The following is a 114007-nucleotide window of genomic DNA, read 5'->3' on the forward strand; positions in this document are numbered from 1 at the left end:
CAACCCTATATGGATGCAGTGGCACCCCACAACGCTGAATTTTCTCTCTCCGTATGTTTTATGCATAGGATATTATCGGCCATATGCGATAGTCATTATACTGTTAAATACGCTCAAGAGATTAAAAAGACAAAAGACTAATGAATTCGTAAAACGTATCCTCTGAAAATAAACGTGATGTTAGCTAATTTTGAATGAGAAATGTTTTAGTCACAGCATAATGGGTAGATGAGTGGCGGTAATCATTACGAGAGAGAAAATCACAGTTTTACAATAATTACTGCCACAGAACTCTAAATTACATAGTAAAAATGGATTCTGAAGTCTACAATACCGGGACAATCCTAATCCTCTACCGTGCTTCCCCGGGCACGGTGGTATCTATGTGGACTTCCCCACGAGTCAGATTCTCACACCGAGGGTTCCGTACTCGGGTATTTTTTTCGATATTTTTCACGATAAATAAAAGTATTATGCATAAAAATAAGTGAAACCTGTTTTAGAATGTATAAGTAAAACCCTTTCATATGATGCCCCACTTGGTATAGTTATCTTACTTTGAAAATTTAAAAACACATTTTAATTTTTTTTTTAATGATGTAACCACAAATTCATATTTTTCGGATTTATTCCTTTATTTGTGCTATACGACCTATCTACCTGCCAAATTGTATGATTCTAGGTCAATAGGAAGTACCCTATAGGTTTTCTTGACAGACACGACAGACGGAGAGACAGACAGACAGACAGACAGACAACGAAGTGAACGAAGTGATAAGGGTTCCGTTTTTCCTTTTGAGGTAGTACTTAATCGGTCTAGACTCTAGACTGTAGAGTTATGTGATCCGTATTCAGCGTGCACTGCTATCTTGCATCTATAAATATAATAATATTTTAACAACTTCTGGTGCAGCCATTTTAAGAGGTCACACGTATAATAAAAAACAAGTTATGTTTCATATACTTGTTATAAATTTTGAGCTGTTGAAAGATGAACACAGTGAACATTCGTGTTAGATATTTATGGTGTGAATTATAGATGAATGGATAGACGGCTATAAAATTTGAGGAATTTCTCATAATAAGATTATCTAAAATACATTATAATTAAACTGGTTAGGTACTGTGTGAATCTTGTGAAATCTTGAGGTTTGTAGGTCACAGAGAGATAGAGCCATAGTCAGAGTAACCTTACGTGAACTGCCTCGCTAGCAAATATACGGAGCACATTAGCTCGAAGGTGTGTAAAGGTAGGTAGAGATAGCTTAAGGTAGACGTTAAGGTCCTAAGGTGCTTGAATAGCAACCCCGTACCGTAAGAAAGCGTTAGAAGATTCTCCACAGATTAGACGGACGACCTCAAACCAGCAGTTGGGAGCCGCATGACGCAAAGCAATAAAACTATACTTAATTTTGTTGAGATCCTTGTACGAGGCCTTAGTTAAGAGCTGACGAACTTGGTTGAAACCACACCATAGTTTCTGACAGGTTTGTTCAAAAAATATGTGTCCTAAGAGATCCCCAGAATCACTTCTTAAAGAAGGAAGAGGAAAGTATCACGAACGAAGTCAGAGCAAATCAATGGAATAAACATGTAGGTAGCTTCTAGCTAAGTACCTACTTAATCATCGCAGAATTTCAAACATTTCAAACATATTATATTTGTTAGACATAGACTTTTCACGGTCTTTACATATTGTATGAACAAAATAATGCTAACTGACGTATTTTAGAAGTTACGAAGATACGTGAATAATTGATTGTCTAGACTCTAGAATATAATAGCAAGGATAATAAAGTATGATAAACTTAGTAATACCCGCGACTTCGTCCGCGTGTACGTTTTAACGACGACCGGCGTCCCGTAGGAACTCTGCTTTCCGGGATAAAAAGTTACGTTACCTACGATTACCGTTAATTTAACTGTCAATAAAAGCAAAATGGCTTGGAACATTTTTAGAAAAATGTTCCAAGCCGTCTGTGATTCTGCACTAATGTGCCTTGAGCTCTGACAACATAATAACAATGAAACCGTTCTAAAGCATTCTAAGAAGTTAAGTAGATACTTATGCAAATACACACGAAAGACAAAACATACAATTATATGGAGCTCGATTTTGTAAAATATGATAATTAGTATAAATACTATAGGCAATCAGTTGTACTGAATACAACACGATGAACAAATATTAAAACGTTACAATATGACGAAACAATACAATAGATGAAACGCAATTATAATAATAACATACCTACTATAAAAATCCGTCACTGTCAGAAATCAAAATTATTCAAACATCATCTGCAAGGCTGATTGAGAAACGAACAGTCAGACTAAATTAGGTATGTACTCATAACTACTCAGTCAGCTGGATGTAGCATTGAATTTCGTCATATTAGACTCAAGGCACATTGGTGGGTAGATGAAGCGCCATGACGTGTTTTTTCTAAAATCTTCTTCTTCTTTCTTAGCCTTTGTTAATCCGTTGTTGGACATAGGTCTCCTCACGTGCACGCCATTACTCTCGGTGTTGTAAAACCGGTGGTGGTGTGTGTTTTCTAAAATATTATAAAGTAAATTGAACGTTATCTTCACTACGAAATGTAGGTACTTACTCGCTATTAAAAACGACAAAAACAAATGATGGTGGTGCAATTTTTTAATTTTGCTTCACAAAAAGTTATAATACATTATTATCATCGTCACATCAGCAAGCAGACGTCCACTGTTGCTCATAGGTCTTCCCTAGTGAGCGGCACCACACTGTTTAGTCTTGCAGTCTCCCCGCTACCCCGCACTCCATCTGCATTGTAGTCCATACTGAGGATGTAAAGAGGGTACGATGGAGTAGCAACCGGAGACCACTCCACGTTACGCTTACTAGTACGCCGTCTCCACTTTTAGACTTCTTGGCTCCAACTTAATTACACTGGAATTAAAATTAAATCATTTTAGAAAAGGCGCATCGCTTATCTACGACTATACCGCAATGTGCCTTAAGCCTTAGCAATATTTGAACTGATTGCTGATTACCATCTAACAAGTAGGTAGTTCCGCTAAATTAGACATGGTAATACATTGAAATTAGGTACCTAGGTCATATGCATTATTTGTAAACGGATTAAGTATTTTTCATTCTTCATGCTTTTAACTACGTAGGTAGGTAGTTGTAGTGGAAAAAACGGTGATAGCTTTATGGTTAAAACGTCCATCTCATATTTGGGAGCTCGGAGGTTGGATTGTGGTCACGCACCTTTAACTTTTCGGAGCTACAATTAAATATCACTTGCTTTAGCGGTGAAGGAAAATATCATGAGGGAACCTGCATGCCTAAGAGTTCTCCATAATGTTTCCAAAGGTATGTGAAGTCTGCCAATCTGTACTTGGTTATCTCATTCTACGGAAGAAAAGAAGAGAGAAATGTCAAATAGATCCCACGTGGATTTAAAAAAAAAACGACATCCACACAGATGAAGACGCGGGCCTCATCTAGTAATATCATAACTGTCGGCAATATACAAGTTTATCCTCTACCTAAAAATGAAGCTTGTATGACGGATGACAACGTTCCAAGACCAAGGGTCAAACATATGACCTTTACGATTTCACTCCGGTTCTCTCCGATTTCTCCAAATAAAAGAATAAATAAAGAGCCGCTAACTAATAGTTGTTGTGAGAAGTTTATTTGTTAACTAAGTAGCTGAGGCCATAGATATGTATGAGGCCAACGACTTTGTTGGTGTGAATTAAGATTTTTTAAATCCCTAGAATTTCTTTGATTTTTGGGATAGAGTATCCCTATATCCGTCTCCAGGATACAACTTTCGGCAAGATTGATTCAGCAGTTGAGCCGTAAAAGGGTAACAGGCAGACAGACCGACATACCAATACCGATGGAGAAACTTTCGCATATCTAAATGATGCCTGTGACTTCGCAGTTTCGTCCGCATGGCTTTAAGTTTTTTTTAAATTCCGTGTGAATTTCATTTTTCGGCATAAAAAGTAGCCTATTCTGGTCCCAGTTACATACCGGTTAGGATAGGCTACTTTTTATTCTGTACTAATATACCTAATTCTGTGACTAACGGATTAGCCGTAAAAAGATAACAGGCAGACAGAAAAACTAGACACTATAAGATTAGTATTATGTACAGTCAAAGGCCGTAAGTCGTTTAGCACCTTAATGATCACATTCGCGTGGTACGGTTATGCACATGTGTTAGGTGTTTGGGAGAGTTTATAAAAAAAGGTCATAAATGCGATAGCTTTTGTTGCAATAGTTTCGCGGACTCGCTACTCGAATTCAGAGGCCGACCGTACATTAGTATGGATTAGTATGATTAACTTAAAGAGGAGCTTGACAGTTCCCTACATTGTACAAGCACCTTTGACATATTTATGTACCTACTCTCCACGGGGAGCGTGATGTATTTTTGTATCTCCCCGTATGGACGCATAAAAGCTAACATCATCTCTCTAAATCTTCCTGTATTTGACGTCACATTTATTATGGATCCGACAGTTCAATGAAAGCATATTTTGCGTCATAGCAACTACTCTACGACTTATGAATCGTGCAAATATGTTTGGAAGTTTGGAACCTACTTATAGTACGCGACAGGTCGAGATGGCAATTGGGGTATAAGGCGGGGGAGGGGGGACCCCGCACACCCGCACGTCACCCGCGCTATTCCGCACCGGGTTACTACTAAAAGTAAAAAAGCGTTGACGTGTGAATAAATCAAGAGGTGTGTGAAAAATTATAAAAATGTGTCCGTTAAAAAACGTCCAAATAAAACAAATCACATTACATGATTTGTTTTATTTGGACGTTTTTTTATCGGACGTTAAAGAAGCTCTCATGTTAACAGGGCTATCGCCGTCACTCGTTTCATACAATCGTAGTTCCAATTTCATTTGAATATTAAGCAACCAAAGTCCATGAAATTTTGCAGACATATTCTAGAAACTAATATCTGTTTCTGTGGTGTTTTAGATTTTTCTAAAAATATGTAGTTTTAAAATTACAGGGGCTCAAAGATTTGTATGAAATTTTTTAAAACCGCGTAACTTTGAAACTGAATATTTTAACAGAAATCTGGAAAACCACAGACATAGATATTAGTTTCTAGAATATGTCTGCAAAATTTCATGTACTTTGGTTGCTTAATATTCAAATGAAATTGGAACTACGATTGTATGAAACGAGTGACGGAGAGAGCCCTCTTAATGGACTACCATTATATTGTCATCCCAGCCATATTTTGATATCAAAAGCCAAAGTAATTTATAATTCTCGGTTTGACACTTGTCAACCACAGGAAACAATGTGCTCGAGACTCCAGATGTCAAAACATCAAGCCGTATTTGGAGCTCAACTCTAGTAGATATTTGACACCTTGACACCCTAATAAATTGAATATTGTATTTCTAATGGATTACTTAGTAACTTTTGTTACATTGTAAGAGACTGAATAACATTTCAACACTCAGAATATGTACCAGATGTTACTTAATATCATAAGGCGTAATAGGAGACACCATACGTGCCATCTAGTAATCCTGAGATAGTCTAGTAGTCCAGAGCACCTTACCATTGTCTGATTAGATTTTTTCATTCCTTAGAAGATGCAACTACTGAAAATAGTCTATTAAGACGTCATGTTATGCACGATTCATTTTTCCCATCTTCTATAATTTACCTAAGAGGTACATATAATATTTTATCCATACTAATTGTGAGGGTAGTATGAAATATATGTACATAGGATATCGGTCATGTGAATATAATAAATCAGTGCATGCCTAACGCTCGTGCTTGATTAACACTCTTCACACTAATATTACTAATGAGAAAGTGTGTCTATCTGTCTGTCTGTCTGCTACCTTTTCACGGCCCAAAAGTTTAACCGATTCTGACGAAATTTGGTACAGGGTTAGCTTATATCCCGGGACTGACATAGGGCTTTTTAAAGCGAGTGACGGAGAGACCCCTCTTAGTCTTCTTGTGCGTAATCATTTTATAGCTTTGGTGTTTGCAGAAAACAAACCAGTACCTACCTTGTAGATAAGACACTATTAGACACATCATTTACATAAATTTTCTAGACTTTATTCACGTAGATTTAGGTTTTTTAAAATCCCATTTAACTTAAAATTCTTTCCTGTTGGGCGCGTACAATCTACGTTATAGACAGGCCCTACATGTAAAATCACAAGGCAGACTATAAGAATTTTACTATATTTTTATATACTCAATTTACTAAAATTAATATAATAATTATTACTTATCTTAAACATTTAACAGCTGATAATATAAGTTAGAACGATAAATGTTTAATGCCAAAGTTTACTCTCTCTTCAACAATAATGAGTTGTAATACTCGGTTCGTTTTACTTTGTATCAATCTTAACTTTTCCAATGTTGCAGAGTTGCAAATAATTTCAGCGAATCCAGTCTGGAATTTCAATTTTGAAACGAAACTTGCCCGTCTGGTTTAAATTGGCGAAGAATAATTGAGTTATTTATCTAAATCTGTTTTGCGAACGTTTTACAACGATTATTATTATTAGATATAAATACGTATGTATCAACTTACCATCCCAATATTAATATGTACTATATCTACATTAAGAAATAGATAAATCTTTAAATACCTACGTATCTGATATGGACACTCGGTCCGCATTTGAAGAGCGCTCTCTCTCTCATCTCTTTTACTCTCATGTGTTTTATTTTCCGTCCTACTCATCACCAAGCACGAACTATATACGCCATATAATTATGAACGTAACGTGCTTATTGCTAACGCTTTTTAACCGACTTCCAAAAAAGGAGGAGGTTCTCAATTCGTCGGAATCTTTTTTTTACAATACTCCCTCGGAAAGGACTAGTCACTAGAAATAGACCTATCAATGATTTTTCGAAAATAACATTTAGAACTGAATCAAAAATAACAGTTATATATCATTAAGGAGTTATAAGTGAACAAACAGACAAAATGTGGATTGCGACTTTATTTTATACGAGATATTGTGATAAATGTAGTTAGGCTCATAATTTATGTTTATTAATTATTCTAACAAATGGGTTTAGTCTGCGACGCCGTGCGTGGACGTGGCTATTTATAATATGGCGAGGAATTATTTAATTCATAAGGACAAACTGCTAATATGTTCAATAATTACACAGATACAAATAGTTACCAAGGGCCAGTTGGATAACAGACGATTACAGCCACGTTACGGTTAACTTTAACCGTCAATAAAAGCAAAATGGATTATGCCAGTCCGAGTTTAACTTTGGATGAAGACCTTAGTGATGGAGTATGAATACTGACTCTTGCATCCACTTTCCTTTTTATTGACAGTCAAAGTTTAAAGTTATCCTTAACGTAACCGTCACTACATTGATCAGCCTAAAATAATTCTTGAAGGAACATAACGAAAAATCTAGCACTGTTTTTAGACTTTTCAATATATGTATAGTTTATTTAAGAAATTTAGACATCCAATTTAGTACCACTGACTGCCAATAGGAAATTGTATATTATTAGAATTGGAATCTTGTTCAAAAATAAACTTTCACAAAACTTTTCAATCACCGAAGCATTCCATTAAATCAGAATTTCATAATACGCAATAACACGAGGCTGGTATAAAGCCAAATTTTTGAACTAAAATGTTAATGGCCACTTTTGACAGATGTTTCTTAACAATTGTCAAAAGTTATGGAGTAAGAAAAAGTATCGCCAGACACAACAGGTGTATATAGTAGGTAAACAGTTTGGTTTTAAAAATAAGCATAGGCTGATAAACTGCAACGTTTTAACACCGCTGGACAAATAACACTTATTTTACAAACAATACCTACCTGATTTTTGTGCAGAAGTTGCCTTATAGTTAATTTTTCTTCTTTCTAAATTACACTTCAAGTAAAATTGCAATTCTGTCAATGTTGATGAGATGTAACATCTTATAAGTACTAACCCCACAGATTTGTTTTGGTCAATGTAGTCAGTAATGTCACAGTTTTACGACGTTAAAGCTTTGGTAATGTTACATTATGTCAAAAGTGGCCTATCAAACTGGCTATACTATAATCATTTTAAACATAAACAATAGAGTTGTACAATAGCTACGATAAAAACGTGATGGGATGAGCTCGAAACTAAAATGTTAATAGGTATCAACTTATAATACATGAATGGTAATAATATGAACGGAATAAACAATCTGACTTTGTGAGTCACTGGCGCCTCGCTTGGAATGAATTGCCACACATGTGCTTTACCTAGTGCTAAAGGCGTGGATACATTATTAGAAGGATGAAATCTGTATCACACTAATATTATAAAGGCGAAAGTTTGTATGTGTGTGTGTGTGTGTGTGTGTGTATGTTTGTTACTCCTTCACGCTAAAACTACTAGACGGATTGGGCTGAAATTTAGAATGGAGATAGATTATACTCTGGATTAGCACATAGGCTACTTTTTATCCCGGAAAATCAAAGAGTTCCCACGGGATTTTTAAAAAACTACATCCACGCGAACGAAGTCGCGGGCATCAGCTAGTTAAGTATAAATTTAATAAATACAGTATCAGCTATAATCGTCATTTGACTTGTTAATGTTTGGTCGTTGGTAATAGATAATACAAGCGGTGATAACCTGCAGTAGGACCAATTTAATAGATCATATTGGAAACTTCATCATTTAGCAACGTAATCACATTCACGACAGTAAGGTCCGGTAAAAAGCGTTCAAACAGAACAATAATGCATTCCCAAGTATCTGTTCACACGTCAACGCTTTTTTAATGCGCCCTTTGTATTTTCAGCGCAACGCCGGGTTTTCACGCAACGCTTTTTTAACGCTCGTGCGAATTAGGGCTTAGGGAACTTCTAACAAAACTTCGAGGCTTCGACGTCACTGGCAAGCGTCAAATGTTTGTACATTTGATGCAGGTAGCCCTAAAATAACCCTTTTTTTATATGATTAACTAGCTGATGCCCGTGACTTCACTCGCGTGGATCTAGGTTTTTTTAAAAATCCCGTGGGAAATCTTTGATTTTCCGGGATAAATATTTGACATATCGTCGATTCAGGATTAAACCGAGAGTTTTCTCAATCTAATTCACTCTGATGTAACCTTGCAACGGAGGTTACAAGTAATAATATTATTTATTTAAGACTGACGGATGTTAATTAATGTGGTCTAATAAAATGACCCTACTTAAAGATCTCGTCATTCGAGTTATGTACGTTTTAAGCAACCAAATATCACTTGCTTTAATAGTGCAGGATAACATTGCGATCGTGAGGAAATCTGCTTGCTTGCTTGCTTGGCCGTACTTAATGGCCTTAATTAAGTACTTAAGTAATTAAGTACTTAATTAAGTAATTTCCTCTAAGTTATAGTGTACCCCTTGCTTAACTATTGTTCCTAACATAAAACCCGTTTCTTGTCTTCATAAAATTGCGAATGCGACTATAAAGTAATCTCATTAAAGAGCCAAGTTTCTCACAGCTTTTTTCACATCAGTAAGTTAGTTGCAAAAATCTATTAAATTTTACTTACTGACTGGTTTTTTAAGTGCAAGTGCGTTTGTCACTCTGAGTTTTTGTCACCAATTCAGGGAAAATCCAAACTTGATGAACACATAGGTGACTTGTATTTTAGAGGCAGACATAAACACTTTTTTACCGTGGGGAGATTCCGGGGAAAATATCTCACTGTCGTTGGAAAATTCCATGCAAACGAAGTGGTGGGAAGCAACTCGAATTCAATAATAATAACTCTGCCGTGGCAGCAAACAAACTTTTACTTTCCGAAAAGTTCTCTTGTTACATTATATATAGTGGGTGTCATATTTACCCTGTCAAAATATAGGAAAAACTTATTGACAAGGTAGAGAAAACTAAGCAATTAAATATCACTTGCTTAAAAGATTGAAAAAATATCGTGAGATAAACTGAATGTCTATGATTGTCCGTTATGTTCTCAAAGTTGTTTAAAGTCTGCCTTGGTCAACGTGGTCAAAGCCCTTCTCATTTTCAGAGGACATCCTTGCTTAGTTTCGGGCGATGGTTTGACATAATATTATCTAGTAATGAAAATAAATTTCGACCCTTGGTTGTAATTGTAACTGGTTTGACATGGATTGCCATTTTGTACGAAGGGCCTTAAAATCAAGTAATAACTGCAGTCAATCGCAAATACAATATTATTATGGCCATAAAACGGTTTTACTTTTCAAAATAATAGTAAAAAAATAGTAAAGTATACCAATATGAGTCTGTACTAGTTCGTTCAACTTCTTCCAAAAGTCTACAGTCTAAATAATTCAATATTTGACAAATCTAGGTACAGAGCGTTTGATGCAAATATTGAAGTTTTTCAACAATTTTTATGTACCTAGTATTTACAAACAGAACCTAGTCAAACTCAAATATTGATGTTTGTTGTAAATGCATATACACAGAGTTTCGATTCAATGTTGAGATCATCAGGGCATACAAATGTTTTTTAAAGTTTACTAGCAAACATTCGCACAGAACACCTAGGATAAAATTTAAGTAGGTAGGTACCTATGTGCTGTTTTTAACATCAAATAGTGGCTCGACAAATGTATGTTTTCGTCTTTTCTACCGTTGTGATGGCTCCAAGTAGGTACCTATTTCATAATCCCTGTTAATTAGTTTGATATTTGATATTTATTTTGTCATACATTTTTTAACGCATACTTAGCATAGAAGAAACAATTAGAAACAATATTATTATAAGAAATAGAAGAAGAAGAATAAGAATAAAGGGCCTCGATAGCTCAATGGTTGAGGAGTCGACTGAATTCCGAAAGGTCGGCGGCGGTTCAAACCCCACCCGTTGTTTGCCGTACCCACTCCTGGCACAAGCTTAACGCATAATTGGAGGGGAAAGGGGAGTATATTAGAGAAAATATTCTTTTTAAACAAATAATTATTACAAAACAAGAAAATATTAGTAAGGTTTGCTCCTTCAAAATATGACATCTCTTTGCCTACTTCGTTTATCATTTCAACCTGCGGTCACGCAAGACTGTCAGCACTCAGCAGACAAGACTGTAGGATAGACGTAAATAGCGCCTCGGGCAGGTGCGGTTCGTTCGAGGAAATCACTTTTTCAGCTGTAAACGCTGATTGGATTCAAAATATACGTGCATTGCGACGTGAATACAATTAGCAATAACAGTACAATTTTATGCCATAACGTACCTATTGTCTCTTACCAAATTTATGGTCAATTTAACGTGAGTGGCCATCTCTATAAGTAACGGAAGTCTTTAGACGTCTTTTAAATTAAGTACCTGTAGATAACAGGTCGCAATAAAAATTTTAATAAAACATGACTGTCTTGCCGAAAAACGAACAAAAAGTAATAATTTTTAGATTTGAAGATGGCTTTTACAGCCGCCCTATTGATTTGAAAAAAAAAAATCAGTATCACTTGCAATGATAGATAGATAGAACACTTTATTGCACATAAAAACACATGCAAAGGATCACAGCACAGAAAGAAGAAAACAGAAAAAACAATCGTGTGCAAAGGCAGCTTTATGATGATAATGATATTAGGATTCTAACGATATCCCAAGCATCTGTACATCTATTCAAGAATTTAGAGGTTATGGTGGAATAAAAAACTCACATCCATACTCGTATGAACGACGAAAACATTACATTTCTTTTATTGACCTGTCAATTTCTAAGCAATGCTCATAATTTCGTCGCTTGGATTTACGTTTTATCGAGATACAAGCTATCTTTGTACGAAATTTCATCAAAATTGGTAGAGTAAATGTGCCTTGAAGAGATACTTAATAGAAAGGCAGATAGACTTTTGCATTTAAAATACCTATTAGTATAGCTGTAATAACTTAGTCTATAAAGATTTTGATTTATGTACTAAAGAAAATCATAATTTTGCAGTTAGAATATCGTTTTAATTAATAATTATTTACTATTTATCGTTTAGCATTAGCGCGCAAACTTTTAGCGTGTAAGATTATAAGATAGAGATAAATCGTTCGCAGGTCAGGTGCGGTTAATACTGTGAAATCACGTTTGCAGCCGTTAAGTCTGATTGGATCCAAAATATATGTGCATTGCAACAGCTAGCAATAAAACTGTAACCCTGATAAAGCCTCGCCTGGTGATCTATTCGAAAGAAATGAAATCAATAAAACGAAGTTACTACCTTGCTTGAAGCAAAACCCTTGATGTAAAGAAAACTTCTTTCTCTTACGTTTTTAGTGTTTGCTTGCTCAGTACTCAAATGTAGAAATCTATCAACTCTATGTCCGTCTGTCATTAAGTCACAGCCATTTTTAACTCCCGACCCAAAAAGAGGGGTGTTATAAGTTTGACGTGTGTATCTGTGTATCTGTCTGTGGCATTCTAGCTCCTAAACTAATGAACCGATTTTAATTTAGTTTTTTTTTTTTTTGGAAGGTGGCTTGATCGAGAGTGTTCTTAGCTATAATACAAGAAAATCAGTTCAGCCGTTTGAAAGTTATCAGCTCTTTTTTAATTACTGTAACCTTCATTTGTCGGGGGTGTTATAAATTTTTAATTTACCAAGAATTATCATACCAACAAGGTGCATACATTTTTTCCTTGTTGAATAGTTAAAAAACATCGCGTATCCCGACCTCTATTTGGACGTTAGCACATTAGTAGGTATGCAGTTAGATAGAAAATTATTGCAATCATATTATAATAATTCATATATCTACCTAATGTATTCGACCAAGATAATCCAGTCGGATTTGGATACGGATTGTACAAGACCAATTTGCACCTGCCAGGTATCATGTTAATAAAATATTTTTAAATTTTCTCTTCTTTAACGTCATAAAACTCGCTATAAAAAAAACATAAAGTGAGTACTTAACTGATTTTGTCGCTAACGGTGCAGTGCACTTAAAATTACAGGGTTTCTATCACCAACACTTATCATCCTTTAAGAGGAGTTTATTCGTAGCGTGCTCCAAACAAATGTAGTTTGGTTTTCACTTATATAATATATGGACCAGATTTCTATAAAAATATGTAGTTTTAACATCACACGGCAAAGATTTGTATATAAATCTCTAAGCTTTGGAACACCACGGACAAATTTTGTTACTAGAACCACTAGAACATAATTCGTTCGCTTACTAATATTAAAGTGAATTATTACAAAAAGAGACTTTCAAGCACAAGTCATGCAGATCTGTGTTTATATAATAGGTACGCAGTCATACGCATCGTGTTCATGGCTTGGGTTGGAATACTGGTTTTGCGCCCTCTATACTACTAACATCTTGTGACGTTTATGTCCTAATTACAAAAAAAATCTTGCGATTTGTCAAAAACTATTTTTTTTTTAATTCGGTCAATTTGTTATTAATTGGGTTTGGTTAATATTCAATTGAGAACCAAACTGAGTTTGTATAGAGAGTGCTGGGGAGCGCGAAAGATACACTTCTCTTAAATTAGTGACAATTTAAGATTATATTTTAACAAGTCACCATATTTATCACCACGCCATCTCGCTGCCATTGACTCCCATAAAGCGGTTCTTAGAAGCCCTCACTTTGATCAAGTAAACAATTTAATGGTTTATAAATGCGTAACTTACATCACTCTGCAACTGCCAATTAAAGCCGATGCACACATACGATTTGACGACAGAAATCTCTACTAGTACTACTTACTCAGATAGGCAAGTGGGATAATATTCTATTCACTAGGATAAGTATTTTATCCCAGTCACTAGGAAATTACAGTTATTGTACCGAAAGATCGCGCGATTAGCCATCCCGTCTTCTTTTGCTGAAGTAACCTATTATAGAAGACACTAATTGAGACTTTAAAAGGTTGCCAGTGAAAAAAATCTGGAAAGCGGTATGTAGTTTCTTCAGCTATCGACTCAGTTGCTCAAGCAATTGTGTAACACATGGTCAGCCTAAACAATGCCCCCAAAATTCTACCCATGATCTCATTATTTATTTAATTTTGATGTCATTGTTTATGTAATTCGTGTCTAAATGTCATTCCAGAGCGACTTAAAAGATAATCCTGAAGATAAATCTATGGAGATTTACTGACATGTTACGGACATTATCTAGCACGGAGCTCCTAGTAGGTACTAAATAAAAATACCTATCCGCACTAAGGCTGATATCCATAGAGCGAACTTTGACTTTACTCAGACTTGAGACATTGTTAAAACGTGGCTGCCATAAATCTGTCTCATCCATACTAATATTATAAATGCGAAAGTGTGTCTGTCTGTCTGCATGCTACCTTTCCACGGCCCAACAGTTTAACCGATTCTGACGAAAGGTACAGAGTCAGCTTATATCCCGGGGACGGACATGGGCTACTTTTTAGCCCGGAAAATCAAAGAGTTCCCACGGGATTCCTAAAGACCCATCCACTTAACCGATTTGTATGAAATTTGGTACCGAGGTAGATTACGTCCCTGTAATTTACATAGGCAACTTTTTATCTCGGAAAATCAAACAGTTCCCACGGGATCTTTAAAAACCTAAATCCACGCGGACGAAGTCGCGTGCATCCTCTAGTTTCAAATACAAACTGAGCAAAATCAAATTGCGTTCTATAGGTCCGACACTAGCCACTTCTGTGTAAACTATGCCTTACAAAAACGTCTCTTGGTGGTCAAACGCATCTACGGCTTTGATCTTCTAATAAAAAAGTGTCAATTTAACCACTGGCCCATTTTTTCGGTGCTGATTGCACTCTTTATTAATTTGGCACTTGGCTATTTTCCGCGATAAAAATCAGGCCAAGGCCAATTCAATATGTTTGCAATTAGAATGACCGACGTTTTTTTCTTGATTGCAAGTAAATTTAAACCAATTTCATTCAATTCCGAAACACACAGCAGATGGCGACCCGGCTGCAATTTTCGGATAGGACAAATCGTGCTGAATTCTCAGAAAATCAAAAAAAAAATCGACTTCAATAACCACTAACACTACAAAGTAAAGTAATAATTAATTTATTATCGAACATGTATACAAGAGTTAGTGTAGTTCTAGAGTGACATTTTTTGGAACCGGTGCCAATTATTCGCGCCGCATGAACCATCAACTTTTCATACCTATTATTATTTTTGTGACTCCACATTGGCTCCGCATTGGATTGGATGTCCGTGGACATCCAATCCAATCCAACTTGGATCCATTGGAATGGATCCAGGTTTTTTAAATATCCCGTGGGAACTCTTTGATTTTCCGGGATAAAAGTAGCCTATGTGCTAATCCAGGATCCATTCCAAATTTCAGCCATATTTGTCAAGTAGTTTTTGCGTGAAGGACTAACAAACATACACACACACATACCTACATACACAGAAACTTTCGCCTTTATAATATTAGTGTGATAGTGTAACAATCGCGTAGTTGGTAGCTCTCATTGAAAACTCGATTCTCGACTACAGATATTGTAATTAACTACCTCTCGTTACCGCACTAAAGTTCTAAACATTAGTTCCAATCAACGGAGCGTTATCGCTTTCAGCTACAATTCCACTACTACGATGTATTCTCGATAATGACGTTACAGAGGATGTTCGCGTCATTACACCGCTTTACGATAATAAACGGTAGGAGTATTAGTGACTATTCAGTTGTAAGTACTTACATGTAATAATACAAGTGTAAAATGTATAACACCCCCGACAAGTGAAGGTTACAGTAACTAGAAAAGAGCTGATAACTTTCAAACGGCTGAGCCGATTTTCTTGGATTATAGCTAAGAACACTCTCGATCAAGCCACCTTTCTAACGAAAAAAACTAAATTAAAATCGGTTCATTCGTTTAGGCGCTACGGTGCCACAGACAGATACACAGCTACACAGATACACAGACACACAGATACACAGATACACAGATACACAGATACACAGACACACAGATACACAGATACACACGTCAAACTTATAACACCCCTCTTTTTGGGTCGGGGGTTAAAAAAACATAAATTGAGTACTTAACTGATTTTGTCGCTAATGATGCAGTGCACTTAAAATTACAGGGTTTCTATCACCAACACTTATCACCCTTTAAACGGAGTTTATTCGTAGCGTGCTCCAAACAAATGTAGTTTGGTTTTCATTTAAATATATTTAAACCAGATTTCTATAAAAATGTGTAGTTTTAACATCACACGGCAAAGATTTGTATATAAATACTGTAAGCTTTGGAACACCACAGACAAATTTTGTTACTAGAACCAATAGAACATAATTCGTTCGCTTATTAATATTAAAGTGAATTATTACAAAATGAGACTTTAAAGCACAAGCCTAGCAAAGTGTGTTTATACAATACGCACTCATACGGATCGTGTTTAGGTTGGAATACTGGTTTATTGCGCACTCTATACTACTAACTAACATCTTGCGACGTTTATGTCCTAATTACAAAAAAAAAATCTTGCGATTTGTCAAAAATTTTTTTTTTTTAATTCGGTCAATTTATTATTAATTGGGTTTGGTTAATATTCAATTGAGAACCAAACTGAGTTTGTATAGAGAGTGCTGGGGAGCGCGAAAGATACACTTCTCTTAAATTAGTGACAATTTAAGATTATATTTTAACAAGTCACCATATTTATCACCACGCCATCTCGCTGCCATTGACTCCCATAAAGCGGTTCTTAGAAGCTCTCACTTTGATCAATTATTTAGTAATTTTTTTTTCGTGAACACATTTTTTTTTTGTGATGTAACCACAAATTCACGGTTTTCGCATTTTTCACTTCACTTGTGCTATGTCTTATAATACCTGCCAAATTTCATGGTTTTAAGTCAAGGTTTAGGTTTCAGGTTTCTTGACAGCCAGACAGACAGACAACGAAGTGATCCTATTAGGGTTCCTTTTTTATTTTTGAGGTACGGAACCCTAAAAATGTTGAATTTCACTAAGGAAAACTAAGGTAAGCATACCAATAAATCCAAGGCAATTAGAACGTACACGTACATTGAATTACATATACGAATAAATCTAGAGAAGAGATAAACACATTTTCGAGTAACATCAAACTTAATCGAGACGTAAACTTTGAAGCTAATTGCCCTAAACAACTTTAAATCGTTAACTTGCGAACCCCGAGCTTGAGCCAAATCAGCGTAAACTGATTTACTACAACTGTATCAATAGAATTTGACTTCACGAATGATCATCATTTTTAACCCAGGACCCAACGAGTGTTATAAGTTTGACGTGTGTATCTGTGTATCCGTCTGTGGCATTGTAGCTCCTAAACTAATGAACCGATTTTAATTTAGTTTTTTTTGTTTGAAAGGTTGCTTAATCGAGAGTTTTCTTAGCTATAATCCAAGAAAATCGGTTCAGCCGTTTGAAAGTTATCAGCTCTTTTCTAGTTAAATGTAACCTTCACTTGTCGGGGGTGTTATAATTTACACTTGTGACTGTCGAGTTTTATGGTTAATTCTATTGTACATATCTCTAAACTACATTGACAGATCTATAGTTCGCGACAGGTCGACATGGCAATCGGGTTATCAGGCGGGGCATCTCCTGCACTTTATATATCTACCCGCTTCTCCTATGGCCAATTAAAATGGTCCCAATATACTAGCATTGTGGTATGCGTTTCATATCAAACAATGACAATAAACCCATGCTAGTTGGATTTTGAACCTATCATTGAGTTGCCAAAGGCTTTGTCTGTGAATGGGAATTCTCTAATTTCCGAGAAGCCTTATTTAGATCTGTCAATTGTCTCTTCCTAATTGACATCTAAAGTTAGAGATTTGACAAGATCAGACATTAATGAGCTCCTTAGGCAACAATGGCAGCTGCTTACCTTACATTACATATTATATTATTATTACTAAATCATGTACCAAATATCATATAAATTGGTTAAGCGGATGTACCTTTAAGAATCCCGAGGTAACTCTCTGATTTTACAGGATAAAAGTAGCTTATGTCCGTCCCCGAGATGTACAAGTAAACTAACTCCCTACATTTCATCAGAATCGTTTAAATTGTTGGGCCGTGAAAAGCGAGCAGACAGACAGACAGACAGACTGTCTGTCTGTCTGTCTGTTTCGCACACAGACACATTTTCGCATTTATAATAATATATGGAATATGGATAGTATATGGATTATTATTTTTTACCAGATGATTCCCACGACTTCGTCCGCGTGGATTGAGGTTTCTTAAAATCCTATGGCACTATTACGGGAAACCCTTTTAAAAAAATCTTTTTGAATGGGAAATACATTTTTAGGGACAAAAATAACTTATGTGCTTCTCCGGGAAGTACCAAATTTCGTCTAAATCGATTAAGTGAATAGCCCGTAGAAACGTCTATATCCGCTTTCGTAAAAGACAGACAAACATATTTTCGAGTAAATAATATTACTAGATGCTGCCCGCAGCTTCGCCTGCGTGGATTGGTCAGATCCGCTGCAGCATCAGGATTAAGGAGTTGGAATCCAAATTTTTTATGGAACAATGTCACAAAATTCCTTTATCGATTAAAAAGAAATTACGCAAATCGGTTTAGAAATCTCGGAAATATCAGTGTACATAGGTAGAAAAACACAACTCCTCCATTTTTGACAGTTGGTTAAAAAAGTAGCCTATGTTACTCCTTGGTTAAGCTTCTACTTGTCTGTGAAAGTCCCATCAAAATAGGTTTAGCCATTCTGAAGATTAGCCCGTTCAAACAGACATACACTTCAATTTTATTTATTAGTACGTATAGATTAATATGAATTACTTCACGTAAAGATATAGGAATACCTATACTAGGTTAGATATACTTACTACAAAATATTAACATGTACAACTTTACATGTAGACCGTATGACCTAATTGTTTGTTTAGTAACTGCATGCTAAAAAGTATGACACTTCATTAATTTTAAGGAGTAACAAGACTGTCACTCTAGAGTAACGACTAACGACACTAACTTTAAATGTGTGACCCAGATTTCATACTAGAGTAATATTTCCATGAGAAAAAATTTGACAGAGTAATTTTGTCTATTCGTTATTGGAGTTATAACGCGTACAAAGTGACAATGAACTCGCCATATTATTTTACTCTTTTTGTCAACTGTCATTTGAAAAGTACGGTTAACAAGGAAAGTATTTTGCGTACAAACCTTTTTTTATACATTATTTAATTATCATTAAGCATTGCATGAAAACCTGTATTATTTAGTATTGTAAAAAATATTAAGGCACGAGTACTTAACCAGAGACGATTAGCTGATAGAGATAAATCAATTGAAATGAATCTAGAAGAAATACTGGCTTTTTGATGAAGATGAAGGTGAAAACTTTGTTTTTATTAAGAGTACGTGAAGGAAGGATAAACAAACAATCAAACACACAATAATATTAGTGTTATATAGATGATCTATTTTTATACGGGAAAGCGGCTGTGGTGATGATGACCACATCATGATGGTGCAGCTGTGTTGGTAGTGATGATGAGAATGGTGCAGACATTAGTGGAGTTGAAGAGCTACATTCGGATGAAATCATTTTCATTGGAGGTTAATTCTTTTGTAAACACTATATTATTTTTTGTTAACCCTACTTAATCGGATCATATTTATATCTATAACCTTACAATATGGCAGCCGTGGTGGTAATTTCTCAGATAGTACGCGTTAGACAGAACTGCACTTGCACCATTGGTAATGTTACATAACCCAATTGTAACCAAATAACTAAGTAATTTATGTAGTCCACAAATATAAAATATAACTTTTAACCCGTATTTAGTTGTATTTTTAAGTTATGTGTATACATGTAGTCATGTACATAATATTATGTAGTCTAATTTTAGTATATGAACTTTACGAGTAGGTATCTTGGGTTTTTTTTTTAAGAATATTAGCCATGCTAATCATGACTAATACTCCCCTTTCCCCTCCAATTAAGCGTAAAGCTTGTGCCAGGAGTGGGTACGACAATAGTGCAACGGGTCGGGCTTGAACCGCCGACCTTTAGGAATTCAGTCCGCTCGTCAACCGTTGAGCTATCGAGGCTTATATTTACTTGCGGCATGTGATTATTTCATGCTTAAAACTATGTAATGACATTTACCTGATGAAAGCGATGAATATAAGAAAATATTGTACTCAATTACTTCTCGCAGCACGAAGACTTGGCAACTCCTTCGATGTCAAATAACACTACTGGCCCGCTTTCGGACCGAGTTAATATTTGTTATTGTTACTGAAATACTATTTCGCCCCAAAGGCCCTGAACTTAGCCTCTATTCCCAGTAGTTCTGTTCATCAGTTGTATTGTATTTACCTGTATCACAGCCAGTAGTACAGTCAATAAAACTACAGAACTAGTGAGACAAAAAATCCAGTAGTTCTGTGCAAGGGTGTGTTGTCTTACTAACTCCCGACCCAAATAGAGGGGTGTTATAAGTTTGACGTGTGTATCTGTGTATCTGTCTGTGGCATCGCAACTCCTAAACTAATGGACCGATTTTAATTTAGTTTTTTTTTTTGTTTGAAAGGTGTCTTGATCGAGAGTGTTATTAGCAATAATCCAAGAAAATCGGTTCAGCCGTTTGAAAGTTATCAGCTCTTTTCTAGTTACTGTAACCTTCACTTGTCGGGGGTGTTATAAATTTTTAATTTACACTTGTTCACAGAACGAGATGATGCTGCCTGTGACTTCGTTCACGAACTTAGACCTAACTTATGTCCTATAAATTGCAACATACTTTAAATTTTGACGAAAAATCAGCAGCTAGACGCAGACTGTTAACCTTTCATATTTCAATCCCTCCTTAAGAAGAAGCCCGCACTGCGGATTTTCACCGCATGATTTTTTAGCAGAATACTGTGGCATCGAAATTGAATGAAACCGCCTGCGCGTACTTTTGACGTGACAATGTCTTATAATTCGATAGATCCGGCTGCACGCACGAAAAAACATGACTCATGCGGCGTTACCTCGCTCTGAGGCGTTCCATGTAAGGCTTGAAGTGCAAGCGAGAGCGCGGAACGAGCGACAAAGAAGCACAATCGGCCTTTGTTGTCACGTTCAACTATCGTCAGTAAACCGACTTTACAGACAACCAATTTTTTTTGCTCCTAGTATTGCTTGCGGTTCCATGTCACAGAATTTCACGGATAAAATCGCGCAGTGGAAATTCGCAGTGCGGACTAAACCCTAACCGTCGACCTTCATATTTCAACATCTACTGAAAACTTCTTTACGTACGAACGAACTTAGGTATAGGTATTATTAAGTCGGTAAATTATTGAACGATTGGCGTAGCAAAATCACCGACAATTTTATTTCAGAAACTAACGTAGGAAGAGAATATTTATTACGACAATCGCAAGAGCTAAAAAAAAGTTTGTATATTTAGATATTAATATTACGTAAACTTCCTATGCAGATTCACTGTTTTACGCGGTCAATGATCTAATGTTTGAAATTGCGGCATTTACAAGAAGCATAGTTTATGTGGACTAAAAATACCACCGCTGCATGATTTACTGAGTTGCATATTTCGATTTTAAGGCGCTCTACATATAAAAAACTGGCCAAGTGCGAGTCTCGTGCACCCAGGATTGTACTCGGGTATTTTTTCTGAAATTTTGCACGAAAAATGGACCACGGTACGCCGGCGATTCCGGCGTGTGAGCGCGTTATTATATTAGATTAGATTCCGACAACAGGGACTTATTTAGTACTAGCCGACGCCCGCGACTTCGTCCGCGTGGATTTGGGGTCTTCGAAATCCCGTGGGATCTCTTTGATTTTCCGGGATGAAAGTAGCCTATTTGTTAATCTATCGCCCGTCCCGAATTTCAACCAAATCCGTCCCGTAGTTTTCGCGTGAAAGAGTAACGAACATACACACAACACAAACAAACTTTCTCCTTTAAAATATTATAGTGAAATAAACAAAATTTAACCAAGTAACAAATCAATGAAACTGTGAATTTTGTTTTTGTTTTATAATTTAACCTGGCTGTATCTACTTTCTTTCAAAATTCAAAACCTCCTATTCTTTAAGTCGGTTAGTAACAGACAGGAATTTGCTATTATCAAAACTATGTTATCAAAGACGCCAAATCGTTCAATCGGTCAATCACCTGAGCTATTCTAGATTTTTTGCGATATGTAAACAAGATAACTACTCGTACAATACTTTAATCACATAATCTATACTAATAAATAAAATTGGAGTGTCTGTCTGTAATTTCGAAATAACTACCACATATTAAGGTCATATGGTTATTTGAACGATACCATAACTGAATCACACGTTTTTAAAATTTTTGTCTGTCTGTCTGTCTGTCTGTCTGTCTGTCTGTCTGTTTGAAAAGGCTAATCTTCGGAACGGCTGAACCGATTTTAACGGGATTTTTACATACAAGTAGAGGATTGACCAGGGTGTAACATAGGCTACTTTTTTAACCGACTTTCAAGAAGGGAGTTGTGTTTTTCTACCTATGTACACCGAAATCTCCGAGATTTCTGAACCGATTTGCGTCGTTTCTTTTTTAATCGATAGAGGAACTTTGCGACATTGTTTCATAAAAAATTTGGATTCCAACTCCTCAATCCTGATGCTGCAGGGGATCTGATCAATCCACGCGGGCGAAGCTGCGGGCATCAGCTAGTTTATCAAATTAATCATTATGATAACTGTGTCATGAAAGGCCTTTGCACACAGCAGCAAAAGGCCTCTTAGGCTTAGCAATGTACCTAAGTATCTGGTTCGTTTCCATGTTTGATATGTAGGTACATAAACTACTAGTTTTGGTAGAAGTATTTGGTAACGGTAGGGTGGTGACTAGCCACGGCCGAAGCCTCCCACCAGACGACTTGAAAAATAACGGACTTTCATACAAACTTTTATCCTCTATTAAGCCCCTTTAGGAGTAGAAGTTTCGAAAATCGTGAATGATACATTTTTTTTCCTAACCGAATGCCTAAATACCAATTTACATGGATGTAACTTTAAAAATGAAGGGGGGTTCATACAAACTTCCATTTTCTATATAACTCCCTTAGCGGGTGAAATTCCAAAAATTCTTTCTTAGTAGATGCTTACGTTATATAAAAGGAATCTACTCTCAAAATTTCATGTTTCTAACCCCAGTGGTGTAGGATGTGCATTGATAATTGATAGTAGGTATATCAGTCTGTCAGTCAGGACAATTAGTCTTTTTATACGATAGGTAGAGTCCCTTTCTAAAAGTAAGAAAGGTTCCCTTTTTAGAAAAAGACAAATCTGGTAATTAGAAGACGTTCAGATTGCAGTTCAAATTAAATTGTCGAACTGTTGAAGCTTTAATATGCGTTTCACCAACCACTATCATACTGATGTAATGAGTTATGTAGATCTATGATTGAATTTCAATTATCAAGGTTCCAAATCCATATCGAAAAGAACCATTAAGAAACTCGATACTTTCAAGTCGATCGATCGATCTATCAATACTGTGACCTACATAATTATTATAATAAGAAATACTCTTCATAAAAGCTCGATAATTTTTCTCGCGAAGGGGCATGCAACCAGCGAAAATCAGTTAATGAACCGACGCTAAAGCGTTCGCTCGTACGTATGCGCAGACGCCGCTGGTACGTGAATACATCGCGAGTTACGAAAATGTTCGAAATTTTGGATTGCGAAAATTCGATGTTTGATTAAGTTTTCTGTATTTATTGTGTGCTGTTTACTGTGAAGTGTGCCTTTGACGACAAAATGGAATTTTTCAATTGGATCGTGAAAATTCAATTGTAAGTAGATTTTGAAAACGTGCCATTTTTACTAGTGACATTTTTGTAGAACATGTTTCATTTTAATAATATATCTAGGAAAATGAAACGCACCCAAATTCATTACTCATAATAATTTAGATGTTAGAAAATTAATGTCGCTAAAGCTTTTACAAACTTAAAGCTAAGCAAACTTTAAGTTATTAAGGGTCCAAACTATATTATGTAAGCTTAGGACATAAGGTAAATTATATTAATGTTAACTTTGCTAAATTAAACATTTAAGCAGTTCATTAATAAAATAATAGTAAATAATCAATTGACTCATTATTTAGTAGGTACAATAGCATTTGTTCGCGACTTCGTTCGCATTATATAATTAACAGTCTATGGTACCTATTTAGGTATAATTATAGCGCTGTATCATTGAAAGAATTTTCATATTTTAGTTCAGGAGGTTATCCCCCGATAGGTACAAAGTCACAAACTAACATACCTAGTATACCACTTTATAATATTTCTATACTTATAATGATAACCGTGGCTTCATCCGCGTGGGTTTCAGTTTTTTAAAATCCCCTAGGAGCTCTTTGGTTTTTTCGAGGTAGTAAAAAGTAGATACCTACCTAAACTATGGCCGTCTCTGGAGTACCCACAAGCTATCTTTGTGTCTACAAATTACAGTAAAACTGATTAAAAATGAAAATGGCCCATGAAAAGCTTGGAGACAGACAAACACATTTTCGCATTTATAATATTAGTAGATATGTATTCATTATATCCCAATTATCCAGTAGCTTAGCATAAATGGTCTGTTAGTAATAAAATCGATTATTAATGGTATTGGTTGGTATTTTATTGCCGGTAAACTATTCCATTGATAAAAACATTTATAATGTTTGATAAATAACCAATTTATAATACTAACTATTAACATAACTAGATAAATAACATTTTGTAAATATCCATGTGACTTAAATGAATAATATCTAAACTTAGGTTTGGTTACTACTATGCAAATTAAGGTTAAACCCAGATGATGTTAACAACTTCGTCCGCGTGGATTTAGGTTTATTAATCCCGTGGAAACTTAGATTTTCCGGAGTCTAAAAGTATCCTATATCTGCCTCAAAGATGCAAGCTATCTCTGTACCAAATATCCCGACCTCATCTACGTGGATTCAGGTTATTAAGAATCCCATGGGAAGTGTTTGATTTTTCTTTGATTTGATAAATAATCTACATGAAATTCGATAGTAAAGCTGTTAAGTATCGTTAAAGATGGTTCCAATCTATTTATGTATATTATTTAAGAGTAACTAATTTTATTCCGTTACTTTGTAAAGGGTTAGGTTATTTTTAACCCCTGACCCAAAAAGAGGGGTGTAATAAGTTTGACGTGTGTATCTGTATATCTGTCTGTGGCATTGTAGCTCCTAAACTAATGAACCGATTTTAATTTAGTTTTTTTGTTTGAAAAGTGGCTTGATCGAGAGTGTTCTTAGCTATAATCCAAGAAAATCGGTTCAGCCGTTTGAAAGTTATCTGCACTTTTCTAGTTATTGTAACCTTCACTTGTCGGGGGTGTTATACATTTTTAATTTACACTTGTTATTCCTTTACTATAAAAATATTGAAAACATCGACGAGAAATTCGTTAGTAAAGTTACGGTATAGGTATGTTTATGTAAACACTTCCACGAAACATTTAAGCAGTTTAGGCGTTTACTTTGGCTTACGATAGCAACCGGAGTCACGTATGACGACAGCAACAATGTATTATAGTATCTAATAGCATAAATAAATGTGTCTACAACTATGTTGTCTACAAGCAAAGACTATAAAAAGTAGGTACGTAAGCATAGTTAACGTTAGATTGCACCAATAGGTTTTTCAATCCATTTTTCCTGTGGACATCGAAGGAAAACATTTAATAAAACAATTATGTTTGCTATTATTATACGGTTCAACAAAATTATTGTTTTCTTCTTTGCCTATGTTAAACTTATTTAAAATCAGAATATTTATAGCTTCAATATCATTGATGATCAATAGATTTTAGTGCTAGTATTAAGTTCATCATTTGCTGAATACCAAAAGAATGTGGAATGTTTTATGTTAACATTATTATCTCAGTAGGAACTCAAAAATTAATAATATCATCCAAAATAAATAGGTAGGTAAACTTATTTGTGCCCGAAATTCTAATCATACTAAGATTAGTAAACTCTATTTATGCTAACAAACACACACTTTCGCATTAATATTAGTTTACACACTATTGTCTATCTGTCTGCCTGTATGTTAGTTACCTTTTACCGGCCTATCCACGTAACACAATATTATGAAAATCAATGAGTTCCCACGGGATCTTCAAAGGTCCATCTATTCAACCAATTTTGATGAAGTTTATAGTATAGAGATATTTTGCATCCCAAAGACACTACCTACTTTTTATCCCGGGAAATCAAAAAGTTCCCAATGGATTTTCAAAGAACCTAAATCTACGCTGATAAAAGTCTATGCATCGTCTAGTCACGCTAATCACACTAATATTATAAAGGCGAAAGTTTTAGTGTATATGTGTGTGTGTATGTTTGTTACTCTTTCATGCAATAATACTGAACGGTTTTGGCTGAAATGAATGGAGATAGACAATATCCTGGATTAGCACATAGGCTACTTTTTATACCGGAAAATCAAAGAGTTCCCGCGGGATTTCGAAAAATTTAAATCCACGCGGACGAAGTCGCAGGCGTCAGCTAGTAGTTGAATAATTTGTAGCTTTCGCACTGGTATCCATCCGCATATAGATTGTGTTATTGAATTTGATGAATCAGTTCACTCTAGCACTCTTCACTCACCAGCGCAATCCATTCGCGTTTCCTTGCCTTCTCAGAATTTAAAACATTACATCACTCCCAATGTTTAGATAGTGGATACCCATAGCAGAATAGCTATGTTATAGTTTACTAAATGAATAGATGATGGTTGAGGTTTTAAAAATCCCGCCGATCTCTGATTTTTTGGGATAAAAATAGCCTGTTCCAGTATTCGGGATTCAAGCTATCTCGATGGATCTTTTTTTTATTTGTACCAGAAAATTTTAACAATAAAGAAACAACAAGGAAGTTGTAACAATGTTCGTGGGCGGTGGTAATCACTTAACACCAGGTGACCCGATTGCTCGTTTGCTCGTTATGTTTTATAAAAAAAAATTAACAATCAAAGAAGCATTTATCTCTGGAGATCCCTACCAGTGACCCTTGACCTTGGCTTGATTCTGTGATTTTTCCGGGTTAAAAAGTAGTCTATGTCCTTTTTTCGGGATGCTACTCTGTATCTGTCAACGAAATGGGTTCAGGCTAAGCGATAGGCCGTTAAAAGTTGGCAGACACACTTTCGCATATTCAAAGTGTTTAAGAGGGGTCTCTCCGTCACTCGCTTCATACAAACGTAGTTCCAATTTCATTTGAATATTAAGCAACCAAGTCCATGAAATTTTGCAGACATATTCTAGAAACTAATATCTATGCCTGTGGTTTTCCAGATTTCTGTTAAAATATTCGGTTTCAAAGTTACGCGGTCTTAAAAATTTACATACAAATCTTTGAGCCCCCATAATTTTAAAACTACATATTTTTAGAAAAATCTAAAACACCACAGGCATAGATATTAGTTTCTAGAATATGTCTGCAAAATTTCATGGACTTTAGTTGCTTAATATTCAAATGAAATTGGAACTACGATTGTATGGAGTAAGTGACGGAGAGAGCCCTGTTAAAATTAAAACTAGGTTAGAGAAGAATCTAGCGAGGTTCCGTGAGTGGTATCTTTCTCCCACGTTTTGTTTGCATATATGCAATAATATATTGTCGCTCCCCTATAATTATAATAATTATATTACATTGTAGTAGAATTCCGTAGGCGGATTTCCGCTAAATCCCTAACTTAGAAATCCACCTACATTATTATTATTAGGTATTTATTATACATATATTTTTTTACATCCTTTAAGACTTCATTCTTTGTAAACAAGACGATGTATTCTAATCCATACTAATATTATAAATGCGAATGTGTGTCTGTCTGTCTGCCAACTTTTCACGGTCAATCCGTTTAACCGATTTTAGAGAAATTGGGTAGGTGCAGATATTGCTTCCGCATACTTCCTTTTCTTTTTATCCCAGAAAATGAAACAGTTACCTTAGAATTTTGGGATCCACGCAGGCTAAGTTGTGTCATCTAGTAAGTAAGTACCTACCTAAGTATTATAACAATTTTTTTTTTAAATATCATAAAGTGCTGACGGCAGTACTTTACTAACATTACAATCTAGCCTACGAATAGTATAATAACAACAATGATTAGGCACTTGTTAGCGAAATTTAACTGAACCACAGGACTGAACTAATGCAAATGTGTACTTTTTGTATGCAAAGTAAAGTTTGCGCCAAGGTTGAATTGAATTACGTCCGTAGTGTACATATTGAAACCATGACGTCATACCATTTTCCCTGTACGTTAATTTGATACTGAAGACATTTTTTTAAATATTGTAGTATATATGTCGTTAAATATTTAATTGCGTAGTTATATTTAGATTCTATTACAGATAATTTCTTCAATAAATTATAAACTTGAATAATGTTGCCAAGCTCTTTAGTTTTCCGGTACGATGCCGTGTAGAAGCACTAGAAACCAAAGGGGAATGAATTGAATAGAATAGAATAGATTTTCATTCAATGGGCTTAATAAAAACTGCCATGCCCCTTCCAGGTTAGCCCGCTTCTATCTTAGACTGCCTTATCATTTAGCACCAGGGTCTACGTTTATTATAAACTTGTAGAATTCCTGAAAATTTTTCGTTTTTGTTTTTGGGGCATTGCTTACTAGTTATATTATTAAACAAGGTAACAAGGTTGGCTGGTTTTGCTTTCCTATATTGCAATTGGCAAACCAAGTTATCCAAATCAATTATAGTCAAATTCAAATAATCAATTTATCTCTACTAATAATAATCAACAATAAAGCCACCGTCTTTATCTTTAATAAAGAAATAATCTTTAATAATTAAATAAAGAAATATCTTTACATGTTTTGGTGTGACAATAAAGAATGCTTTACTTTACTTTACTAGATTTACCCCTACCAATAAAGTTTAGTAGAGAATGTGTAATATGTGTAAAGGCAAATTATAACCCTAAAACAAGTGTTTTACTACCCACTACTACTAGCCACTTCTATTATTGCTTGTGTAGAATAATATTATGTGGGTCAAATAAATGTACCTCTAACCTTTTCTAAATGCCTTCCAACAAAGGATGCTTCCGAGAAAAACATGACTAATTGCTTCCCTACATGCATATTAAACAGTCAGGACTAAGTCAGCATACAATATTACTCAAGTAGATATACAAGTAATTTAGACGCAGAATTCTACTTGAGATAATAGAAATGGTATCTGCTGTATTTAATTATATTGGGACCATAAACATACTATAAAGTATAACTACTAACTAGAAGGTTGATAGCCGCCGTGACTTCGTCTGCTTGTATTTAGATTGTCGAAAATTCTCTGGAATCCGGGTATATGAGATAAACAATGACACTTAAATTAAGCTATGTGTAAGTCTATGTAAACATAACTGTTTTTGCAATGAAGCGCATTGATACTCGTACTTCACTAGATATCTGAACGGCAACAAGCTCACGCTTCTTCGCAATTTCTATACCTATTTTGAATTCTGTGGTTCTAGTAACTATAGAATGGAGGTCTTACTTGAATGTAAGTTTCAATGACCATTCAAGTTACGAAAGTGTTAAATTTTGTCATACGAATAACGGTTACTATGCCTGACAACAGGTTTTATCTATTACCATGTTTATGTCAGGTGCTTTACAGTTTACACCTTTAGCGCATTGCGACATTCTTGTACTTATATTTTGTTGTTTACTTATATATTTATAAATCATTTAATGTACTATAGCTATAGTAGTAGAACAAAGCTTGATAATAGTCTAGTAAAATTTTGTAGAATCTAAGATAGGAATTAATGGTTTGAGGTTATCAATTAAAATCGTAGTCGTCAATCGATAGACGTCCACTGTTGGACATAGATCTCTTGTTAATAGGGCTCTCTCCGTCACTCGCTTCATACAATCGTAGTTCCAATTTCATTTGAATATTAAACAACCAAAGTCCATGAAATGCAGACATATCCTAGAAACTAATATCTTTGTCTGTGGTGTTTTAGATTTATCTAAAAACTAGCCGATGCCCGCGACTTCGCCCGCGTGGATTTAGGTTTTTTGAAATCCCGTGGGAACTCTTTGATTTTCCGGGATAAAAAGTAGCCTATGTGCTAATCCAGGATGTAATCTATCTACATTCTAAATTTCAGCCCAATCCGTCCAGTAGTTTTTGCGTGAAGGAGTAACAAACATACACACACACACACACGCACACACACACACACACACACACACACACACACACACACACACACACATACAAACTTTCGCCTTTATAATATTAGTGTGATATGTAGTTTTAAAATAACAGGGGCTCAAAGATTTGTATGAGCGATAATATTATAGTTTCTTGTGAATTTTTTTTTTTTTTTTGATTAAATAAATTAAAAAAAAATGTAAATTTTTAAGACCGCATAACTTTGAAACCGAATATTTTAACAGAGATCTGGAAAACCACAGACATAGATATTAGTTTTTAGAATATGTCTGCAAAATTTCATGGACTTCGGTTGCTTAATATTCAAATGAAATTGGAACTACGTTTGTATGAAGCGATTGACGGAGAGACCCCTCTTAAGTACTTCGACAGGTCGCGGTCTTACGCTCACCTGGATTCAGCGATTCCCCGCGACTCGTTTGATGTCGTCTGTCCACCGCTGGGCAGCCAACGCGTGAGCTTTACGGACGAGATTGCCATTCCAGCAACTAGGGATCCCAACCTCTATCGGTTCTTCGTACTATGTAGGTATGTGCCCATTGCCACTTTAGTTTCTCAAACAAGCTATGTCGATCACTCTGGTTGTTCTACGGATCTTCTCATTTCTCATTTTATCACGTTGAGAAACCCCGAACTTAAGAGGGGTCTCTCCGTCACTCGCTCCATACAAACGTAGTTCCAATTTCATTTGAATATCAAGCAACTAAAGTCCATGAAATTTTGCAGACATATTCTAGAAACTAATAGATATCTATGCCTGTGGTTTTTCAGATTTCTCTTAAAATATTCGGTTTCAAAGTTACGCGGTCTTAAATATTCACATACAAAGAGCTCCTGTAATTTTGAAACTACATATTTTTAGAAAAATCTAAAACACCACAGGCACAGATATTAGTTTCTAGAATATGTCTGCAAAATTTCATGGACTTTGGTTGCTTAATATTCACATAAAATTGGAACTACGATTGTATGGAGTAGGTGACGGAGAAAGCCCTGTTAAATCTCTCTATCTCCCGCTTAGTGACCCTGAGTTGCCTGGAGCCTATAAATAAATTAGCGATCATATTAACTGGGATCTATATTATGTCATGTGATGCTTGATATCGATTAAATGCTTTTCGCGAAACAATTAGGAGCTACCTAATTTACAACAACATTCTACCATAGTTTTATTCTAATTTTACTACTTGGACCATAATGTTGTTCGCTTTTTAATTTTTAATTTTGGGATTTCCAGGAAGGGCTCAGGTAGATTTAACAAAACTGAACTAAATTTAGCGGGATCGTGCGAATAAGTTTTTTATTTCATTTTTATTAGGTACTAGCTGACTCCCGCGACTTCGCCCGCGTGGATTTAGGTTTTTCGAAATCCCGTAGGAACTCTTTGGTTTTCCGGGATAAAAAGTAGCCTATGTGCTAATCCAGGATATTATCTATCTCCATTCTGAATTTCAGCCAAATCCGTCCAGTAGTTTTTGCGTGAAGGAGTAACAAACATACACACACACACACACACACACACACACACACACACACACACACACACACACACACACACACACAAACTTTTGCCTTTATAATATTAGTGTGATGTGATGTGATTATTTTTACATTTTTATTTGTTTCTACTTATTCATCAAACTCGAAGGGATTTTTGTGTAATTAATTAATAAAGCTGCTTCTATATCTTCGAGCGTAGGTATGTGAACTAGCTATTAAAAGTATATCAGATATATATTCCCATTAAGCTGACAGCATTTATGAAGGTATGTATTTCAAAACCACTCTTTGATCATCCGCAATTGACACATAGGTAGGTAATATTTATGTAAATCTAGTAATAAATCGCCCTAACGAAGGTTGGTCTCACGATTGAAAACGATGATTGCCTTATATTAGTAGTTAAATCTTAATAGTTCTTGAAATGTTTTAGAAATTCAACTATCCCATTCATTAACGTATCCTCACTGTTATCATATTTTTAAAAATGTTTACAATATAACATTCATTAAAGTAACAAAAACTAAAATCAACTAAAAACAGAAACAACAAAAATAAATGCAACCTAGGTTCTGTCTCCTTTTGGTGGTCAAAGTTTACTACGATGCGTAATGTAACTTTAACCGCCGGTTATGCAACCGTACATTAAAATTTTATACATATAAGTAAAGACACGTATTTTTGATAATACTACACAGTAGCTTATTCAGCCAACCTATAAAAACTATTTTCAAAAGATATAAACGCATTTGATTCAAATTTTCAACGTAAAAGTGTAGGATTAAAGTATGGCTAAGAATCCCGTCCCAGCCAGATAGGTAAATAATATGACTAACTAGCTGATGCCCGCGAGTTCCTTCGCGTGGATGTAGGTTTTTTAAAATTCCCGTGGGAACTCTTTGATATTCCGGGATAAAAAGTAGCCTATGTGCTAATCCAGGGTACTATCTTCATTTTAAATTTCAGCCCAATCTATCCAGTCGTTTTTGCGTGAAGGAGTAACAAACATATACACACACACATACAAACTTTCTCCTTTATAATATTACTAGCTGATACCCGCGACTTCGTTCGCGTGGATGTAGGTTTTTTAAAATTCCCGTGGGAACTCTTTGATTTTCCGAGATAAAACGTAGCCTATGTGCTAATCCAGGGTATAATCTATCTCCATTCTAAATTTCAGCCCAATCCGTCCGGTAGTTTTTGCGTGAAGGAGTAACAAACATACACACACACACACACACACACACACACACACACATACAAACTTTCTTCTTTATAATATTAGTGTGATAGTGTGAAGTGTGATGACTGTGTAAATGTTAATAAGTATATCTGTTGACACTACCTGATACGCAAGTTGATTTGCGGGTGGTCACTCTAAAAATGGCTCTCTCGCGAATCAATTTAAAAGATATAAATAAAATTCGGCATACCAAACCTACCTCCGTGCGCTGACCGAAACAGTTCATTGAACGGCGCCTTTACATCTTTGTTATCTTATCTTAAAATATTTTAATGTACCCTTTATGCTTCATAAGTGATATTGAATTCGTATCCATAAGTCTACGTGTTTATTTTTATTTAAATGCACTAGTGGATTACCGCTACTTTGTTCTTGTTCACTGTTAAATATTACTTTATTAGGTACTTGTATATAAGAGGCTTACTCTACTTCTGTTTTACGCACAATGTTATAATCACTGTTATCGTAGAAATCACTGATGCCGAAACCACCCAGATATATTTAATTTTTAAAACGAACATCGCAATAATTCAATCAATGAGCTCTAAAACATTGATATTTCAACCCCACATACTAGGTAAGAAAATTTTTTTTTAGCTTCTTTTTCACTTATGCGAGCCCCCCTGAAAGATAATTTAATCGAATTTCTAATTCAATATTTGGTTTTGAATCAACATTGTACACCAAATACTAAAATTTTAGGTCTGTAACTCATTTCGCCTTGGAGTTGGAGACCTGTGACCAGCGAACAGACAGGCAGACAGCAGTGTGATATTAATAGAACTCCGTTTTTGTCTTTTGGGTAGGGAACTTTTGGGATCCAAACCATAATAAATATAAGAATCTGAGGTTATAGCAATCTGAGGTAATGCAAAAACAGCATGAAAATCTGTTCAGTAATGTTTTGGGAGAATGGTAATGGACGCGTACCTACAGTCTACACCTATAAACAATGACTTACTCCAAACCACTAATAGTTATTGATGTCTCAGTTATTTTCGTCGTGATTTAACATAAACGAAAACCAAAACTAAAATATCAGAGTTTTATTTATTTATTTATTTTATTTATTTTATTTATTGTATTTACAATATTCTAAAACTATTTACATTGAATTCTTAGCGCCCTGAAGTCTTGGCGACTTGTCTGGGCGCTGCACATTCCTCTAAAAATTAACTGAATGATATACGGGTAAGACTACTCAGTACACTCAATACAAAATTATGTCGGTATAAGATAATATTATATTATGCAAGGAAGGGTACCTACTCGGTTGCACAGCGCACGAACATTAGGTAGGTATTTGTGGCGCTCGGCACCGAGGCGATGCTAGCCAGCTCGTTACCGGACTTATTCACTATTCAAAAATTGTGTAGAAAATTTTAAAAAAATAACATTTTAAAATTTTCTACAATACAAACATACATTACATTTTACTATAGGTATTTTAATGGTGGAGATTGATTTTGACTGAGTGCCAAAACCGAACGTGTTCATTGTTTATAATGAAAGATAAATAAGTGTTCACGAACCATAGAAGTTAATGATTAGTAATTTTGTTGAATGAATGATCCCGATGTTTTTAGTAAAAACCTGTGTTGATAAAATTGCCGATATTTTAATTCATCGATGAAAGTCGAATCAGTATTTTTTATTTAGTTTAGCGTACCCAGTTTAAGATTAATAAATCATTGTTAGTTGACTATTTAGTAGGTTTCGTCATATCAAATGCGGATAGGTAGGTACAAGAATATTTGAGACTTCCCACAGGATTTTTAGTAAACTAAATCAAAGCGAATGAAGTCACGAGCATCAGCTAGTTACCAATAATAATTATACCAAAACGATAGCTTAAAAAGCTTAACAGAAACACTCAAAAATATAATTTGCATTTAAACCGTAGTCATTAAAGCCTGCGGCCGTTGTTTAATTGAAATGCGAAAGCGGAATTCTACCAAAAATGATTTGTACGTGATTCTTTTTGTTATTTCAAAAATGGCATTTCTCTGGTGAAATGTAATTCAATAATGAGTTAACCCATTGAGTGAAATAGATCAAGAGGAACACATTATATTATTAGGCGTTAAAAAAGCGCCCGCATCTAATGATTACAAATACGCAAGCTTGAAATTAATAAACATTTTTTTTTAAGTCAACATTCGAAGATCACGCTAAGCCGTCGGTCTCAGTTATCAATACAAACATTTGATATGAAATAGTATCCAGTCTATTTGTAGGCGAAAAACTTATTTACTATTAAAAAGTATATTTACACACCGCATTATCATCCTGAAAAAAACTCTACTATTATGTGATTAGTAGAAAAACAACCGTTAGTAATGAGGAATACGAGGTAGAGAGAGATTATTTACACGCAATAGGGCATTGTAGAGCATTGTGCAGCATTACATCTCACTAAACAAGCTTCGTTCTACAACAACGGAGTTGTTATGTTACTGTTAGAGTTCAGTCATAATTAAGATAGCAATATTATTTCCATACAAATGAAAAACATGTTCAATGAGTAAAAGCACAAGATATTCTCTTTGTCACCAGTTCAGGTGAAGAAGGCGTTTTTTGTGAGATGATACTGTCTCTAGCATATAACAGCTCTATGACTCACCTATATTTCTACCGCACCGGCTGCCAATAAGTCTGAAAGGCTTAATTGTGAATTGGATCACAATTTGTAAATGAACATGAATTGAATTTTTATTTTTATGTCACACAAAAATTTACTTAACACGTTTAACTGTTATGTCGGACAATGTGACCGACACTGCCTTGATAGGCAGTTGTCGGGCTACTTGTATGATGACCGACAAGACAACCACTTTTCTCTGTGACCGATTTACATCTGTACCTATCGGCCTTTAATTCAACGCATGTCGCATTCGTAAGCGCGTGTTCATTTTTAACCCCCGACCCAAAAAGAGGGGTGTTATAAGTTTGACGTGTGTATCTGTGTATCTGTCTGTGGCATCGTAGCCCCAACACTAATGAACCAATTTTAATTTAGTTTTTTTTTGTTTGAAAGGTGGCTTGATCGAGAGTGTTCTTAGCTAATAATCAAAGAAAATCGGTTCAGCCGTTTGAAAGCTATCAGCTCTTTTCTAGCGACTGTAACCTTCAGTTGTGGGGGTGTTATAAATTTTTAATTATGATTGAAATTGAATTATAAGCAATCTAGATTTTATGAGAAATTTAAATTAAAAACTTAAAGTTAACTGTTTCGTGGAAAAAAAGAAACTCATATAATATCATTTTAAAATATCCAATATTATAAACATACTACAAAAAATGAACTGAAATAGTTGGTACCTATATGGTACCTACCTATTATTTAAAAAGTCTTTAGTAACAAAATAAAACCAGACACTCTTTAATTTAAACTCTCATAAATACACTAGGCCCATTATTTCTGTGTTGAATTTTGAGGTTAACCCACTTTCTCACCGGCGGCGGCGGCGTGGTTCTTATTAGCATAAAGTTAACATGCTGATAAATACATAGCGGATACGATACGTTTGATTGTACACATATTCGATATGTGATGTTCATAGTAAGTATATTATGTGCTTATGAGTAATTCTAATAGGTTTTGTATTATCAATACTTAGTATGACAAATAAGTAAATTAAACGTGGAACATCAGCACGAATAGCAAAAATAGATATAGAAGACTTCGTCTCTGTGGTGTGAGCTGGCGGGCGTTTTTTGCTAAAACTGATTGGACAGCGCTCTAAGGGGGGGCCGTTCGTATGTCGGCGAGCGCCGGCACAGACGGGGTCCCTACCTTGTATAGTTTAACAAACTTATTACAAATAACTACAAACTTGACATTGGCTAATCTTTGTAAAGCCAGATGAGAGAGAGAAAAAAAAATAGATATAGAAGTCCAAACACAACTAACCTATCGTATGCCGTTAAGAAGTTCCAGTACACATCTTCCATCTCCATTATCAGGTTTTTATATTTGGATTTTTTAATAGTATCTACACATGAAAACAAATGAAAAGAGACCCAATTTGACAGCCATACCATAAACTATCAGGGAGTTCTAATTTCCACTTTCCTTCATTCATTAAGAGGGCTCTCTCCGTCACTCGTTTCATACAATCGTAGTTCCAATTTCATTTGAATATTAAGCAACCAAAGTCCATGAAATTTTGCAGACATATTCTAGAAACTAATATCTGTGTCTGTGGTTTTTTAGATTTTTCAAAAAATGTGTAGTTTTAAAATTACAGGGGCTCAATTTGTATGAAAATTTTTAAGACCGCGTAACTTTGAAACCGAATATTTTAACAGAAATCTGGAAAACCACAGACATAGATATTAGTTTCTAGAATATGTCTGCAAAATTTCATGGACTTTGGTTGCTTAATATTCAAACGAAATTGGAACTACGACTGTATGAAACGAGTGACGGAGAGAGCCCTCTTAAAGACGCTCGATGGTACCATAATCATCTATTACCATCCAAACTATCAGAGAAAACTCTAACTCAGTAGAAAAAGAATAATCAGTTACCAATTTCGAAGGAAAGCTAAGACACGAATAAGCCGAACCAAAAAAGCTTTTAAAAATAAACTCATTCAGCTGTTGGTACTTAATATATCCGATTGATTGATTCATAGATCTACGCAGAACCCAAACGGTTGGATGAGCTGAAATAACATATTCATGGGTGAATTAGCAATCGCTAAAAAAAGTTATGACTCATTCAATGACTTACTCGTATCAACGCCTAGCCCAAGCCCTAGAAAGCTGAAATACATAGACGTTTTCTTTATAATATCGACGAAAAATAAGACCAAGTTAAAAAAAAAAGATTTATATTTTCGTCGAGCGGACCTGGCCGAAGGCCCTGTATCCCTAGATCCCCTAATAGTAGGCTAATGTTTTAACCACTAGGCTATCACTGATTAACGAAAGCGAAAACTATAGGGGCCGATTTTTCAATCGTCAAATAACTTTTATCTGAGGAATAAATTTGAGGTGTTTCTTATACAAAACCAGCTGTCAAAGTCAAACAAAATTCCTCAGATAAAATTTGTCGATTGACAAGTGTAAATTAAAAATTTATAACACCACCGACGAGTGAAGGTTACAGTAACTAGAAAAGAGCTGATAACTTTCAAACGGCCGAACCGATTTTCTTGGATTATAGCTAAGAACATTCTCAATCAAGCCACCTTTCAAACAAAAAAAAACTAAATTAAAATCGGTTCATTAGTTTAGGAGCTACGATACCATAGACAGATACACACGTCAAACTTATAACACCCCTCTTTTTGGGTCGGGGGTTAAAAAATCGGCTCTGTTATCTCACTACCTAATGTAAATCCTCGAGCTACAGTTTCATGCCACAATTTATTCAAGCCCTGCAGCCGTGGGCTAAAGTTATTTGTTTTATTGTTAAATGTAGCAATGATTTATATGCCACTTTATTTCAATTGCAATCTTCCCACACGCATTACATCCTATCGATTTGTAATGTTCCGCCTCGCGACCACAGATTTGAGATTAGTCATTTAAATAATACTAGCCGATGCCCGCGACTTCGCCCGCGTGGATTTAGGTTTTTTGAAATCCCGTGGAAACTCTTTGATTTTCCGGGATAAAAAGTAGCCTATGTGCTAATCCAGGATATTATCTATCTCCATTCTAAATTTCAGCCCAATCCGTCCAGTAGTTTTTGCGTGAAGGAGTAACAAACATACACACACACACACACATACAAACTTTCGCCTTTATAATATTAGTGTGATAGTGTGATACCTAAATCCCACTAAAGTTGGCTTTTTATGTCGTTTTCAGTTGCGATTCTGTAATAGTATAATAATATTTTTACGTTTAGTTAAACTAATTGGGCTAAGATTTCAGCGTCCTAAACGACAGTCCAGGTATATTATATCCTGGACTCGCACCTCTTTTAAAGAGTTAATTGTTATGTACATGCAATGCTTTAACGATGAAACAAAACATCTTAGGGAAACCTGTGAAACTCTCCTTAATATCCTCAGACTAACGTACCTATTGTTTATGTCACTTTATTTTTAACCCCCGACCCAAAAAGTGGGGTGTTATAAGTTTGACGTATGTATCTGTGTGTCTGTGTATCTGTCTGTGGCACCGTAGCGCCTAAACTAATGAACCGATTTTAATTTAGTTTTTTTTGTTTGAAAGGTGGCTTGATCGAGAGTGTTCTTAGCTATAATCCAAGAAAATCGGTTCAGCCGTTTGAAAGTTATCAGCTCTTTTCTAGTTAATGTAACCTTCACTTGTCGGGGGTGTTATAAATTTTTAATTTACACTTGTCTCTCAACAAATTAATTAAAACGAAATACAAAAAGAGAAATTCGATAGCAACAGTTTCTTGATATTATTATGTAGATAGGCTACTTTATCGACAAGTTTACCTGCCGTAGGGGACTTCTTTTTGTTCTTTGGATTAACACTGGTTTATTTATAATGCTAACCACATTCCTCGAAACTAGTCATCGAAACCATCTACCTATCTATTTCAGCGTATCCTACTGGCACTAGCTTTGCCTTTCCTTACAACGAAGTCCGAATTCAGAGTTTGGCGTTCATCGTTTTTGTTAGGGTTCCGTACCTCAAAAGGATACCCTTACAACCTTACCCTACTCAAAAGGATAGGAAGGAAGGAAGGAAGAAACCCTTACAGGATCACTTCGTTGTCTGTCTGCGTGTCTGTCTTTGCGTCTGTCCAGATTAGGGGAACCGACATGCGATGGTACGGAACCCTTCGTTTGAAAATCCCACTTGTACTTGGCCGGTTATTTTGAGTAATGACGTTTTTGGCAAACGAGAGTTAATGCGTTTTTTCAATTTATGTTATTTCAGTCGTTCATTTTTGTGCCATGTGTCTCTATTCGTTATGTGTGTTCTATGTTTTCACAATCTGTAAAAATGTACATTAACGTACTTTTTAGAGTTATGACGTTAGAGATAAACGAGTATTTATGGCTTTTTTCTGCAGATTAAATAATCGATCATTTTATTTTGTAGCTGATTTATTCCTGTATTTATTCAATCTATAGAAATAGTACCTACTTTAACGCGTTTAAATTATTGTAATTAATAAAAGTTATGACATTTGAGATTAATTCGTTTTCCAATATTTATTCAACTTGATTGATAGCTGTTTTATTTTTGTTTTATGCTCAATGTAAACCTAAATATTTGACGTAGTGTTTTTGGTAGGAATTATGACGCGTTGATAAAACTAGAATTGTTTTTACATCCACTAAGAAAGGATTTTCGAAAATTAAACTCCTAGGGGGGTAAAATAGGGGTTTGAAATTCATTTAGTCCACGCAGACGAAGTCGCGGACATAAGCTATTATTAATTTGTATTAGATAGATACATCCACATTAAGTTTAAGTGACGGCGCTTTCCTAAACAGCTTTATCAGAGCTTACGTCTATCTATTCACTGTTTTCTATAAGTAATCTCGGTATCACATATCACGACCAGCCACAATGTTATCAGTGTTGTAAACTTAAGTAACATGCAATATTAGTTACACAACCCTTTGGCTATTTCACGAATACTAGCAGACAGGCCCGGCTATGCTCGGACAGAACTTCTAAAGATCTTCTTAGTAAGGGTTCAGGGGTCTGCCCAAGTTACAAAGAAAATCAACGTGAAATATTTCAAGTTTATAGACCCAGCGGCAGCGTTCCTATCTGGGATGAAAAGAAGGTCAAATCTAACTGGCCTTTGCATATCATGCTTGGTTAAAAACCTTCTGTTTACTAAGCTACTTCACTGATCGCCAGCAATTTATTCTTATCGATTGAGGAGTTCTGTACTCCATCGACGAAGTTATTCACCAGATCTTCACCAAATTAAAATGAGACCACCTCTGAAATATGGCCTACCAAACAAAAAAGAATCATCAAAATTGGTTCATAATTGAGTAATGAAATCATTCTTATGATATCACTAGCTGACGCCCGCGACTTCGTCCGCGTGGATTTAGGTTTTTTGAAATCCCGTGGGAACTCTTTGGTTTTCCGGGATAAAAAGTAGCCTATGTGCTAATCCAGGATATTATCTATCTCCATTCCGAATTTCAGCCAAATCCGTCCCGTAGTTTTTGCGTGAAGGAGTAACAAACATACACACACACACACACACACACACACACACACACACACACATACAAACTTTCGCCTTTATAATATTAGTGTGATATCTGAGGCTGCCATATCTCCCTTATAATTCTTATTATTTTCCTTAAGAAAGTGTCTCAGTCTGACACGTGATGCGTGAATCCCAGCGGGCCATCTCTGATTTCTGAAAGCTATTACAATCATATTTAGGCTGGGCACACATTAACTATCGCCTGAGCAATCGCTCAATTTTCCTCACTTCAATCGTGTATTTTTTGTTTATTTTTAACCCCCGACCCAAAAAGAGGGGTATTATAAGTTTGACGTGTGTATCTGTGTATCTGTCTGTGGCAACGTAGCTCCTAAACTAATGAACCGATTTTAATTTAGTTTGTTTTGTTTGAAAGGTGGCTTGATCGAGAGTGTTCATAGCTATAATCCAAGAAAATCGGTTCAACCGTTTGAAAGTTATCAGCTCTTTTCTAGTTACTGTAACCGTCACTTGGTATTAAATTCGCGCGAATATTTTGTGCAGTAGGTATGGAGTTGTATGGCGCTCATCCACAGCGCTCACCGCATTCGCAGTGCAAGCAGATGAAATTCTGTACGCGGAAAATAAATCACGCGAATAAAATTCTGGGTTAGGTCTTACTTAGTAAGAACGGCTGTTGGGGCTATTGTATAAAATCATATAATAATAATAATGTCCTTTATTTCAGGCAAAATGTACCCATATTATTACAGAATTATAGAAGTCATATATAAAAGCTTAGATCTAAATAAAAATTAATAAAATAATATAAAAATAAAATAAAATAAAATTAAAATAAAAATAAAATAAAATAATACTCGTAGCTTCCTTCGTTTGGTACAACTATTTGTCAATGAGTTTGTGCATCTTCAAATAACGCATTTGGGCCTTTAACAAAACAACACTGGTCTTTTTAACTAGCTATGAATTATGATCCAAAAAAAAGATTATACATCGGTGTAAATTGAGTTTTATCAAGATGAAAGAACATTAGTGTGAATTATGAAACAGGCAGTACTCACGAAACATGATTTATAGATAACAGATTGAGATAAGGTCAGTGCACGATGACGTCACTGTTAAGAAACTACGATATAAGGGCGAGGCCACAACACTGCGGTGCGGCATCGCATCACAAAAACGATGTTTCATCGCAATGCGATGCGTTGACGCAACGCAATCCCATCGCTTACGGCATCGTGCGAAAAAACTCTGACCATCAATTTCTAGTGAGCCATGGACCGCACTACACGTATCCTACTTCTACTTGCGTTAAGACGCCACAAGAAAAAACAGAAAAGAAAGTACTTGGCAGAAAAACTGAAAAGACACTGACTGAACGGGATTATGTTGTCGTATCTCAAGTTAGTACTGTGCGGCACCGCATTGGATTGTGCGACGTTGCGTCGTAGAATTTTACGACCCGACGCGACGTCGCATCGTAGTGTTGTGGTCTCGGCCTAACACCGTTACGTTGCCGTGACTGCTACTTATTAGTATCCAGGGGCCAACCCAATTACAGATTCACGTAGACAAATCCTTGCATAGAAACAATGAAAATTATACTTTAAGACTATGAGAATTATGACCTAATTTCAAATGAACCACAATGGGCACCCCACTGGGCGCGGCCATCCAAAAACCATGTTTATATTATGCTTATCTAATTATATTGCCTTTAAAGTTTGTAAAGTATGTTTTTCTGTAATAGATACATCAAAGTAAGTTGTTAACAACATGACTTTGTTTCTTGTAAGGTATAACTTGAAGTTAGACAGGAACAGGGATTTTTTGTTTTTTTTTTTATTTCTAACTTTTAAAATACTCTAATTTCAAAAATAATAGGTAAGTTCATGGTACCTATTACCCGCATGATATTAATTCGGGTCTTTGTATAACGGGTTTCAATGAAAATGAAAATAAGTAAATACTTGCTTTAGTTTACTGTACACAGTTTAGTTACCTACTTATTTTAGGTTTTTGTGGGTTGATTTTATATAATTACAGTATTGTAATCTTTCGAAATGTGAAAAGTTTGTCTCTTTGGTTCTTCGTTATTGTTTTCGTTCTACGCAAAAATCTTGTGTTCGTTTTGCGTAGATCGCAAAAAAACTTATTTAGGTGTTTGCATGATATCACAAACGAAAGCACAGACAGATATGCTATTTTATGTATATCATAAGTTCCTGATAGGTAAATAACGCTTAACTTAGGCGTTGTTGTTTTTTATCCTCTTCGTATCACATAAAATTAGATCATTTGTTTATATTATTTTCTCGTTCAAGAAAAGCATTCTATCGTGATGTAATTGACAGAAATAAGACTGCATACAAAATGTATGGATGGAATAGATAAAATAGATTCTTATGCATTGAACATCCGCTGAGCGGTATCTCTACATGACGCGCATACCCATGTAGACAACTCACTTGCTATTCACGTCCTTTAGATGTAAAATTCTAAGTTGTTCATGCTATCACTCTAAATAAGCTTACAGTTGATATTCTATTAGATTATAAATCTGTCTTACTTGTCGAAAAATTTATCTTCTTTCGAAATAAAACGTCCAATTGGCATTCGACTTTGTCTGTGGTGGGCGTTTGCTGGCGCGCGTGTTGTGCCATTTTGGAGTGTTTTTTTGTCAGAAGTGGCCGGTTTTTGTGTTCTGCTGGTGTTTATTGGTGGTGGAACTGACTGGGAAGCGCTCTGAAGGGGCGCCGCGCGTATGTCGGCCGGCGCCGACACAGACGAAGTCCATACTTATACATAATATAGTTTCCCTAACTTGTTAATAACTACAAACTTGACATTGGCTAATAAATAATAATAAAAGCCAGACGAGGGGAAAAAATTGGCATTCCGAACCAGTGGTAAATTATTTAACGATTCAAAAGCACTTGTAAAAGTTTATTTGAATAAAAATCTATTCTATTACCTACTTATATACCTACTTAGTTTGATCATGATGACTAATATTCCCCTTTCCCCTCCAACTAATGCTGCTGTCGTCATCTTCCAATCCAATGGATTCCCACTACACTACAATACTACTATCATTTTGGTATCTAGTAGCATAATAATAGATATCTCTACTTATATGTTATACTAGCTGATGCCCGCGACTTCGTTCGCGTGGATGTAGGTTTTTTAAAAATCCCGTGGGAACTCCCTGATTTTCCGGGATAAAAAGTAGCCTATGTGCTAATCCAGGGTATAATCTATCTCCTTTCTAAATTTCAGTCCAATCCGTCCAGTGGTTTTTGCATGAAGGAGTAACAAACATACACATACACACACATACAAACTTTCGCTTTTATATTTTACTAGCTGACGCCCGCGACTTTGTCCGCGTGGAATTAGGTTTTTCGAAATCCCGTGGGAACTCTTTGATTTTCCGGGATAAGAAGTAGCCTATGTGCTAATCTAGGATATTATCTATCTCCATTCCGAATTTCAGCCAAATCCGTCCAGTGGTTTTTGCGTGAAGGAGTAACAAACATATACACACACACACACACATACAAACTTTCGCCTTTATAATATTAGTGTGAGTATTCTTTTCCAATCCATACACTCGTATAAAAAGTAAAATCGAATTTTCCCGAACCTTTATTTTCTATCGAACGTAACAAAGTCCGTTCACCTCACAGTCAATCAATCTTGCTACGTCTAGTTTTGCAAACTTATCCGAAACTCTAATGAACCGAATATCGCTCTTCAGTTCATGGCGCTAGAGTTCAACGTAAGCGTAAAATAATATTTGGCATGGAAACTGAGTCTTGCCAATGTTGACTCGAGGTCTTGGGAGATTTCCCGGCGACCCAACGACACTTTCGAAGGTAGTTAGTCGACCTGGATTTCGATGGGTTTGAAAATCGAGCAGGAACTCCATTAAAAAAATTAAATAGATACCATTATTAATTAAAAGTACAGTTTGTTATTTACCTATTTATTTATTGGATACTCAAAGCTAAGACCGCCGCAAAAAAACTAGGCATTCTTAACAAGGTCAAGCAGTACTTCACGCCACGCCAACTGATTACTTTGTATCAAGCACAAGTCAGGTCGTGCATGGAGTACTGCAGTCACCTCTACGATGGCTCCGCTAAGTACCAACTAGCGGCTCTGGATGCCGTTGACCGTCGAGCTAGGAGACTTATAGGCGAAGACTCTCCTTTGTTGGCGAAACTTCAAAGTCTCGATCACCGCCGTAAGGTCGCCGGCTTATCGGTGTTTTCTTTCGGTCCCCCCTTCACCATTTTACCACCGAACCGCAAGACGTCGGGCGAGTTTCCATCCTTATGTCGTTGACATTCCATCTACACGCACGAAACGTTTTGCGTCTTCATTCCTCATACGCATGGCTAAGGTTTGGAATACTCTTCCGCGATCTGTGTTTCCTACCAATTACAATCCGGGTATCTTTAAAACAAGAGTGAATAGGCACCTTCTAGGTAAACGCGTCCCATCTTAGACCACATCATCACTTTCCATCAGGTGTGATTGTGGTCAAGCGCTTACCTATAGTGAATAAAAAATAAAAAAAAATACTCCCAACTTCATTCGCGTGGTTTTTGAAGCATAATATGCTTTCTCAGGCTGCAAGCTGTCTCTGTACCAAATTTCGTCAAAACTGGTGGCCCGTGAAAAGTTAGCAGATAAACAGACAGACAGACGGACGGACAAACTTTGCATTTATAATATTAGTATGGATTCTATGGGGTTTTATGCCTACTCTTTATTACGAAGGCGGAGCTTTTAGCAATATATTGAACAGTTACCAGATTGCGTCCTATACGGTGGATTGCAAAGTAATCATCTACCTTTATTAAATACTAGCTGATGCCCGCAGCTTCGCCCGCGTGGATTGGTCAGATCCCCTGCAGCATCAGGATTGAGGAGTTGGACTCCAAATTTTTTATGAAACAATGTCGCAAAGTTCCTCTATCGATTAAAAAATAAATGACGCAAATCGGTTCAGAAATCTCGGAGATTTCGGTGTACATAGGTAGAAAAACACAACTCCCTTTTTGAAAGTCGGTTAAAAAAGTAGCCTATTTTACGCCCTGGTCAATCCTCTACTTGCCTGTGAAAGTCCCGTCAAAATCGGTTCAGCCGTTCCAAAGATTAGCCTTTTCAAACAGACAGACAGACAGACAGACAGACAGACAGACAGACAGACAGACAGACAGACAGACAGACAGACAAAAATTTTAAAAACGTGTGATTCAGTTATGGTATCGTTCAAATAACCATATGAGCTTAATATGAGGTAGTTATTTCGAAATTACAGACAGACACTCCAATTTTATTTATTAGTATAGATGCGTAGAACGTAAATTGCGTGGCTTTCATAACAACAAGATTGCTATGACTTTGCCGGCATGGATTACTAATTTAATATAAGATTTGCCTATCGTCTCCTTAGAATGCCTATATTATCTTCTTATCTTACTATAAAACCCCATCCATAACTTACCATAAAAAAATATTTTCGTGATTATACAGTAGGCATAGTATTAAAGTCGTGAGAGTTCTTCATAATGTTTTGATGGTGAAAGAAAACATCGCGAGGAAACTTGCATGTTAGAAGTGTGTGAAGTCTGAATCCACACTTGGCCAGCGTAATGGACTATATTATTATAGTCTAAACCCTTTACATTCTGAGAGGAGACCTACATAATATATGCTTATAATATGCTTCTCATTCTGCTCGGACACCCGGTCTTAAATTGATAGGATAGGTTGAGTTCATGATGACAATCATGATAGCTATTTTCTGAAAATTGCTAAGATCTGTAAAAATTCGTCCATTGCCGATCGTGACGGAATCCGGCGTCATACTGGGTTGCCAATAAAAGCGTTGCGAAGCGGACCTTCAGCGTCCACTCTGTGTTTAGCTATTTGTCATTGTTTTCTCACATTTAATATCTGACTAATGGTATAATCCACGCCCAGCTGTAATTTGTTTTCAGACAAGGGTGCGCTTCCACTGATGCGGAGCTGGGCGGAGTGGACCGTGAATTAGCCAATCAGAGTGCTCGAAATCTCCACTCCACATCAGTGCAAACTGTGTAAGTGGAGCGGAGCGGAGCTGAGTTGACTTTCAAATAAAATATATGAACACGTAGCCCCGAGCCGGATAGAACGGAGTCGTGCAGGTTGTGCTGCCAAGCGGATGGCACTACACTAGCGGCACGCTATGATGGCCGGTTTGACACATTACAATAGTGATGTGGAATGTCAATTTATTCTCGAACAAAAAACAATTAAGTTTTGTTTTTGTACCTGATTAAATAGGTTTAATAAAACAAAAATGTATATGTTTATTTAATTTATTTGAACGAACTGAATATTTGAACGAAAATGAATATACATACTTTATATGCACACAAGAAACATATGAATACAAAAGATACCAAAAAAGGTGCCACAAAAGGCCATAATTAATCAGATTCGTCCATACTACTATTTTCACTGTCGTCACTGCTATCATCACATACATTAATAATCCTATGTGACGATCGTATTAGATTCCATTTTTAAAAATTTATTGATATTTTTTTGCGATTTCAGAGGTTTGTCCACATAGTGAAAATTGTTCATATTCACAAGTACATTCACCCCTTAAATGGTGCAAACTGATTTTTCTACACTTGTATACATTTAAGAAATCAATTTAATAAATAAATTTTGAGTCCTAAACCTAAAACTACATTCGATAAAATTTATGAATCTCTGCACATCACTATCGTCAATAAAGTAATACAATTATTTCCTTCAAAGTCGTTATCAATTAATACGGAACTTCATGAGCGGACAAACGTCAAACCGGCCATCATAGCGTGCCGCTAGTTTAAGCGGAGGATAGCGGGACGGTGCGGCGCAGCGAGTATAGAGTAGACAAATTTGACTGATCGGAACACGGCCCAATACTCTATATAGCTCTAGTCTGCTCAGCTCAGCTCCACTCCACACCGATCCGCTTCAATGGAAACACCTCTTTTCGCTGATCTTCTCCGCTCCACTCCGCCCAGCTCCGCGTCAGTGGAAACGCACCCGAAGTATTAAAGAAATATGTTTAGCGATATACCAGTAACTGGCACAATTCCAGGGATCCATTCGATATGTCCACAATTTGGCATCAATATTTTTGTCACCCACTGGTTCATTGCTTTTCTGAAAACTTTGTTATGTAAAGATGTTCGTTTTATTAAGGATCAAAGGAAACCTTATAGTTTTATGTTTTACAAGCCACTTAAAACAATCGTAGTAATAAAGCTCAGGTATTTAACAAAAAATATCCACTTAGTTGAAATTTTACTCCTAATAATAATGAAAATGGAAAAATAATCTTCCTCCTTCCTTTAGGTATAAAAACTGAATAAAAAGCTTGATTTAAATTGGTTTTTATTTTTGAATTGGCAGTGGTTTCAACTGTCGTTCGAACCTAATCAATTTACTTTAATTTATCACCGTAGATTTAGATAGGCTTTCAAGATGGTGATTCGAACATAGATATTAAAAAACTTAAGTATCTTTAGCCTCTATCTACAACATAGAGTTCTAGAAATATTCTTTTACTCTAATAAAATTGTTGTAGACATTTCTTGTTTATTTAACGCAAACATTACACAAAACTAGACGATTGGAATGAATTCTTTAACTTTCTAATCTTCATTTTGTTTTTAATTCTCGCTTAAGTAATTTTGTATAATTTTACTTAATTGTAATTATGGCCTGAAAATAAAACAAATTCTCTTTATTGTATATACTTAAATGATATTAAAAGGAAAAAAAAAATAAGGAACTGCACTGAATAAAGAACATAGTAATATTATAATAAGCCCATCACGACAAACTTTATCTTTTAAGTCAGATGAGGAAAAATAGATTTTATAAGTATAGACGAAGTTGTGTGTAAACGCTCATAATTCTCTTGTGATAAAACAACAAAGCTTATATTTACCTACTCTTATAATAATAATTGGCGTATCATTAAACTTCACAATTAAGTCGATAACCTATGTTCCTTTGTACCATTGCATTCTAATTTATGTATCCGTTACATTATTTATTGGTATCAGATAAGCCATTATCATTATCACACTTCATAGTTAGTGGCGACTCCTTATTAGTTAGTTAAACTTGGTAACTAGGAGAATTATTTAACTAATTACCAAAGTTTCTTAAATACTCATCTAATATGGGCTATGGCAAACATTCAACCCAGCATCTTGCATTTTTAGTCCAGTTACTACAGTTTTGTCTCTATCAGTTGAGACTTTAATCAATAAAGTGTTAAGTTTTTATGTAAATATTTTATTTATTTATTTTATAATTGATGAAGGTGTACCTTAAGTATACCTACGTTTACGAACATAGATAAAAATCCAATCTTACAGAAAAATTGTACAAATAACTTAACGTTGTTATAAATTATTTCATTTTACTAACTCAAGCACGTTCTAACATTCTAACAAAAATGAGTGACCATTTCTAATCAACCTGTCGAGAAGCCACATATACTTACTTATATTTAAATAAAATGATTATTTTGAACAAAACAAAATCTATTCTATTTTCAAGACCTTAAGTTTATATTTTCTTCTGAAGCGTAAAACTTAAGAATTTCTGTCTGACCTTAACCAAACATAAATTACAAAATGACGTACGATACTGTTTGGAAACATTCTTTTTGTATTGTGCCGACTAGCCATTAGGTTCTTATTTTGGGTCCTTTTTAAAGCACGTTTTTGAATTTAATTTATAGTCTTGTCACATCGAATCGTTGTAAATGGTTTATCACACTAATATTATAAAGGCGAAAGTTTGTATGTGTGTGTGTGTGTGTGTGTGTGTATGTGTGTATGTTTGTTACTCCTTCACGCAAAAACTACTGGACGGATTTGGCTGAAATTTAGAATGGAGATAGATAATATCCTGGATTAGCACATAGACTACTTTTTATCCCGGAAAATCAAAGAGTTCCCACGGGATTTCAAAAAACCTGATTCCACGCGGGTGAAGTCGCGGGCATCGGCTAGTTTATAAAATAATAGTGTTTAATATTCAACGTACCTTTAATCCTTTAAACTATACGGTGTGGCAATACGATTATAAAATTTATAATGTGACCACACCTATCGTATAAATGTAGGTGGTATTCGAGAGGGTTTGACATAGATAGAATGACACAAAGAAAATATACCCTGGTGCAGTGGCAAGCGCTATTTCTTTTAAGTCATAGGAAGTCTTACATTTGAATCCCAACGATTCCTTAATTTTAAATTAGGTATAATTATAGTATATGGGACCACCTGCAAAGGCAATTATAGTATATGGGACCCTTTCAAACAAAAAATTAATATTTCCAAATCGGTCCAGGCGTAGAGTAATCGGAAAACATACATTTAAAAAAAAAAGATTCGGACGAATTGGGAACCTCCTCCTTTTTTCTAAGTCGGTTAAAAAGAGTTGCCGCCCGTAAACATTTTAGTTCGGAATAATCGTCTAGTGGGTAGTAGGTACTACGTAGAGGTCATTGCAAGAAATAGACATCTGAACTTGTTAGTGAAGCGATATTAAAAGCTTTTTTCATGGCAGTAAAAAAACTTTCTTAATAACTTTCAACGGTCATTTAACGGTCACCCCTATTCGTGCGTTAAATGACCTCACGGGTACTTAAGAAGAATAATCTAGATCATAAGATATGGAGTCTGAGATTCCTAAGAAATTAGGCTAATATTTCAACCACTAACTGACAGTCAATTAGAATAATCTGTTTTCTTCTTATTTTAACAAAATTTTTAAATAATTTAGGACCATAAATCTTAAGGCACTCGCACAAAGAAATGAAAAAAGATCTTGGAAGATTAAGGCTCAGACAAGGGCTCAAATCTGATTGGTGTAAATTATTGTTTTTATTTAAAACGTAATTGACGTTCTGCCAAGATGATCTATGGATCTGATTGACCGATCGATCTAACCGGTCGTGTTGTTTATCTTTAGAGAATTTTTCCATTATTTTTCGGACTTTCATCGGCCTTCTCCACAACTGAGCTTCTCCAGCTCAGTTCTTTTCTTAGAATGAGAAAGGCTCACGCCATAGTCTACCTCGCCATAAGTGGAGATTGGCAGACTGACACACGTTTGAGAACATTATGTAGCACCTACTTTCAGACAAGATTGCATTACGATGTTTTCATTCACCATGATATTACCTAATTAGTCGTTTAAAAACTTCGATCAGAGAAAAAAAACACGCACACCTAATTTAAAAAAAAAATGGTAAAGGTGATTAGGACAATTAATATGTTGTCATAGATAGCAAGCCAAATTCTATGTAAGTAATATATTAATTATTAATTTATGAACTATTATCATAGGAAAAAACAGGCATAGCAACGATAACCTTTGTTTCTAGTCAAATGATTAGAAACATTCCTCGAATTTTCACTATTTAAATTCTTTTTTTTTAATTAACCGCATCACGAACACTTTACAGAGATAAAGAACATTTTTTTTATTGTTAATTGGGCTTGCGCTTGACGACAATCATGACTAGAACAGAGCAATGATGAGGTTTAGGTCTTTAATTATATTTTACTAAAGGATGCCCGCGACTTCGTCCGCGTGGATTTAGGTTTTTAATGATCCCGTGGGAACAATTTGATTTTCCGGGATAAAAAGTTGCCTATGTCAATTAAAGGGACACAAGCTACTTCGGTACCGGTTAAGTGGATGGGTTTTTGGGAATCCCGTGGAAACTCTTTGATTTTCCGGGATAAAAAGTAGCCTATGTCCGTCCCCGGGATATAAGCTAACCCTGTATCAAAATTTCCTCGAAATCGGTTAAACTGTTGGGCCGTAAAAAGGTAGCAGACAGACAGACATATAGACAGACAGACAGACGCACTTTCGCATTTATAATATTAGTATGGATTATTACAGACAGACACTCCAATTTTATTTATAAGTATAGATTGAACATTATGATTTTAATTTTCAGTCAGTATTATAATATACAGTAGAACCAATTAGTACTATTAAAGCAAAATCAGAATACTGGAATTAATATATAATATTATATATTGCATAACATTCCGATAATGTGAAATGAAGTGGCATAATCACGAAGTCGAGTTGAATGTGATAATTACTCCCTGTCGATATTATATTAATGTAGGGTAACAATAAAATTTAAAACTTTTATTATGGATAGCGCTATATTAATACTTTGGTAAGTATTATACGTTTCAGTCCCCTATTGGGGGGTCCAGGGTTCGATCCTGTCCACACACTTCTAACTTCTCAAAGTGTGCGTGTGTTTTAATATAACCGTGAAACCCGTGCTCAGTAGTGAACTGGCGATGATCATGATGATGATAATTGGGCTGAAATCTAAGTAGCTCATATATCTCAGCCGGGCTGTAAAACCAAGCGTATGTCTTCAAGTATAAACATGTTGAAGTTATTTCCACTGCAATATGAATAATGAAACATGTCCTTTATTTAGATATGTGATTCACCCATCCTGATGCGGTGCAGTTATTGGGCTGAAATGGAAGTAGCTCATATATCTCAGCCGGGCTGTAAAACCAAGCGTATGTCTTCAAGTATACGCATGTTAAAGTTATTTCCACTGCAATATGATAAGTGAAACTTGTCCTTCATTTAGAGATGTGATGGTTGCCCACCTAATGCATTGCAGCTATTGGGCTGAAATGGAAGTAGCTAATATATCTCAGCCGGGCTATAAAGCCCAGCCACTTCACGTGTAAGCCTGTTAAAGTTAATTCCGCTGCGTAATACTGATAATATTATGCGCGATTTCCCAATTGCTATATTGAATGCTCAATGGTATTTGATCGAGCAATACTCCAAAGCAAATTTGATCGGTAGGGACATGTTATACATACGAGTAGCTAGATGATTAAGTACATAGTAGACGCAATATATACACATTAGATAATTAATATCAATTCTCTGTAGTAGTGATTCAGAATATACCATCGTAAGCTGATCATGTTTGGTATCAAGGGAGATTGCGACTGTGAATCCTAGTTTACGTATAGTACGCGACAAGCCGAGATGGCAATCGGCGTGGGAACGCTACGCACATCTGCACAGCCCCATCTAACCCGGTGCGGGATAGCGCAGGTGCCGTGCGGGTGTGGAGGGCCTCCCCTCCACTATGTTTTCATGTTAGGTACCGTTATTAATTTGTTCGAGTTAGCCCCACCCGGCAGAAGTTACCGTCTAAAGTCAATAAGACTCTAGCCCATAGAAAGCTGTATTATGCATGCTTGCTTCTAATTTATAAGCTGACTACATAAGTAGTGTTGCCTTATTGCCTGTAAGAGCCTGACAGTAAATATTTCTAAATTCTCCCCACTCTGATGTCGGGTGCGAAATAGCAAAGTTGCACAACCAGGCGTCAAATGTACTAATTTGACGCAGATAGCCCTAAAGTAGCCCTATTTTTAACCCCCGACCCAAAAAGAGGGGTGTTATAAGTTTGACGTGTGTGTCTGTGTATCTGTCTGTGGCATCGTAGCTCCTAAACTAATGAGCCGATTTTAATTTACTCTTTTTTGTTTGAAAGGTGGCTTGATCGAGAGTGTTCTTAGCTATAATCCAAGAGGTTCAGCCGTTTGAAAGTTATCAGCTCTTTTCTAGTTACTGTAACCTTCACTTGTAGGGGGTGTTATAAATTTTTAATTTACACTTGTTCTTTGATTTTACGTCACCATAGCCTAATATTTGACATATCGTCGATCCAGGATCAAAGTTAGGGCTCTCTCTGGGTATACTTGCTAGCACTATTACTTCTGAATAAAGTGACTTTCTAATGGTGAAGGAATTATTAAAATGGGTTCAGTAGTTTCAAAGTTTATGGATTACAAACAATAAAACAAATCTTCCTCTTTATAATATTAATATAGACGGCAAACAGTTCAATTACATGGTTACACGTCTGGTCTTTTCAGAATAATATATTGACTCCTTGTGACAATAAAAATCCATTTTCATTTTCATGTTCAACGTTGTAGAATCAAGATTTCTCGGAGTATTTCAAGCGTACAGGCAGAATCAATATAGTGCACCGAGGAACGTCCCATTGTCATATCCCTTTTCTTCCATTCAGGACTAATGTTTTTCCAATATCCGTACACTCTAAAAGTGCATTTCAATTTCAATATAAAGGATATGAATTTTCATACTCCTTTTTAACCCCCGACCCAAAAAGAGGGGTGTTATAAGTTTGACGTGTGTATCTGTGTATCTGTGTATCTGTGTATCTGTGTATCTGTGTATCGGTGTATCTGTGTATCTGTGTATCGGTGTATCTGTGTATCTGTCTGTGGCCTCGTAGCGCCTAAACGAATGAACCGATTTTAATTTAGTTTTTTTTGTTTGAAAGGTGGCTTGATCGAGAGTGTTCTTAGCTATAATCCAAAAAAATTGGTTCAGCCGTTTGGAAGTTATCAGCTCTTTTCTGGTTTTCTTATTACTTTTATCTCAGGGCCACCAGAGGTTACGTATTTTCTGACAAAGGAAATATGTACGATTGAGTAGTGTTAGTAAGTACTAAGAACGCATGCCTAGCCTACCTGCTAGCTTGCTTAGACGGCCAATTTTCAGGTTTCTGATAATCAAGGTACATAAAAACATTACTTACCTCACGTAAATTCTCCAAGCTGATTTTTACGTATATTTTAGGCAATATCCTTAAAAATAAGTCGCCAATACTCCTAGACACTTCCCGCGTCGGCCGTATTGCTTTGCAGATGCTTTAAAGCTCCCAAAACAAGTAATTACTTAACTGCACGTAAATTCTGACGCTCCATTTTTATATATGTCCACCAGACAACTATTTTAAAACCTTTTACAAGAAGACAGACCGATCCAGAGGGCCAATCATCCCCTAAATTCAATTTTAATGCCTCTGTGGGTTTGAGCTCGAGAGCATTATCTACGCGCATGAGACTGAGACATGTATTAGGATGTATTGACTTCTCTCTCTCTCTCTCTCTTTCTCACTCTCTTATAGTTTACTTATGTCAATTAATTATTAATATTTAAAAAAATCTGCTAAAAATTAAAAAAATTGGAGAATTTACGTGAGGTAAGTAATGTTTTTATGTACCTTGATTACCTGATACCTGAAAATTGGCCGTCTAAGCAAGCTAGCAGGTCTGTAGGCATGCGTTCTTAGTACATACTAACACTACTCAATCGTCCACATTTCGTTCGTCAGAAAATACGTGACCTCTGGTGGCCCTGGGATCTTTCACTATTGTAACAGAGGTTCATAATATTATGTCAATTTACAAATGTCAAGCTATCAAGATGGACGTTGCCTAGATACATAATTATTTATTTGAAAATGATGTTTTGGAAAACTCAGATACTTAGGATCGTAGGCGCGGAATTTCTAATTTATAAAATATTATAATCACAGTTAAACGACAAAACATCAATTCAATTATTATGTCCAACAGTTAACCAAAGGCCACGAACAATCAACCCAAGCCCAAACTATAGTCAAACTATTTTTAGGGTTCAGTAGGTATCTGTAGAGAAAAAAAAAATGTTGTAGCCTCGACAGTTGTAGTCGCGTAGGTGTGCACGGCATCATTAAATATCGTGGGAGGCGATGACCCTCCGCGCGGCTGAGGTTCCCGCTTCGTAGTCGCTTTGTCGCGCAGGTTTGGATTGCCACCTTCTTTTATTTTATCTGCTCGAACTCAGCTTATTTACTTTGACAAAATACGTTTAAAATTCATCATCATCAGGATCAACCCATCGCCGGCTCACTACTGAGCACAAGTCTCCTCTCAGAATGAGAAGCTACCACACTGGCCAAGCACGTATTGGCAGACCTCACGCACCTTTGAGGGAGCATTATGGCCAACTCTCAAGCATGCAGGTTTCCTGACGGTGTTTTCCTTCACCACTTCGTTGTCTGTCTGTGTGTCCGTCTGTCGCATCTTTTAAGAGAATCAAAACTTATAAATTGGGTACTTCCCGTTTACCTAGAATCATGAAAGGCAGGTAGCAATATCTTATAGCCCAAGCACTCTACTCCTGTGGCCCAAGTAAAGAGAAAAATCCGACAACTGAATTGTCATTACATAAAAAAAAAACTTGCACGGAACTCTTCATGTGTGAGGCAGACTCGCACTTGACCGATTTTTGAAAGTTATGTCAAATAAAAATTTGATATGCAATAACAAACAAAATAAAATACAAGCCACTTTATTCCTTATTTCATCGGGTGAAAGTCGATTTCAATTTAATCGTATATCTTAAAAAGCGAAATATTATACGACTACGTAAAATGGGTACATTTTTAAAGCAACGACATGTTAGAAACAGATATTTCGTTTTAGTCGTGTTAAACTATAAGTGAATACTTTGTGAGTCATTCAGATAATTCTTGATTTAGTGATGTTCGGTTAAAAATATTTCATGGAACGTATAATTAACATAACATTGATGTTACTTTTGAAGAGATATTAGCTGCCTTATTGGATTTATATTATTATAGAAATTGGGTCTTAGAATGGCACAAATAAACGGTAATTTATAAATAAAAGTTTAAAAAGCGTGAAATAAAAATTAAATTAAAAATTTAAAAAACCCCCGACACATAAACCTCTAAAAAGTAAAAAAATAATAGGTAAGTATGTATGGGCCCTTTAAGAATAGTATAAATAGTAAAGTTTTTATCCAAGCGCTCGTTGCGTCGGGGGACCGCTAAAGTTAACAAAAACTGTTCTTTCTACAACAGATGACTTTCATAGTTTACGATAGGTAGCGGTCCCCTGGCGCAACGAGCGCTTGGTTAAAAACTTTACTATTTATACTATTCTTAAAGGGCCCATACATACTTACCTATTATTTTTTTACTTTTTAGAGGTTTATGTGTCGGGGGTTTTTTAAATTTTTAATTTAATTTTTATTTTATTGTTACGCGCACGGCCGTGACAATTGATGGGTGTACTAAAATTGGTATATTTCCGTTTGTGTTTTATAGAGCATCACAATACATTGCATGGGATTTTTTTATGACAAGTTTAGCCTTTGTTTGTGATTCCACTACATATATAGTTATACATTCTAAAATTCAAAATTTAGAATCCCCCGTGACAAAACTCTCTAAAAAGTAAATAACTTTCAAACGGTTGAACCGATTTCCTTGGAATACTCTTGATGAAGCCACCTTTCAAACAAAAAAACTAAATTAAAATCGGTTCATTCGTTTAAGAGCTACGATGCTACAGACAGATACACAAACATACAGATACATACACAGATACACATGTCAAACTTATAACACCCCTCTTTTTGGGTCAGGGGTTAAAAATGAATAGTTATGGATTAATCTGGAAGTGAAAGTGTGTTAGCTTTGTTCAACCCATACAATACCTACCCTGGTTTCCTACACAACAATAATGGACTAAGAGCCAGCGCGACCCATACCTTCGTTATTTTACAAAAGCTGAAAACCCTCCTGCGTATTGCCCCAACACAGGGAGGAACGATCAGCGACTATGAAGTTTGGATCATGGTGGCCTTGAAAGATAATAATAGGTAGGTAAAAAATAATGGTGTCAAAAAATCTTGCGTCAAAGTATTAAGTCAATTTTTTAATATTTTCTTTGAAATAGTGTTAAAAATCAAATCATTCATCGCCATCCACTTAAAATTGGGGCAACCCTCTCCCAGACACCCTTAAACTTTAAGTGTTATATGGCGTCTTATAAGCCCACAAGAAATTCAGCTGAATATTCTTATTATAAACATCTCACAATATCACTTAAAACTAATTAGAACAAAAAAAGCTTCCAATGCAAACATTTTCACTAGGAAGCGACGACAAAGACATGTCTCTCATTACTAGACACAAGTGCAAGGAAGCTAAGGAAACCTAAAGAAAATGCATTTCTTAGTACCTAGGTAGCTATTAATATAGCTATTCAGAAAAGCACAAATTAGCCCTTGACTGCAATCTCACCTGGTGGTAAGTGGTTTCTACACGGCAACGTACCGGAACTCTAAATCGCTTGGTGGCACGGTTTGTCGATAGGATGGTAACTAGCCCGCCCGATGCGTCCCAGCAAACCAGAGAAAATTTAAAACTCCGAAATTTTTATTAAAAAAAAAAATGAAAATTAATTGCCGCTGCTGAGAATCGAACTCGGGACGTTCTACTCTAAGTCGTCAAAAACCATTAAATACAAACATTTTCACTCCAACGACTAAGACGTCGACATGTCTCACATTACAAGACACAAGTGCAAGAAAGCTAAGGAGACCTACAGAAAATACATTTCTATTTACAGTGGCTTAGTTTAATTAACATCTAGATAAGCCGCTCAGGACTGTACCAGCGCATAATGTCAGCAGTCGTAGTACCGAGGAAGCTATAAACTTAAGTGGCGACTACTGATTCACCCACGCGGAGCAATTTATTTGCGGCCTGTATTAAATGTCTTCGTGTCGTTTACATTCGTTGATTTCGTAGTTTTGTAAAATTTTGTAGTTTGATTCGTCATTACAATACTATGTGACTACTTGAGTACCTACTTACAAAATATTTTGTAAAACATCGTAATACCGGAGAAATCTGACAAAATTGTATGGTAATGCCAAATCAAGACGCTGCCCCGTTCATATTTAAATGCTACGATAAGGTATGTTTACGGAAACTTAACGCTAACATAAAAAGTTACGATAAAGCATCTGAGGCTTTCTTTTGGGACAGTCTAAAAATACAACGCGTTAATTCACAATCAAAAAAGAATGATTTACAATAACCGTTCGTTTGTGTTTAGCTCCCATCATAAATTATTATGTTCACTTTAATTAACTACACACGCATACCTACTTACTGAAAACTATGTTTTACATATTATATTAATTTTCTATACACCAAAATAATAATATTAGACACAGGATAAGTCATTATGTCGTATCGGTACGATAAGAAGTAAAAAAAATATCACTAACTTTATATTTATGACAAAGAGTTAGGACTAACAAGTCACGAAGGTAACTTCTTCTTCCAGACCTTATCCCACGCTACGAGGGGTTAGCACAACATGTCTTTTCTTCTACTCTCTTCTGTCATCCATCAACGTAATATCATCTACCTCTTTTTAACCCCCGACCCAAAAAGAGGGGTGTTTTAAGTTTGACGTGTGAATCTGTGTATCTGTCTGCGGCATCGTAGCTCCTAAACTAATGAACCGATTTTAATTTAGTTTTTTTTGTTTGAAAGATGGCTTGATCGAGAGTGCTCTTAGTTATAATCCAAGAAAATCGGTTCAGCCGTTTGAAAGTTATCAGCTCTTTTCTAATTCTTACTGTAACCTTCACTTGTCGGGGGTGTTATAAATTTTTAATTTACACTTGTATACGCATATCCTCTTTCACGCAAACCATCCTTAAGGAAGGTATATACTTGTAAAATGTATTGCTGGCCTTAAGTCCAGACATACTCGTATATTTAATACCCGTCATATTATTTATGAAAAGTGCCAACGAGATTCTGCTTATTCCACTTAATTACACGTCAGAGTGACAGCGACGTTATTGGAACCTGATTCTGACTCGCAATTTGCTGAAGGTACTCAGTGTACAGCAATTTTGTGCGTAATGAGCAGTTACATTTACATAATAAACGTGCTACGACGATAAATAATTGAATGGGAGGAAACGAAGTGGCGACAAACTTATAGACAGGTATAAATTAAATTCTTAGTGAGTGTTGAAGAAATTATTATGTAGAGATCTTTTGTGAACCAGTTTTTGAAAAGATGCTTTTTTACAGAGGTTTGGGCCGTGAGAAGAATAAGTCATAGAACCAGCATTGAACCTACTATCAAAACTTCCCTGAGTCGCAAATAAAACAAGAAGTTGCTATATTTTAAATATTTTGACTGACTGATTAGACTAGACTGAGCCAAGCCGGACTGCATCATGAATCGGACTGGGACGGACTTGATTGGACCGGACCGAACCAGACTAGGTTCAGCCCGATCAAAATTACCATCACCAAAAAATGCGAAGAAGTTTCGCTTTTGTTGCCCATCTCCCTACGCCTGATTTTGTTTTTAGCATGCTGCTCAGCAAAACTTTACAATAAAAGTGTGCGTGCATGTATACGATTTGTGATACGAACAGACAGACAGAGAGACAGACATGACGAATCTATATGGGTTCCGTTTTTTGCCATTTGGCTACGGAACCCTAAAAAGTGCATGAAGTATGTAACAATACACAAGTGTAAATTAAAAATTTATAACACCCCCGACAAGTGAAGGTTACAGTAACTAGAAAAAAACTGATAACTTTCAAACGGCTGAACCGATTTTCTTGGATGATAGCTAAGAACACTCTCGATCAAGCCACCTTTCAAACAAAAAAAAACTAAATTAAAATCGGTTCATTCGTTTAGGCGCTACGATGCCACAGACAGATACACAGATACACACGTCAAACTTATAACACCCCTCTTTTTGGGTTGGGGCTTAAAAACTACTTCTAGAAAGCACTTTGGACACGTTGCCGTTCGCATTGCGTGTGTCCGAGAAATCTGTCTTACTCTTGTCGCTTGTCAGCTTGTCACGTCACGACAGTCGTTGACAGACCACGTCGAGATATTGCTTAAAAAATCACACTCAATTATTGTCTCCGGTTGAGTTGAGTTGAATTTTTGTAATTTATACTTTCCAGTGGCAAGTTTTAGCCGAATTATGTGACTTTTATCAACAGAGACACTTTAATCCATACTAATATTATAAATTCGAAAGTGTGTCTGTCTGTCTGTCTGTCTGCTACCTTTTTACGGCCCAACAGTTTAACCGATTCTGATGAAATTTGGTACAGAGTTAGCTTATATCCCGGGGACGGACATAGGCTACTTTTATCCCGGAAAATCAAAGAGATCCCACGGGATTCATAAAGACCCATCCGCTCAACCTATTTGTATGAAATTTGGTTCTGAGGTAGGTAGCTTGCGTCCAAGTTATTGACATAGACAACTTTTTATCCCGGAAAATCAAACAGCTCCTACGGTATCTTTAAAAACCTAAATCCACACGGACGAAGTCGCGGGCATCCTCTAGTCAAAAATAAATTAAACTAAATAAATACACAATAGAAATGGAAACATGCACAATTAGACTACCGATTAGACGCCTTTTTAATGAATAAATCTATTTCATTTCGTCGTGTGCTAGTGGCAAGTGTGCAGACAAATGCGACAAAGCCATACTTTTGAAACAAAATATCGTCGGTCTGATTTTACGCCAATCTGACCCCAATTTCCTGACACTGGATAGAAGAAAATTGCAGCGTATTGAATGTATCTAAGGCATGACCTATTTGGCCAAGAAAATGCTATAACAAGAACAGCGCAAAAAATACGCCAATAGTTTTCAGTGGCATATATTTTTGACAAAAGAACTGTGACGAATTCTTGTATTTCTACACTGACAGGTCTTACTGGATTGTAAATTACATTGGCACGGATACAAATAATTTACACTCGTAAGCTGAGAGTTTAAAGACTCCAGTATACATTGGCGTAACGTGTTCGTCCAGTTCTGGCCAATATGTAGGTATGCACTGATTCAGAATTGCGCCAACATGCTTGGCTGTTTGTACGAAAACTCACTGCAGTTTGAAGGCACCCAGCGCTACGTGGAAAATGTATCCCAAGGTTCCATTCGTCGACTAATTGACCGTCGTAGTCAACGTCATTAATAAGCTGTCATTAATATGCTGAGAAAAGCATATTATCAATCGAAGATTATGTTGATGATAAAAGAGCGTGGATTTGACCTGCAATTCGCTCCAGCAATGCGCGGGATTTCAATTGCTTTTTTACATGGCATAATATTGTAGGTATATCAAATCTTTGAAAAGAGCAACCGCCGAGTTTCTTGCTGGTTCTTCTCAGTAGGAAAGGCATTCCGAACCAGTGGTAGATGCTTTGGACGATTCAAAAGAACTTGTAAAAGTCTAATTGAATAAAAATATTTTGAATTTGAATTTGTCATCAACCTATGCCCACTACTGGACAAGGTCTCTTGTGGTGACTTCTAAACGCTAGCACTTGTTGCTGGCTGCATTGGCAGCATTGACTAAGCTCGTTGGCCCAATGTGTGGTTGGCTGTTAAGAACGTATACCTATTTCATATGTAAGAGTGTGTAAGAAACACAAAAAAAAATGTTGGCAAAGAAATTATAATATTATTATTATGAAACCCGCTTGACCTACAAAAGTCTCTTGAATGAAGCATAAAAACTAGTAACAAGATAATAACCAAAGTACGCTTTGCCTATTAAAAGTGATTCAGGTAAATTAAGTAAACAAGGAAAATGAGCATTACGTAAGTATTCTTTTACTTTATATGGTGATATGAATCACGACAATTTGTGTAATTGCTGCTATTTTTTAACCAAATAGAATGGTTAGCGACTCCTTTTCCTAGTCTCATACTGAGAACTAGTTATTATTAGCGAATGACTTCTGTCCCAAAGTCTACTCTATGATCATTCCTGTATAATGTAAACGAATGAAGACTAAAATAATCAAAACGTACAGCAATGTAAAACGTGGTTTCTAGAAGTTGGATTTACCAGGACGCCGGAAGTAACCTAGGTGCTTCTTTTTGTTGAGGTGGGGACGGAAATCCGACTTCCTAGGGGACAATTTGGGTTATGTGGGATTCTATCTTACGACAAATCTTCTACGGTTACAACACTTATTGGGAAATTCTTGTTAGGGACGCGACGGTGCCTCGCTTGGATGAAGGCGCCTTCTGACTGAATGCATCTCGCTATGAGGTTTGATGTGTGGTGACATTTTGACGTGCTTAAAAGTCTGTAAAAATCCTTGTATGAAATCGAACACGTGTTCATTTTTGTCACAATACAAAAACTCACTTTTTAATTTAATTCACTTTGCCCTTACATAGATTAAACGTTGCATAAATACACACTTATTAAGTCGAGGCTATTATAAAATTGATGGATTCCTTAGTGACGAAGTTGCGTGGAAGCGACCGTTTGAGCTTTCACTTGCTTACAAAATATATTGCTAAATATTGTTACTATTTGTGATTTAAATATGCTAACTGCTGAAGAAGAAAAAGCAGCAAAAAACTTAGCAGTTATGCTGAGTTTCTTGCAGATTCTCCTCAAATCTGCTTTCTAAACTTGAGGTAGAGTGCTAGACGTACCACTCGGAGGCCGTAGAATAAGTAATAATAATATTGCTACGATATACGTAATTTGAACTGTGATGCCACGACAAAACTACATGGAAATCATTTCTGTAAAAGACTCTTAACAATAAAAGAAATAGCATAAAGAAGAACGAGATAATATTTCCTTCTTAAAACAGGAAACTTGGTATAAAAGATTTGCTCATTTTATTTCACTCTGTAACATTTTAGCTCTTCAGATGTTTCAACTGAACAACATACATCAAAGTGACGGGCACAAAGTAAAATGTGTAATCAAAGTCTAGCAAAGGAATGGACGTTGTATGACATAATGTTACAATTTCAGTGAGAATTACTAACGTGAATCTATTAGGGCCGTCACATACAGCCGGGGTAGAGTGGAGCCAACTTAAACTTAGCTTTATACACTTTGACTTACGATCGGAATTGAAAACAACGATGCTTGAATCAAAATGAAACTGTTTTTAACGGTGAAGGAAATTATCGTGAGGCAACTTGCATTCCTGAGAGTTCTTCATAATGTTCTAAAAGGTGTGTGAAGTCAGAAAATTTTGCACTTGGCCATTCTGAGAGGAGATCCGTGGTCAATAGTGAGCCAGCAATGAATTGGTGATGATGACGAATGAAAACAAAACATGTACTCAAAAGGGCGATGCATGTAAGCCCAACATATTTTTTTAAATAAGTGCATATCACAAATGAAGGAATCGGCAGGAGAGGTCTCTAATGGGATCGCGCTCAGAGCATCTTTACTACTAACCAGGGCACGGTTCACTTATAACCAGTGCTGAAATTTCAGGTATGTATGTAGGTATTCAATAAGTCGAGCGACTGTTACGTAACGAGTAGCAATACATTACAGTTAACAAAATTACCTTTAATTAAAAAATAAACGAGCCGAATTGAGAACCACCTAAATTTTGGAAGTCGGTTAAAAAGCTTATAATATTTCAATGAGCTTTATTTTTTTACGAGACTTTTTTACGAGAGAGATTATTTCACCGCGATTAATAGCATCATCTGGTGACAGAAGGGCTGGCTCATTTTTTGCGCAAAGGATCAGCTTTGCTGTCCAGCGCGGAAATGCAGCCAGTAATTCTCGGCACTATTTTACGCGGGCATGATTTGTATAGTAATTAGATAAGGTTAGCTTTAAGTATTATTGAAATATTTTCAATAAAAAAAGAGCTTTCAAATGAGAAATATTTTTAAAATACAGGTAGAACAGTTGTCATAAAAGTTGTCAAAACCACAACATTGTTTGAGTTGGTATAGAGAAAATGGCTGCGCCTTGATGCAACTTTATTCTACGGATGTGCATTAAGCCTTACGTTATACTGTACGTTTCTAGTTAGGGTTTCGAACATTTTATAACCTACATATTCAATTATATAATTCAATGTTTTATGGTTATATTGGTAACTGAAAGTAGAATTTAGAATTTGCATTTCGTAGCAGAAAGCAAATAAATTTAATAAGAGCATTCCGTGAATAACCATTACTCAGATCTGATATTTTAATAAGTTAGTTGGGAGGTATTTATTATAGAGATACTAGCCGATGCCCGCGACTTCGCCCGCGTGGATTAAGGTTTTTCGAAATCCCGTGGGAACTCTTTGATTTTCCGGGATAAAAAGTAGCTTATGTGCTAATCCAGGATATTATCTATCTTGATTCCAAATTTCAGCCAAATCCGTCCAGTAGTTTTTGCGTGAAGGAGTAACAAACATACACACACACACACACACACACGCACACACACATACAAACTTTCGCCTTTATAATATTAGTGTGAAATGTGATTTATTTAATTAGAGAGCAAACTGAAATCCAAAAGGCATAAGTTAAATTCCATATGGGCCTGTTCTCACGGCCGGGTATTTACTGGTTCAGTAAAACTGAATGATATGTTCACATAATATACTTAGTAGTTTAAATGTTTAGTTTTTCACGGGATATAGAGCCTTAAAACTGTATGGAGTGAATCACTAGCTACCACACTACACACTAATATTATAAAGGCGAAAGTTTGTGTGTATGTGTGTATACTTGTAACTCTTTCATACAAAAACTACTGAACGGATTTGGCTGAAATTTGGAATAGAATTAGATTTCACCCTGGATAAACAGATAAGCTACTTTTATCACGGGATTTTTAAAAAAACGTAAATCCACGCGAACAAATCAATCAACCAATCGTTTATTTGCTTGCAGTCGCGGGCATCAGCTAGTGCTATTTTAAATACGAAAGTATGTTTGTTGGTTGGTTTGTCCTACAATCATGTTAGAATGGAGCTACCTAGCTAGTTAAAGACCTGGACCAGCTACTTTTTATTGGAGAAGACGCGTTCTCAGTAGTGGGCTGGCATCATAATGATGAAACGGATCTTAAAAAGTTAGTAAGTAAATTGAAAAATATACACGGTACGCGAAAATTAAAATACGTAGGTACTAGTATGTATTCTCCCTCAGGACTTATACATGCAGGTTAATTAAAACCTCCCACATCAAATCTCATATGAATATCTAATTTAATTTAACACGAAAGCAATTTCATGTGCGAGTAAAATATCAACTGAGGCAAATGACTTGCCATATAGGTTCAGTACGACATGCGTGTGTCGCACTGAAATGGAAATATGAAAGTACGCTGGAAGAGGTATTGCATACAAAATGACAGTTATTTTTGTGCTGATTCTAAGCGTACAGGCAAGTGAACTAGATTAACGAATCTCAGTTGATCTTGATTTTTTATTATTTTTAACCCTCGACCCAAAAAGGGGGACGTTATAAGTTTGACGTGTGTATCTGTGTATATCTGTCTGTGGCATCGTAGCTCCTAAACTAATGAACCGATTTTAATTTAGTTTTTTTTTGAAAGATCTTGATCGAGAGTGTTCTGTTGTGGAGAGTTAAAATCTCTTGGAGATAACTTGGAGAGCTATAATCCAAGAAAATCGGTTCAGCCGTTTGAAAGTTATCAGCTCTTTTCTAGTTACCGTAACTTGTCGGGGGTGTTATAAATTTTTAATTTACACTTGTTTATTCAGATACAATCTTCAAAAATGTCGTGAACTGTGGTACAGGGAATTAAAAATGACACTTTGTGTTTAAATAGTCATCGTGCTGACACTATGTTGAAAGATGTTTCATCTCTAACATATTTTAGTTTCGAGTATGCTCAGGTGACACTCACTGCTGCTATCAACGCCAAAATAGTGATCAAGTTGCTTCAAAAACAGGTCGGCAATCGCAAATCTAGCGTGTATTAATGAAGGTCAATGGTGTATCGTGATTACGCATAATAACGTCTCTTTATGTTCATTAATAACATTTGCAAGTGATGTTAGAAATTAACTTTAAGCTATTAATTTGCTCGAAGCAAAACTGGGCAATATTGCGGAGATAAATTTCGATTTTATGGTGACTTAAAGATTATAGGTAAGATTTGATTTGGTGGTTAAGATTTCGATTTTCTATTCGTGGGATACGAGGTTTGATTCCGGGCACGCACCTTTTCAGATGTAGGTATGTAAGTATGTTTGTTTGAAGTACAGTCAGCAACAAAGCTACGTTTGCACCTGTCCATAGTCGCTTGTACTGACAGGTGTAAACCAAATTTTGTTGCTGACTGTATCTTTGTTATGGACTAAAATTCCTGTTGGGCTCTCTCTAAGAAACACCAAGCGTTTTCCGACAGGACTATTTTTGTAGATTATAGGATACTATTGTATTGTAGAGGCTAAAACTTTTAATCTCAAAATAAAACAATATTCTAATTAACCAACGGGAATCAACAGATTATTCATAATTCATAACTCCGTACCCCGCAAAGCCTATCAGTCTATAACATATTTAGAATTTGAATATATTAACGAGAACAACTATCACTGAAAATCAAGCTCTGAAACACTGTATTTGAAACTTTGAATAACATGTAATTACATATTCAAATCACGCCCTTATTAAATCGGATCGTAATTAGAGATCATACTGATTTTGTTGAAGGTACTTGAAAGCAGGACGCTCGATAGCAGCGTCACAGTATAGTGACAGACAGTAGTCCAATGCCTTTGATCTTTTGGTAAATATATTGTGGTTATGTATGTAGTGGTTATTAAAAATTGGTCAAGTCTGACTCACATTCGCACACGAAGGTTCCGTACCATCGTGCAAGTAATAACACTTTTTAATATATATATTTTTTAATTTTCATGGTAACTATTTATAGCTTTTTATTATGTGGTGTTAAAGCGGCCTACGCAGTTACCCTAAAAACGCAGTCTTTATAAGTTCATTAATATGCAAAATGAGTTGAACCATTTAAACCTATTAACACAATCGTTTACAACTTGTAAAGTTTATGTTAGTTACGCCCTTATCATAAAGCTAGATTCATTGATTACATATTAATGTTGGTGACGCAATATCTATTCCATTCTCCTTTGATAGTTTTCCGCCTAAAGTTAGCCATGTTTTGATACCTACTTCATAGTCCATATTTTATTAACCCCCGACCCAAAAAGAGGGGTGTTACAAGCTTGACGTGTGTATCTGTGTATCTGTCTGTGGCATCGTAGCTCCTAAACGAATGAACCGATTTTAATTTAGTTTTTTTTTGTTTGAACGGTGGCTTGATCGAGAGTGTTCTTAGCTATAATCGAAAAAAAACCGGTTCAGCCGTTTGAAAGTTATCAGCTCTTTTCTAGTTTTCTTATAGACGTTTTTATGTTTATTCAATACTTCAATCAAAAGTCCTGTGTCACTCACTAACTGTCTTATCAAGACCCAGTCCAAGCCCTCATCATAGATATTAGTTTCTAGAATATGTCTGCAAAATTTCATGGACTTTGGTTGCTTAATATTCAAATGAAATTGGATCTACGTTTGTATGGAGCGAGTGACGAAGAGACCCCTCTTAAGTGTGCCGCACTAATTAGAGACCGTAGTCCTTACCTACCCTTTTTAGTGGTATCTTAATATAGGCAAACATTTATGTGAATTTCTTTTATTTTCAGATTAATCACATGCATTTCGATATCACGCTCCATGGGCTTAACAGGTATTTCTTTTTTACATACACATATAAAAAAATATTATATAACAACACCTACTTGCTTTAACGGTGAAGGAAAACATCGTGAACTGTCTGAGAGTTTTCCATATTGTTCCCACTGGTGTGCGAATTCTGCCAGTTAGCACTGGATCAGAGTGGCAGACTATGACATAAACCCTTCTCACTCTGAGAGGCGACCGGTACTCAGTAGTGGGCCGGCAATGAGTTGAGATGATGATGATGATAATCACCTAAATACTTGCTTAGTCTATGTTAGGTAGAATCATGTATATCACACTAATATTATAAAGGAGAAAGTTTGTAGGTGTATGTGTGTGTGTGTGTGTGTGTGTGTGTGTGTGTGTGTTGGTTACTCCTTCACGCAAAAACTACTGGATGGATTTGTCTAAAATTCGGAATGGAGATAGATAATATCCTGGATTTGCACATAGGCTACTTTTTATCCCGGAAAACCAAAGAGTTCCCACGGGATTTCGAAAAACCTAAATCCCCTTAGCTAGTAATGCATAAGAAGCATATTTTCGGATTTTATCAAAACCCTACTCATATAGGCTCTGGTCGTTTAAGATTTGTAAACATGCATTATTAATACACTTTATTGTATGCATAATTGCAGCTCAATCACATTATTTTACTCCTACATCAAATAGGTGGGTACGCTTACTTTATTATTGTACTGAACTTGTTTTATAAGCTACCGTGACCGCTGCCATTAGCATTTAATCAAGATTAGATTAACTAAAATACCTCCTCTAATATAAAGGTGCGTCCAGACCATGTAAAATAACATGTTTTAGAACATAGTTGTATAACATGACTCATGGTTTATAACACTTTTCTTAGAGTGGAAGATTCTTAAGCAATATATTAATAGCGGGTTATAGTAGGTATAACAAAAGTTTCATAACAAAATGTTACATAATCTGGACACACCTTAATAAGGCTGAATACTGAGCTTTATTTTAAATTTAGGCCCAGTTGGTCAAAGATACGTTACTTACGGTTAAACTTTTACCGTCTATAATAGCAAAGTGGGTAAATTTTAATTTTAATCTTAATCAAGGTTACGACCTGTGCAACCTACTTTGCTTTTTATTATTTATTTATTTATTTATTTATTTATTTAAAGGTAGGTACACAAAACAGGTTGTAACTAAAAATGGTCCAAACATAAAAACAAAAGATCCTAATCTAAGTGACAACCCCTAATAGGTGTACACAGCAATACTATACCTCAATAAAATATACATTACACAAGATATACACAGAATTTTTAACATGAAGGCTTAATAAAAATTTACAATAATATTTACAATATAAAATAGTTTACTACATGAATTTAAGTATTTAAATGACAAATATGCATAGAAGTTAAGTTTATTAGCGGTCAAAGTTTGACCTCAACCGCAACGTTACTTTAGTAGAAGCAAGCCTAGCGCGCTTCCCAATACTTTCCATATAAACATAGTTTAGAGATGTAAACCTGCTTAAAAACTTGTATGTAAGCTTTTGAACCGGCTGGCGTAACTTTGAAGCTACACATTTTAAGGACAAACTATGGACAAAAAATAATATTCAAATGATAGTCAAATTAGTCATACCATACGTTTGTGTGGAAAGCAATCGGGAGCCTGCAAGGGTTATTTCTCTTTAACCATCCGTAATAAAGCTCTATAGTCTATCTACTTGGTTTTATAACAGAAGAGGTATTTTAATGCTATACAATTACTGTGCCTTTCTCTTTGTTACAGATAAATACGACATATTAGAAGTCATACAAGATAATATTCCAGTAGGATCCTTAGAAATAGCGAACGGAACTGACGGATTTATCGCCATAAAACTATTGGACGACGTACCAGTGAATATAACTCTAGACAAATTCCCGGAACCACTAGACATCCTTAAACCTCCATTTGAAATATACGCGTTAATAACTTTGGACATACGAAACTCTCCTTGCTTATTCTCCATATCAGTAGACAGCACTAAGAAAGTCGCTTTATGTTTTGAGCAATTCCATAGAAATAAGGCTAGAATAAAGCTGTTAGACGCCGAAATTTTCTCAGACATATCATTCGTCTATAGCGATTTCAAAAATGAAGATTGGGCCAAAATAATATTACGCGTAGAAGAAACCAAGGTTGAATTATACATTGACTGTGAACTGAGAGAATCTGTCGATGTTGAAACTATCATCAAAGAGATAAACTTTTCGAAGGAAAGCCGGCTGTTTCTTGGAAAATTCAACGACTTAGATGAAGAAATCTTTGAGGTAAGGTCTTTGACATAATTAGTACCTTAGAGGAAATTATACCTAGTGGTATTTTTTTTTTGTAAATAGAGAGTATATATTAATCTTAATTAAATGAGACATTTCACCGCGTTTAATAGCCTCATCGGGTGACAGAAGGACTGGCTCATTTTTTGCGCAACGGATCAGCCTGGCTGTCCAACGCGGAAATGCAGCCAGTATTCTTGGCACCATTCCACGCGGGCATGATTTGTATAGTAATTAGATAAGGCTAGCTTTAAGTTTTATTGTAATATTTTCAATAAAAATAAAAATAAAAGTGTAAAAAAAATTAAAAAAAAAAAATTTAATGTTGTTTTTCACAACCCCTAGGGGGAAGCTGAATGTAAATCTATGCAAATTAAGAAATCCGTAGACCGTATAATGTAAAACAGTAGATCATAATTGGTTTTATAGTCTTCAATTCCCAATGTTTAAAGTTCCGGTCAAACTAAGTATATCCGCGCAATTTGCGGGACGTAAATAAGCGTGATTCGTGAAAATGTAATCGTGAGTTTGCGCCAAAAAACATTAAACATTGACAGTTCGTCTTATGTGTAATCTTTTAACTTAGATTATCTTTTAACTGTTAGATTTCCATTCACAACGCAGATAATCTGACAGATTGGCTTTTTTTTTAAATCCTTTATTTATAGGCTTTTACATTTATGCATGTCAGCCTAATTGGCTTATAACCCAGAGATTGAAAAGCTAAAATAAATAAATATTAATATTTTAAAAAGATGGAGCTAGGAGTATGTGGATGAAAAAGATGAAGGCTTGAGTGTGGTGGCATGCTCTTTAAATATTTTTTTTATTCAATTAAACAGGAACTTTTGAATCGTCAAATGCATTTATCATTGGTTCGAAATGCCATTCCTACCGAGAAGAACCAGCAATAAACTCGGCGGTTGCTCTTTTCAGTGATTTGATATAGTAAAAATTATGCCTACTATGCCATGTATTAAAAGTAATTAAAGTCCCGCGCGAGCGAACTGTAGTTCAAATCCACGCTCTTTTATCATTTGCATAACCTTCAATTATATAATATGGTTTTTTTAGGAGCATAATTTTAATAGATTTTTAAAACTTGGGTACCTAAAGGCAAGTCCAAAATACCTATATACAGCAAAGAACGCATACAAACCGACGGATCGATAGAGATAGATGAATCCTGCATCCCGCATTTCCCCTCAGTTTGACCCAAGCTTAGGCATCCTATTCGCGGTCCAATAAGCAAATATTGTAGTCGTAAATTAAACTGAATGCGACAAAATTTGTTTAAACAATATATCACCAACACGTGCTACAAAGTGGAAAGGCATATTAGCATAAAGGAGTCATAATACAAGATTTAGCGGCAATAACATTAATCATCAACCCATCGCCGGCATACTACTGAGCACGGGTCTCCTCCCAGAATGAAAAAGGGTTTGGCCATAATCACCACGCTGGCAGACTTTTCACCTTTGAAAATATTATGGAGAACTCTCAGGTATGCGGGTTTTGTTTAAAACTCCATTGTAACAACCCTGCAAACAGTTGATCGCGGAAATTAACTCGTACAAAACTTCTGTGAACTCGAAGAACCAATTGAACGTCAGTCGAGTAGCAGAAAGAACGAAAAAATCTATGGCAACTAACTAATTGGTACTGCAAACCCCATTTATCATGGTTCTGTTTTATTCTAGGATCGTAAAAAAACGTATAAGTATTATTTTCAGGTTGAGATTTCTATTTCATCCTTGCTCATACATTTTGTAGATTGAAAATGATTTTCCCGACCCTACATAAATTCCATTAATAGTAATAAAGTCGGCTTCTTGGGCAAATATTGTGGGCTGCTATAAATTAAAGCCAATGTGACCAAATTTGTTTAAACAATATTTCACGTGCATGTGTTACACGGGCGGAAGGTTGTGACGTTAGCATAATGAACTCATAATACAAGATTTAACGGTCGGAACAACATTTCGTAGCATAGAAATTGAACTGTTTATTGCTTGCTGAAATGGTTCAAGTCTTTCCTTGATGAAAATAAAATTTACCGGATGTAAATAAATAATTGACCGAACTTCGGCCATCGCCAAAAGGGCGGGAGATATCTTAGTGCACAAGTATTTGCGCATAAATAGGTGCACTCTTAATTCCCTCACTCTCATAGCCCGATGGACGGAAATCCGACACGATCGGAGAGAAATCAGGCGCAGGACCACCGAGGCACGGGGGTGATACCCGATAACTTCCTGACTTCACGCACTAGTACTTAGAATCTCTTGACCCCAATTTGGCTGACCCGGAAACCAAACCTAGGGCTTTGTCATCCACGGTCGAACATGCTAACCACTAGACCAACGAGGGAGTTAAATATAGTAAAATTATTAATTAAAACCGTTCTTCATAGACAACATTTTAATTATAAAATAGGTACTTATAGTTTAGAATTAGAGAACGAACTAAATGAAGGCTTTAACTCCATACAGAAATTCATTTTGCATTTATGGAAATGAGACAAAGTTTTCTGTTTTGTTTGAAATTACTGAGCAGTTGCGAACTCAGTGCACGGAGTTTTCTCCATTAGTGGACCGCATTAGATAGGTATGGCAAAGACACGTGTTAACGAAATACTAGGTACAATGATAAACTACCGACGGCCTATGGCTTCGCTCGTTTATAATTAAATATAAACCTCAGAGCCTCAATAGCTCAACCGGTAAAGGAGTGGATGAAAACCGAAAGGTCGACGGTTCAAACCCCGCCCGTTGCACTATTGTCGTACCTACTCCTAGCACAAGCCTGACGCTTAGTTGGAGAAGAAAGGGGAATACTAGTCATTTAACATGGCTAATATTCTTTTTTTTTTAAAAACTCTATTTCGAAGTTTAGTCGATTTTCGTCTCAATCGATCCAGTAGCTCTTTCACTGTGATGATAGCATACTGACTATGAGTATACCTCCTTACTAGCATTATAATTATTACGATTTAAAAATAATTGCGACGAAATAAAAAAAAGCGTGCTTAAACTTAGAAATAATAATCTCTCTATATCTCTATGACTGACTGACTGAACTATCAAGGCACAGCTTTAATTAACAACTGGGCGGATCGGGCTAAAATTTGGAAAAAATTTGAGAGATCGATGGCAGTGTCAGCTTTTCCATTTTCAAAATTAGTCCGCATAAACATACGGGCATCCGTTATTCATACTTATCCATTTACTTGCCACAAATTTTTTGACGTGTTTATTTTCATAACTCAACAGCGCAAACACAATCAGTGCGACATCGTTTCCTCGCAATTTCTTCACAGCTTCAAAGTTCTTTCAGCGACAAAGTATTGGATCGTTGGATGTGTCGTGGTAGAGATATGTCACGCTGTTTATGCTTGGGCTGCTGCTCAGACTTCAAACGCGTTCAATTTATTTTTCTTGTCCCATAAATCTATATTTTATAGCGGGTGACACGAAATGAGGTCACGCCCGGATATTACGATGCCTGAATCATAATGTCTAGACTTTAGGTAATCATGAAACTAGATCTATTTTGGTTTCAATTTAGTGCTCATACACAAAGAAGATCATAATAATAAATGAGCGATGATAGCCTAGTCGTAAAGACATCGGTCTCCTGTGCAAAGGTTCGATCCCGGGCATTGTAACTTTTTGGATGTGCGTTTTAATCTATTATTATAGGTATCACTTGCATTAATGGCGAAGGAAAACATTGTGAGGAAACCTGCATGTCTGAGAGTTCTGCATAGTGTTCTCTAAAATATATAAAGACTGTAAATCCACACTTGGCTAACGTGGTGGACTGACTATCTTAGCTTGTCTTGGAAGGCTCAAGCCTTCGTCTGTCCAGGTTGTTATCTCTAAAAGTCTACATTATATTAGTTATAGGCACCTTAGAGAAGAGTCAAAATCTTTCATATCATCGAGTCGCTGAAGGATTTAGGAATTCAATACATTATTAGATATTTCAATAAAAACACTTTCATAATAAAATATTGGCAGGGTTGTTGAATTAAGACTTCAGTAATAAGGTTATTTCACTGATTGACAATTTACTATTGACAACCCTATCTATTCCAGCGGGCTGATTGCGCCAATAATGTCCACAATGCAAATACTTACAAAAAAGTACAAAATAACTATGTTTTATATCACACTAATATTATAAAGGGGAAAATTTGTGTGTATGCGTGTGTGTATGTTCGTTACTCCTTCACGCAAAAAAAAAAAACGCAAAAACGGATTTGGCTGAAATTTAGAATAGAGATAGATTATACCCTGGATTAGCACATAGGCTACTTTTTATCCCGGTAAATTAAAGAGTTCCTACGGGATTTTTAAAAACCTACATCCACGCGAACAAAGTCGCGGGCAGTGCAAAATTCTCATCAGAAATCAGAATACGGGGTCGAGATGTTTCCTCCAACAATCACTGTATATGCGGGACGTGCATCTTGACTTGAAAGCGGCACAGATTGCATGTAATATTGAACCGTTCAAAGCACAACCGCAAATAAGAAAAATATCTTGAAGAGCTTCAATTGGAATTTCCTTGAAACGTATTCAAGTGTACGGGAGCTTGTGTGTGTGTGCTCGACCGTACCAATAGGGAAATTTCCCAACCGAGCGGTGTTGTGCTCGGTAGCGCCAGCTGGGCCGACGGTTATGCGTTGAAACTTCTATATATAGTGCAATTTGGTAAACGCTCTGTCAATGCGATTGAAAGTTGCGTGTTTCTCCTTGTATCCAATTAAGCTACCCGTGCTGCCATCTAGGCGTAGGTCGTGAGTTATCAGGCTAGGGTTCGTGTTTCGAGCGTTGTTGATTGATTGAGTTTAGAAGCGACATCTTCTTGCGAATGTGGCAACCGCTACACAAGTCAAATGGAATCGGGCTGTACCTATATTAAAGTATCTTTAATATAATTGGTATTGCTTTGAAATGAAAATCAGTCAGACTCAACTCAAATTATCTTAATGGTATCTTAATGGTAATAATTATTATCTTAATCTATGTATAATTAAGATCGTAGAATCAGATGCCCATGTACAAAAAAAAAAACATATTATTATATCAAACACGCTTTATATTTCATACTGAAACTGGTAGAATTCTCATCACAAATCAAAATACGGGGGCGAGATGTTTCCTCCAACAATCACTGCATGCGAGATGTGCATCTTGAACTGAAAGCGGCACAGATTGTATGTAATACTGTCCCGTTCAAAGCAAAACCGCAAATAAGAAAATATATTATAGAGTTTCAATTGGAATTTCCTTGAGACATTTTTGAGTAAAATGGAATTGGACTGGTTTTTGCTTTGTAATGACAATCGATCAGGCTGGAGTTATCTCAATGGGATGAAATCATGTGCTAATAAATGCCAATTTACAAAAAAAAACACATTTATGACAATCAATCAGTCTCAACTGGAATAATCTTAAAACAGATGACAATCTAACAAAAAAAAATATTATTATATCAAACACGCTTTATTTTTCGTACTAAAACTTGCCGGATTTTCATCAGAAATCAGAATACGTGGTCGAGATATTTCCTCCAACAATCACTGTATGCGGGACGTGTATCTTGAACTGAAAGCGGCACAGATTGTATGTAATATTGTCCCGTTCAAAGCACAATCGCAAATAAGAAAAGTATATCGAAACAGTTTCAATTGGATTTTCTTTGAGATGCGTTCGAGTTAAATGAAACTGTTTAAAGTGTATGACTAAATTCATATTGTTTTGTATTAAATAATAATTATTATTTATTCATTTATTAATAGAGCTATGCTCAATTTTTGAGTGCGTGCACGACATTTTTAAGTTTGTAAAACAAATTTGAATATGCATTTGAATCGTTGAACATTGATTATAAGTAGTTATAATTTGTTTTAACGAAAGAAACCTTGTAATTTACATGCTGGCGATGTACATAGACAATTTTTTATGCCGGAAAGGGTTCCCGTGAACTTTTAAAATCCCTAAAGCCACTTGGACAAAGTCGCGGACAATATATATACCGATATAATAAAAGCATTATTCTATGAATAACCATTCATTTAAAATTTACTACTTTGCTACTCTGTTTTAAATGCCGTAAGTGACATATTTACAACCAGCTTCGTAAGAACACTCGCTAAAATGATTTGGTCATAAAAGTGTACTCGTAAATGGTTGTAATAGAAATACTAATTTTAGTTCATGGACGCACAAGAGTAAAATGTTATTTAAGGTTAAAATAATAAAATAAAAAGGTACCTACTTATTATTTAAAGACTGCCTCTAAATTAATAACACGAGCGTAGAGGTCGACGCATACACACCGAATTGAGTGGAGTCAAGCGTATTTTTTGGTACCAACTTTTAAACTCAGCTTCATTTACTTTGACATGAGATTCAAAATGAAAGAAAATAATATTATAGTGGATTCTCAGGGATGCGCCGTTTATTTATTTATATTATGTATGTAGACTGTAGAGTTTGCTGCTTTGAATATATCTGACAGTTAATAATAATCTTCAGCCTAAGATTCGGTCTTAGTTACTTATTCTTAGTTTCTTGTTGTAGTTTAAGAATTTTATGTGGAAAGATATTTGAGTCCACTGCCGCCATTGAATATTGAAAAGGGTAAAGAGCCTCAGCAATGGAGATCACGACACAGACAGATTTCTAATTACTTAGTTTATCTATGCACCTGTTACCTAGAATCTTGTGTTTCAAATTCTATAGACTAACACTTAGTCCTGCGTACACACATCCTGAGTGCGTCAATTCATAGAAGGTACAGTCAGCAACAAAGCTCGTACAAGCGACTATTATGGACGGGTGCTAACCCTAGCTTTGTTGCTGACTGTACCAGTAGATGCTGAAACCTCTCAGCCACAGAATAATCGGCCTACGTTCTGTTCACGTAAATGTTCATGCCGGAACTGCCCTTTGAGTCTCGGAATACAATACATGTGGTTGAATACGAATTTACTAGATTACAACCTTCCTACCACAATTTCGTAATATAGCGGTCACAAAGGTGTGTATAATGCATTAATTTTGAGAAAGCGAGTTGGACAAAATAACACTCTTTAATTTTTTTAATGATAAAACCACAAATTCACCGTTCCCGAATTTTTACCTTTACTTGTGCTAAATAAGATATTGTTGCCTGCTGAATTTCGTAGGTCGACCGGAAGGGTTTGATTTCCTTGATGGGTTTTAACAGGTACGACAGACAAATAGACAGACAAAGTGGTCCTTTAAGGGTTACTTTTTTCTCTTGAGGTACGGTATCCTGAAAATAATTCATAGGTATCTTAAAAAAATATACATTGAATAATTTAATCTTTTATCAGCTCCCAGACTATAATGATACTCTACATAGGTATTTTGTCAAACTTAAACGGCGATTAGCGGCATAAATAAACACGTTATAAATTTTAACAAGTGCTGCCGAATTGGTTTAAACAAATATTTTAGAGGAACGTGTTACACAACTAAAACGGTGTATAATGAACTCGTAATACCTGATTTAGTATGCACATTAGCGAGTTAGGATTTGTGTTTCGCGGTCAGTTACCTACTTCTGAATTTAGGGCATGGTTAGGAAATTGCTAACAAACCTAAAGAGATTAAATATTGTTTTGTTTGCTACGTTATTTTTAACCGACTTCCAAAAAGAAAGTGGTTCTCAATTCGGCACTTTTTTTAATGTATGTGCACCGATTACTTCGAGGTTTCTAGACCAATTTGCAAATTTTTTTCTTTTAATCAACAGCAAAAGTTTCTATGGTAGTCCCCTAAAAAATTCTGGATCCAACTCCTTAATCCTGATGCTGCAGGGTTATTGCCCGCCTAAGTTATTAAGATTCAGGAAGTGGTCATAGTGAATTAGTATAATTATTAGTACTATTAGTATACAAAAGTCGACAATTAAAAAAAAAACGAAAAAAAAACCAACTCCCAATAGCGCAAATGCCAATTAGGACACCTATTCGAGATCAGTCTGATTGATCGCGCATTCGTAGGAGTGAAATTCGCGCGAACTTGCGATAATCGCGCATTCGCGTTGTATTAGGACGATGCCTAACAAAATTTAATTTAATCAATTTAACTATCCCTGTCCAAGTGTGCCTTAGTTTTGGACGTTCAGAGTAAATTCGACTATTTCTAATATTAATAATAATAAACATTTATTTCGGAACATTTCATCCATATAGTGTTAGTAACAGGGCCTTATGAACTATGTTAGTGATTAAATTAAATTAAATTAAATCAAATCAAATTAAGTCAAATGAAATTAAATTAAATTAAATTTATGAATTAAAACTAAAAGTTTCGAGCACTAAATGCCGAAGCAGTTTGCCCGCGTCTAGAGACCAACCTTAAATTTGCCTCAGTCCTCAGAAATCCTATGATTTACTGAGTTAAATGCCTTATCATAATCTTGCACGTCTCTCATATTTCACTCTGAGTTAGTGGGGCGACCAGTTCACTACTATGCGTTTCAGCTAAGAAGAGCATCGCCATTTTTGAAATGGAACTTGTAATTTAATTTTAAGCCTGTAAAAAAGAAAAAAACCATCTATGTATCCTATACACCAAATTTTATTGCATACTAGATGAGGCCCGAGACTTCGTCCGCGTGGCTTTAGGTCTTTGAAAACCCTTTGGGATCTTTTTAATTTTCCGGGACCAACAGTAGGAAGGTATCTCTGTACCTACCAAATTTCGACAAAGCTGGCAAAGGTATAAGACAAAAAGATGGATATCCATTCGTTTTTATCTCTTAATATTATGATTTTACATTATTATGATTAGATTTTAAAAGATGAAAATGTAAAAGTTGGTAGGAGGTAGCGTAAAAACATTCTTATTAAACAGGTTAACGTTTTACAGTTTCTCACTTCTATACAGTGAAAAACCTTAATTAAACCCCGTTACTACATCTAAAGAAAATTTTCTCTTTATAAAGTTAATAATCTCCGCTAAGCTCAAAAGCACTTTTTAATTACATAAAGAACACTTTTTGTACCTATACTTGCTTAAGACTGAACTAAATAACTTCAATCTTTTAGCCGTAACTCGGCTTAAAACTTTAAAAATTGATTACCTAAAGTATGATAGATAGGTCTATAGTATCTATAGGTACTAGACCTGGTTCGGGTCAAAAAATAAAGTCATGAAATAGTAGCAATGCGGAGTTGGAAAGTTAGTCGTGTTAACCCCCTGCCTTTGAGAGCAAGTCATACTCGTACCTTAGGTTCTGTGCCTGATTTATCTCTGGTCCTGTCATAGTAAGAATGAGGGAATTATAATAATAATAATAATAATCGCCGTGTGGCACCGGCAGAGGAGAATGTTGCCACCCCTTCTCATCCCGCGGGTGTCGTAAGAGGCGACTAAGGGATTCGGGGAACTGATATTGTCATCCAAGTTCCCCGAAATTTGGCACGCTGGCCATAGAAACAGCCTCCTCGGGGACATGAGTGGACCCCGAGTGATGTAACTACCACTCACCCCCCCCCCCCCCCCCCCCCCTTTTATGATGATGGAACAAAACATAAGGAATGCGCGAATAGGGCCGCTACCTGGGGGTCGCCAGGGCGCGCCTGGAGCTGGCGCTGGGCGTAGCAGCATACGGGCCGCCAGTACCACCAGTCGACCGGCACTACCACCTAGCCGGTCGACACATCCATCATCCCCACCAGATGGCTTGGCTCCGACAGGGCCCACCAGGGCCCAATCTTCGGCGCCCGCCGCTGGTGGTGTACGCCGCATGCGCTGGACTTCTCTCATGAACGAGAATGTCATGCGTGCGTACTACAGGGCGACAGGAGGGGAAACCGGACGGACTGGCTACCGAGCGGCAATGTACCGCGAGTTCCTGCTGCTCGAGCCGAATCTAACTGTCACGGAACAAAACCTGGCAGATCGAGCTCGGTATATTCAGCGTTCTAACATCTTCAACGCTGCCGAGCTCGAACGATTGCGACGTGAGGCTGTTCCAGAAGTGTCAGCACCTACCACAGTGCAAATCGTCTCCCAGGCGGAGCCTGTCCGCGAGGAGGCAACTACCACCTTACAAGATTTGCCTGTGGAGGAAGACACTGGGGAAACAGTCTCCCTGGATATAGAGCGGATGAGAAGGATTCTAGAAGAGGCGATCTCTGAAATCCGAAACGCTCCTCTAGAGAATCGTCCGCGGCTCTCCCGACTTACGCTCAATGTAGCGACGCGGGATGTCATTGAGGCTATTAACAAAATGCTGCCACAACATCTGGAGAGCAGCACTGGCCTGTGTGATACGGCTTCTATTGTCTTCGGTGCGGCGCTAGCCGTGTACCGATTCATCGGTGCCAAGACTCCGGGACCGGGGCGTGCTGCTGCCACAAGGCGCAGCGCGGAACCGGCCTGGAAGAAGAGAATAGAACACCGTATCACTCTTGCCAGAGTCCTCATTGGCAGACTGCAAAGCTTCAGGTCAGGCAACACTAGGCCAAGGATTGTGCGCTCTGTTAGAGTTGCGCTTAACGGGTGTGGGGTCAGGTTGGACCAGCCCGATATTGCGCAAAAGCTAACAGAGCGCATCGACGACCTGAAGCAGAAAATCGCTGCATGGGGGAACCGCATCCGACGATACTCGGCAAGAGTCGAGCGATTTCAGCAAAATCGTCTCTTCTCGAGTGATCAGAAAAGGTTCTACAAAAGACTGGAGTGCCCAGCAGTCTGCTCTACCTCTCAGCGACCGGACCCGGCCGACCTAGTCGCTTTCTGGCGGGGGGTGTGGTCGAGAGAGGTGGAGCATGAAGAGGGCCCTTGGATTGCGGCGGTAGAGGAAGCATGTGCCAGAATAGAGCCGATGAACCCGGTCGCCATCTCTGCGGAGGATGTAGCTGGTGCAGTAAGGCGGGCTCCGAACTGGAAAAGCCCGGGACCCGACGGACTGCATCACTACTGGCTAAAAGGTTTTTCGGTTTGCCATGCGACCTTGGCTCGACAATTCCAAGAGGCTCTCGAGCAGAGGGCACTCCCGAGCCTTTTCACTACCGGGATCACTCACCTAGCTCCAAAGTCCACCGATGCCACTGACCCGGCTAAGTATCGTCCCATTACGTGTCTTACTACCATCTATAAGACACTGACATCCGTTCTGAGCCTCAAGATCTCCCGTCACATAGACGAGAATAACATCATGTCTGGGGCTCAGAACGGATGTCGGGGCGGTGGTCGTGGTACTAAGGAGCTCCTTCTCATCGACTCCGTTGCGGGCCAACTGGTCAAACGCAACCGTCGGAATTTCTCCGCCGCCTGGATCGACTACAAAAAGGCATTCGACTCGGTGCCCCATTCATGGCTCTTGAGGGTCCTTGAGCTGTACAAAGTTGACAGTGCAGTTCGAGACTTCCTTGAGACATGCATGGGGCAATGGAGCACGATCCTGTGTCTCCATGGTGAGCGGTTGGCGGCTGCCGATGACCGGATAAGGATAGGACGGGGTATCTTCCAGGGTGATTGTCTGAGCCCGCTATGGTTTTGCCTGTCTCTGAACCCACTTAGCACCCTGCTGGAGGGCTCGGGCACAGGCTTTCAGTTCCGGAGAGGAGGGACAAAAGTACCTCACCTTCTGTACATGGATGACCTCAAACTGCTGGCACCCAATGCCACCCGCCTGAAGGAGCTGCTGAGCATCACCACTGAGTTCAGCAACTCTATCAGGATGGAGCTTGGGCTGGACAAGTGTGCGGTCATGCATGTGGAGAGGGGACAGGTTACTCATTCGGCCGAGATTAGTCTCGAGCCGTCCAACATTAAATCCCTCTCTGAAGCTGAGTCATACCGGTATCTGGGCATGTCACAATCCCTAGGGGTAAAAGAGGCGGACATGAAACAGTCTGTTTGCGAGGCCTTTTTTGGCCGTCTGACGAAAATCTGTAAAAGTTATTTGTCGGGCGCCAATAAGGTCCGAGCTTATAACGGCTGGGTTATGCCCGTCCTCATGTACACCTTTGGCGTGCTCAGTTGGACTCAGACCGAACTTGACGCCCTGGATAGAAAAGTCCGCGCGACTATGACTCTCTATCGCATGCACCACCCAAAATCGTCTGTGATGAGGTTGTATATCCCCCGGAAATGTGGTGGTCGAGGCGTATTAAGCGCCAAGACCATGCATAACCGGGAGATATCCAACCTCAGAACCTACTTTGAGACGATGAGGGGGTCCCCCATGCATAGAGAAGTCATAGAATGTGATAAAGGCCTCACTCCACTATCCTTAGCCAAAACCGAGTGGCAAAAACCGGTGGTACTTAGCACCTCTGACCGGGAGGCCGTATGGAAGGAGAAGGAGTTGCACGGACGCTTTTTTAAAGCTCTTAATGAGCCACACGTAGATAAAAAAGCGTCCGTGCAATGGTTGCGCTTTGGTGACCTCTTCGGGGAAACCGAAGGTTTTGTCTGTGCGATACAAGATCAGGTGGTTAAGACGCGGAACTACCGAAAGTACATTCTGAAGGATGGCACTCAGGACATCTGTCGAGCTTGTCGCCATCCCGGTGAGTCACTCAGACATGTGCTTTCGGGATGTTCAGCGCTTGCCAACACTGAGTATCTGCACAGACACAACCAAGCAGCCAAAATCCTTCACCAAGAGCTTGCTCTGAAGTACGGTCTCCTGGATGAGAGGTTGCCGTATTACAAGTACACACCGGTGCCGGTACTCGAGCGCGACGGAGTCCGGCTCTATTGGGACCGGTCCATCATCACGGACAGGACTATTCTAGCGAATAAGCCTGACATCGTGGTGGTGGATCGGGCACAGTCGAGGGTGTTTTTGGTGGACATCACCATTCCATATGACGAGAACCTCGTGAGAGCTGAGACGGAGAAAAAACGTAAGTATCTTGATCTGGCTCACGAGGTTTCCGACATGTGGCATGTGGAGTCCACTGAAATCATCCCAATCGTCATATCTGCAAACGGGTTGATCCCAGTCAGCCTCGCTCACCATCTGAGGCGACTGGGGTTCCGTGGCAGTTCGCTCGCAGCCAGGATGCAAAAAGCGGTCTTGCTAGACTCGGCTAGGATAGTCCGCCGCTTTCTCAACCTGTCGCCCTGACCCCCGGCCGTTTGGTCTCCCCTGCCGGGGCGTAATCCTCCGCCCGGTACAAATATGTATTTATGTAAATGTGTATGTAGGTTTATTTATTTTTATGTATGTAAGTATATTATATTCTCTTTGGCTCTTGTATATATCTATTTTGTAACCGGGCGTGAGAGTAAGTTATATAATAATAATAATAATTTTTATTTCAGGCAATATAAGTCACAAGACAACCCATAACAAACAAAAAGAAAAAGAAAAAACACAAAATAATATACAGCTTAATGTAGATATACACAGTGTAAACTAATCTAAATAAAGCTGTTGTTGTCGCACCGATGCAGGTTTGACCAATTTTTAGAAAAAGGATTAGAATTCAAAATTCAAAATATTTTTATTCAATTAGACTTTTACAAGTTCTTTTGAATCGTCAAAAGCATCTACCACTGGTTCGGAATGCCTTTCCTACCGAGAAGAACCAGCAAGAAACTCGGCGGTTGCTCTTTTCAAAGATTTGATATACAATATTATGCCATGTATAAAAGCAATTGAAGTCCCGCGCATTGCTGGAGCGAATTGTAGGTCAAATCCATGCTCTTCTATCATTTACATAATCTTCGATAGTATAATATGCTTTTCTCAGGAGCATATTTTTAATAGATTTTTTGAACTTGTGTATAGGCAAGTCCAAAATTGATTAAGGAATTTTGTTATAAAAGATTATACCCATTCCCACAAATGACTTTTGGACCTTCCTGAGGCGGAGCGTAGGAGTCGCAAGCCTGTTACGGTGTCTAGTTAGCCTGTTGTGTAGATCGCCAACTCTCTTGTAACTAAGAATATTTTGTCTTACAAAAATTATCTTGTTGTAAATATATTGAGAGGCTACTGTAGAGAGATAGCACACACTTGTGCACAATATATCCTACGTAGTTTCCTTTGACATTACATGCCGTGGCCGAAATTCGGCTGAAGTCGGTCTGTCTGTCTGTCCGCTAGCTTTTCACGGCCCGTTTAACTTTAAACATATTTGGACAAAAGGTACAGAGATAGCCTGTGTTCCGGGGAAGGACTTAGGCTATTTTTGGGGTTTTTGGTTCCGCAAAATCAGAGTGCGCACGGGATTTTTAAAAACCTATATCCACGCGCAAGAAGTTGTAGGCAGCATGCACTTGGTACACAAGTGTAAATTAAAAATTTATAACACCCCTGACAAGTGAAGGTTACAGTAACTAGAAAAGAGCTGATAACTTTCAAACGGCTGAACTTCTTGGATTATAGCTAAGAACACTCTCGATTAAGCCACCTTTCAAACAAAAAAAAACTAAATTAAAATCGGTTCATAAGTGTAGGAGCTACGATGCCACAGATAGATACACAGGTACACAGATACACACGTCAAACTTATAACACCCCTCTTTTTGGGTCGGGGTTAAATAGAATAGTTTTAGAACAGGAAATGATCCCCAAAATGCTCGAAATCTACGCAAAGCGACAATAACTCGGCAGTTCATTTGTGTGATTGCCGCAGTAACTTGCGCGCCACACTAAATACATTAGCGACAACTTGCTTAATAGTTGGGCTGAAATTTGAATCATAACAGGCCCCTTATTCGCTTGAAATTCAAAACGTTACCACGCGTTAGGGTGCTTTGGATTTCTCGTTTTGAAACTAACGGTGCGCCCTAAAGTTGACAACTCATAATTTTTGCTTACTAAACGTACCTAGATATATTTTTTTGCAAACTGTTATTAATAAAGTGTAGACTAAAGCCATAAACGCTTACAATAACATTATTAGTTGTGATAGAAAACATTTGGAAATCAAAGTTTTTTTTAAAGAAAAAGTAAGAAAAGTATAATCTGGCACTTTACGAAAAAGTATGAAAGTGAGAAAAAAAAGGAAAACAGGAAAAGTTGTGTAGATATAATACTGTGACAAAAAGCAAAATGGGCTTAAGATTACGAAATAAAATGTTCGCAAAATGCGGACAAGCCTCTCTCCGCCAAAGAGATTCCAGGAAGAGATCTAGATTCCTTTAAAAAGGTTCGCTAAAGCACGTTGTCATGTTATTTCGTGCGTAACATCTTAGGCTTAAAAGCTAAAAAAGGATTTATAAACTGAACTCGGCTGAAAATGACTAGCACGCGAGAATTATTTCCCATTCTTTATACTAAATACTATTAAATTGGCGAAATTGTGTGTGATAGTTTGAACTACTTCCACGCAATATGGCGCAATGGATCAGCGCGTTTTTTGCGTGAATTTAAATAAAGAGATGAAGAGTCCAATTTAAGCCGCGAACCAAAATTGGTATTGGTTTTGAGAAAAATAATATAGGTAATATGAATAGAATAGAATAGAATAGATTTTTATTCAAATAAACTTTTACAAGTGCTTTTGAATCGTCAAATAATTTACCACTGGTTTGGAATGCCGTTCCTACCGAGAAGAACCAGCAAGAAACTCGGCGGTTGCTCTTTTCAATTGTTCAACTTACAATAATATTCTATACTATACAATATAGAATGGTAGCAAACGTAGGTATGCCTACACAAAATTCCTCAGTATGAACTGAACATTAGTATACCATCTCCGTTGCATCGTATGTAAAATAACAGGAATTAGTTTTAAGATAAAACTAAGACAAGTGTAAATTGAAAATTTATACCACCCCCGACAAGTGAAGGTTACAGTAACTAGAAAAGATCTGATAACTTTCAAACGGCTGAACCGATTTTCTTGGTTTATATCTAAGAACACTCTCGGTCAAGCCACCTTTTAAAAAAATAACTGAATTAAAATCGGTTCATTAGTTTAGGAGCTACAATGACACAGACAGATACACAAATACATACGTCAAACTTATAACATCCCTCTTTTTGGGTCGGGGGTTAACAAAAATATTCATAGAGCAGTTTTGCACTGAATACAATTATGGGTGAATTGAGTACAAAGAGGGTGTAAGAAAAGATCCTATTCAAATTTTGAAGGTTCTCTTATTGGGCGAAAATATGAGGGCTGAAGCTGAAGCGAAAGAAATTAAACACTGGAAGCGCAAATATGTGATGCTATAATTGTACCGCTTGACTAAAACGGCTCATGAGGTAAAGTGCGGGTTGCGGGGAAAAGTTTCAATAGTACCTATTTTGAATAAATGGTTTAGATTTTGATTTTTGATTTTGTTGTGGAAGGATGACAGTGATGTTGAACTCGTTACAGGGTTCCGTACCCAAAGGCAGCCAATGGGACCCTATTTCTAAGCCTCTATTGTCCATCTATCTGTCCGGCCATCATGTCATGGGCACAGCAGACCGTATGTCATGGGCTGTAATAGAAGTAGAGTGTTGAAATTTTTACAGTGTGTATTTCTATTTCCACTATAAAGACTAATAAAAAAATCTAGATGGCAAATTTCAAAATGGCTGCCATGTAAATAAAAAAAAAATAAGCAGTGCATAGTGTTTATCTTGATACGTCAAAGAAAAAGTAATGGAAGACTAGCTTAATATTATGCTTGTTAAAGTACGTCTTTACAAGTAAGCACGGGTATATATCGTGGAAACAGGATCCAATTTGCGAGTGGGCTCGTAAATCAGCCTGTAAAGTTCCACAAAAAAGCAGTAAAACTTCCGCAGATACATCACGCACTGTGACAGCTGGATGCCTTCAACTGTTGCGATTTTAATCCTGCCTTGCAGTGCTGTGAGTTTTTAACCCCGACCCAAAAAGAGGGGTGTTATAAGTTTGACGTGTGTATCTGTGTATCAGTCTGTGGCATTGTAGCTCCTAAACGAATGGACCGATTTTAATTTAGTTTTTTTTTTGTTTGAAAGGTGGCTTGATCCGAGAGTGTTCTTAGCTATAATCCAAGAAAATCGGTTCAGCCGTTTGAAAGTTATCAGCTCTTTTCTAGTTTCTGTAACCTTCACTTGTCGGGGGTGTTATAAATTTTTAATTTACATTTGTTTCTAGTATAATAATATTTATCTACATAAAAGAAAATAATTATATTATTTGATTAATATTAATAATTATATTATTTTTTCTATTGTTAAATTTTATCACAGTGGTCATTCACTGGACAACAAGCTTTGAAAAGCGGATGGTATCCTCGGAAATATGAGTCTCGAATGTAAGGTCTAATTTGCGAGTGAGCCCGTAAATATTCCGGAAAAGTTCCGCAAAAAGTGAGGTCATATTTTCCGTAGATACTGCACACCACGTGACGGCTGAATGACTTTTGGTGTACCGATTTGAATTCGGTCTTTACGGAGTTTTAAATAGCTCATTGTAATGAACTGAAATCTAAAATAACTCAAAATTTAAAAAACCCCCGACACAAAAACCTCTTTAAGAAAACTAGAAAAGAGTTAATTACTTACAAACGGCTGAACCGATTTTCTTAGATCATAACTAAGAACACTCTCAATCAAGCCACTTTTCAAACAAAAAAAACTAAATTAAAATCGGTTCATTCGTTTAGGAGCTACGATGCCACAGAGAGATACACAGATACACACGTCAAACTTATAACACCCCTTTTTCTGGGTTGGGGGTTAATGAATTAAGTGCTAATAGCTACTATTACTTCTAGAAAATTTTGGGGTTTATATGTGCATCTATAAAGAGGCCCATCTAGTCAAGTCTAGAGAAATCTAAGAGAGTATGTACCTCTGCAGTTTTGTAGCGTCTTCCAAACTTAAAGGCGTTTCTTAAATAATTTTCGATATTTATGTATTTAAAAATTATTTAGAAACCTTGAAGTGTAGGATAAAATTGATAAAAATGTTACACGCGTTTGTGCACTCATTCATAATCAATTCGTATTCGTTTTCTTAAAAATTCGATCCGTATTTTTGCGTCAAAAATCAAATACGAATCCGTCAATTACGAATCGTATTTGACAAATTTTCGACGCAAAAATAATAGACACCTATGCGTTCGTGTATCATTCATCGGATAAAGTTGAAACTTTATAGAGTTTTTGTCAACAATTCCGTGAAGGTTGGCGTGTGCATTGCATTGCAACGTACTATGCCATGCATGGCCATATATTAAGAGGGGTCTCTCCGTCACTCGCTTCATACAAACGTAGTTCCAATTTCATTTGAATATTAAGCAACCAATGTCCATGAAATTTTGCAGACATATTCTAGTAAACTAATATGTATGCCTGTGGTTTTTCAGATTTCTGTTAAAATAATCGGTTTCAAAGTTACACGGTCTTAAAAATTTACATACAAATCTTTGAGCCCCTGTTATTTTACAACTAAGTACATATTTTTGGAATAATCTAAAACACCACAGGCACAGATATTAGTTTCTAGAATATGTCTGCAAAATTTCCTGGACTTTGGTTGCTAATGAAATTGGAACTACGATTGTATGGAGTAAGTGACGGAGAGAGCCCTGTTAACCTAATACACAGTGAATTTTATCTCAATAACCAGCTCAGATTCTCGTTTGAAACTAATAAAGCTTTTATTTCAGTACAACTCTGTTTTCGCCCCAACTTCAACACACCACCAACAATCGAGTTTCTAAAAAGCAAGCAAAACTAAAACAAAATGTTGAACTAAAGCTGACGTGGTTAAATCAAATTCTAGCTCAAACTTCCTCTAATTAACCTAAAATGTTGTATTTGAGTCTCTATCACGCTATGAACAAAATTAAGTTACGATTGCCTCTATGTTAAACTACCTATGTTATTAAGTTGCTTGTTTCATAGCATCTGTTAAGTTTCTCACGATAAGTAAAATACTGAGGCTTTGGCAAACAAAACGCGTGACGTCAAAGACATAATTAATGCTACATACGCATCCATTGCAGCTCCTAGATATCGTAATACGGGAACCGTGCTGCTGTTATGTCGTTACAACCTCGCAGCGTACGGGTTTTATAGGCGCAATAATTACAGTTTCCTGTATTTAAAATTGCTCAGGCATTAAGTAACACACTCTGTGATTGTGCTGATGCGTTTTAACTGAATTATAACGTCTACAAGGCTATATAGAAACTAAATCGTGTTCTAAATGCGGACAAATGAAACACTGGACATAAAGTTGTAAACACAAACAAGTTGCAGCGAAGATTTGCTTGGAATCTGTTTGATCATGGGCTACTGCCATCGCGCGTCGCTGCTTTACCGCTTTGTATTTGGCCAGGCCCTTAAGTCCTCAGTGCAGGTGTCTACAATGTCTTCGAGTTTCGTAGACACGCGAATTTTTTGCTTATATATGTAGTGATATTAAGTTACGATCAAGATTTTATAGTGTTTTAGACTTTTTATTTTTTACCAAGTTTGATTGCTGTCTCGCCTGTTGACACGCGATGATGCGGTTTACAATTACCTGTGTGAAACTATACTATTATAATAAAGATAACATCATTATCTTTATCATCTCAAACTGTAGCTGGCTCACTACTGAGCACCGGTTTCTTATCAACATGAAGGGTTAGTCTATCACGCTAGCCATTATAAAGAACTCTCCGTTATGCAGATTAACTAACGATGTTTTCTTTCATAACTATAGCAAGTTGTACTTAATCTTTTTAAATGCACCTAGTTCTCAAAAATTAAAGTAGCTAGGCTTCCAAATAGGAGGTTGAAGTCATAACAACTAGGTTATTACTATGAATTTTATAGTAAGTAAAACTATTTTCCACTGTCTGATATAGTCAGTTGTTAAGCGTGAGTACTAAAACTTTTCAAAATGTGTCCTCAAAATACGCACCATTGCAGAATGGTATTAAAATCGCAACACTTAAAGGCATTCAGCTGTCACGCCGCGTGATGTATTCCCGGAATATATGGGCTTACTTTTTGCAAAACTTTGGAGGAGGGAAATTTACGGTCTCACTCACAAAGTAGGCGCCGCATTCGGGATACATATTTTGGCTAAAACGAGCGGCACAGATGAGCTTGTTGACCATTCCTTCGGTTTTAAAACAATTGTTTTTACAGAAAATTATGGTCTTTATGTCCAACACTACACTTTAAAGGGTTTTATTTTAGAACTCCTGAAAAATCAAAAAGTTTCTCTTGACAGAGATGACAGAAAGACAGAACGAAGTGATCCTATAAAGATGTTTTTGTCTGGAGATACGGAACCCTGAAAATACTTAGGTATAAGCAAACGAATATCTGGCTAAAGAGTCTGAGAAGAAGAACTATTATTATTTTATTCCTGCAGTAAAAGCTAGATTTTATTAAAATAACGTCATAAGATTAACTTGTCGCTCTGCAAGTCTGCTAAGTTACTCATGTTAGACTTATCTTATATGTATAAGCACAGTATGTAAACTGTTTTCATCGCAAAAACTTGACACCTAGCGCATAGCACGGTACATTTCCGTACATTTTTTCCGCAAAATGTAAACTATAGAATTACATTGAATACGCACACACTCGGGAAATATTCCGCATGGGATTTTGATTGATTTCAATTCAGATTTACAGATTTTACATGTGTAAATTAAAAATTTATAACACCCCCGACAAGTGAAGGTTACAGTAACTAGACAAGAGCTGATAACTGTCAAACGGCTGAACCGATTTTCTAGGATTATAGCTAAGAACACTCTCGATCAAGCCACCTTTCAAACAAAAAAACTAAATTAAATTCGGTTCATTAGTTAAGGATACACAGATACACATGTCAAACTTATAACACCCCTCTTTTTGGGTCGGGGGTTAAAAGCGCACCACATCGCCGCGCCGCAGTGCGATCTCTCTAAGGGTTATCCTAGAGCTTCAAATCTAAACAATACATTACAGGAAATCCTGCATAACATTCAGTTGAATATGAGTATTTCAGCCTCATACACATGTAGCGTCTAATATTGCAAATGGTGCTTTCGGATTCTATAAATAATATAACTCTCGAGCTACTTCAGGGCCTTGATTACCCTTTGTCTTCCTTGTTTGTGTTTGCGCTGCTTGTTGTTTTATTTGCCAAAGTTACAGTTTAATCTTTAATCATTTTTCTAATCTACATAATATAAGTATTTTTGGTTGCCTGGAAGAGATCGCTAGATAGCGATGCCTATATTTGTTTTGCTTTGCACTTGTTTTTTCAACCCCCGACCCAAAAAGAGGGGTGTTATAAGTTTGACGTGTGTATCTGTGTATCTGTCTATCTGTCTGTGGCATCGTAGCTCCTAAACTAATGAACCGATTTTAATTTAGTTTTGGTTTTTGTTTGAAAGGTGGCTTGATCGAGAGTGTTTTTAGCTATAATCCAAGAAAATCGGCTCAGCCTTTTCAAAGTTATCCGCTCTTTTCTAGTTACTGTAACCTTCACTTGTCGAGGGCGTCATTCATTCGTGCATTCATTATAATATGGGTAAAGAATATAATATTGATTGAGAGCCGCCTTGTTTAAATTTTTTTGGGAATCTTAAATTACAATAATTATGAATCTGCTTTTGAATTTTTTTTTAATTTACAAATACTATTAATACTTAAATATAAAAATTACAAAACAAAAATGTCATCCAAATCACCTATTAAATAAATGCTGCAAATTAAATAAAATAAAATTCCCATATCGTAGTAGCTAAAAATTAAATGTGACATTAATAAACAACGTAAATTGATAACTTTTTATGAATGCAAAACCGTTACTTTTTACCGGCTCATTCTTTTTGACGAAATTTAAATATACCTTTAATAGTTGCTTATACAGATAGAGAAATCGCTTACCGGAGACGGATATAGACATGAGAAGAAATCCACGCAGACGAAGTCGCGGACATCATCTAGTCTAATATAATATTTCTCGTACCCTCTTGACACTATACAATATTAAGCTGACCCTTAGTTAATACTGAGAAAAATAGCCGGTCATCTCTGCAATACATATCAAAATTGAATCTCCTTTAGCAGATATTTTTACCACGCCCGGATATTAAATCTCAGTAATATTTTATGTCCCCTTGGTAGCTCATAAAAGTTGTCATGGAACAAGTTGGTTACACATGACACCCCTATGTATTTATTTATTTCATCTGCGCAACATTATGAGGACCTTCTTTATGAAATGTCTACATAATATAGTAGATGTTTCTTATTACGAGTAAGAGCTCGTTCACACCGGCTGCGTAAGCGTCGACGTAGCACGTATCATTGTGTTGTAAGGTATGGAACTGTATGAAACATGGCATACCGCTTGCGTGGCGTGAACGTTCACGTAGACGTAATGCGTGCAGTTACTTCTATGGGTTCACGCGCGTCACTACGCACGTGTCACGTGTACGTGCTGCATACGCAATTGGTGTGAATCCGCCTTAACTCTGTTGGAGACGATGCTTTTTTGAAATCACGGAATTCATGTAGAATCCCTTAAATATATAAAACACTAGCAGTGCCCGTGACTTCACCCGCTTGGAGTTCAGTTTGTGTCTTTAAGAGTACAAATATTGTAAAAGCCTGTAAATAAAAGATTTAAAAAAAACAGTACACATATAAAGCGCCACGCTTTTTCCCCGAAGACAGAAAATATCACAATCACCCACATTTTGACGATTGAAAATCACTTTTTAATTTATAAATTATTTTCGATAAAAATGAGTTATTGTGGTTTATTTATAAATTATAAGAGATAGGTAAGATGGATATGGTTTTCAAGATCTACTTATGGCATTTGGAATTTTGGTTAAAAATGAAGGAATAGAGCTACGTATTTCAGAGATTTTTAAACTCTATCCCCAAGTGGCTTAAATAGGGGATAAAAGTTTTTATGAAAGTCCATCATTTTCCAAGTTACATTGATGAAAATTGGTATTTGGACTTTTTGGCAACGATGAGGCAACATATTTCAGGAGTTTTGGATATTCCCCCTCGCTCCTCACTGATTTTTAAAAATTCAGCTAGTTCTTCATAATAGGTTAAAAGATAATATCAATGTACTGAGACTCGATTTGAAAATACCATTAAATCTGGATTCAGCGGAATCGTTTCAAGCAATCCACTTATCAGATAACTTGAGTTAAAATCGCATGTACATCAAAAAAATCCAATCTCATAAAGTCGACCCGCGTCGATAGCAAGCGAATCTATTTCAGATTCAGTTTCATTAATACTCTGCTACGAGTCACAAAAGCTCAGTCTCGTCATATTTTTAAGCTTCTAACAGAACAATGAGACTGCATCAACGCAAACAGAAAATGCTCTTACAGATTTCACGTATTCTCCATGGACTTAACAGGGCTCTCTCCGTCACTCGCTTTATACAATCGTAGTTCCAATTTCATTTGAATATTAAGCAACCAAAGTCCATGAAATTTTGCAGACATATTCTAGAAACTAATATCTGTGTCTCACCTACAATTATCTCAATTATTTATTTACAGTTTTCAGGCTTCAGTTTATTATTGCCGTATCGCAGCAAGTAAATCTAAGAATATAATGATTAAATTTTTTTTTTACAGGGGTCAATACAAAATCTCCAGATATTTCCAAATCCAGACTTTTATGGAAGAAATGACGTTTGTAATGATGTAAGTTTAAAATTTATAACAAAAATGTATTACATTAAAAATAAAAAAAGATTCTGACGAATTGAGAATCTCCTCCTTTTAAAGTCGGTTAATAGACATATATTATATAAATATTATGTATTTTATCTTACAGGAGTTTACTCTTCCCGATAGTGTAAGTTTTATCTGAATCCAGTAGATCACTTCTGCTCTATTTCTTTCAATGTTTGCTTAAATTCCTTGTCTATGTCTTGTCCTTTATCTTTTGCAGGTTTATTGGCACTTTACACATTATTTATTTAGTTTTTAATATTTATTTTAAAATGCAATCAAAAATAAATCGGTTTATCATAATATTTTTTATAATTAGTATATTATTTTATATTACTTTTATTAAAAAAAAATAACAATATAAACGTTCAAAAAAAATTGTTTCTTTATGTAATACTTATATAAGGTTTTATTTGCTTTTTATTTTTGATTGTTACTTAATTATTTTACTTATTATACTTAATATTATTGGGGCACTATTGCATTTTTAACATCAGTATTTTTTTCGTAGATTGAGCCTAACTCCAGTACCGTCAAAGTTGTAAGTTCCAGTTAGTAGTAATTATAACTTCAACAAAATTACATAAATTACTAAAAAAGTACTATAAACTTTACAGTTCTTTATAAAGTAACAAAAACATTTCAAGCATATCTTTAGATATTTTATTGTACATAGATTTTGAAATACTTCTTACTTTTGTAATATTTACTTCTTTATGTGTTTGTGTACGTGTATTCATTAGTTTTAGTCAGTGTGTGTGAGTGCTGGCCCATAAACAAACTCTAAAAGAGGTCTTAAAATATATGCACTAGTACTGTTTTATTGGATTTTGTTAATTGTTCCCAGTACAAGAACAAATGTTTCCTTGCAAATACCTCGAAGACAGGTGACCTGAAAGCTCTTTTTAACCCCCGACCCAAAAAGAGGGGTGTTATAAGTTTGACGTGTGTATCTGTGTATCTGTCTGTGGCATCGTAGCGCCTAAACGAATGAACCGATTTTAATTTAGTTTTTTTTTGTTTGAAAGGTGGCTTGATCGAGAGTCTTCTTAGCTATAATCTAAAAAAATTGGTTCAGCCGTTTAAGAGTTATCAGCTCTTTTCTAGTTTTCTTGTAGAAAAGTAGGTTAGATAACCGTTAGGTTCATAATATTATGTCAATAGACAAAAGTCAAGCTGTCAAGATGGACGTTGCCTAAATACATAATTATTTATTTGAAAATGATGTTTTGCAAAACTCAAATACTTTGGATCGTCGGGGGTGTTATAAATTTTTAATTTACACTTGTTATACTTACTAGAGTTAGGTACATACTTAATCGTACTAACAAGTCTGAAATCAGAATTCTAATGGAATCCTCTTCCAAAAAATGGCCTGCTGACAACAGTATTATGGCCCACTGTCCAGCTTTACTTGTGTGTTTTGTGATGCTTATGCCTTTTGTTACTTTTTAAAGTTCCAAGCATAGTAACATTTTAACAATTTTTTAGCTTATTATTTTTCAAAAATAAACAGAACATATTTTACACGGTGATTACACGAGATTAACCATTTAATTAACCTTAACCTAATTTTAGGATACTTCAAGTCCACAGAATTTGGAGGTACGTAAATTTATTTTTCTATAAACATATGATTCTTTTATGAAGAATTCAAAGTTTGTGTTTTCAAACGATGAGAATTAAAATAAAATTAGCTTTTTTGCTTATAAAACCACCAAAGTAGGTACTTTTTAACCCCCGACCCAAAAAGAGGGGTGTTATAAGTTTGACGTGTGTATCTGTGTATCTGTGTATCTGTGTGTCTGTGTATCTGTGTATCTGTGTATCTGTGTATCTGTGTATCTGTGTATCTGTCTGTGGCATCGTAGCGCCTAAACGAATGAACCGATTTTAATTTACTTTTTTTTGTTTGAAAGGTGGCTTGATCGAGAGTGTTCTTAGCTATAATCCAAAAAAATTGGTGCAGCCGTTTAAGAGTTATCAGCTCTTTTCTAGTTTTCTTGTAGAAAAGAAGGTTACATAACCGTTAGGTTCATAATATTATGTCAATTGACAAATGTCAAGCTGTCAAGATGGACGTTGCCTTGATACATAATTATTTATTTGAAAATGATGTTTTGGAAAACTCTGATACTTTGGATCGTAGGCGCGGAATAGTCCAAGAAAATCGGTTCAGCCGTTTGAAAGTTATCAGGTCTTTTCGGTCTTTTCTAGTTACTGTAACTTCACTTGTCGGGGGTGTTATAAATTTTTAATTTACACTTGTTACATAACAGTAGTCATTTCAATCAATAATATACATATTTACATATTTAGGTTTATTGTAATTGTTAGGTTAACGGAAGACTACAATTTTGGAATATTCACTATTTACAATAATTTACAAAAAAAATAATGATTATAATATTTCTAGCTTTAAGGATTGGTGAATCTGGTACATAAGCTTTATTATAGTATCCTAATAACCTTTTTATGCTTGAGCACGTATATTTTAGTTAAATAATAATTACTTGATGAAAAATAAATTTAATAACTGCTATTTATAAATTACAGTTTCTAGACCGAGGTGACGTTCCAGAAATTAATAACGGTAAGTGATAATAAATTTAAAAAATATATAAATATATTTTACGAGAGTTGAAATATTTCAAACAATTCGTAGTTAGAAATAAATGACGTATTTATTACAGATTCGAGCTCTGAAATAAAGAATTTAAGTATTGAAAAAGGTGAAAAGGGAGAAAAGGGTGATAGAGGAGATACGGGAGAGCGTGGTGAAAATGTAAGAAAAATATATTTAGTTGATGACATACAAAATATGTCCTAAATTAGTCTAGATACCAGTAATTGAAATAATGAATAATCTACAAGAAGTTCTTGTTTTTTAGGGTGATGATGGTGAATCTATAACTGGTCCAGAAGGGCCGCAGGGTCCTCCTGGCCCTCAAGGACCTCCAGGACTACCTGGCGAAAAGGGTGACAGAGGAGTAAGAAAATTCTTCAAACTGTAATAGCTTGAATTTAACCATTTTTCTTAGAAATATTTTCATTTCAGTTCTTAAAATGTCTTTAAAGAGAGTTTTTATTACCTAGTGAATGACGTAATTTTTACGTATATTTTAAGCGTAGTGAAATCTTTAAAAAACTTGCTTTAGTTAAATAGCCGCTTAAAACAGTCGATGAAATAAATGACCCGCGACAATGATTTAAATTAATTTTTCATAGGTATGTGAAAAAATAACTGGACCACGCGGTGAACCCGGTCCACCGGGGCCACGGGGTGACGTGGGTGAACCTGGGCCACCTGGTCTGACTGTGAGTATTATTTTATAGTACGAGTCACTAAGGTAGGGCTACATTTTGAGTAACGTGGTCGTAACACAAGACATCACTGCTTTGTTCAAAATTATGAAGAGTGATACGCGGTGTCGCAGCACCCTTTCCTGTATTAATTGTATACAAAACAGTGAGGAAGTGGCTCCTAGCTAGCTATCGCGAAGCAATCGCTGTTTTATTTTTCGGGTTGGATAATTTTTAGGTGTATGGTGTATGTGTGTAAAAGCATTTTAAAACAGGCTTCAGAGATAAAATAATATTTTTACTATCAGATAAACATGTTTCATGTACTTGTACATAATATATAACTTCTACTTTAAGTATAACTTTAGCTAATTCCCTCCTGAATACCTACTGTTTTTACGTTATGAATAATTTACTTTTACATCTTTGCATGAAAATATTACTCTACGAATGATTTTATAAGTAAAAACATTACTTCAAGGGCCCTCTAGGCATCCAAGGGAAACGAGGTCCACCTGGTCTGAAGGGTGATAGTGGTGAACCTGGGGCTATGGGTTTGCCAGGACTGGATGGCACAGTTGGACCAAAAGGGGAACCTGGGAAAGATGGAACCCCAGGACCTACAGGAGCAACTGGTTTACCCGGACCTCCTGGAAAACCAGGGCATGTTCATAAGGTGATTATTTATTTTGTGACATAAGCATCGTTGGCCAGTCTAACTTATTATTATAAAGACTAGAAAAATGAAGATAATGCTATCTATGGACTTCGTCTGTGTTGGTGTTGGCTGGCGGGCGTGCTCTGCATTTTTGGAGAGTTTTTTTTTGTTAAAACTGACTGGAAAGCGCTCTTAGGGGGTGCCGTGCGTATGTCGGCGAGCGCCGGCACAGACGGGGTTCATACTTGTATAGTTTAACTAACTTGTTATAAATAACTACAAACTTGACATTGGCTAATCTTTGTAAAGCTAGACGAGAGAGAAAAATGCTATCTATTCTAGTTCAGTAGATACATAGATAAACTTTCTAAATCAGAATAATATGAACCCGGCTTTAAACAGTTAGTTACTTATTATTCATCTAAAAAGTCAAAATACTGGAATTAAGATAGATATCCAATGGAACAAATAGTGTCAGAGCTTATGTTGACAGGAAATAGTAGAGACAAAAGAACCAATCAATGGCGAAAAAGGTGATATGGGGCCGATTGGGCCTCCTGGTCCTCCTGGGCGAGATGGGAAAGACGGAATGAAAGGAGACAAAGGAGACGACGGGATCAAGGGAGAAAAAGGTGATGAAGTGATAAAACATATTAAGGTTAGTTTGGTCATGGACTACTTATAATATTTTACGCCAAAACCAAACTTCTCTCAAAACTCATCATTTTATATTTGATTTTCAAGTTTATTATCCTAAATTGTAACTTACTAAATATATTTTGCTGAAACAAAAACTTACAGAAAGTTTACTACAAGCTTGTTCCATATTTTCTTTTGCTTATTTCTTTTGCATATTAGGGCAAGGATGGAAAACCAGGACCTCGAGGAGAAAAGGGTGACACTGGCATGCCAGGAGAAAATGGGGTACCTGGTACACCTGGCAGACATGGGCATGATGGCGAAAAAGGAGAAAAAGGTATACTTAATATTCGCTTTTGACAAGAAATGCTTCAATTTTTGAATATTAAAATTCTGATACAAATAAATTTCACTTTATAATTTAATTATGGATTAATAACTATCAATGGTCATATAATTGTTATAAAAAATTGCAGGGGAAGCTGTACTAGTAGAAGTTAAAGGAGAAAAAGGTGAAATGGGTGTACCAGGTGAAAAGGTGGGAGGAAATCTCTTTATACTAACGATTTATTCCTTATTTCAAAGATGATCACAAAATAGAATAACATTTTAAATATATTGTTATGTTTTTCGAAGAGTAAATTGAGTTTTTGATGTAGTTGCTTACTTTTGTGAATAAATAAGCCTCTTTGAAATAATAAGGTATTTGCCTTTATAAAATTTTAGGGTGACAAGGGAGATAAAGGTTCAGAAGGTTCCAAGGGGGACACAGGAACTGATGGGCCACAGGGGCCTCCTGGACCAAGAGGGATTCAAGGAGACAAAGGAGAATCTGGCCCTGAAGGCCATAGAGGATATAAAGGGGAACCTGGCGAACCAGGTGCTCCGGGAAATGTACCAGCATCGACTATTAGTCTGATGAAGGTAATGAATTTAAATATGTTAAGCTTAAGTTTTGTTAATTAAGTTTAATTAAAATAATTGTATGATTTACAAAATAAAGTCAGTACCATAAAAACATATTTTCTAAACAAGTAAAACAATTGCAAAATGGTTATTATTTTTGCCATCGGAATTAGTATATCAGGCGACATAAAATGATTACACATAATTAATTCATGAGAATGTTTTATAATTATTTATGTTACAGGGACCAAAAGGACAACAGGGGCTCCCTGGCCCTCGAGGCCCACAAGGCTATAAAGGAAAAATTGGACCACGGGGACCAACTGGCCCTAAAGGTCCTAGAGGAACACCGGGGCCACGCGGTCCAACGGTAGGTACTAAATAAACTTGTACTAATAAAAGTTATAGGAACAAATCTCTGATAGAATGATTCCTTATAACTACGATACAGATTATACAATGGGAGAGTAAAAAAATGCCTGAAATCAGAAAACTCTTTGATGACTTCTTCGGCGCCACCCGTGCCACAGATTTCAGTGCAGCCTATTTGTTCACTAATAACTTTTTTTTACTGACTGACTGGTTGGGTGGTTTAGCCTAGAACACTGAAGTACAGATATATATTTTTAGGGGCCAACTGGACCTAAGGGCGACAAAGGTGCTTCGGGAGCGAAAGGTGAAAAGGGCGAGACACCTTTCATTGATGTTGGAAAGGTAAATATTTAAACCTTTAATTTTAATAAGTTATAAGGGGTGGGTCCTCCGACATCAATCAATACAACTGTTTACTGTACTACTTGTGTGTCACCATGAATTAAGTTTACCTAATTCGCAGGCAACGTGGTAACATATCACAGTATATAACGATATACTATCATTATCACATTATTTCACATTAATATATATTATATCACATTAATTTATCATTTGAAACGTATTATCATATTAAATCCTAGCAAGAAAAGGGGACTAATGTTCCTATCTAACATGTCTAACATTCTTTTTAAAGTAATAAATCGATTTGCTTCCAGCTTAAAGGAGAAAAAGGAGACAAGGGTGATATTGGTCCAGCAGGTGAATCAGGCAAACCAGGAAAATGTGAAAACTGTAATTCTATTACTGTCTCCGGTCCACCTGGTCCACCGGGACCACCTGGTCCACCCGGTACATCAATAACCGGCCCTAAAGGAGAACCGGGAGAGATTATTAAAAGCTCGTTTTTTAATTTTGAGACTAGCGAGGGTATGTACACATTTAATAATTTTAAACAAATAAATTTCCTCATCTGGTGACATGAAAGCTAGCTCTTTTTTGCGCAAAGGATGAGCCTGGCTGTCCAGTGCGAAAATCATCCAGTATTTCTTGCACCATTCTTCGCGGGCATGATTTGTACAGTAGTTAAATAAGACTAGCTTTAAATTTTATTCTAATATTTTCAAAAAAAACAGTAGATAGTAAATACTGTGTGTGTTTCTATCTTCAGGTACCGATGACGAGGATGATTTCTATACAGCGGGAACAGTAATATACAAGACCAGCAGAGCTTTATTCAAGGTCAGTTCAAAAACAGTTCAATTGCCGGTGTGTAAAAAAAACATATTGCTATCCATACTAATAATATAAATACGAAAGTTTGTCTATCTGCCAGCTTTTTAACTTTCACGGCCCATCTGTGTAACCGATTTTGACGTTTGGTACGGAGACAGTTTGCATTCCGAGGATGGACATGGGATTCTTTTTTCACGGGAATAAAAAAAAAAAGAAGTCCACAGAGTAGCAACTAGTAAATACATTTTTGTTCTAGAGAACTTCAAGCATACCGCTGGGAACATTAGCTTTTACTATAGCGGAAGAGAAATTGTTATTGAGAGTCGAAAAAGGATGGAAATTTGTTATTGTAAGTAGAAAAACTATTCGTTGTTTTCATACTTAATATGTATTCAGAAAAACCCTTCTTCCCAACAGACATTTTTTTTAATAGGTACGTATATCTAAACAAGGAACTAGGTACATATACCTATACATATATTCATAGATATATAAATAACATAAAACATTGAATTTTTATGGAAAAGGCATCAAATTGTAAGCAAAAACTAGTGCAGCCCGTATTTTTTTTTTGATCGGAATAACAATCTAGTGCGTAGTACCTATTGCATAGAGTTCGTTGGCTATATTACATATTTTATTAAATTAGCAAAGATAGCTATAATAAGCCACTTATTAAAAATTTTGGCATAGACGATGATGGCCAAGACACTCAGTGAGTTGAAATCTCGGTTCTTTAGAACTTACAGTTCTTGTAGAATTTACATACATTGATATTTTATGTTTTTCGTTTACTAACTCAGCTCTGCTTTGTTCACAGACAGATTCCATCCAACACACAACTACAGTGTGGCGACCACCGAAGTATAAAACAGTACAATCGTCAAAAATACAACAACAAGCAAAACCGAGCAATGATATTTATGTGAGTATGTATGTATGTGTGTAAGTATGTGACGGACTTTGTTTTTGTAGGTTTTTCAGTAATACCAAAGTTTTTAATCAAAGCTATAGGTACATGTGTTCATGGTTCAACGATACCTAGCCAGCAATTAAAATAGTTTTTAAGCTATTGCATATTTTTTTAAATCTTCATCACTTGAGTTACTTACTAATATTATAAATGCGAAAGTGTGTCTGTCTGTCTGCTACCTTTTCACGGCCCAACAGTTTAACCGATTCTGACGAAATTTGGCACAGAGCTAGCTTATATCCTGGGGACGGACATAGATTACTTTTTATCCCGGAAAATCAAAGAGTTCCCACGGGATTCCTTCTTTAGGAATCCCGTCCCATCCGCTCAACCGATTTGTATCGATGAAATTTGGTACCGAGGTAGCTTGCGTCCATGTTATTGACATAGACAACTTTATATCCCGGAAAACCAAACAGTTCCCACGGGATCTTCAAAAACCTACATCCACGCGGACGAAGTCGCGGACATTCTCTAGTTATATATATTTTTTACAGATCCGATTAGTAGCTCTAAATAAGCCATATCCTGGAAATATGCTGACTGCGGCGAATAGGACAGGACGGAACGCCGCGAACCAGGAATGCTTCAGGCAAGGCGCGAAAGCCTTCAGGACGAATAATTTTGTCGCCTTCTTAGCTAATAAGTGAGTAACGTTCATATTATTTCATTGCTGCCCCTAAAAATCTTATAGCCAATAAATTCAATTGCCGTGGGAGGATAATATTCTGTATTTCAAAAACAAGCGTTTTTCAGAAATCGCGATTTTTACATAAGTTTTTAGTATCTAGCATTTAGATTTTTTGTGGCAATTGTTATGGCAAAACACTGTATTTTTATATGTAGTTTTTTGTCAGAACAAACCCTTATATTTTACCAGATTAAAGTCAAAGTCAAATCATTTATTCAAAGTAGGTACAATTGTACTCCTTTTGATGGTCGAAATTGTTAAATTTGTAAATTCAAATTCAAATTCAAAGTGTTTTTATTCAATTAAACTTTTACAAGTGCTTTTGAATCGTCAAAAAATCTACCACTGGTTCGGAATGCCGTTCCCACTGAGAAGAACCAGCAAGAAACTCGGCGGTGGCTCTTTTCGAGTACATATTCAGTTTACAATAATATGCTATACTGTATACAAGCAATTGCAGCGCCGTGTAGTGCTGGAGTAAAATTTATGATAATTTTATTGGTCATCTATTATATAATGGCCTTCGATTTTTAGAAGGTCATGAGCATTGTGATTAAATGTTTCAGCGTGGATGACTTGAAATCAGTTGGAAAAACGGGTATTTATAATAACATTCCGGTAAAGAACTCTAGGGGCGAGGTGCTCTTTGACTCCTGGTCCAGTATGTTCAATGGGTCCGGTGCCATGCTCACCAACGTCAGTATCTACAGCTTCAACGGGAAGAATATACTTATTGATCCTACGTGGTAAGTTTTTACTCCATTTTCTATTAGCTAATTTAAAAGGTAAATCAATTTGTACTGTACGATTATATTCTTGCACCGAACGAAAAGCATAGGGATGTTGCCTATGTAAAAAACAAATTAATTCTTAGTATTTACTAGTACTACTTACTCCAAAATACGTAAATCTACGTAATAATACGTAAATATACGTAATCTCTGTTAGTTTCATGTTGAATAACCATTTTAAATAATCGATTAAACTGAAAAATAGGTCAAATATTTGTGACGTTACATTTCACTATTCCACAAAAGGTGACCCCGCACATTTTGATGTTTGATAAAAGTTGCTGATTGGATTTTAACTGCTAGCAACATGTTATTAATGGCAAATTCTCAATTCTTACAGCTCGTTCACACAGGCCTCGTAAGCGTAGACTAGCGCGTACCATTGCGTTGTAATATATGGAACTGTATGAAACGTGGCACACCGCTTGCGTAAAGCGTGGACGTATGCCTAACCCGGTGTGTTACGGGTTTACGCGCGTCACTACGCACGTTTCACGTGTACGTGCTTGGTGTGAATCGGCCTTTAGTGATGAGGATTAAATTGCAGAAAAAATGACAAAAAATAATCTATACATATAATAAAATTGTAGTAAAGTGGTGTCTGTACAATGGAAATATATAAAAAAAAGTAGCAGGGGTTGTTATTATATCGATGCCGAACCCGAAATTGTAATTAATTTTATTTTTTGTCTGTTTGTCTGTTTGTCTGTGTGTTTGTGCACGCTAATATCAGAAACTGCTAATTCGATTTAGATACGGTTTTCACTAATATATTGTAGTAAGCTTCACTTAGCATTTAGTGTTTATTTCATGTCAATCGGTTCATAAATAAAAAAGTTACGTCAATTTAAAGAATCACGGCGAACACGCCTCGCGCCTGAGCGACCGTGGCTAAAGCGCGCTGAGAGCCGCGTATTCCACGCGAACGAAGTCGCGGGCACAGCTAGTATAATAATATAAGTGAATATGGATTTGAAATTGGAAATTGTTACTTTACAGGAGAATGAAAGCAGTATGGCACGGAAGCAATTCCTATGGCACCAGGTCACCAAGGGCTTCATGTGAGAATTGGGAAAGCGACAGCCCAACGAGCCAGGGTGCTGGATCCTCACTTTATAGTTATAGACTTTTAGACCAAGAACGGTGAGTACTATTTATTTTTATGAGAACCAAACATATGGGGTGCAACCAGAACGCTAGCAAGATAGCGTTATTATTACACTACCTTAACTTAATCCAATACCAGTAACTATTTGCCTTATCTTGTTGTTTTAATGATTTGCTATTTTTCAAACCCGCATTGTATAGCGTGCAAAACTCAGGCCTATGGCCCACCTCCGACGCAGCATTGACTTCGAGTGACCTGTTTACGTGACGTTTGTTGACCTCTAGCGTCAGTCAGATGTTTTATTTGCAATATATTAAATTAAATTTTATTTAATTAATTTTTATTTGTATCATTTATTATTTTCTCTGTAATTTTGTGCAATAAAGATGTTTAAATTAAATAAATAAATAAATAAATAAATTAAAAAAAAACAGGATTTTTTACTGTAGTATTTTTATGGTATCTTATTAGTAATCATCAGTACTATCTCTTGTATTCGTTTTTGATAGCGTTCTAGTTACATTCTGTATGCAAGGCAAGCGCTGGGAAACATTATTTCTCTTCTACAACGCTATAATTTAAAAAAAAATACAATTTATCTGTAATCTCTAAATGTTACTTACGCCCGTTTTCAATATTCAATCTATTTGTAATCTGTAAAGAAGTTACTTGGAAACTTTGTTATTTATCAAGTCAAATCACCAACAATTTTCGACAAATAACAACGTTACTAAGTAACTTTTCTCCAGATAGATAGGTAAATATTGAAAAAGTATGTTAGGAAGATTGTGACTTGTCAAAAACGATTGTGATTTGTCTAAAAAAAATATATTTTCAATCGATTTCTTTAATATTTGAAATGATGAGATTTGCAAACTATGGGGTAAACATTCACAAACTAGTTGAACTGTAAATAAAGTTCGAATTACATATCTGTTTGTTTATAAACAAAACAATATTCAAAAGCCTAACGCGGGTATATCATTAATCTAAACGACTATTGTTCCACCGTATCGTTGGAAGACATAGATGGACATGGGTAAACCGTTAAAACTTGGATATTATACCCTCCTGAAACATGTTTGTAACTCGTCTAGGGTTGTCCAATCGAAATCTTTATATCTAGCGTTAGTCCCTTTGAGAAATCGAAAATAATAATTAATACGTATTTCTTTTAAATTTCATGTTACTACAATTTTGTCCTGGGATGAAAGTATCCATGTAAGCTATTGCCAGGTACAAGCTGTGGCTTTGTTAAATTCGGTTGAGTCATTTAAGCGTCGGTCTACTTAATTAGAATAGGATAGAATAGATTTTTATTCAAGTAGACTTTTGCAAGTGATTTTGAATTTTTGAATTATAATTACAACATAAAGAATAAAATAATATTCATTCAATCCAAAGTTAACTTGTTTAGGTATATACAGTACCTATGCCACCGGTCATTATAAGACAGTGCTTAACCATTTTGAATGCAAATATAATTTGGTCGTTAACAACTTAAACAATAAACTTGTAGTTAAAAGTTTTTTAGCAATGTAAAGAGAGAGAAAAAAGTTGATAAGCCAATGTATAACGCAAATGGCTAGGACCGGAGACGCGATAACCACACCAACATATTACAAGTATGAACTCGGCCTTATTATTCAAAGTCGAAGTAATTAGTATCCTCATACCTATTAGCAGTTAGTATGAACTCGGCCTTATTATTTAAAGTCAAACTAATTAGTATCCTCATATCTATTAGCAGTTAGTATGAACTCGGCCTTATTATTTAAAGTCAAACTAATTAGTATCCTCATATCTATTAGCAGTTAGTATGAACTCGGCCTTATTATTTAAAGTCAAACTAATTAGTATCCTCATATCTATTAGCAGTTAGTATGAACTCGGCCTTATTATTTAAAGTCAAACTAATTAGTATCCTCATATCTATTAGCAGTTGCCGAAATATTTTAAAAAGTTGTAGTTGGCAACCCTAACGACATCCATTATTGGATACCATTAATTACACTCGTGTAAATTTTGTTATTCCAGCCCGAGAATGTTCTTTTCAAAGGTACCTGTTTGCCTCTGGTATTCCTGGAATATCTAGAAATAGCAGACGTTAACCATTTTACTCGTACATTCGCAAATTAATTCTTCGTACTTGTTACTACGCCTATTCCTAGCTATTGGTCTGTGAAGCATTAGTAAATTTCAGGCTTTATGAGTTATCAAGTCTAGACAGCTGATATAAAATACGACGAACGATTTTCAATAAGCTCGCTCTTCACTCCTACCCCTGAGTGCCTGAAAGTTGCAAAACAACAGCGCAGCATAAAGAGATACGTTATACTAAGCGAGCGTTTTGAGGTTTGATAAAAACTTACTGATTTGACTTGTAGTCATCATCCCTATTATATTTGTCGAGCGACGTTCGCTCAAAATCGCCGACAAATTCATGACCGCAATATTCACGATCGCACGTGAGTGTAGAACGGGCTTTAAACTTTGGTATTATTTTGTTTCCAGATACTCCTGTGACAAGGAACTAATCGTCCTCTGTGTAGAGGTTACATCTCACACACAAGCTTTAAAACAAAGCTTAAGAAGAAGGCACCATAGGTAAGTTCATCGTGCTAGGTATTAATCCATACTATAATATTATAAATGCGAAAGTGTGTCTGTCTGTCTGTCTGCTACCTTTTCACGGCCCAACAGTTTAACCAATTCTGACGAAATTTGGTACAGGGTCAGCTTAGGTATATCCCGGGGACGGACATAGGTTTTTTTTTTATTCCCGAAAATTCCTGAAAATCACGGGATTCCTGAAACCCATCTGCTTTACCGATTTGTATGAAATTTGGTACCTAGGTAGCTTACGTCCCTGTAATTGACATAGACAACTTTTTATCCCGGAAAATCAAACAGTTCCCACGGGATCTTTAAAGACCTAAATCCACGCGGACGAAGTCGCGGGCATCCGCTAGTTAAGTGTATTTATACTTAGCAATGAAAAATCCGGATTTTCTTTACAACCAATAAAGTCTAAAAATATCACTCATTCTCTTGTCTTTTTCCTAGTAATTTCTTTTTGTCGTATTCGTTCTCTTTAGAATTGAAAGAGTAGCTCAGGTTAAAATTAAATAAAGTTATTTCTATTACTACTTACCACATAATATTATTACTTACCACTAAAATCACATCAAATTACTAATCGTGTTTTTTGTTTCAGATCAAGAAAAGTTATGCCAGAAAACACCTATTATAATCAAATACCAGGCACGTAGCAGTGGTAATAAATTAAAATAGTCTATTTACTACTAAGATAGTGTCATATTTATAGTCATTAGTAAAGTATTATAGATGATTAAGTATATATAGGTATTTTTTTATTATTAGTAATTAAGTATTTATAAATCCATTACTTTACTAAATATAAGCTTAGCTCATAAAACTACCTACTACCAAGTATCATATAGTGTTTGTGACTTAGATTACTTATTCCTTTGTGTAAGGAAGACGATTTTAAAACGCTTACTTAGTTTACTTACTCTAACTATAATATTATACTACGTCACTTAAATTTTGTTTGTCAATTTATCAATGTATTATGTATTATCAACTCATTAGTGGCTATGTAGGTATAAACCGAAAGATAATTTCTTACAAAAACTTCATTTTGACATAAAAAAAGAGCTATATAATAATTGATGTAATATGGAAAATAAAATTTTGGTATTTTAATTTTGAATAGGTACACTGGTCACATAATATTATTTATTGATAATATAAATTAATTTTCTATAAAAAGCATTTATACGTATAGTAACTACGTTCGAACTAACAAAGGGATTTTTTTTTATATGTTTTCAATGGATTTTTGTAGAGATTATATTGAATCAAAGTATAATTCTGGCTGATGTTACATCATGGAGGAAACTTTTCGCCTTAATTTAGTTCGGACGCATTTTAGTTATTGAATTTAATAATTAAAACCGATATCTACTTACTAATAAAAAATTATATAAAATATATGTAATGCTAATTAACAAACTCAACATCAAAGTTTGATTTTTTAAATGCAGTATGTTATTAATTTCTGTTCAATGATCCATGACAGATTCAATATTGTTCCTATTTTTTAAGGATTTCTTACGAACCAACTTACCTATGTAACATTAAGAAGAATTAATTCATACTGAAATGATTTTGTTCGCTATAAGGTAAGGTAATTTGTTAAAAATAAAAAATTGTTTTAATGACATAAAACTTAAAATAATAATAATACTTAATTAATATGACTACTATATTTTCCGTATGAATAAATGTTTCTTGTAAATAGTAATTTATATATAATAAACATAGTGACATTACGAAGGCGAACAATAAAATTTTATACAGAAATTTTTTTTATACCTAGGTACCAAGAGGCAAGCGTTATGAACATAAACATATTGGTTATGAATATGTGTGAGGATAATAATATAAGACCTACGTCGTTGTTATATTTGAACTTAGAAAACTTCTGTCTAATGTTGGTAACATACTTATAACCCGCAAAGCGACCTTATCACGCGTAATGCATGTTGATTCTTATAAAATCGCACTTAGATTTTTCATTGATTAACAATAAGCACAATCAATGTGACAACGCTTTCTCGTGAGTTTCATCAATAAAGCGTTGTCGTACCGATTGTGCTTGGGCTGCATTATCACACTAAGTCAGAGTCAAAGTCAAGTTGTACTTCAGATAACCACTGCGTGTTAAAAGTGTGTTTCACTAAACATATTGTGTATTATTTAAGCTTAAGAAAACAGGAAAGTAGGTACCAACCATATCGGAAAATCACGTTGTTCTTGGAAAATTGCAACTTGGTCTAAAAGCTAGCGAGGTTTCGCTCCTCTAATGAAACCTACAAAGTAGGTACGAGTAATCCAACCTACGTACTGCACTGAAAGCGTCATAGCCTTTCATATTCACTGCGTAGTAAAAAACAAGCAAAGGTACTCAAATTGCTTTATTTGACCTCAATTTTTTGTGTACCATTTTTAACTTCAAAAGCATTTTTAAGTTAAAATAAGTTATTTAATGATAAATAGGTGCCATAATGTTTTTTTACGATTCCAAATTTTAATAAATAAGAATTGGAAAATATAGTTCGTAGTTTTTTTTATTGAGTGGGTACCTAATACGTTTTTATATCGCTTTGAAAACTATACAATTTTACGGGCCTAATAGTACGCGACAGGTTGAGATGGCAATCGGGGTATTAGTGCGGGTATGCAGGTCCTGGCAATCAAATAATAATCAAACCTGGCAATTCATTTTTGCTACCCTTTTGGTAGGTAGATACTATATACCTATGTCGACACATACTTAATCCATTTTAAGCAATTCAGTAAACAGTTAAAAAACATTCGTCAATGCAGAACTTAACTACGACTGCACTTAACGGCTTGTTACCACGTTTTCACACGCTGTTGCAATTTGTGAAAGCGTTTTTCGTTTGGGAACTTTCGAAAATTTTGTTGACAAGTAGGTAGCTTTAAACGTAAAATTTTATAACAGTCAAAAGCACTCGTCAAAGTTTGCTGCAACTTCACTCTACTTGTTGCCATGTTTTCACCTAGTTTAGTTTTCACGCATTGTAAAGGTTAGGTTACACTGGGGACTTTTTTTTAACTTTTTAATCTTGATTAAAGCCTTGATTTAATGATTTGTGGTATGTAGTGGACGGGATGGGCGAATACTTAAGTCGACAGGATAAATTTTCTAGTGTGTTTAGGTACACATTGGCCAAACGCACTCGGCCAATGCATTCAACGAACGTTTAGAGAATAACTTGGCATTTATTTGTCACATGTGGCCAACGCTGGTCAGCTTAATTGAATTTTCATACAAAAACCGGTCAAGGATCGCACACGAAGGGTACGGAATCCACTGTACAAGATATATCTAACACTTTTATGTAGAACACTGCAAGTTAATGACGGACAACGCCATCTATTATGCCATTTAGTAAATTAATTTTTTCGTGAACACATTTTAATTTTTTTGCGATGTAACCGCAAATTCACGGTTTTCGGATTTTTCCTTACTTGTACTATAAGACCTACCTACATGCCTTTTATGATTCTAGGTCAACGGGAAGTACCCCATAGGTTTTCTTGACAGACACGACGTACAGACACAACAAAGTGATCCTATAGGGATTCCTTTTTCTTTTTGATTAGAACCCTAAAAATGGCAGAATCTTGGTGTAATTCACAATGAGTTCCCGTGGGATTTTTAGAAAACATATTCACGCGGACAAAGTTGGTGGCATCATTTAGTAATTATTATAAATTTTTAAAAAGCTTCTTTGGTTTCACCTATTTAAAATTCTATTTGTTTCGAAATGCAGGTAAATGCTTTCGGTACTTTGCAAATTTAAGCGTATCATAATTTTGTATGGATTTCGTTCTACTTTAGAAAGCTTTTAATGCCAATTTTAAGTGCTGCACGCAATCGAAACTGAGGTTTCACGGAAAATATAAAAACAGCGACGATAAAGAGGTCCCATAAAATAAACTTTACAACATGTTGCCACTATTTGATATACTGAAATAGTTTTGTCAAAGCAATCACACTAATATTATAAAGGCAAAAGTTTGTGTGTCTGTGTGTGTGTGTGTGTGTGTATGTTGTACTCTTTAACGAAAAAACTACCTGGATGGATACCACCTGTATAAACTACCTGGGAATGCGTTCGTGTGGGACAATGACTTTCTAAGCAGGGAGTATGAAAACCATTTTTCGGTTCGAGATCCGTTTCCATTACAAGGAGAACTATCATAATATGTAAGTAGGCTTTACAAGTAATAGTCGACTAACTTATAAAAGTATGCACTCGGAGTCATATAAATTTCATTGAAAATAACTTATCTGAAGTTGTCAGTTACGAATTAAGACACACAATTCAAATAAGAAGAGATGAATACAGCTAAGTATAAAGTTGAAAACTAAAACCCACCGCGATCGTCTTAATAAACGCTGAAATATTATAGTAAAAAAAGTTTTGGAGACCCCCACTTTTTTCATGTAACATCCGTTAGGTCAATTTATTTCGTATAAAATGTAGCCTATGTCACCCGGATCTTTACGACGAATCGATTGACACCTCATTCATCAAAATCGGCCCAGTAGTTTAGGCGCTACGGTGAAACACAGAATATGGATACAAACATACATACATACATAGACTGCTAAAATCACAACCCTTCCTTTTGGCTTTGCCGCAGTCGGGTAAAAAAGAAGAAATAATTCAAACAGTAATATTTGTAATGCATAGGTTTCTGACTGAAAGTCGTCAAAGTTTCACCACGATTTATTAATGCGAAGTACTCCAGAAGTAGTAACGAATAAGCCGACTGGGCGACGGGGGTTGAATCGAAAACTTTTTTAATATATCCAACCCCGGAATAATTCCAACTTCATTCCGAAGAGTGTGTCTTACAAATTTTTATTTTAGTAAAATGAAAATTGGGCTTCTTTATTCATTACATTTTCTCTGATGTCCGGATTTAAATTTTAAAATTTCTATTAGTAGATATACTTATATTATTATGAACGTGTCTGTCTGTTAACTACATTTTCATGGCGTAATCGCTGAACCGAAAAATTTGGCACAGATATCCTTGGCATCCTGGAGGCATAGGATAGGTATCCACTCTACTATTATACTGATATTCTAATAATCTACATAAAATATTATTAGGATAAAAAATGTAGAATTTATTTATCATCATTCATTCATCATCAACCCATCGCCAGCCCACTATTGAGCACGCATTTCTCTCCCTCTTATAATGAGAAGGTCTTAGGCCATAGTCCACCTTGCTGGTTAAGTGTGTATTGCAGGCGTACAGGTTACCTCTGATGTTTTCCTTCACCGTTAACAGGGCTCTCTCCGTCACTCGTTTCCACTCGTTTCATACAATCGTAGTTCCAATTTCATTTGAATATTAAGCAACCAAAGTCCATGAAATTTTGCAGACATATTCTAGAAACTAATATCTACGAGTATGTCTGTGGTGTTTTAGATTTTTCTAAAAATATGTAGTTTTAAAATTACAGGGGCTCAAAGATTTGTATGTAAATTTTAAAGACCGCGTAACTTTGAAACCGAATATTTTAACAGAAATCTGGAAAACCACAGACATAGATATTAGTTTCTAGAATATGTCTGCAAAATTTCATGGACTTTGGTTGCTTAATATTCAAATGAAATTGGAACTACGATTGTATGAAACGAGTGACGGAGAGAGCCCTCTTTGCTTAAATCGCACATAACTCCAAAAAATTAGAGGTGCATGCCTAAAATTGATGTTTTTAACCCCGACCCAAAAAGAGGGGTGTTATAAGTTTGACGTGTATATCTGTGTATCTGTGTATCTGTCTGTGGCATCGTAGCGCCTAAACGAATGAACCGATTTTAATTTAGTTTTTTTTTTTGTTTGAAAGGTGGCTTGATCGAGTGTTCTTAGTTATCATCCAAGAAAATCGGTTCAGCCGTTTGAAAGTTATCAGCTTTTTTCTAGTTACTGTAACCTTCACTTGTCGGGGGTGTTATGAATTTTTAATTTACACTTGTCTAACTAAATAGTGCAAACAGTGATCAATCGCCCGAATAAGAAATCAATTTGCAACTGTTACACGAAACACATCTCTCCGCAGCGAATCGATCGCAGTAAGTATGTGCCCACTCTAAGGTAACAACAGTTTAAAAATCATACAGTTAGTTAACAAGTATAATGCTCATTTAGGTCGTTTTCACCAACTTGGTTGCAGCCCGTATTCGGTTACCGACAATGTAAACGGGTTTTCGACTAGTTCTATTCGGCCGCGGACCGTTTTTCTTCAAAGTTTCTTGTATAA

General features: G+C 36.1%; 1 protein-coding gene and 1 long non-coding RNA gene across 8 annotated transcripts; one reads left to right on the forward strand and one right to left on the reverse strand.

Moving 5' to 3' along the window:
- The first annotated feature begins 23634 nt into the window (after positions 1–23634).
- Positions 23635–110204, forward strand: LOC123868120 (collagen alpha-1(XVIII) chain-like). 7 transcript variants are annotated; one of them, XM_045910490.1, is made up of 27 exons: positions 23635–23830; positions 68493–68536; positions 70303–70826; positions 94390–94458; positions 94592–94612; positions 95000–95029; positions 96067–96093; positions 97045–97081; positions 97182–97273; positions 97380–97478; positions 97717–97806; positions 98273–98467; positions 98943–99107; positions 99308–99425; positions 99565–99626; positions 99815–100012; positions 100239–100364; positions 100625–100708; positions 101026–101236; positions 101478–101548; positions 101799–101891; positions 102363–102467; positions 103013–103161; positions 103773–103952; positions 104997–105140; positions 107620–107712; positions 108323–110204. In XM_045910490.1, exons 1-27 carry the CDS (start codon positions 23796–23798, stop codon positions 108375–108377), a joined length of 3117 nt encoding a protein of 1038 aa, XP_045766446.1. In that variant the 5' UTR covers positions 23635–23795; the 3' UTR covers positions 108378–110204. The 7 variants fall into 7 exon arrangements, with proteins under 7 accessions (XP_045766446.1, XP_045766447.1, XP_045766449.1 ...); XM_045910491.1 differs by having other exon boundaries at positions 101026–101230; XM_045910493.1 differs by lacking the exon at positions 96067–96093.
- Positions 25811–34806, reverse strand: LOC123868122. The gene is made up of 3 exons (XR_006796592.1): positions 34796–34806; positions 32614–32620; positions 25811–25873 (listed from the first exon to the last, which is right to left on the reverse strand). It is a non-coding gene; the product is annotated as an uncharacterized LOC123868122 (long non-coding RNA).
- Positions 110205–114007: the final 3803 nt, after the last annotated feature.

The sequence above is a fragment of the Maniola jurtina genome, chromosome 9 (assembly GCF_905333055.1).
Source record: "Maniola jurtina chromosome 9, ilManJurt1.1, whole genome shotgun sequence".
Classification (NCBI taxonomy): domain Eukaryota; kingdom Metazoa; phylum Arthropoda; class Insecta; order Lepidoptera; family Nymphalidae; genus Maniola; species Maniola jurtina.

What these genes read in the sequence shown, in the direction of transcription:
- LOC123868120 (XM_045910490.1), top strand. Translation starts at nt 23,796, where the DNA reads ATGGAATTTTTCAATTGGATCGTGAAAATTCAATT. An exon ending in CAAGTCCACAGAATTTGGAG is followed by an intron (nt 96,094 to 97,044) that starts GTACGTAAATTT and finishes TATAAATTACAG; the next exon opens with TTTCTAGACCGAGGTGACGT. An exon ending in AAGGATGGAAATTTGTTATT is followed by an intron (nt 101,892 to 102,362) that starts GTAAGTAGAAAA and finishes CTTTGTTCACAG; the next exon opens with ACAGATTCCATCCAACACAC.